General features: G+C 44.3%; 5 protein-coding genes, 1 long non-coding RNA gene and 1 pseudogene across 15 annotated transcripts in view; 3 read left to right on the top strand and 4 right to left on the bottom strand.

Annotated features, from left to right (window-relative positions):
• The first annotated feature begins 4,515 nt into the window (after window positions 1-4,515).
• Window positions 4,516-5,746, top strand: LOC130406162 (selenoprotein P-like). Its single transcript, XM_056611583.1, has 2 exons — window positions 4,516-5,057; window positions 5,385-5,746. The coding sequence occupies exons 1-2, from the start codon at window positions 4,670-4,672 to the stop codon at window positions 5,480-5,482; spliced, it is 486 nt and encodes a 161-aa protein (XP_056467558.1). The 5' UTR covers window positions 4,516-4,669; the 3' UTR covers window positions 5,483-5,746.
• Window positions 5,747-12,488: 6,742 nt separating this feature from the next.
• On the bottom strand, window positions 12,489-19,012 carry LOC130406729 (aerolysin-like protein). Its single transcript, XM_056612416.1, has 2 exons — window positions 18,530-19,012; window positions 12,489-13,627 (listed from the first exon to the last, which is right to left on the bottom strand). Exons 1-2 carry the CDS (start codon window positions 19,010-19,012, stop codon window positions 13,157-13,159), a joined length of 954 nt encoding a protein of 317 aa, XP_056468391.1. The 3' UTR covers window positions 12,489-13,156.
• Window positions 19,013-20,299: 1,287 nt separating this feature from the next.
• On the top strand, window positions 20,300-23,792 carry LOC130406117 (uncharacterized). Its single transcript, XR_008904418.1, has 3 exons — window positions 20,300-20,379; window positions 21,107-21,752; window positions 21,853-23,792. It is a non-coding gene; the product is annotated as an uncharacterized LOC130406117 (long non-coding RNA).
• On the bottom strand, window positions 23,792-23,914 carry LOC130406753 (5S ribosomal RNA; annotated as a pseudogene).
• A 12,356-nt stretch (window positions 23,915-36,270) lies between these two features.
• Window positions 36,271-89,519, bottom strand: LOC130405973 (coiled-coil domain-containing protein 106-like). Of its 9 annotated transcripts, none has more exons than XM_056611321.1 (12): window positions 87,196-87,920; window positions 85,887-86,167; window positions 85,658-85,724; window positions 53,704-53,796; window positions 53,265-53,414; window positions 52,837-52,979; window positions 52,277-52,413; window positions 52,097-52,190; window positions 51,645-51,974; window positions 51,287-51,473; window positions 51,047-51,174; window positions 49,655-49,988 (listed from the first exon to the last, which is right to left on the bottom strand). In XM_056611321.1, exons 1-12 carry the CDS (start codon window positions 87,500-87,502, stop codon window positions 49,659-49,661), a joined length of 2,247 nt encoding a protein of 748 aa, XP_056467296.1. In that variant the 5' UTR covers window positions 87,503-87,920; the 3' UTR covers window positions 49,655-49,658. The 9 variants fall into 9 exon arrangements, 6 of the variants coding, with proteins under 6 accessions (XP_056467298.1, XP_056467299.1, XP_056467302.1 ...); XM_056611322.1 differs by having other exon boundaries at window positions 85,658-85,721; window positions 87,196-87,918; XM_056611326.1 differs by lacking the exons at window positions 49,655-49,988; window positions 51,047-51,174; window positions 51,287-51,473 and having other exon boundaries at window positions 51,924-52,011; window positions 87,196-88,462.
• Window positions 89,520-104,186: 14,667 nt separating this feature from the next.
• On the bottom strand, window positions 104,187-114,237 carry pnkp (polynucleotide kinase 3'-phosphatase). Its single transcript, XM_056611328.1, has 17 exons — window positions 113,285-114,237; window positions 113,149-113,195; window positions 112,777-113,055; window positions 112,318-112,617; window positions 111,637-111,716; window positions 111,478-111,535; window positions 111,141-111,248; window positions 110,965-111,036; window positions 110,763-110,811; window positions 110,117-110,187; window positions 109,273-109,365; window positions 109,039-109,135; window positions 107,763-107,824; window positions 105,749-105,858; window positions 105,480-105,567; window positions 105,284-105,351; window positions 104,187-104,964 (listed from the first exon to the last, which is right to left on the bottom strand). Exons 1-17 carry the CDS (start codon window positions 113,463-113,465, stop codon window positions 104,844-104,846), a joined length of 1,884 nt encoding a protein of 627 aa, XP_056467303.1. The 5' UTR covers window positions 113,466-114,237; the 3' UTR covers window positions 104,187-104,843.
• LOC130405971 (TRPM8 channel-associated factor homolog) overlaps window positions 113,384-133,209 on the top strand; it is a 21,738-nt gene continuing 1,912 nt past the window's right edge. Inside the window, exons 1-13 of one of the 2 annotated variants that reach the window (XM_056611320.1) lie at window positions 113,384-113,986; window positions 114,190-114,350; window positions 114,640-115,472; window positions 115,720-115,936; window positions 119,537-119,834; window positions 120,163-120,464; window positions 120,981-121,155; window positions 121,272-121,363; window positions 128,133-128,343; window positions 129,636-129,872; window positions 129,952-130,175; window positions 132,872-132,985; window positions 133,120-133,209. The exon at window positions 133,120-133,209 is cut by the window's right edge and continues 1,912 nt beyond it. In XM_056611320.1, the coding sequence (XP_056467295.1) occupies window positions 114,835-115,472; window positions 115,720-115,936; window positions 119,537-119,834; window positions 120,163-120,464; window positions 120,981-121,155; window positions 121,272-121,363; window positions 128,133-128,343; window positions 129,636-129,872; window positions 129,952-130,175; window positions 132,872-132,985; window positions 133,120-133,209 (2,598 nt within the window). In that variant the 5' untranslated portion in view covers window positions 113,384-113,986; window positions 114,190-114,350; window positions 114,640-114,834. Of the gene's footprint in view, window positions 113,987-114,131; window positions 114,351-114,639; window positions 115,473-115,719; window positions 115,937-119,536; window positions 119,835-120,162; window positions 120,465-120,980; window positions 121,156-121,271; window positions 121,364-128,132; window positions 128,344-129,635; window positions 129,873-129,951; window positions 130,176-132,871; window positions 132,986-133,119 lie in introns of both variants that reach the window. The other variant, XM_056611319.1, reaches the window with a different exon arrangement.

Below are 133,209 nucleotides of genomic sequence, written 5' to 3'. Positions count from 1 at the left end.
CAAAAAGACACAAAACTACACACCTGGTTCTGGAGTACTGCACACACACACACACACACACACACACACACACACACACACACACACACACACACACACACACACACACACACACACACACACACACACACACACGTCTGATTAGGTGGGGATCTCTCTTTCTCTCTCTCTCTCTCTCTATCTCTAGCCCTCATGGAGAGAGTCGCTGGCCTTGTTCGCCCACAACGCTCGTCACAACTTGTTGCCGCGGCGATACAGTCGGTTGAAGAGCCGGGGGAGCCTGTTGGGGGCTTGGTCAGTAGCACAGTGAGAACCCTAACTCAATTCACCTGTTCTGACATATTCATGGTGTAGTCTGATGTATCACACTCATCTGGCCAATCATGTGTCCTCGCAGCCCCGCCCCCCCCGACTCAACTCCACGATTGGTCGACTCACCTGCAAGTCAAAGTCGCCACTCTACAGCGAATTCCCATGATGCAGCAGGGCCGCCTCTCGCTACACAGGAAGTACAAACACATCCGCAGGTGTGCAGTCATTTATGTGTTGTGTATTCAGTGTGTGTGGATGTGTGTAGGTGTTTATTAAATGTCTAGATGTGTGTAGGGGTGTGTGTATGTTTGTACTAAGTGTGTATGTGTGTGTTACACACACCGGCACTTAATGTACGCACATATTGTTTGTTGTAGGTCCGTGCAATTACAAATAGTACTAAGCATGGTCTAGTGTATTATCCTAGCTATCTTTAGTACTTAGCATGGTGTAGCAGTTTACCCTAGCTATCTTTAGTAGTAAGCATGCAACCCGGTATTACGCGATTTTGTGCTCATGTGCACGAACGTTAATCTATTGAATCATGTCCCAGAGCACGATTGTCCGACTTTTTCCGTGCTACACAGAGCGAAATGTAAACCAATGCATTTTGAGTGGGAGCGTCGAGCGACGAGAGAGAGTGTGCGCAGACAGTATAGTGCACCCTCTAGTTATTTATAGGTCAATATTTCAGATTTTTTAAGGAGACCTCCTCAAAAACTGAAACAAACGTGCTCCACAGAACGCTTTCTCAGACAATTAACTGCTCCACAAAACGAAACGATAGAGAGAGAAAGACAGAGAGGGAGAGAGAGGGAGAGAGAGGGAGAGAGAGCGAGAGAGAGCGAGAGAGAGAGAGAGAGAGAGAGAGAGAGAGAGAGAGAGAGAGAGAGAGAGAGAGAGAGAGAGAGAGAGAGAGAGAGAGAGAGAGAGAGAGAGAGAGAGAGAGAGAGGAGCGGGAGAGTCTATTAGGATGGTCTATTAGAATTTTATTCCACGAGTGCAGCAAGTGGCTACGGATAGACTTGACGTAAAGTTGTTTGTTTATTTATCTTGTTATATGATTTTTCACAATTGGTGTGGAGGAGGAAGAGTCATCCGAACGTTTAACAATTGTGATAATATATTTGTGTATAATGGTAGAATAACATACAACAAGCAATAAAACAAATGTCGCAAGGAGAAGTCCAATGCATTGGCTAAACTTTAAAGCCAGGAGTTTTTATTGCCATTGTAGGGCAGCATTGCCCCCCAATACTACTAAAGCACATGTAGTATAGCTCCTCAAGGTGTCAAAAAGAGGGGGGTCGTGGCCGTCTTGCTGAGATGGGTGGGGGATGGGGGCTGAATGGTTGTGAGAGTAGAATGAAGTAGCCTACATGTTGATCCCATTGGTAACTGCAGAGCAAGATCTGTTTATGTTGCTAAAAGACAAATGCTGCATACTTAGCTTTCAGCATTTTACAGTTCCGATTTTTTGCCGATGACCACAATTGTTAAACATTCGGGTGACTCTTTATTCTACACGGTTTACACAGAAAACGATTGACATAATCTGAAAATTCCCACCACAACTCCTTATACACAGTTAATCGAGGTTAGCCCACCTGGACAACTCACAAGATCATCTTTCACTTTCTCGAATGAAGTTAGGGCTTCTAGGACTTATAACTATGTTTCCTGACGCGTCCTACCCCACACCAATTGTGAACAATCATATATAACACGACAAATAAGGAAACCACTCTATCAAAAGTCTATCCGTGGAATAGCATTCTTCTTCAATGACACTTTCTTTGGGTTCTTTGGGTCAACAGCCTTTACAGCTTTTAGGAATGATGCAGTCGTCCTTATCAAAATGAGCACTGCAGACACGGTGATCCTTCTGCATCAGCATCTCGATTGGCGTCTCAATGTCCATGTTTAAAACAATAAGCCAGTGGTCTACCAGAGATCGTTAATTGTACCGCGATGGCAGTCTATGGAAAGTTTCTGGGGTGTAGCTTTTCAATTGTTTTCACACCATGCTTCAACTCGGTATCACGTGATTTCGTGCTCATGCTCACAAACGTTAATCTATTGAATCGTGTCCCAGAGCACGATTGTCCGACTTTTCCGTGCTTTTTGATTAAGTTTTGATCAAAAAACTTGGGTACATAAAGCACTTAAAATACGTGTATCATTAAAAAAATCTCTCCAAAATAGTGTTAAAGTCCGTGTTTTCTAACACCATTCGGCGATGACGTCACGTTGGGGAGACGTGGTGGAAGGTAGCCCCAGCCTAGTACTAGAACTATGGTGTCTAAGAGGTGGCAAGAACCACATATAACATGTATGATGGCCCACAGCAGTATAATTTCGAACCTGTCAGACGTGAGAGAGCGAATGAGGAATTGCCGAGAACTGATGGTGGTCAAAGCCAATTAAATGCATGGTCAGAGGAGAATGAGTGGAGAGTTGCTATCATTTAGCAACGCAGCAACGAGCGCTGGAGCTAGTCAATGAACAGCAGTGCATACAATAACGACACTTTTAGTAATTTTTACTGTCAGTGAATAGCACCGAGTGAATTCCACGTTTTCTTGATATCTAGTGACAGCGATTATGTCGTAAGTACCGGTAGGTAACTTAGCCTATCGGACACGCAATCAGTGCACTTGCAAACGAGTATAACCGATTGTGGTGTGACATTTTTTAACCATCAATCTACCGCAAATACGACCAGACAGATGTACATTGAACACAGTGTTGGGTGTTGATTTGAGTGTATTTAGTGTTGAGTGTTAGGTGTTGTGCTGCAGGTGGACGCGGTGCTGGTGAAGGACGTCAAAGATCTCCAAAGAGACCGATGGTAAGAACCAGTTTGACCAGTTAAAACTAGTTACACCAGTTCCGGTTAGAACCAGTTAGAACCAGCTAGAACTTGTTACACCAGATCCATTTAGAACCAGGAAGAACTAGTTACATCAGATCTAGTTAGAATTAGTGAGAACCAGTCAGATCCAGATATAATCAGTCATACCAGATCCAGTTAAATCAGAACCAGTTAGAACCAGTGCAACCAGTGGGACCAGTGCAACCAGTGAGACCTGTGAGAACAATGAGACCTGTCTGGGGCCACTGAGACCAGTGAGACCTGTCTGTGACCAGTGGGACCAGTGAGACCTGTCTGTGACCAGTGTGACCAGTGAGACCTGTCTGTGACCAGTGGGACCAGTGAACCCTGTCTGTGACCAGTGAGACCACTGAGACCAGTGAGACCTGTCTGTGACCAGTGAGACCACTGAGACCAGTGAGACCTGTCTGTGACCAGTGGGACCACTGAGACCAGTGAGACCTGTCTGTGACCAGTGAGACCTGTCTGTGACCAGTGGGACCACTGTGACCAGTGAGACCTGTCTGTGACCAGTGAGACCAGTGAGACCTTTCTGTGACCGCTGAGACCAGTGAGACCTGTCTGTGTCCAGGCTGCTGGAGCAGGAGCTGCAGGTGTTGCGGCTGGCCGTCCAATCAGAGCAGGGAATTCTGGAGGACAGGTGCTCGGAGATGGAGGTCACTATGGAAACGCTGAGGCAGCACAACGACCAGCTGCAGAGGATGCTCTCCCAGGTGAGCTGACCTCTGACCTGACCCTAGGTCAGAGGTGAGCTGACCTCTGACCTGGTGAACGCTGTCAACAACAAGACTAGCAACTAACACCTACTCCTCCCCCCTCTCCTCCTGTCTCCTATCTCCTCCCCTCTCCTCCTCCCCTCCTCTCCTCTCCTCCTCTCTCCCCCTCTCTCCTCCCATTTCCCTCGTCTTGTCTCCTTTCTCCTCTTCTCTCTTTTTTCATCACCTCTCTTCTGCTCTCCTCTCCTCTCCTCTCTCCTCTAATCTCTCCTCTCCTCTCCTCTCTTCTCCTATCCTCTCCTCTCTCCTCTAATCTCTCCTCTCCTCTCTTCTCCTATCCTCTCCTCTCTTATCTCCTCTCCGCTCTCCTCATCTCCTTTCCTCTCTTCTCTTCTCTTCTCCTCCACAGACTCTAAAGAATCCTTACCAGCCAGAAACAGCAGCCCAACACAGAGGAGAGGAGGAAGAGGAGGAGGAGGAGGTGGCAGTGGAGGTGGAAGAGGAAGAGGAGGAGGAGGAGGAGGAGGAGGAGGAGGAGGAGGAGGAGGAGGAAAGAGGAGAGGAGGAGGAGGTGGAGGAGGAGGAAAGAGAAGAGGAGGAGGAAGAGAAGGATGAAAGAGAAGAGGTGTTGAGAGGAGAGGAGGAAACAGAGAGGCAGGAGACTGACTTTCACTCTCCCAGCAGGCAATGGGGTGTGACATCACCGCCGGCCTCCTCCTCTGAGGAGGAGCCCAGAGGCCATCCAATGAGAATGCTGGACCTTGTGAAAGAGGAGGAGTTTGAGACGTACTCCCTCCTGAGTGGGCCAATCAGAGAGCTGTATGCTGAAACAGAGCATCAGGGGACATGTAGTCAAGAAGAGGAGGCGGAGCTTCTGCTGTCGGAGCTCGTTAATAGGACGAAGTCTGCCCTCTGTCAGAAAGAACAAACACCCATAGACAAACACCATCACGAACACACACACCCCGACACACACCATCACGAGCAAACACACTCCGACACACACCATTATGAACACACACACTCCGACACACACCTTTATGAACCCACACAACCCGACACACACCATTATGAACACACACACCGGTTCAGGGGAGGAGGGCTCCATAACGCGACCGCAGAGAACGTGCCAGGTGAGCTCATCAGGGTTTACACACACACACACACACACACATGTGCATACACACAGACGTGCATGCACACGTGCATGCACACACACACACACACACACACACACACACACACACACACACACACACACACGCACTCTTGCAAGCACACACACAGACAGACGGGCGGGCGGACGGACGGACGGACGGACGGACAGACGCACACACAGACACAGACAGACGCCCTGGGGAGTCTGTCCGGGCGACGCGCCTTTAGGGCAGAGAGGTGAACAGGGAAACAAACCTGATGACGATGATGTTGATGATGACTATGGTTTCCTGTCCCTCCAGGTGCAGTGATGAAGATGAGGCTGCTGGAGGCCGCTGAGAGGGTCCACCACTCTTTAGCATCCCTAGTAACCCTGGTTACACAAGCACCCCAAATCTAGCGTCTCACACACACACTAAGAATCCCATATAAACACACACATTCTGAGACACATACACACACTAAGACACAAACGCGCACGCACACACACGTAGACTGAGATACACACACTCTGAGACCTACACACACACAGAGACACACACCGACACACACGCACACACACTCTGAGACACACATCCTGAGACAAAACACAAACAATCTGAGACACACAAACACATAACCTGAGACGTTTACATGACACTCAAGAAAGTGATATCAAATAAAAAAGTACTGATAAGAAAAAGGCCTCTTTTACGGTCATTTACAAGGTGGTGAATGATACACCCCATAATAATATCATCTTTGATATCAGGGGGGTTTTGATTAATGTCATGTTATATATAATATATATTATTATTTTTTTTATTTATCTTTTTAATATTTTTAATTTATGATATATTATTATATTACATAATATAATGTGATACTATTATATATTATATCCCATAATATAATGTCATAGCATATTATATTATAATTCATTATATTATATTATATAATTAAGCAATAGATCACGCAAGGCTGTGGTATGTGCTCATTATACCACTGTTAAGGGGCGTTGTCCGGCCCCAACGCGCAGCGGAGGGCCGGCGACCCCCTAATGAGCACATGCCACTGACTGAAGTGATCTATTGCTTTTATACAACGGTTACTGTTATGGCGAAACGAAAGTCATAGACACACTACACATTACATTTACATTACGCTATATAAATTTCATTTATTATTATTATTATTATTATTACATTTAAAAAGAAACCAAGAAAGTCAAAGTAGCCGTTTTATTAAAGACTACCAAAAAGTAGTCCCTCCTGGCTGCCGCTATGCATCGACGGTCGCTATGCAACACACTTTAGCGTCCCTCCGAGAGAAGGCTCCGATAGAGCGGTTCGCCGGCAATTTATCCTATGGAGCAGTTCACTCGCCGATTTTAGGCTTCAGTGAAAATAGTAAAAAACTAGTAAAAATACGGTTGTATTCTTTGGCACTTTCCACTTCAAGGCGCGGAGTGATACTTTCACATTATGATTGGGCGTCATAGCAGTTATGTATACGCTCATTATACAACAGTTAGGAACCAATCAGATCGCTGGATTCAGGCCCCCCGTTGTATAATGTAGCAATATTATAATACATTATCTTATAATATGTTATACTATATATATAGTATAATATATTGTATTAGTATAATATAATACAATTATTATTTTATAACGTCTATTAGTTGCAGCAGGGACATACATTTTATCTATACAATATAAAGTAATATAATATATAATATATTAATATATAATATAAAGTAATATACTATAATATAATATAAAGTAAAATGATAATATAACATATAGGGCCCTATTTTAACGGTCTGAAACGCAAGTGGGAAGCGCAAAGCGCAAGTAGCTTTGTGGGCGGTTCTACGGCGCTATCGCTATTTTACAGGCGGATAAATGACGCTTGCGCCGCGGCGCAAGTGTCAAAAGGGTTGGTCTGAAGCAGCCTAATTACCCGTAGGTGTGGTTTGGGCGTAACGTGCAACAAACCAATGAGAGTGCCAGCTCCCATCCCCTTTAAGAGCCATGAGCGCATTTGAATCGGACGAGTTGATATTTTGACAGCGCGTCTGCAGTCTCCGAGAATTTCAAACTGCAAATGGCTTAGTTTATTGCCAAATAATATGGCCTAATTCACACATGGAATATACTGAGTCCTCAAATAAATTTCGGCAAAGAAAACGTATGATAGGCTATAACATATGATATGCGGTAACTGTGGTTCTATTTAATGATATACGCAATACATTATAAACATTGTTTCTTATCAGTATTGTATGATATCCTAATATGCATGTGTCCCCGCGGTAATAGACATTGCCATTGATTGTATTATGCGTTACGTGTTTAGTTTGCCCAAGTGAAGGAGTTCAAGTACCTCGGGGTCTTGTTCGCGAGTGAGGGAACTATGGAGCGTGAGATTGGCCGGAGAATCGGAGCAGCGGGGGCGGTATTGCGTTTGCTTTACCGCACCGTTGTTACGAAAAGAGAGCTGAGCCGCAAGGCAAAGCTCTCGATCTACCGGTCGATCTTCGTTCCTATCCTCACCTATGGTCATGAGGGTTGTGTGATGACCGAAAGGACGAGATCGCGGGTACAAGCGGCTGAGATGAGTTTTCTCAGAAGGGTGGCTGGCGTCTCCCTTAGGGATAGGGTGAGAAGCTCAGCCATCCGTGAGGAACTCGGATTAGAGCCGCTGCTCCTTTACTTAGAAAGGAGTCAGCTGAGGTGGTTCGGGCATCTGGTAAGGATAAGAAATACCATGCAAATTAAATTTAAATGAAGTGAAATTTCGAGGTTGGAAACTGGGCGCCTTACAGAGCACACACGCGCGCCCGCATTCATTCATTCTTTTTAACACTCACTCGCGGTAAAACAATGTTTTTCACGATCAAATAGGCCTACTCATCAATCCTAAAAGTTATGGGCATGTAGGCCTACACGATGTCTGTGTCAAGAAAATATGTGTTTGCTGTACGGTGTTTGCAGATGCATTGATTTAAAAGTACAACTTATTACCGCTGCATCAGCTGTTCTTTCCCAAATAATTTACCAAGAATGTGCGGCTGCTAGGTAGATGAGAGAAGCAAAGTGTATGCGCGAGGTGCACAAGCAATCCGTATGCATCGCATGCGCATGTATGCATGCGCCCTTAAAATAGCGTCTGAACAACGCGCCACTGACTTTAAACCAGGTATTTCCTGGTCAGTAGCGCAATGGTATTCAGAGACGGCAAAATACCGTTTGCGCCAGAACACGCCTCCTCCTTCCGCCGAACCGCCCCTTGCGGCGCATGATCAATCCCTAATTTACCGGCGAGTGGCGCTGGTGGGAAAAGAACGCTCTGCGCCAGTTGTAAACTAGCAACGACACATGCGCCAGTGACTAAGTCACTTGCGCCGGATGCAAGATAGGGCCCATAGTAATATATAATATAAAGTTATATATAATATATATTAATATTTAATCGAAAGTAATATAATATAAAGTAATATATAATATAAAGTAATATAATATATAGTAATTTATAAAATGAAGTCATATGCTATAATATAATATAAAGTAATATAATGTATAGTAATTTATAAAATAAAGTCATATGCTATAATATAATATAAAGTAATATAATAGTAATCTATAATATAAAGTAATATACGGTAATATATAGTAACATATAATATAAAGTAATATACTGTAATATAATATAAAGTAAAATAATATAACATATAGTAATATATAATAACCGTACGGAATTCTTGCCAAACCGTACGGATTCCGTGCGGTTTTGCACTTTTACCGCGCCATTCTAGGTCCGGATTGTGGCCTTCTTGGCTTTCCATAGGCTCTGGCCGGTGTGAAACCAACCGGTTCTTAACTGGGGTAAGGCTGGAACCAGTTTGGAACTGGCCCTAGCACCAGCCCGGAACTGGCTCTCGGTTCTTTTTGGTGTGAAAGCGGCACTTGATGCCCCTTTCACACCGCCGCAAAATCGGGGCCGGTTCCGGGCCAGTTCGGAGCTAGGGCCAGGGCTTTGGTTTCACACCGCCAAAGAACCGGCTCCGGCCCCTAAAAACCGGTTCAACTCTGGCCCCACTTTAGAGCTGGGCGAAAACTAGAACCGCTTTTACGCCGGGGGCAGGGGGCGGAGTTATCCGTACCTTCATAAACAGGAAGACCGGCATAAACAATGGACGTGAAACCGTGTATGGTTCTTTTTTGTTTTTTCTGATTTTGTTTTAAATCGGAATATTCAAAGAACGAACCATACACGGATTGAATCGAAGACGAAATTGTTGTTGTTGTGTTTGAAACTGGCGCGAGGGTTCTTCTGCGCGCCTAACCTGACGCTTGATCATTGTGTGGTGGTTCAACGCGTCAACGCGCCAACGCAGCTAGATGATTCCATGTCCATGCAAGTGAACGGAGCGTTCCCTCTTCGTCATAACTATCAAACCAAACATCCTTCACATTCACCGAGCGAACATTATGAAAGTAAAATGCACATTTCTCGCTAAAAATATTTCCATAAACGCATTTAATGGCGTAACTATGTTACTATTTCCACCCAGAATAAAGAAAGATGTCGGCCGTATGCTTCTGTCCAAGCTCACTAGCGGAGACGTTTGTAGTGACGTCATGACGTTGCTCACGCCGGCTCCATGGCTGGCTCTGGCCGGTGTGAAACCAACCGGTTCTTAACTGGGGTAAGGCTGGAACCAGTTTGGAACTGGCCCTAGCACCAGCCCGGAACTGGCTCTCGGTTCTTTTTGGTGTGAAAGCGGCATCACGGTTCCGTTCCGACATTGTTCGATATCCGTGTTTATGTTCCGCTCTCCTCCCGAAACGTCAGGATCCACCTGACATCTACAAAACGCCCCCTGCGTGACGTCAGGTCTAGCTGACATCAACGACACGATCCCTACTTGATGTCAGGTCTAGCTGACATCAACGACACGCCCCCTACATGACGTCAGGTCTAGGTGACATCAACGACACGCCCCCTACGTGATGTCAGGTCCTAGCTGGCATCAACGACACGCCCCCTACGAAGTAGAAAAGAGTGTTTGTCCAATCTGCTAAGTCACACACGGATCGGATCATGGAATTTAACTTGTAAATGTTTCTGCGGGATCTACCAGTTGGAAAGGATTTGTGTGTGTCGGGAACGGGAGGCTCGTCAAACGAGGCCCACCTGAGGCAGCAACAACTGCAACTGGCCAGCAGAGTGCGGGAGCAAGGAGACGCTGAGGAGCTGCTGCTCATCCCGGAAGAAATGACTCTTGCTGTTTGTCTCTTGTACACTGGAATATAAATAGTTGGACCTCTGCAAATTGCGAGCTCCGAAGTTTATTATTACAGTCGCAACCAGATATTATTTCCCTCAATGAGACAGTTGGAGTTCAAATAACAGAAGAAAATGAATTAGTTTCACAATAAAAAAGGAGATGCAGAACTTTTCCTGTCAACTTTTTGTCCTCTTGAGTCGCTTTGCATCATTAGAGTTAATAAAACAACATGAAACCTGTCAAAGTACGCAGGCTTGCAAGGTGCTCTAAACCTTTCCTTTCCCCTTCCTGAAATATTTTGAAGTAATGATGTCAAGATGGAATAATTGTTTACCTTTAATGTTTATAACTTATCCTCTTTTGTTACTAAAGCCTGGATGAAACGTTCTCTTTCTTAGTGCCAAATTGATTCGTTTTTGTTTTACAAGAGCCCTCTCTGCCCTCCTTCTCATTAATTTTTCTTTTTCTAGTTGCCTTATTAGGTCCTCCACAGTCACCCCATGAGTCCCTGTCAGTCTGGTCCCTGGAGCAGCTGGCCCTGGAAAAAGTTATTCCTTCACTGTTTACCCCTGAATTATGTAATCTCATTAGGAGTGTAGTCTATCCTTGAATTAGATGAAATGGGGAATATTGTTAGCTGCATGGATCATACCGAAGTTTAATTTGGCGCAATATGTGTGGTCCGTTGCACTTGGTTCTGGAGGCACCCTCACAGAAGGGGATTTCCTCCTCTTCATGGTTCATTGCTTACATTGGCGATGAATGAAAACTGTTGGGACTGCATCGGGCCTCAACTTCAACATCCCTTCTCGTGGCTCTGAATTGGTCATCTTCAAAGTGTACCTGTAGGTAGGCTTGTAAGATCAGTTTCCATTGCACTTCAAATATCATTGAAACGTCATAATTCTCTACACTTAGAATTATTATGCCCTTTGAAATGCTAGCAAGTGATGTGAACATTACTTACATTACATAGTTTTTTGACTGTTGCTGACCCCTGTCACTTGTAAGTTTTGACGGCTGACCATTGCCATCCATTTCTTCCTGCGCTCTTGGTCCTTGGGGAAGCCATACATGTGGTAACCCTTCTCGGACCGATTGGAGCATCCAAACGCTGCACAGCCAACCATGGTATGACCATTGATCTATAAAATGTTAGTTGTTGTAACCAATGAACCATGACACCATTGAAGATCACAGAGCGGGTAACAACTGTTCCTCAACCACTTATGCCCTGACTATTGAGAATAGGTTAGAGGTCAGAGTTCATGACCAAACGAGGATCCTCCCTCCCTCTAAACCAATTTTGAATTTGCTCAGGGCTATTATAAGTATTGTAATGGCGGAAAGTATAGAATACTATTTCATTCAATCAAGCGTAATGAGTTGTTATTCTTTAATATATTTGATACTTTGTGTGGCTTATATCTTAAAATGATCATTGTAGAACATCTCGAATACTTTGATTTCAAAACAGATGCAAGGTAAAAGTTAAGGTTAAGCCAGTATGCTAACACGAACGTGAAGCTCTCCTCAAAAACTTAAAAACGTATCGAAGTAATACTGATGGATAGCTTTCAGTTGTCCCCATACCAATCTAAATGTAAAACTGACATTTACAAATATGCAATAATGCAATAACAGTCAGACCAATACTTGTATGTGTTTTTTTCATTCATATTTACCATTCAATATTGAAATCTCTGCTGTCGTCCCATAGAATAACATTGACAGCGCGGCGTGTTTGGTCTTTGGATCTATTGAGGCTTACATGAACCCCGTGATAACCACGTGACCACCCTGTCGGCGAGATCATAGCGTGTCGCAACTCTCTCTCTCTATAACTCTGGGGTGAAAACAAAGCAACCTACAAGTGAAACACATTTGTGGGAACATCTACAACAGTGTTGGGAAGAGCTTCCCAAACAATATTTGATATCCATTGTAAGCAGTTTGTTCGGCTGTTATGTCTGCAAAAGTTGAACAAAAGGCTTCCAGGATTTGTCTTTTACTGTCTACAAATGTTTTGTTATTTGGATAACCGTTCTGCTGTTGGTGTGATAACACGTCGGACTCTCGTCTCTGGTATTTCTATTTTTAATGTAGGCCTATCTTTGTTAATACTGTTATGATTATATGACAATATTGAAGATATCACTTGACTTACAGGTTACACAAAACGTACCCCCAAGTGGACAAATATTAAAGTAGAACTTATTGCGAATATTCAATATTAAGATCTCCCCTTCCTCTTGAACACTTGCTGTGAACTCTTTCCGTGTATTGGGGACTGAGGTCACCCTAGGTTAGGGAACCAACATGTTTTGTCCTATGAAGGTGTGCCTTCGGCTGTATTGCTGTTTTTCTGTTGGCAATATACTGTATCTTTGGAACAATTGTGTAATGAATTATCTTTGGCACTATTTAGATTATTACCTGTCCCACATTTACTGAAGCGATTTAGCATAAACCTCAACTTTTAAAGCAATTAGCATCTTACTGGAAGTGTGCAGAAACGTATTATCTTTCCAGGCTGTTGGACTGGAAAACTAAATTATTAACAGCATATAGAATATTTGAACTGAAATTATCACTTACTAAACTGAAACGTTAAATAATGGGATCAGCTAGACAGACTCATTTTCATATTTTGTTGAACAAGCTCTAAGGATGAACACGGAAACACAAGCAGGTTTATGATTATGATTTATTTATCTGTGACAGTCACTCTACATTAGCAATCAAACCAATGTTATTCAATCAATATTAAAACTGTGCACAGTAAGATGTTGATGCATCTTATTCTCCATCGTTCACATAATCAGACTCAGTGACATTAACATTCACTGCAGTGTAAGCCACACCATTGTAGTTGCCAGTGGATTTGAAGCGCAGCTCGCTGCCATTCAGGCATCTGATCTTCACTGTGGCCGAGTAGGGGAGGTTGATGTCTGCTCGTCCCACTGACGCCTCAACTTTCACGGTCTTTCCTGCTGGGACCGTCACAGTGACCTCATCTGATTCGGTTGCGGTCTCAGAGGAGGTCGTTGAGGAGGTCTGCGCCGCTCCCACGGTCAAGCTAAGCCCACCAGACACCTCCGCCACTCCCGGGATCCCTGCTGTAACAGTCAGGCTGAAGGTGGACTCAATCTTAGTGGTGGTGCTCCAGGTGGTAGACTTGGTCACAGATCTGCTGTACATAAATGTATGCTCTTGATCCGCAGTACTGCCATTCTGATAAGACACAGTTTTTACGTATTCTTTTTTTACCTTCAAACACAAAAAAAATGCATATTTTTCAGGCAACACACAAAATAATACTTAATAACCAGTACATAAAATATCAACTCATTTATTTAGTCTAACATTTAGACTTTAACACTTTATTAATCCCCCAGGGGAGAAAATCAAAAGATTTAAAGAGCCCATGCCATTAAAATCACATTTTTCCTGTTGTTTGTTAAATAACATAGGTCTGAATAAGTTTGTGAGCTGTGGTAAGTTTGAAATCTATGCAGTTTGTCTGCTGAATGCAATAGGCAATGAAAGGAAAAAGGCAGAAGAAATGAGCCAATCTGGATAAGGTGACACTGTGACGTAGCGTTGTCAAACTATTATTCATGGCCCTGCCCACTTGGTTGGTTCGCAACCACCCACAATAATTCTGAAGGAGTCGTGATTGAGCTAGTGCTAAATGCTAATACGTGCATGGTAGTTGCTTAGTTCGTAGTAACAGGCTAGTTACAGAATTTTGAATGCAATGGCAGAACGACATCGAAGTACATGAACTGCGACATGTTGCCTGCCGCCGGTTGCCGCGAGGCACCACCGCCGCGAAGCACCACCGCCCGGCAGCGGGCAGCCGGGCGGTGGTGCCTTGCGCCGGCAGCAGGCAGCAGGCAACGCGCGGTTCTGTCTACTACAGATTGATGTGGAAGTGGAAGAACCAGAGACGTCGGAGAACCCGACGAAGTCCTTTGTGATTCATTATATCGTCTGGACGTGCACACAGCTTTTGGCCGTGATAATATGTATTATTTGATATAGATATCTATGTATTATATGATATTATTTAGATATAGAGCTCCAGGACTGTAACGCAAGTGTTGTACACTTCCTTGTTATTTGGATAACCGTTCTGCTGTTGGTGTGATGGCGCATAACATGTCGGACTCTCGTCTCTGGTATTTCTACAACGAGACTCGTAGTGGGGGTTATCTCAGCCATGGTTGAGAATGAATTGGGGGAAAGGAACATTGGCTTTGACTCCCTGAAGTAGGCATGAACCACAACATGGAGGAGAAAGGGATTGTTGACCGCGGTCGTCTCCCGCCGGAGCCTCGCTGCCGATGGACTACCGTTTCAGGAGGCGGTGATTAGCGCTGACCGCTGCCGAGGCGGCGGGAAGCAGGGCTCAAGCGGGATACATTCGCGGCCAACAATCCCCTTCTCCTCCATGTCGTGGTTCATGTACTTCAGGGAGTCAAAGCCAAAGTTCCTTTCCCCCAATTCATTCTCAACCATGGCTGAGATAACCCCCACTACGAGTCTCGTTGTAGAAATACCAGAGACGAGAGTCCGACGTGTTATCACACCAACAGCAGAACGGTTATCCAAATAACAAGGAAGTGTACAACACTTGCGTTACAGTCCTGGGGCTCTACATCTAAATAATATCATATAATACATAGATATCTATATCAAATAATACATATTATCACGGCCAAAACCTGTGTGCACCTCCAGACGATATAATGAATCGCAAAGGACTTCGTCCGGTTCTCCGACGTCTCTGGTTCTTCCACTTCCACATCAATCTGAAGAAGACGCGGTAGTTTGATCGTCTGGAGGCTCACAGAGCTTTTGGCCGTGATAATATATATTATGATATAGATATCTATGTATAAAATGGGTTTCTAAGAGCCATTGCGATACATCCACCGTAAACAGAGCGCATGCAGGGCCAGGTGATAATATACATAATATATTATATTATATTATATAGAGATATCTATGTATAATATGGGTTTCTACGAGCCATTGCGATACATCCACGCATGGTACTGTGGCTACAAGCTGCTCAGGGCCACACCCCCACCCCCCTCCTTGACCTGCCTTGACGCGCCCACCGTAACCAGAGCGCATTGTACTGTGGCTACAAGCTGCTCAGGGCCACACCCCCACCCCCCTCCTTGACCTGCCTTGACACGCCCACCGAAACAGCGCGTTTGGGGGAAGCTCAATGTGCGACTGGTTTGGAGTGGCTGTAACTCTGCACCACGGCTGAATTTCGGGGACGTCTTTGAATACTGTGTTTGTAGCCCACTAATACCTATATTAAAGCATCCATAAATAGCATGGCATGGGATCTTTAAGTGCTGACACTATTTTATTGACCTAATGAAATTAAACAAAATACATAACTGTCAACCACTCAAATTATAATGTTTATACTAGAGCTGTCAGTTAAAGGTTGCGTAGGTGATTCGCTTTTTTGGCCATTTTTGCAAAATTACTTGAAATCCTTATCATAACCCGCTTACAGCCACTGAGTTAGAAGTACTGACATGAAAATTAAACTTGTCAATCATCTGTGGAACGGGCAGGGCTCGAAAAACTCCAGCCAATCATTTCCATTGCCACCGAGTTTCATTGGACAGTAAGTACGTCAATCAAACGGTCGTACTGCACTCCCCCTCCCCCGCGCCCCGCGCGCGACCCCTTCGTGCAGTACTCGTGACCCAGAGCTCGTGACCCAGAGCAAGCTCCTGTTTGTTGTTATCCTGCGGTATCTACTGGAACTAGTTAATCCACATTTGGACCTAGCAGTCGAAGACAATTTCCATGGCAGACAAGACGCCACCATCCCCACCACCACCACCACCACCAGCAAAGAGAAGGAAAACTCTTTTTCAGAGAGTAATTGATAATAAAAACGCTGAAAGAGAAAAACTGAAATCAAGAATAATCCTAGGCGCTGCTTTTGAACGTTTGCGGCAACTGAAGGACGAGAAGGGTCTAAAAACCGATGCTTGTGTGGCGGTTGACCTAGTTTCAAAGTTTATACCGTTTATACTCGGTAATACCGGTGTTGAGACGAGTGTATTACTCGGTGTGAAAATGTCCACACCGCGGCAACCCTAGTGAAAACCAGGACTTCCAATACAATTATATGAAACAAACATACATTTTCTAAAAATAGTAATGATTTATGTGACCGTTTAATGTTTATAACATCTGGTGCAACCATAGCCGCGAGAACGTATTCTCAGCAGGGGGTGCTGGGAAAAAAAAACCCGGCCTGCACTAGACTCGCAACTCGTCACATTGATAAAAAAAGATATATAGCAGCGCAGCTCAATTACACCAGTGCATGCGCGCACAGTTGAAAATCGATCGTTGTGTTCACTTCCTTCACACCATGGTTCACATCCAGCTGCTCACAGAACAAGTTTAGCGCACCACCGCTCCCCTCACACTTTTTCATATAACCTTTTTTCAGCACTAGGACATATGAGCATTAAATAAATGCTGCGTCTCAACATGCCTTGGACAGCAGCGAGGATGACTCGCTTTGCCACGGGCCGAAACAGTTCGGAGCGACCACAGCCAGAGCGAACACAGCGGGGCAGAGGAGTGTCAGGAATAGTCTTTGGTGTACACATCAGTACGGCCTATTTGCACTACTGTTTAGTGGCAATGCAGTGTTTTATTCTATGCCTTTTTATTTTCGTATATTATTTCAATGAATACAATTTATTTATTCATGAAATCAAGATCTGGTCTTCAAATCTTTTTTCCAAATATAGGTCGTATTACAATGGGGTTTGTGTTTATATTCGGACCAATGCGGTACAGCGGACGCTCACATGACGTTAAGCATTTCCTGGTGCATAATGTGACGCTTCAGAACCTAAAATCCCGTTTCTCCCCATTGATACGACAACACATAACCGGCGTTTTCAGAAATCTCCACTTTGGCCGGAGTTTTTAGAAATGATCGTTTTCTGTGATAAGACAGGGCCTCGGACAGGGGGTGTTGCAGCACCCCCAAAACCCCTACTTCCCGCGGTACTGGGTGCAATTTACAGCTGAATGTAGTGCCATGTTGTTAAACGAAAACCTACGCTAGCCTGGCTCGCTCTCGCGCATCTCTGTTCGCGCTCGTGCATGATTGCGCGTCCAGGTACTTGGAATGGGTGGAGTCAGAGTCAGCGTTGAAGGAGAGGGGGTAGGACCATTTGAGTTGTGTATTTTCAAAATCTGCTGGCGTTTCGCAAATCGCGTACCCAACCTTTAAATGCGTTATTAACGGCGTTAACGCAAACCAATTTTAACGGCGTCATTTTTTTTATCGCGCGATTAACGCAAATCTTTTAGAAAAAGAAAAGAAAAAAAAAGCCAAATGTCATTTGAACATAGCCTGACTGCTATGTTCAAATGACATTTGTTCAAAGCAGTCTAAACGACTGCTTAGATTTTGATTGCACTATAGGCTCTTTTTTTGTATCTTCCTGTTTTGAGGAAGGATCAGTATATGCGAATGTTGTTATCAATAAAAAATCATTTGCACAAGGCAAGCCGATGCACTTCACCATGTTGATAAGAGAATTAAAACGAGAAGAATTAATGGGACACATAAATCAAGGGATATTTAGCATAGAAAACGAATTTGCGATCAATCGCGATTAATGTGAGTTAACTATGACATTAATGCGATTAATCACGATTAAATATTTTAATCGCTTGACAGCTCTAGTTTATACGGTGGACAACACTCATCAAGTTTTCCTTTATGGAACGTAAAAGTGGGCCAACAAGCACTTGATCAGAACAAATCTTTCTTCATTCTTCTTAAAAAAAGCACCTTGTGACAGCTGCTGATATAAAAAAGGGCTTTATAAAATACATTTGATTAATATATTAGAGTAATATATACTATGAAAGATAGGTATAAATCATGCTTTGTTTATGATGGGAAAGAGTAAAAATACTTGCCAATTTCGGTCCTGGACACAACCTAGGCCTACTACAAAAACAGGTGATGCATGAAAATTATTCCATTTCAATTGCTTTTCGGAGTTAATAAAGAAACACTTGTTAATTTAAATGTATTGGCCCACTTAGCCTGCCATATTCAGACTCAGGTCTTCCACACATAGCAGCACTCACCTCGGGTGTGTACATGGCCAGGCTGGGATAGGACATGTCGGTTAGCACAGACGACTGGATGGCATTGATGAAGACGAATCCCATATTGTCGATGTCATTGCCAGCGTTCCCCTGCAACCCCAGGCAGACTCCAGACCCCACATCCATTGAGTACTCGTTCTTCAGTCTCCAGTCACTCATGTACTCAAAGAATTCGCGTCCAGAACTCGTCCAGAACTTGATGCCACCCAGACGTGTTCCGGCACCGTTCCCCCACAGGGACAGCTTGGTGATGCGTTCGCCAGGTTCAAACGTAAACTCACTGAAACTGTCTGCATCTCCAAAGGTCTGCACACGCCCGTCGGTCAGTTCTGCCCGCACAGCTTTGATCTGCCAGCCGCCAACTGCCACTCCAATCTTCTTGAGGGTGGCACCATTGTTACGGCCAGTGAAACTAAATGAACTGCCTCCCCGTCCACCGACTCTGTGCAGTGTAGTCGCCATGATTAATAACCTGAAACAGAAATGAAACAGTTTATGTATAAAATAATACAAAAAACATACCTAGTATGAATATTACCGTATATGTATAAACATTACCAGGCCATTGAATAACGCACACACACACACACACACACACACACACACACACACACACACACACACACACACACACACACACACACACACACACACACACACACACACACACACACACACACACACACACACACACACACACACACACACACACGTGTGTGTAGACAAATAGACAAATGTTATAATTACAATATATGGAGAAATATAGGAAATACATGCTATAATATGTAGGCCACAGAATCCACTTGTGATTTTTCAGAAACTAGAGTTTGGTAGTGGCTGGTACATATTAAAAGCATCCTGGGGGCAACGGGTTAATATTAATTACATATCAATGATTATTTTGCTACAAAATTGTATTTCTCTAGAAGTGTTACACTGTTTATTAAAAAGGCATTATCGCTTTTAGAAATGGATTCGTCAATTTAAGTCAAATCGAAATCATGTTTTTTTAACGTATAGCCTTGATGCCCTGGCATGTGGCCTTGTTGAGGCCATCCAGTTTAATTTCTTGCTCTAAAAATAATTCCACGGTTCTGGACCTTGGTGACCTCAGAGCTGGTTACAACCGTCTATCATCTATTTATAATAATTAATTAATTAATTAATTAATTATTAATTAATAATTCATTATATTTATATAGCGCTTTTCAATGACCCAAAGACGCTTACAGAAGGGGGGGACCTAACTCACCACCACCAGTGTGTAGCACCCACTTGGGTGATGCACGGCAGCCAATGTGCGCCAGAACGCTCACCACACACCAGCTTGAGGTGGAGAGTGAGGGAATTGATGAGTCAGCCAATTGTACAGGAGGATTATTAGGGGGCCAGATTGAATGAGCCTGGTTGGGCCAGGACACCGGGGAAACCCCTACTCTTTGCGATAAGTGTCCTGGGATCTTTTATGACCACAGTGAGTCAGGACCTCGGTTTTACGTCTCCTCCGAAGGGCGGCACTGCACTGGGGCATCGGGATTGATGAGTGAAGGGGCCAGAGGGAAGAGTGCCACCTATTGGCCACCACCCGACACCACTTACAGCACCTGGTTTCCCCTCCAAGTCCCTATCTATCCCGTCAGCCGACCAATGGTTGAGCGATGCTGAGCAGAGCTGAGCAGCCTTCAGCCAATGGTTGAGCAATGCTGAGCAGAGCTGAGCGCCCAACAGACCAATCATTGAGCGTGGATTGGAATACTAATTTCTTCTGTTCACGATCAAGGCGACCATGCCACTAGTTCTGTGAAGCTGTCAACGGAGGATTGACTCAGGTAAATGTTATCCCCTCCATCGTTTGCTAGTTAATAATTAGACATTTTTTTATGGTTTGTATTAAGCTGTTTAGATTTTGTAGAAAGAGAAAAGATTTCGACCGTGTCATAACACGGTCGTTGTGTATAAAGGGAAGACGTAGTGGGTATGTTTTTAGCTGCTGGGTAGACTTTAGTCAACCTATCGCCGTTTTGTCGGTGAGCAACCATATTACCCGTGGGAAGTCTCGTTTTAATCGTGGCAATCTAAGCTTTCCAACGGTGTATGGCATTACTATATTCACCCAAGGGTCGTTGAAATAATAAGCTGATTAATGTGTGTTTTGTAAAGATAGCTAGGCGCGGCTAACGACACTGTTTACAATAGTAAGGGCTACGTCGCATACCTGCAAACTTGTTGCTTTTCGGCGACAATCAACGTTTTCTTGGTCAATTTGATGTGGATATGTGTTAATATGGGTAAATGTGACTGTTTAGACAACAGCTGATCTGAGAGTAATTGTAACATGAAGCAATTTGGCGACCGTGTTAATCTCTTGTTGCATGGGATGCGCTGCATACCTGGTAAACAGTAGCTAATTTCTAACAACATAGGTAACAATCTGGCGAGCGTGTTGTCCTAGCTAATACACCAACAGCACATTTCTGTATAATAAAGGGCTACATATTGTCAATCTAAATAATCTGCTTTTAGTTGTACTCATTTATTCATGTTTTACTGTACCAGATGGAACATGCCTACACATCAGTGCACCGTGTGCAACAAGACATTCAGTGAAAAGTCAGACCTGGCGAGGCATCTGAAGATCCATGCCATCGCCAGGGAGACCTTTCCCTGTGATGTCTGCGGGAAGAGCTTGGCCACTAAACCATCGCTTGTCAGCCATCAACAGCTACACCAGTACCCCAACATCATTTTGTACCGGCAAGGAGAGGCCAGGCTGCACTGGGCAGCAAGGTCTGTGGCAGAGGACCGCAGCAGCACTGTTGTTGACCCTAAATGGCTGGATCTCATGACAGCAGAGGCGGCTGCCAAGAGGTCGGGGGCTGAGCTGTGGAAAGGTCAGCTAGTCATCACGTTCGGGTAGTACGACGGTCAGACCTTCAGGTGGCTTGTGGAGAATGATGTCGGCTGGCTGGTGTGGCTGCTGTTCCAGTACTGCCAGCAGGGAGAGCAGAACGAGCTGCTGAAGTGGCAGAAGGAGCGACTTCTCCTTCTGCCACAAGGTGACTCCTCACCTGAAAGTGCTGTCGGACGCACCGTTCCCGGAGGCTCCTGCGCTGCCAACATCCCTCCCTCCGCCAGACCGGCCTCAGGTCCAGTACCGGCTCATCCATCACGAGGCTGGAAAGAGACGTGTTGAGAAGCGGAGGTAAGTTGTCATAAGCACTTTGTTTCACCTGTTGGCTGTGGAAAGCAAATAGCACACACCTCATATCAATACTGATCACATGTGTATTTTATGTTTCCAGATTATTTGTTGATGTGACTCCCGCGAACCGGCCCGTTCAGCCCACTGGGTTTGTCGTCCTCCACCCGGCCGAGGCCTGCTGTGCCCACCCCCATTCTGCCGAGGCCTCCTGCGCCCACCCACCTCCAGCCGAGGCCACCTGCTGCGTTGACCTACGGCCCACCCCCTGTGTCGGCAGCACCCATACTGCTGGTCCTCCCCGCACAGGCCCCCTCCGTCCTGTTTCGTGGGCCATCCTGCAGCCAGAGCTTTGTCCCTCCTGCACCAACAGTGAAGGCATTCATGCCTAACAAGTCCTCAAGGCCATGTGGGGCTTGCCACGTGCCAAACTGGTGGACAGCGGAAGAGGTACACCCCTTCCAAGGAGAAAGTGGCTGCATGGAAGCATGCAGAAAATGTTTTCCTACTGTCCATCCACTAGGAAGTCCACTACCCCTGGCTTCGACAATGTGGTGTATGACAACTTTAAGGGTGTCGTGGATGCAGAGTTGGAAAGGAGGACTGTGTGTGTGTGTGTGTGTGTGTGTGTGTGTGTGTGTGTGTGTGTGTGTGTGTGTGTGTGTGTGTGTGTGTGTGTGTGTGTGTGTGTGTGTGTGTGTGTGTGTGTGTGTGAATAACTTACCTCTGTGATGCCACTGTTCCTCTGCCATCTGTAAGAGAGAGAAAGAGGCTTGTTTGTGTGTGTTTGTCTCTGTCTTTGTGTGTGTTATTAAAGTGCTTCAGCAAGCACTCTCTATTTATTTATATCGTTAAAAAAAATGCACTTTGCAGTTTTACTTGAAGTTCTTTGTTAGTCTTTTATTTATTATTTATATTGCTGTTAAAATTAACTTTGTAGTATCCATTCTGGTCTATTTTCAATATCGAGGCCAATCTTTTTAACCTTAATCAGTTCCAATCTAACACAATCAGTTTACATACTCTTTAGTGGTTGTTCATGTTCAGATAATCTGTGTTTTTGTCATGATTGTTGTTTGTCTTTGTCAGCTTCATGTGTTTGTGATGTTTGTATGTATTTGTCTGCTTCAGTTTTAACAAAAGTTTGCTAAAGAAAACACAAAAAAACACAAAACGGAGGAACAGCTTGAGCCTTTATTTGTTGATTTGTCACCTGAGTCTTTGGATAATCATGTTCATTATTGCACTTTAGCCTGTACAAGCCAATTGTTGAGTTGTATCTTAAGTATAAGTGTGTGTTCTTCAATTGTTGAGATTTTTGGATTATTATTAATTTTATTTATATGTGCCTGTCCTTGTGATGTGTGTATGTCTGTCAGCTCCATGTTTAACTAAATGTTTGCAAATGGTAGTACATGTTTGTCTCTCATCTCATGCTCTTGTGTTCTCGCCTGTAGATCTGTACCTTGTCGTGGTGGGCGAGCTTTTAACTAAACAGATCTTGTTTACTTGTGTTTTATTCATTGCCTTTTCAATGAAACGCATTCTGGGTGAAAAATAAAAGTTGTAAAAGTATTTTGGAGTCTCTGTGTGCTTGGCTTTCGCGCGGGGTGGGTTAGTGGAAAGAAAAAACACACCAAAGAAATTAGTAGTCCTTGTGTCTTCCCTCCCGCAACCAGAGGTGTGAATACACCCCCACTGTGCTGGCTGCACTCCCTGTGTGGTCAAAACAATGAGTTCTTTGAATGGCTCTGTCATCCAGACAAAGTGAGTGCACTGAATACATTCTTATTCTTTTTCTTAATTCAGCCCAGAAATGTAACAATTAAACACTTATCCACTTGATTATATGAATCTCATCAGCTACATCAATTCAAGTATGAAAATTATAAACAAAACACTCAGCAGACTAGTGGTTTTTGATTATCTAGGCCTTGCACCTTACATTTCTGGTAATAAATCCTCCCACCAGTGACCAGCAGAAGGAGCCATCCATTTGGATCCTTGATCCTTTTTGAGCGATCCCTGGGTCGAGGGATAGGGACTTTGGGGGGTCATAAGCCATTCCCAGGCGGTCTCCCATCCAAGTACTAACCAGGCCCGACCCTGCTTAGCTTCCGAGATCAGACGAGATCGGGCGTATTCAGGGTGGTATGGCCTATAATTTATGAGTGAGATGCACTCTGAAAATCAATTTGGAGTTGAATACGCCTGCCTCTGTATCACTGCAAAAAAACGCAAGCAAAAATTACAGTAAATTAAATGCAGGATTTTACTGTTGTAGTGGGTTGAGGTAGAGTTCATTCTGAAATATTTTGTTTCAAACTGTTATGATTATTTTCATTACGTATTATTCTGCTGATTCTTTTCTCCATTAATTGATTGAATGTTTAGTTTGTGAGAAATGCCGTCATGATTACCCAGTGATCAAAACCCCATAGATCCCGGTTAGACCACCCTGAATCCTCCTTACCTGTCCTGGTGGCTCCGCTCTGGTCTTTCTTCCCTTTCCAGGAACTAATGGAATCGTCAGTATGGATCTGACCTCACTGTAGAGAGCCTCCTTGAGAGTCGTCTCTTATAGCCGACCCTAACCACGCCCCTCTGACCACACCACAGATGCCCTAACCCTAACCCTGACCCTACAGAGGGATGTCACCAGATATGCTTGTTGAGATAAGTTATGGCAAGATAGGGGAAGTTGTTTGCCAAGTTAACAGTTTGCTAACTATTTTGGCACCACAAAATGTGGAACAAGATACTTGTTAATGTCAGGACTGCAGAGTCGCCCACCAGCTTCCCAAAACACGACAAATGATTCAAGAGTCACTTGTTGTGGAGTTCACAGAGACACAGAATTCACCACAGCCTCTTCTCCTCCCGTACTCTGCTAAAACACATGTCTTACGCACTCAGGGCCGGCGATCGGCATAGGCGACCTATAGGCGATCGTCTGGGCGGCAAATGTGTTGGTGCCCTAAGGTGGCACCCTTAATTTTATTAATTTATCAAATTAGATGGAACAAGTGAAATAAAACACGCTTACTAAACATGTTCCCAAATGGAACGGACAAGGGAGGGAATGGGGGACTAGCTGCTAGTGCGAATTAAAACCCTCACTGTGGTGTGCAGGGCAAAGCGATATTGTGGCGAGCAGCACGAGAAGGACAAGACAGGAGCCCAGGTCAAGCGGTTATGCAACTCTCGCACCCTTTACACCGCACGGCTACGAGAATTGACCTTGGAGTGCGCCAGAGGTCGAACTTGCAATGGTCCTAACCCCCCCCCACAATATATATTCTTTCCTTAAACAGTAATACAATTTAGTTTGGCGTATGGTTCCCCTCCTTTCTGGTGCTCCCTGCTGTAGGATTTAAAGCATGACCGACAGTTGTCAGATACAGAATACCACCAACATGACAACAGGGAGCACTATACAATCCACCATGGGTACAGATATCAGATATCTGAACTACATGTCCGAGTTGTTTGAATGACAGAACCCCCACTAACTCAATGCTAAAGCGCTATCCGGAGCTAACAGAGCCTGTCCCCTCCTGTCCTATTTACTGTATTGATGGCTATGCCTTTTTTCTTTTTAAAGGCACCCAGTGCAACTTTATGTAAACATTCAATGAAAAATAAACATTCAATTTCTAGTCTTTTTTACACGTAGTAAGTTTCAATAACTCCATACCATTACATATCGACATTCAAGGAGCAAAGATGAGACATCGCTGTGCGGTGAGAACTGATAGAAAATCGTAAACAACAACAATCGCCGGCGGGGAGAAGCCATTTTTCCATTGACTGGAAGCCTGCTTTATTTATTGTAGGTTACAAAAAATAAAGAAAATGGCGGCATTGTTGTTATCGATTTTCTATCAGTTCTCACCACACAACGACGTCTCATCTTTGCTGCTTGAATGTCGGTATGTAATGGTATGGAGTTATTGAAACTTACTACGTGTAAAAAAGACTAGAAATTGAATGTTTATTTTTAAGCCTCGAAAGTTGCACTGGGTGCCTTTAATATGACCAAACACAATGGTCAGAGCGGACCAGTAACCTTTCTTAAACATGCAAACAAAATAATCTTTGAGTTTTTACATGTTCTAGAAATGTTCATTAATTGACCGTCCTAATGTTTATTTTCTTGTCTTCTACTACTTTATTACAGTATGGAAGGGGAGATTTGGATGTAGCCTACAGCAGGTGTGGAGACTGCGGGGAAACCGCACAGAGAGAACACTAAAGAGCCATCTCTCATTCATCGAGTGGACTCATTGGTCGGAGAATGACCATAAAGATGCTGCTCCCCTAGGCAGATTGCTGCATGACAATCGCCACTTATTCAAATTGTAGCCTACAGGTTGAAGCAGTCTGCATTCTGTTCACTTTGCCATAACACTATCATGTGTTTTATCAAAACACCATCAGTAACATTTAAATTTAGCTGATGTAGAAGGTGCTGGCGCCGTTGAATTAGAGGAGTCACTAAAGCTTTCCCAAGCTCTGCCAGGAAGAGCCTCCTCTTGAAACATTTCCCCTGATTCCAGGCTGGGTCAATCGCTGTCCACACCACATATGCATTACATGCAGGCACATCAAGGATGTTGTGGAACACTGCCACAGGCCAACGAGCTGTCATTCACTTGCAGGTGTATGTACCAGTAAGCTGCAATGAAAGAAACAATGACTCGATTTGAAACGATATTGAATCTGTCTTACACAAAATGTTTTACATGAATACAATATGCATGACAGATGAAAGTATACAATACCTTATCAAGGCAGTCAACGCCTCCTTTGTTTCTGTTGTAGTCCAGGGTGATCTGGGGTTTCCTGTGCTCTGCTTTGCAGACAGCGGCGTATTTATGTCAGGATGACATTCTTATTTTTTTTGGGCAAATATGACCCAAGACTGTGTGTCAGTGAAAGCAAATTTGAGTGCATTTCTCCCTCTGGTCAAAACCAGTGCAGGGGAAAGTTGAGGCTTGTTCTTCCTCACTGTGCCCACTATGGTGAGCTTTCTTTTTAGCAGCTCCTGACCAAGCCTATGTGATGTGAAAAAGTTATCGCATGTGATGTTATGCCCCTTGAGACCGGCTGTCATGTCCAACACAACACGTATGCCTTGTTTTTTTTCTGGCCTTCCAGTAACAGGTTTCACTGTGTAAACCTGCATATTCCAGGCATAGCTGCTCCTGGCATCACATGCTGCCCAGATCTTGATCCCAATCGTCTACAAGCTTCCATCGTCCGATAGCCCCCCCTAGCGATCGCCGATAGTCGATACTATCGGGGGGGGGCATCACTATAATAATTTTATAATATTAATTATTTATAATAATTTATCACTTGAACACACGATGGTCTTCCCCTTGGACCAGCGTGAGCCTCCGCTGATTTAAGTTTCGATGCGTCGGCGCCGCAATTTTCCGTCTCGTAAACGGTCGTTGCCATTTGAAACGCGTTGCCCAATCAGCGTTGAGCTTGACCCGACGTCACTGGCAGAGAGTAGTGACGCTTGCACAGAAGCATACGGCCGACATCTTTCTTTATTCTGGGTGGAAATAGTAACATAGTTACGCCATTAAATGCGTTTATGTAAACATTTTTTGAGAGAAATGTGCATTTTACTTTCATAATGTTCGCTCGGTGAATGTGAAGGATGTTTGGTTTGATAGTTATGACGAAGAGGGAACGCTCCGTTCACTTGCATGGACAGTCTCTGGTTGCTAAGCAACCTCAACGTCTTGGCGGACTATATCTCTGCTGATCAACACTACGAATGCTGGAAACACACCAGACACACCATGTGAAGTTATTTAACCCGATTATTGTTATTTATATCTGAGATTATTTAACATTCCACCCTGTGCTGTTTTTAACTGACTCCAAGTGACCTGCTGCAGGTCCTCTATGTCCGCCATGTTTTAATTCCGTTCACGAAGCATTCGGAATTCAAGATCGGACGCAATCGGACATGGTCGGAAATGGCATCGACCGTTTCAAATGGCAACGACCGTTTACGAGACGGAAAATTGCGTCGGCGCCAGCGGCGCTGTCATGATGACAAACGCTGATGACACACAGCTCGTAGCGGTGTTCGAAATAGTTCCCTATCACGGATATAGTGCACTATATAGGGTGCTCGCTATTTTGTTGTGTTGTTCGAATTCTCACTGGTTAATTTCATGCCCTATATGCACTTAAAATACCCAAAATGTGAGTGTACATATGATGTTCCCTACGTGTTACTCCCATATACCACAATGCAATGCAGTCGTGTTTTTCCGGAGGAGAAGAAGAATCTCAATAACCGCAAGCGGCGAAAACCATAGACATCCATAGACATAGGATGTCTATGGCGAAAACGACTACATTTAATGATTGAGTCTCCGGCTTTCGTTTAGAAATATCTACAATTTATTTGGGATTTAACAAGAAAATTAAACATTCAAAATTAATAAGAAAAATTTATAAGAAAAACCTTGTTCAAGGAAATGTAACATTCAACATCAATACAACCTCCAGCTTTCCTCTAGAGTGCCCGGTTTGTTTACACAATCTGGGCGCATCTGTCTGCGTCACACAAATACCCGGCGCATTTACTGACGCAAATGACGTTTAGAAATGTTCAGCGTAGTGTCCGAATTCTCGTTTGTTCGTTCCTATTTCATGAACACTATAGGGAATAGTGAGTGAGTGAATATGGAACGATTTCGAACACAGCTCATGTACCACAGCTGTGACCCGGAAATGGTGCAGCGGGGTGTGATGTCATTTCGCTGTGCGAGCAGACCTATGTCCATGGAGCAGACCGGTAGGTTTCGAGCCCCTCCCCTCTCCTCTCGCAGCAGTGAGTGAATACGGAAGGTTAGCGCTACATAGTATGTTTTCCACCGGTGCCAGTTAATTTCAATTACAATTTGCGGGGCTTTTTAAGTTGAAAAAATAGCTACCACAGCGCTTTTAAAAAGATAAGAAAAAAAATAAAATAATAATTATTAAAATATAATTATCGCCTTTTTATCGGCTACTTGAGACGATCGACGATGGAATCCATCTATCGTCGATAGTCGATAGAATCGACTATCGGCCCATCCCTAGATCCCATACTTGCCTGGTTTGCTTGGGATGTACTGTTTGAATGGACAGCGACCTCTGAAAGGGACCAGGCGCTCGTCCACTCACCTCAGGGCCTGGATTGTACATTAGTGGTAGGCGGTCCACCCACCAGTCCCAAACGTTCCTGATGGCAGCCAGTTTGTCGTCTCGCCAGCGGAAAGGTCGTGTAGCTCTGTCATCAAATCTGATAACTCTTGAGAGGATATGAAACTGCTGCATGGACATAGTTGACCGGAATAGAGGCCTCCCTGACTCCCTAACAAACCACCGCACGTTTCAACGTTTTGCATTTATAAAAGATGAGTTACTATCAGTATATTGGGCAATCGGCATGTATTTGCTGTTACTGTTATTTAGTCATTTAGCAGGAATGGTGATTCTCATGAATGAACAGGTATACACAGGGGTCCCTACCAGTAGATTGTGGACATTGGGGGTTCAATGGGTTTTCTGTCTCCCTGTCCGGGCCGGTCTTGTGAGCGCCTCACAGTATCATGCGTGGCTTTGTGACCTTGGTGAACCAGGTTGCCTTAGCAACCACGGACAGCGCCAGACTTCAGGCCCAGACGGTTGGCGCTAACCAGGCAGCCACCCGGTACCAGCCGGAGAACCTACAGCTGAAACAGGTCTGAAGCATCCCGGAGATAAGCCTTCAAAATAAACCCCAAATCATGGTATTACACAGAAGCCATTGCATTCCTGCCTCATTCAGAAGTATGGATTTCCTCTCGATTCGTTGTTGGGCCAAACCGAGCCAATCTTGTCAAAATCAGCCGGAGAATTCTGGGTATTTACTTACTTGCTACATTTGCATCTTTATTCTATCAGTCAACACTTTGACACCTCTCACACTCTCAAATACTGTATATACGTTAAATTAAAATCAGATGTGTTTTCAAATGTGATGTTTTCTCCCGAGTTGACCTTAGGGCCTGGGTTGAGTTGGAGGCTATGGGGAGGCAGGCTAAGGGCCTCACACAGGAGCACGACAGACTGCTTACGTAACACACCCAACTACAGGTAACACACACATCGACAACATCGTCCACAAATAAACCGCCACCCAAGGTGCCCTCGATCTCCACACGGGATGCCAAGCTCTAGTTGGCAGATTCAGCCATTCACATAAAACATTCAATAAGAGCTTTTCGACACAATTCATGAGAGACCTCACTGTCCTGAGAAATGGGAAACGAGGAACATCCAGGAAGAAATCGTTCAATTGCAAGTTCCTCGCATTATTTAGAAGTTTTTGAATTATGTAAAAAAACAACATAAAAATCAAGCCGATGTTTACACTTAAAGGTGTAATATGTAGAATGTAATGCCATCTAGTGTAACGGACTTGACAGAAATGTAAAAAGTATTTATAAGTATGAAAAGCGAGGGTCGCATTTCCCCAGATATGCTACCAATCTCCGGTGGAATCCATCATCACTTGCAACATTACATCCTGGTACGGCTTCCTCACAAATGCAAGCAAAAGCAGACTGAATAGATTAACTAAGCAAGCAAGCAAGCTAATAGGAATACACCAGAAAGCGCTGGAGGATCTGTATATCCAGGCAGTGGGAAGGGAAGGAAGACCAACTCCATCCTCTTAGATCCCTCCCACCCACTCCATCCTTGTTTTGATCTACTTCCTTCTGGCAGAAGATTCAGAATGCCTTTGGCCAGGAAAGCTATCTACAAAAAATCATTCATCCCCATAGCTATACACACACAGAACACTCATTCCTCAAAGAACTCACACAAATAAAACACACACACACACACACACACACACACACACACACACACACACACACACACACACACACACACACACACACACACACACACACACACACACACACACACACACACACACACACACACACACACACACCTCCAAGCCTTCAGTCAGAAGACAATTTTCTAGTATGGCAACATACTAGACAATAAAGCTTTTTGAATCTTTGAAACTTGAATCTTTAGCCGTTCACCTTCGCATACACACATAGCACCACACTACAAACAACCACACACCACAGTTTAATACACTCCATTTATTTACAACATGCTAGATAATTCACACATACATTTGTTTGTCAACTACCCTTCTTCCTGTCCGTCCGGCAAACTGGTCCATGGGGAACGTGTGCCGCATGGGAACCAGGCTTTATTTTCTGTTCCGGGACAGTTCATTTGGTTTGCTAATTGCGGGGGTGGTGAGGTTGCGTTTGTACTTCTGAGTGTCGTTATGATTGGTGTGATTTATTTATCAAAGACTGTGTTTTGTGTGTGTGTGTGTGTGTGTGTGTGTGTGTGTGTGTGTGTGTGTGTGTGTGTGTGTGTGTGTGTGTGTGTGTGTGTGTGTGTGTGTGTGTGGTGTTTGATTGATCATGTTGTATTGATGCGTCACCTATCCCAGTGGGCTCTCCCAATTGATTGGTAGGCCTATTTAATGGGGAGACATGGTGAGGGAAAAAGGTTGGGCGTTAGTTATGTAACAGCTTGCCGAGAGGCTGTATTCTTTTGTGTGACTTTTTGTACTTTTTGGCACAGTAAATAAACCGGCACCATTTTCGCAGCCTTCAACCCTCTGAGGGTTGAAGGAGTCAGTTGGTCCATTCCGCCTCCTGCTTTGAACCAACTGACTCCTTGGTTGCGTCCCGTCCCTCATGTGAGTTGGGGGTTCAATACCTCATTGTCACATATGTTTAAATAGAATAAATTATGTTTTCGTTATCCTATATAGAGCCCTGTATATCTAGGAGAGGGTCCTCTTCCAGCGAGCCCACCATGTTGCACTAACATGTTTCAACATGGCCTAGAACGAACATACGAATAGAGGACATCAATTTAATTAGCACTATCTTACGTATAAGATATGAACAGATTAAATAATTAAACCTAAATGAAAAATATTTTCTAAATAAAACGTAATAGAAAATGGTTGTCAATTGACCACCATTGGGTTAAGTTCCAAGCTTTTGGGGGTTGAGTTGTCTGTACATTATGTCCCAAGTGAAAGACTACAGGCCGGAATACATCCATCAATACCACACCAGTGAAAGACCAACTTCACACCAAACGGATATAGATCCATCATCCTATAAATAAACGTATATCACGACATCCCGAGGATTTGCCCTGGAAAGAGCAAACGACTATCTATGCAGCCTATTATCCACAACTTATTAGGCTCTGATTTTTGATTATCTTTTCCATAATTAAGACGGATTAATTGTTCTATAACCTCACAAAAGTCTACTTTGGTAAAAGTATAAGGACTTAATTATCATGCCAAAGAGTTTAAGATCAGTTTATATTTTTCTATGGGCAGTATTAAACATAAACATAAAACAACACTTACATCTAACCAACCATTATAACGTCCTGTTATATTATTATTAATCTCAATCCAAGGGAAAATTATGCTTTTATACAAATTCGTTAAAACAGAATGTGTGAACTGATGTAAAGGAGGCCTGTTTGATTAAACGTTTAAAGGCCAATCAAGGTGAGTAAGCTTCGCTTTAGTCATACAGTGTAGAGACATTGCCATCTAGTGGTTAAAACTGCAACCACAACCAGGACTGACATCTGGGGAGAAAGCGTGTTTATTCAATTTATATTTCTGAAATGAAAAGAGTTAAAGGGACACTGTGTAAAAAATACTCCCATCTAGTGGTAAAATTGTATAATGCATTCAAACTAATAGTGCTCGCTTGTTCAAAAACGACGGTGTGCAGTATGCGCGAAGAAGCTGTGTCATGACATCCAATACTACCTCATCGAGTCATTCAAGTGATGAGGTTCGTTATTTCAAACAAATTTCAAACTGCATTGAATCATTAGTGTAAAGCTAATCATGTATGAGTAATAACTCCTCGAGCAAGATAGTGAATTATTTCAGTCATCCTTCACGCTGGCTCAGAGTGAAAATGCGTTTGCATTTGGCTGGGCATGCTAATGCATGATACAATAATAATTCATTAACCCATCCGAGTCCCTTCAACTCGTCCTTTACCTCACCTTGCCATCTTCCACCACGCAGCCGATCTGGAGCAGCAGTGCGTAGGGCGTTCCAATTACGATCCGGGTGAAAATAAGTGTACCGAAAGAACACGCATGGTGCTCTCAAAATGGTCAAAAAGCTGAGGAAGAGTGCACCACGGTTGTGAGTATTAGATTTGGATCATCAAATCGAATTCTCGGTTCCCCCCCCCCCCCCCCCCATGAAGGTATGGATATCGGAACAAATTCTGCAAGTTAACCAGCTCCAGGTAAACTAGTGCCAGGTAAACTAGTGCCAGGTAAACTCGCACCAGTTAAACTAGCATCAGGTAAACCAGCGTCAGGTAAAAAAGAGTCAGGTAAACTAGCCTCAGGTAAACTAGCGCCAGGTAAACTAGCGCCAGCTAAAATAGCACCAGGTAAACTAGAGACAGGTGAACTAGGGTCAGGTAAACTAGCGCCAGATAAACTTAGTTATTAATCTTTCTTTTCTTTTCATCATATAAAAACATAACTTTATTGATTCGCATCAGAGCCACCATCTTGTCACAGAGGTCCCCCAGTCGGCCCTCAGGAAGGCCGCCGCGATGGCCGCCACCTCCGAGGGGTAGAGCGGGACCCCAGCAGCAGGGAAGTCCCCGGGAGCCAGGCCGGGGCCACCCCCAGCCGGCACACCTCCACCCGGCCCGCCTTCACCTCCAGGTGCACCGTCGCCATGGAAAGTTGGCGCCGTCGCGCATCGATTGCGGTCGATCATAACACTATATACATATATATATATATTATATACATATATTGTCTCCTAGTTGTGTGAATAATATAATCTATGATATATATTTGTCTATAAAGTGTCTCCTAGCCGTAGCAAGAACCCATCTTCCTCCGGACTCGGGCTCCGAGCCGAGGGCTCCAGCTGGCCCTCAGAGCCTGGGACTTCCTGTACATTCTCCTTTGACCTATAATAATAATAAATAAAATGTATATAGCGCTTAATATGGTACTCTAAGACGCTTTACATATTGCCCTATCAAAACTATGTAAGACAGACTAGGAATAAAAGAAAAACAGAGGTTAAACATGAAGAATAAGGTGGGAGTTAGGTGGGTAAGGCTAGTGTGAAAAGGTATGTTTTGAGGGCAGATTTGAAAGAAGAGTCTTGGAGAGACTTTGATGTGGGAGGGGAGTGAATTCCAAAGGGTTGGGGCAGCAACTGAGAAGGCCCGATCACCTAGACCTAGGACCTAGAGATCCCTCCCGTCCTCTTTAATTGAAAAAGTGTTAAGATAGCTTGCATTTGCATTGCAACTGTAGACACGAAGTCTACTTTGTTGTGTAGATTCCTTTAACTGTCTTGCAGCCATGTCCAGTTCACCCATAGTGTATTGCAATTTAATTTGGTCTCTTCTCTGGCTAATCCTAAACTCCCCATGAAGGTCACACCCCCTAACCTTTGTTTCCTTTGTATTAAACCCACGATTTGAAAGTTCCCGATAAGAATCATGTACACGTTGAATATATGCTTGGTAACTTTGCTGCCTGGATCTTCCAATGATCAAGCTCTGACATTAAATCAAATATTTAGCAGTCCGAAGCGTCCTAAAAATGTATTATTCTTCATCACATAGACAACAATATTAATAATAAAGAAAAGCGAATCAAAAGTTCGAAAGCGTCTTTAATCACCAAAACTTAAAGCAGTAATTTCAACGAATACAGGATAGAGGTGTCTATCAAAGCGTCCCGTTGCCCCATCTCAAAGCACTCCATGGCCCTTGTGCTTGAGCATGTGCACACGCAAATTACTTGGGTCGCTGTAGCTGGCGTTGCACTGCAGACACACGAAGAGTTTCTCCCTGGTGGGAGTCCTCATGTGGGTCTACAGGTTGAGGCTCTGTCCAAAGCTCTTCTTGCATTGATCCCACCTGTAGGGCTTCACGCTGGTGTGAGCCCTCATGTGGGTCTTCAGGTCGCAGCTCCGACTTAAGCACTTCACGCATTGGTCAGACTTTTAGGGCTTCTCCCACGATGAGTCATCATGTGGATCTTCAGCTTTGAGCTTTCACCGAAGCACTATGTGCATTGGTCACACCTGTAGGGCTTCTCAACGGTGCGAGTCCTCATGTGGCTCTTCAGGTGTGTGCTCAGACTGAAGTGCTTCACGCATTGGTCGCACCCGTACGGCTTCTCCCCGGTGTGAGTCCTCATGTGGCGCTTCAGGTTGGTGCTACGTCCGAAGCGCTTCATGCATTGCTCGCACCTGTACGGCTTCTCGTCGGTGTGGGTACGCATGTGGACGATCATTTGGGCATTGTTGGGAAAAACCCTGCCACAGAAGACACAGGGACGGCCCTTGCGGATGCCCCGAGGACCAGTCAGCTCCTCAAGGTGGACGAGCCGCTCGTTGCATTCCAGGCTCTTGGCCACGCTGTGGTCCGCACCCAGCGAGCTCAAGGCCTCCAGTTCTGACGCGGCGGAGAGGGTGTCATGGTCTTCCACCACCAGTAGGCCCTCCCCTTGTCCGTGGACGCTCAGATTCCGCAGCTCCCCGTCATGACTTGATATGTGGGAGTTGTCAGGGGCGTCCACACGCAGACTCTCCGAGGTGGTGCTGTCACGTTAAAATTGTACCGGGGGCGAAAATTGTACCGGCCTACTTCATCGTTTGTTTACATCCTGACAACCTGCCAAGCAACAGACGACGCGATGCAGAAAACATGTTTCCAAACAACGAAATAACATAATACAGATAGCGGATCGCTATCTGTATTATGATAGATAGCGATAACACTTGTTTTTACTTTATATTTGTATTGTATTTAATTGTTTAATCGAAACAATAAAAAAATTTGCCCGCGCAACGGGCGATCTCGTCAAATGACAAATGTTTTGCCCGCGAAACGGGCGATCGCGTCAAATGACGCGTCAAATGACGCGTCAAATGACGCGTCAAATGACGTAGGAAGGTTCTTGAACATTCGCGAACTGTCATGCTCGTTCATTGCACTCCTTCATTGAGCGTGACAAGACAAACAAGTTAAACAATTCAATACAATACAAATATAAAGTAAAAACAAGTGTTATCTAGCGATCCGTTATCTGTATTATGTTTCAAGAACCTTCCTACGTCATTTGACGCGTCATTTGACGCGATCGCCCGTTTCGCGGGCAAAACATTTGTCATTTGACGCGATCGCCCGTTTCGCGGGCAATTTTTTTTATTGTTTCGATTAAACAATTAAATACAATACAAATATAAAGTAAAAACAAGTGTTATCGCTATCTATCATAATACAGATAGCGATCCGCTATCTGTATTATGTTATTTCGTCGTTTGGAAACATGTTTTCTGCATCGCGTCGTCTGTTGTCGGGCAGGTTGTCAGGATGTAAACAAACGATGACGTAGGCCGGTACAATTTTCGCCCCCGGTACAATTTTAACGTGACAGGGCCGCGCTGCGTGCTATGGTCTCATAGGCATCGCAGTCTTCTGCAGAGGGAGAAAAAGAAGACAGAAAGTAATGTTTTTGATACCTTATTTGCACAAAAGGAGGCACTAGGGCTGTGCAATTAATCCAATTTTGATCGTGATTTCGATTTTAGGGTCAGACGATCTCCAAACTAATATAATCGAAATAAAACCTCGAGTATATTTATTTTATTCATTAAATGTTTTATAGAAACAGCTGTATACATATTTGTACATTATTTATGATTTGAACATTATCTATTTTAACATTTTGTGTAATTTCCTCACTTAGTTTTTTTTTGGAGAGAAATGCTTGAATTATCATGATTCCAATATCGACAAAAATAATCGTGATTATGATTTTCCATAATCTAGCAGCCCTAGGAGGCAGTGTGTATTTGTACACGTGAAAGAAACTCTTTAAATGTATGAGTATGTTACATTGACAGAGGGTTTACATGTGAGTAACACTTTATTTGAAGGTATCTATATAAAAGTGACATGTCACTATCATAACTATGACATGACCCTGTCATAAACATATCATACATGATGTATGACACATTTATAACTTCTGTCATTTCTCATTAAGTGTCATTTGGTTTTTATTACGACAAGTTGACATTGTTTTGGTTGTCTTGATTATGACATGTTGACATAAATCAAAGTGACAATAGCAGAAGTTGTCTTGGTCATGACAAGTTGACATTCTATTTGTTTGGGATGTCTTTATAATGACAACTTGACATTAACCAGGATGGCATTTCCAGAGGGGTGTCTTCACAAAAACAGACATAACTTCACATCTTATGAAATGTTGACATAATGATTAGTATAATTAGATGTGCAAGGTTACAGACCAATTCTAGTCAGATAGATGTGCGGCAGGATATTTCTGGTTGTCATGAAACCATTATGACAGTGTCATGAATATATTCTCAGACCTCAAGTAAAGTGGTACAATTTTGATTTGTCATTAAGCTATCATGAGACTGGCTGTCATGACACCATTATGACAGTAACAAATCAATTATTTGACCTCAAGTAAAGTGGTACCATTTTTATTCCTTAAGATCTCATGAAGGGTTACACACCAAATTAGTTTCCTAACAATGTTATGAACATAAACCTTTGACCCAAACTACAGGGGGCCAAAGGTCCAACAATGTCCAACCATTTTGGACATGTAAGGTGTCATTAAATGTCATTATATCGTCACAAGCTGTTCAAAACTTTGTCAAGACAATGGGCCTTAATATTTGTTACAGCTGAATGTTTTGTCATTGCAGTTGTAAAATCATGGCTAATCTCATCAAACACTCACACTCAGGGGTTGAACAATAAGTCAGCTTAATGCTTCAATAACAATAAAATAAAAAAAAGTGTTTTGAACAAAACACAAATAAATGCCAAACGACTAAACTAACTGAAACAACTTACATCCTTTTAAGTCAACTTGTAAACAATTGGGAGGAGCTCATTGGCCTTTTTTTTGGTAGAAATGGCAGCTTTCATGGCTGGGGTGATTGCTCCACGGCACCTCTCTGAGAAGGTGGCCAGTGTTTCCTTCTCGTCTACCCCCGCTTCGATCACTTTCGCGTAGTCCTCTGGGAACACTATAGCCAATTCGGCAATTGGCGCCGTCCTGGCTATTGTGTTCCGGTCCACATGCTCCATGTCGAATGCCCTCTTCATGGAGCCTACCTTTGCGTAGTGCTTGAGGACCTTCATATACCGGCCAATTACTCCCTCACTGGTAGTCACTGTGAAGAGAAAATAGCAAAAATCGAATTAGAGCTTTAATTGAATTCCTATATATCTGTGAGACAATCAATTAAAGGGACATGCCACCTTTTAGGGAAATTAGCTTGTATGTCATCTAACCTTAGGTTAGATAAGATGGTGCAAGCATCCTCTTCGTTGTGTAAGCAACAACCTCAAGTCTGCCACTGAAATTGTTAGCCTAACTTTGCATAATGACTGGAAGAGAAAGTTCCACTGTATTAGGCTAACGGTGGGGTATGTCAGATAGGGTTGTTGAATACACACAGAAGAAAAGGGTTTGTGACAACTTATTACTCAGGGGTCGATGGCAAACGGATCAATTTAATAAAACGTTTGAGTGTTAATATCAAGCAATGAAGATGTATTCGATATCTCATTTAAAGCCGGCCATAGGCTGTTTTGAAAATGTCAACCTCAAACTGTATAGGTAAATTGCATGCCATGCAAACCCAGAGCTCAAGATTTATGTGCGCACACTGTATAGTCCGTTCTCGGTTGCAACCTGACTGCTCACACTATAAGAGTGAAATAAACATGTTGGGCTCCCAGACCCGAAAGAGGAGAGATGCTCACCGAGGAAAAATGTACCACTCCATTGCTCAGAAACATAAAGAAGAACACTGGCTTGTATGGACGCACACATGGCAAAGAAGATGTGAACAATACGGTCTAACCATATTACATGGAGAACTGAAGCTAGAAAGCAAAGCTACATCTCAGATAGCTGATACTTATTATTTCCACCAAAATAATTGTCTGAATCCCTAATGCTGTATGTCTATTGCCTTACAACATCCTTGCTAGTAGGCATGGTTACTGTATAAAGTGCAATCATAAAACTAGAGTGCACAGTAAGGTGTAAAATGTCTTGAAGTTGTGGACGGATATGATTGGTCAGTTTTGGTATCGCGTAGACACAATGAGGGAAAACCTACTGATCTGAGGTGATTTGGCTTTTACTGTAGCTCTGCTTCAACTGTGCAATACAGGTTTGATATTCATCCGACCAGAGGACCGGTTGGGGTAAGTAAAGGGAAAATGTAAATGGAAAAAAGGACTTCAATTGGCTGTCGCGCTCGCGTTTGTGTTATATGCTTGTCTCCATCCGACCAGAGGACCGGTTGGGGTAAGTAAATGGAAAATGGAAATGGAAAAAGGACTTAAATTGGCTGTCGTGCTCGCGTTTGTGTTATATGCAAGAGTGCCACCATTATCCCTGTCCTTAAAGGGCCTCGTATACTTCTGAGGACACAGACACGGTCATACGGTCTCCGATAGCTCCATTTCAAAGCATACTTCTGCGGCATCCGTATGGACACAAATTCTGGCTGCAGCAAGGAAAGGCTGTACAGACCAAAATACCATAGGCAGGCTAGGGGAACTCATATTACTGTTAGAAAACCTCATAAAGTGAAATTTTGCACCTATGTACTTACTCCTTGAACGGCTGCAAGCCTCGGTTTCCTTGGATTTTTTGGCCTTCTTTTTTTTCTTCTTCGTCTTTTTCTTTTCCTCCCCTTCCTCTGAGCTGGATGGCCCATCCGAAGACGCAGATGGCTCGGGTGATGAAGAAGGGGACAAGATCAGCTGTCCAGTAGACTGGCTGGGACCTGTGAAAATGGGCATGTCAGTAGACAAAGGGACATAGAGACATTAGTAAACAAAACCCAAGAATTTAAAACTGTGTTTGGTAACAAATTTAGACAGAATGACATCTTTAATAGATTGATAATTTGTGAGATTGATGATAATGTCCCATGTGTGGACATATTGAATGTCTTGAACAAATCTATTCTGTTTCATATGTCTTCATACGTATTATGTTATGTCTCTAAAGGTTATCAAGAGAGTTGCTTGTCAGATAAAGAAAAGGGGGAAACAACAACAGATCCCCATGCATTGAGGAGGCACAACCAAGCACATCCTCTATGAGTAATTTTTTTTGTTTTTTTTAATGAATGAATACAAACTATACTATATACTCTATACTCCTTCTTTTTTCATTTCCATTAACATCTCACATTGCATGAATAACATTACAGATAATGGTATTGTATTGTACCTGGTTTCTCGCTGACTGCTGCCTCATCCTCAGCTCCTCTCAGTCTACTGAGTAGGAAGTCCCTTTTCAGCTCCTTGTTTGCTTCCTCATAGATTTTAAGACGTTCCTCCAAATGTTCTATTTTTTGCTTGGCCATTCTGTTCTCCTCTTTTAGTTTGGAAAGAACCACTGCTCCTGTTGGTGACCCTGCACAATTTGGGGGTAAACAAATGGACAACAACAACATGCTTAATAGAGTGGCACGTCTCTTTGGGGGTCATAAGTCATGCCTACATGGAATTGTTTGCCCATCTCAACCAAATAGTGGGGTGTTCAATTATGGACATTGTTCTCCAGTTGCCACAAGAAGACACTCAAATGGATTGAGATACAGGCAATTAGATTGACAAGATTTGCATTACTGCAGACAGAGACAAAGTCCAATAAGCTTGTCTAGCATGACATTGATTTTAGTGTATCCCAATATAACTTATGTAGTTACAACGTGTTAAAGTCAGAATGCAATGGCCTACTGGTTATTTCTTGTTGGTATGGTATGGTCTCCGTTTTTTAGAGGCGGGTAATATGTGATATTACCGTACAAGTGTGTGTCTGTATGTCGGAGGTGTGGGGGGGTATGTGTATTATTGTCTGTTGTGTTGTTTAATTATGTACAACATTGGATGTTTTACTGTGTGTGTTCTAGTAGTTTGGTTGGTTACCATATTCAAATAGCCACATCATAATATTTTGATGAGGCTAATATTTTGCATATAGTGCTCTGTTTACCTCATGAACTAGGCCTACTCCATCTATTGCAAATGTAGCCCATGTGTGAATTGACTCCCAATCCGTGCCGTTGTTAGCTTTCTTTACTTTGTAGGCTTAAGTAACAGAGCCTACTACTTTCCAACTGTACTAGTTCTACCTCATCAGCCAACCCTAATTTAAAACTTTTTTAACTATAGTTATACTGCTATACACTGTTCTTATGTCTCCTGCCATTCAGTAGCCGCATTTACATGGACACTTCTGATCTGAATAGATTTCTAATCCGAATAGATCTGTTCCTGTCATGTGATCCGAATGTACTATATACATGGCAGGGATTAAAATTAACGACGTCCCGTCGTCCCGGGGATGTAACTAATTGTCATCGGGAGGATCAATATTCTCTCTCGGGTCGACCTCGGGACGAAGGTCGACCCGAGTTTATCTTTAAAATAATTTGCATACTGCCGAATGTTTTTATTTTTTTACGAATGAAGACACCCGCATGCAAGAATGAGCTCATGTCTGAGTGAAGGCTACAAACGTGATTAACTATTTACAAGTGCAAAAACATATTCTTTATTTTGCTGACCACCACTAAAGCCTCGTAAGGACAGTTCCTCTGCGTCTCTCTCGTAGATCGCACAATCTTTCAACATCTTTGTTTAATGCGACTGCATCACCTTCTCTAACATAATCAGCAGCTCGCAGATTTCAATTTCTATCCAGTTAGAACTCCAGTTAGACGGCTCCCCCGGAACCGCGGAGCAGTCGCATTTACATCAGAATGAAACCAAATAAACTGCCAATGTGTGTAGGGTCTGGGAGGGTAAATTGGGGTGCTAGCTCAAGCAGGCAATTTAGCTCGGGCAGTGTAAATGCTCTGACCATGCTGCGAAAAAGGCGTGAGCAGCTCCTGCTGCGAGCGTGGTTTCTCCTGCATGAAACGGGTGAAGTCGGACTGGAGGTCTCGCCTATAGCCAATGACACTCTGAACAGCCTCATGCAAATCTCAATGCATGACCCTCCTCTTGACGAATACAACTCACTAAATGCAGTCACTGAATGGTAGTACTAGCAGAAGGTCACGTTCTGTGACTGAGGGACCTATTTTAACAGTCTGAAACGCAAGTAAGAAGCGCCAAGCGCAAGTAGCTTTGTGGGCGGTTCTATGGCGATGTCGCTTTTTTACCGGCGAAAAAATGACTCTTGCGCCCGGCGCAAATCTAAAAAGGGTTGGTCTGAAGTAGCCTAATTACCCGTAGGTGTGGTTTGGGCGTAATGTGCAATAAACCAATGAGAGTGCCAGCTCCCATCCCCTTTAAGAGCCATGAGCACATTTGAATCTGACAAGTTGATATTTTGTCTGCAGTCTCCGATGAGACAGATGCACATGAATTTCAAAAGGTTTTCTTCCACAACTTCAGAATTGCTGAGTCCTCAAATAAATTTCGGCAATCAAAACTTAACACACATATGATATGCGGTAACTGTGGTTCTATTTAATGATATACGCAATACATTATAAACATAGTTTCTTATCAGTATTGTATGCATTATCGTTATCGACTTGTGATCCTAATATGTGTCCCCCCGTTAATATACATTGCCATCGACTGTATTATGCATTACGTGTTTAACATGCGTGTGTTTAAACAGATGGAAGCACACACGCACGCCCGCATTCATCCATTCTTTTACACATACACACACAATGTTTTCTCACGATCAAATACTCATCAATCCTAAAAGTTATGGGCATGTACACGATGTCTGTGTCAATAAAATATGTGTTTGCTGTACGGTGTTTGCAGATGCATTGATTTAAAAGTACAACTTATTACCGCTGTATCAGCTGTTAATCCAGAAATAATTTACCAAGAATGTGTGGCTAGGTAGGTGAGAGAAGCAAAGTGAATGCGCAAGGTGCACAAGCAACATTATGCATGCGCCCTTAAAATAGCATCTGAATAACGCGCCACCGACTTCAAACCAGGTATTTCCTGGTTTGTAGCGCAAGTGGTTTCTGAAACTGCAAGATAGCACCAGGGAACGTTTGCGCCAGAACACGCCTCCTCCTTTTGCCAAACCGCCGCTTGGGGAGCAAGATCATTCCCTAATTTACCGACGCGTGGCGCAGGAGGGAAAAAGAACGCTCTGTGCCAGTTGCAAACTAGCAACGACTCATGCGCCAGTGATTAAGTCAATTGCGCCGGATGCAAGATAGGGCCCTGAGGGTGTTGGTTGTCATCTTGAAGCTAAACAAATCTTGTCTGGAAATAACTATATTATTTTATCAACATAATGTATTGTGTTTTTATTATTTTATCAGTAAGTAACAACTCAAAATGAAAAAAAGATTCTTGGGAAAACTCAGGATGATTTGGGCAGGTCAGTTCAACATTTTAGGATGAGTCTGCAAAAATATATTGCCAGAGGAGATAACTGTACGAAAAGCAATTCTGTTGGCAATAAGGGTTGCCATGGTTCTGTACAAGTTGGGCAGCAGCGCCAAATATAGACCGATCGCGAATCAGTTGGGGTGCATAAAAGCACCGTTAAAAAGTTTGTTTATATGTTCTGCAAAGATATGGCGCAAGGACCTATAAAAGACCTCATAAGGGTACCAACGGAGGAGGAGGTCCGCTCGCATCCAGATTCAAGGCCAGCTACCACTTGCCGAATGTGACGGGCATCATTGATGGCACACACATCCCTATGTTGCCCCTTTCAGATGGGTACAAAAACTTTGTCAATCGCAAAGGCTGGCCGTCCTATGTGCTCCAGGCAGCTGTCGACCACCAATTTTGGAAAGCATTCTTTTGCGCTTTTCTCACTATATTTTCTGTCTATAATATAAAGGCTGATTCAAAGTGCTATGCAAGTTATTTAACGGCTGTGATTATCTTGGGCACTCGAACTACGGCCTCATAACCATGACCGAATCACAACCGCGCTGATATTCAGTACATATAACAGCACTCCCTCTCGCGTTTGATATTGCTTTCATTAAAACAGCTCTACAACAGTAATAAGCAACAACTGATTCTGATTTGTTTGTTTATTTAATGATTTATTTGGCTCTTCCAAATAGAAGTTTGTTGCAATCTAAGCTAAATAAAGACTGTAAATAACAACAGTTATTAGGACATCTGTAAAGCGGAGTGATACATGTATAGTTAAAAGTCCAAGTACTGTTATACTCTATATCAGCACTCATGGAATGCCTCTTGTCAAATCAAATTACTTGGTCGGGAACTAATTGTTTTGTATAATTAAAAATATAAAAAAGAACCACAAGCGGTGTTTAACGGGGTCCGAGCAAAATGAAAAGTCAAGAACACACTAATGGAAGATATATAAATGACATATAATTATGAAGGAAAGATGTTGATGTCCCCCTTAATGCCATACTGTACCTCTGCTTTCAGGTGACTGGGCTGCAGAGCAATGGCCAAATACCATGTTCAGCTTGTTCATAATTGTCTAATCGGGATTCAAACTCTCAAACTAAGGATCACAGCACAAGGCATTTCCCCATTGAGCCACTGACAAACCTGAAATGTAGCCTTATTCACATGGTGAAAATGTCTATTGATAAGCACACAACATCCAGAAAACTCCAAGCAAACATTTCTCAAATGAATTAAGCGCTATCTTAAAAGCAAATACCTGAAAAATCTTTGAAATTCTGGGGAAATTAAACATTTGTTGTCAAGAATACTAACGGAAGAAATATTAATATGACATTCATTATGAACATGAGTTCATTATGAAGGAAAAATGGTTAACAAAGAAGTTCCCCTTAATGTCATACTGTGTCTTGGCACTCAGATTCTTGGAAACGAATGAGCCGGAATGTTGATTGCCTGATGAATTTCAGGTGCTGTTCAATGTTGTGTTTCTTAAATGAGTTGCAATGACAGAATGTCATGTTCAGCTTGTTCATAATGCTCTAAACGGGCTCTAAATGCTCTAAAACACTCAACCTAAGGATCACCAGTGAGCCACTGACATTCCTGAAATGCATGAAGCCTCATTCCCATTGTGAAAATGTCTATTGATAAGCACACAAGATCAAGGCAACTCCAAGCACACATTTCACAAGAGGGCTTTCTTAAAAGAGTACAGATCTGAAAATTTGCACTGTTAATGGTATCCACCTAATGATAGCCATATGGTAGTACAATAACAAAATGGTCACATAGGCAAAAATGGTTTGAGACTGTGGATGTTTGGCTTTCTATAAAATTGTGGATAAAGTAAAAGTTTTTAGAGCAGAAGACCAGGGTGAAAAAGATGCATCTGATTTCAGAGGTTAATATGACGAAATAATTTTGAGTCCAGGTCAATCTGGTAAGGAGAAATAAGGCTAGTTCATATTATTATTTTGAAATAGCGCCACCTTTGGGTGCAGTACCACAATTTGGGTTTATGGGTAGTGGGGACTTAGCCTGGTCCTACCAGACCATCGTTCTTCATTTAATTTGTACAGAAGGTCTGGAACTGCCCAATTGACAAACATTCACTCACTTGGAGGCGGGTGTCTGTTGAAGTTTTAAAATGATTGGATCTGCCCAGTGCCACTCTGGAACCGCCATAACCAATCGCATAGCGTTTGGTCGTGACGTATGTCATGCGACGGGACTGGCTCCTTCACCACTAACGGAGCCAGCTGGAAAATCAAACTTTTCCCAAACCCGGTGGGGAGAAGCGCCACAACATCAGGGCCACCAACAAAACTCAGCAAAGCTTGTTCTTGCTCCGGCTTTAATTGATCGATATTCGGCAGCGATCCCACAACAGACCGAAGAGCTTCTCTCGTATCCTTCTCCATTGTCTTCCTGGTCTTCCTCTGACTACAACTGAAACTGGCGCGCAACCTCGACATCATCGTTCTCAGCCACTCCCTCTATTCGCTGATTGGACCGCCAAAAATCTGGCTTCCAAGGAACCCATGTATATGAAGCAGACCCAGACCTAGTACTGAAGTGAAATGAAAATTGAGCGGAAGTAGGTAGGTGGGCGGTGCCAGGCTAGTGGGGACTATTGGTATCCACCTAATAATTGTTTGGTCAGTATATTTTTTTATACAATAACAAAATGGGCACATAAGAAAAATAGGCTAACTGCTCCAACTTTATTCCTCAAATGGAAATAAATTAAACAAATTCTGTTTGATGATTTTTGTGAGGGTTGGTCTAAAGATTTTATGTGGTGATTTTGGTGAATTTTGATTATTTTTATCATGTTTGGCTTTAATATGACCCGGGGTTATGCATCTGATTCTAGAGATTAATATTATGAACGAATTTTGGGTCCAGGTCAATCTGGTGAGGAGAAATAAGCCTAATTCATGATTTTTTACAATAGCGCCACCTTTGGGTGCAGTACCACAAATTTGGGTTTATGGTTACGGGGGGGGGGGGGGGGGGGGGGGGCACGACGGCATTTCACGATACAGAAACAATAGGGGACCAAGCAGCTTTGCTGCTCAGAACCCTAATAAAAAAAATCTTGTTTCCAGCTTCTGGAATATCAGCTGCAAGATGCCCGGTAGCGCACACGATGCCAGTGTTCTCTGTAACTCGGATATCTTCCATAAAGCACATCTACTGCCTAAGGTGAGACCACTAGCAGGGCTGTAGTCAAAAGGTGAATTAAGCTCTTAATGTGATCTTCTCTGTTCTTATGTAACATCCCCCACATTGTCTGGGTTTACTTTGGCATGTTAACAATCGTCTTCCCTTGACATAAACACAAAGGCCTAGTAGGCTATGTAGTCCATGAGCCACAGACCCCAAAAGGGGTGTGTGTGTGTGTGTGTGTGGTGAGGTGGGAATAGGCTCGTAGCCTAGCTCACACCACCGTTAACTTTATCTAAACCCCTCACAGTAAATTCAATAGTTAAATTTATTCCTATAGAGTTGATTTTAACACTGTTTGGGATAACATATGGTCCCATTCCCGATAGTGTCAAGTTTACTCTAACACCAGTGTTAATTCTCCAGTGTATATTTAACAACAATAGGTGTAAAAGAATAACACTTATTGAGACACACTTTTCACTGACAAGTGTAATTACAACTTAACACTAATCATGTTTATACTTTAAGTTAAAGGAAAATTGTTCCACCATTGTTATTTTTACTCTTTTTAAGCGTCAAATTATAATAAAACACATTTTCAATATTTCAGCTTCAGTTCCGATTTTATTGGAGAGGTTAACATGACTTCTAAATGAAGACACAATTCGGCACAATATATTTGAATTCATCCTGTGTGCCATATTTCATCAGCAAGTCAAACGGTTTACGGTACACAAGTTAATTTACACTGACAATCTTCCATTCCTCAACCTCTTTGAAACTGACTTTAAATGAATGAAAATGTTCATCAAAACAACATGTATGTAGAACTACACAGATCAAAAGTACTACTTCATCTTGTAAAATAATGTCTCTGATTTGACAAAACTTAGGAAGATCAATGTCAACACAACTGCAAATAATCAACTTGGGGCGATATTCAGTGCCATGGACTTTTGCCCATTTAACATTCAAAACAGAAATTTCCACAGAAACATTCAAATACAATGCAATATTGTCACCCTCATTCACATCACACAGAGCAACCATTTTCCCAGGACCCTTTTTAATAGTGGTAGACGCCAAGCCAAACTTGTAGGCCGAGTCACTTTGATGTTTGATTGCTTGAGTCTTAGTTACATTTTTAAAACTTTTCAGTTGTCTTTTGAAGTAATAATTCTTAGACTCATAACGCATTGACCACATGTGAAGAACAGGCCCCAGAAGTCTTAAACAAAGTGGATAATGAATTAGAAAAGGATGTTTGGGCAAAAGCCTTTTAGAGGGAAATAAATGTTTGAATAGCCTGTGATGTTCAGCTATGAAATGTTTTAAACAAATGGTCAAACCTTCTGCTAAAATAGGTGAAAACGCAATGTTGACTATTTGCACAAGTAGTAAAAGAAGCTGCCAGCACTTGTCAACTCTCTGCAAAACATCCCCAAATATAAGGGGCATATTTCTGACAAAACACCATGTCTGGATAGCATTAAGCCCTAAATCATTTCCTTCTTCTAGTCTGACTCCAGGTGGCTTGTTCCTACTCTCTGTGTAGCCATAATTGAATGAGACTATCCAAGCTTGTAGTTCTCTGTGTGAAATGAAGTCAGACTTCAAATATTCAAATATTAGTTTCATCTCGTATTGGGCAACTCCTTCCAATATATCGTGCATTATGTCAACAGAAAAATTCTCTGATACACTGAAGAACTTAAGCTCATCAAGTAAACAATAACGCTTAACACCATACACATGAGTTAGTGTTGGGTTTGCCTGTATAGCTTCACAATGTTGCAGGTGCATATCTTTTGATCGTAAAGTCACACTGGGGTCATCCTCGAAAAAGACAGTATGAAAATTTTCCTTCTCAGTCAGGCAAAATCGACAGCAGTAACGGGCTGAAAATGATTCAACATATCCAAACAAGCAATGCAATCCAAGATTATCCCCCATTACTTGGAATATACTACCCCGTAAACGGCCATTAAAGCATTGAACTTCAATTCCCTCAGTCTCGAGTACTTTAAGCTCTGACACAAGTGGCTCTAATATTGCATTGAACCCATATGTTTTAATATCTTGGGTGTGGAAGAGAATGCTTAGATATATGTTGTCCAAACATTAATTACATTTAGACTGGAAATTTCTCAATGTAAAGTATATGCCTCCTATTTTATGAGAACCTCTCTTGGATCCCAAGGGATTACATGGTTGAAAGTCATCATAGAACTGTATTTTTAATGCATGACTCACTTGAAAAAAGTGGATGTGCCTTTATGTATAACCCATCCTCCAAATCGACATAGAAGCCACCTGGGGAACGCCTGCCAGATTAGAGCATACTGCTCGTCTTTGGATTTTTGAAAATGGACAGTAATGTTTGCAGAATAGGAGAATTTGTCTGTGACGAGCACTTGGTCGTAAGTACCAGTTTTTTTCTTCCTCCTATTATCAAACCTGACTCCAAGTACTTTCTCTAGAGGAGTAACAATTTCACATGTCTCTTTGAAATAGGACTTCTGTTTAGAGACTGTATAAAGGGAGGTAAATGGATTTTCAATTTCACTAAATGCTTTTGTAATTCCAGTATGCATTTCATTTTCTGGGGATAAGCATTTAACACTGTTTCTTTCACCATCTTTGAATCTGTTCTACAAGTTCTTCCAATGACGACACTACCACATCAACTGTATTTTGGCCTACTCCTGCTGACAGCAGTTGAGCTACAATAGCTCCACAAGCATCCTTGGTGTTTTTATTGGTCACTGAAAGATCAGCAGTTTTGACTGAGGTGGTAGCCACATCGCTAAAACACTAATCACTATCATCATCACAAGACATTGACACATTTCTGGCCTCAGAGGTCTGTCCCTCAGTGATACTTTGAACTGAACTTTGTCCACTGTGAACGCGATTTAAATGTTTTCTAAACCCTGAAAACGACCCAAACTCAAGAGAACAACCAGTCTGGCCACATTTAAGGGAGAGAATTTTCCCAGGCAATAAACCCAAATGAACACGCTTCAAGTGTCTAACAAGAAGATTCACCCCACCAAAACATTCACTACATAGAATACACAACATATCGTCAGAGACCACCTGGCTCATAGATTAGCAGAGCTCAACAGCTAATTAAGTGGAGCAATCTTGCTCTGATTTCAGCAACCCGAGGACTCTCTCTAACCTTCCCTATGTCTATTTCAAAAATTGTGGTCTGAATGAAAGTGTACATTTTGTACAGCGCATTGTTATAGGATGTGCCAAATACAAAGTGAGCTTTGAAAAGTTCATCAAATGCTCCAACAGCACCCACAGCCTGACACGCTATGGCTTGCTTGTCCAGTATGATGTAGTAGCCATGGATGCGACTTTTCTTGGTACCGGTGGCAAGAAGATAGGGCTGTCTTCTCTCTTCGATGGAATCAAGGTGCTGTTGTATGCTGGTTCCTGTCTGTCGATGACACACAAACAGAACAAAAAACATTTGTTCAATTTCGAGTCAATCTGGTTATTTTAATTGATTGATGAGCAAGCTAGCCTGAAAAGCATAGCATTGCTCATCATTGAGCCTCACAATCTGTGAAATAAATATAATAATATAAAAATCCAATATAACACTATTTTACATGTTTCAGTATATCTAATTAATTTAGTAAAGTCTTACAGTCTGTAATATGCAATGCATTTACATAACTCTCATCCTACATAATCTGTACAATGTACACTACTGTTCAAAAGTTTGGGGTCCCCTGCTTATTTCAGCATTGAACTCCATTATAACCAGCTTTATGAAATAATCAACTGGAATGCTCTGGAAGATTATTATGAGTGAATGAAATCAGCTGAATCCTTATGGGATGGCTTTGAGAGTTGTTGGCTTTGAATGTCTAATTTAAGGTGACTTTAGAAATTGAATACCAAGTGTGCAATTTGGGTCATCATTACAGAAGTTGGCTGCTTCAAATGAAAAAAAAATTAAACATTTCTAACACAAAGCTTAGGATTCATACTTCATACACCATAATTCATAGTTAGTCGAGAGTGCTTAACAGTAAAAGGGTAAACAAAGCATTATGGTTTATTTTAGGCTATTTAAAACAGCCAACTTTTGTTGTGTTCACACAGCATTTTGCACACATTTTGGAAATAGTTTTCATTAAACACTAAAAATTTTCCCATACTTGTTGAGCTCATCTTGACGGATTTCCGTGCGCTCATAATGATCTTACAGCATTCAAGATCATTATTTCATGACAATGGCTATAATAGAGTTTAATGCTGAAATGAGCAGGTGACCCCAAACTTTTGAACGGTAGTGTAAATACATGATGTTGCATATAAAATATCCTAAATACCCTGCATCTGGGACCAGACCATGTAAAATAGTATATCAAGCTTCCAATTCCACCGATATTGAAGGCCTTACTGCATAACAAAATTGCATTGGATAAAATGTCTAATGCAATAGTTTTACAGCGGGATGTAACATTTATTCACTGTTGGGCTAACCTTCTGAAACACCACTAGAAGCTTCTCCGCTTGAGCAGCCGCCATCTTGCCAGGTCGCTTGCGACCCTGTGCTGAAGGTGGAAATAGATACAGGAGGAGGAGGATTCCAGACATGTCACTGTCCCATCCTAAAACACACACAGACACACACAAAATAATATGACCAATAGGCAGACTGGTCAAACCAAAGAATTAACTGTTACAGTTTAAAGATTGAACAATAAATGTATAAATCCTTACCCATATCTTCACGATCACTATTGACATGGTCAGATGATTCAGCAACATCAATGAGTTCTTGGAGCTCAGCTGTGCGGTGTAGTCCCTTACTTTGGGCGATGATTTTGTCTTTGAAGGCGGTGGGCCATCTCTCCTTAAATGTGTTGCTTGTGGCCTCTCCAAACAGCTCCACAAAGTCCTGTTCAATCTTGGATGGAAAAAGAGAGTTGTTTTTGAGACCATAAATCTATCAATGCTAACTCGATTCTCAAAATATGTGGGCAAACCTTAATTTAAAGTTTGGCCACTGTGAAATGTCTCTTGACATTAACCAACTCAACCCATAGATGCAGGCATCCACCTGAAAATCATTACTTACTAGGCCTTTCACATCTTTAAAACGTGGGTATTCTGCCAGGACATCGCCACATCTTTCAGGATCTTCAACCATATTCCTTCGATACCGAAAGGTACTCCTCATTTTCTGCTTGACTGTTTCTTCATCAACACTATGCTTCATCAGGGAGATTGCATTGACGCAGTCTTCATCAGAGTGTTGAGAGGTGCCTGCAACTTGTCTTTGTGCTGTTGGACCTCCATCAAACGTCTTGATAGAGATTGGTGATTTCCTGTGCGAGTTGTTTCTCTGGACTGTCTTTATTCGCCAACTGAGGTAACCCTGACCGCTCTGGGAATCATAGTAATGTTCCTATCGGTGAAACAAAAGTTTAAAAGGCTGTTCATAGCTGCAAAAAGGTGAAGGGTCAACAAGTGAGTATCATGTATTGACGAGTTTGTGTGTTGGGGGTGCACAAATGTCTAACAACTTACGTAGCCATGTTTGGTTTGAGGATCCCTCAGGTATGGAAAGAGCTCGATAATTCCCTGTGCATACATTTCTCTTATATGGCGTGGTGGCATTTTTCTGAGGAAACAAACATTCTGTCTTATTAATCACATACTTAGCATAGCCTAAAAAGAGATTCTGTGTTCAATACTCATGACACTCACCCATGCTTCTCCATCATTTCAGCTACTAGAATGTTCACCATTTTCCGCCGTGTGCTGTCTGACAACATTTTTGTTCTGTCATACTCCCTAATGACATTATCACCACCAGGTTTCTTGCAAAGTATTTCGTCAACCAACTAGGAATACAATAATAAGATGGAGAGCTCTTATTTTAGCCTGCAGCAGTCATTGCACATTACTACCACATACACATGAATTTGTTTAGCTTCAACGTCTTTTCAGCAAAACTCAAGACAGCAGGATGGAGGACTTGCTGATTAATGCTTACTTGTGAGCACATGACAGTAAACTTGAACTGAATGGATCCAGGAGGCTTTTGCGAATTAATTAAGAGTGTCTGCCGGTTGCCATCAGATTACTGTGTTGGGCAAATAAAACTTTGCAGGGAGCAAGTTGTGGATTTCCATGGCAACAGGCCATGAATTATCTTTCATTTGGGAACTTTCTCTAGTTATATTGGTGTTCTGAGACAAATGGCTCAATGGGCCAGGACACGGTTGAATAATTTGGAGCCAATGTGCCACAAAAAAGATACTTACAGCATGGGCATCGGACCTATTTGGTCTGGACCGTTTCCCCTGGGGACTTTCATCGCTTAGAATGACAGTAGAGTCAGTTTTAGAGTCCTCTTGACTTAGAGCTGGTGTCGAATGGCCAACAGCTGGTGCCTCAGAAACAAAACCTGCACAGCAATATTTTACGTAAAGTTTGAGAACCATTTTCATCCAAACAGGTAGAAGAGCACCTCCAAGGTCTCCTAAAAACAACCCAAAGAGAAAGAGAACCCTAGGACATACAGGTTGCGTCATCTGTTCTACCCATGTCCTATTTAGATGATTAACATTATTAATGCAGAGTATAATCCTGTGTCCCCACTGCCAATTCTCAACATGGAAAAATAATTCAATAGCATCTCTATCAGCCTGAAAAAAACACAACAACATGACAGTGATTAGACAATACACACCTTCAGAGACACCATCAATGGATAGCTCATAAACACCAGTATTTGCACCAATCACTTCTTCAAACACCTCATGGTCAACCTCAGTTTTGGAGTCATCAAAGAGCTTCGCATTAGGCAATTGGCTGAGGGAGATGCCAAACTTCTGGAATGCTATGGGGAACACAAACATAATGAGCACATTTTCTCCAAAGCATGAACCATTTAGGTCATTGACTTAAGGCAACAGCATTAGTTATGAGTTAGTTTGTTTCTATGCCTTTTGAAAAGATGTTAAAAGCTGTATATATTTGAATAGTAATGTTAATAAACAGACAAACTTCAAATATGATTTTTGGGCAAAATAAACTGCAACACATAATGCATTAAGGAATACTGAATATCAGTTCATTAAGTTGATTTACAGACCAGACAAAATCATTTCAATTAAAGTTAGACTTACCACACTCAAGCAGTTCAATGAGCTTGGCTTCAGAAATGCTGATGAATTTCTGGATGCCTCTGAACTTGACTTTGACCAACATGATCCGTTTGCCTGGGAGGAGGGATTACAGACAAAACAAACGTAAGAAATACTACCAAACTTGAGTTCCAGTAAAGCACTAGATAAACATAATTCCATGCATAACCTTCTCTAGAGTGCAGAGATTGCAGAGGGCTATAACAAGGGTAGAAGAGTGGTCATATAAATGGGGTTTCAAATTTTCTGTGGAAAAGACAAAGATAATGCTTTTTACTAGGAAGAAAATTGGGAGTGAGGTTAAGTTAAAAATATACAACCAGGGGTTGGAGAGAGTAAAACAATATACATTTTTAGGTTTGATGAGAGGAATACATGGGCTGTACATATTAAGAAGGTTGTGGACAGGTGCAAAAAAATAATTAATGTAATGAGGTGTTTACTACAGCACTACAGGTAGAAATGGGGGAGATGCCTCTAGAGTCGAGAAGAGTACAGTTGTCCTTGAACTACTGGCTTAACCTACGGGGCCATAGTCAGGATCATCCAGCACAAAGCACTTTAAAACCGTGTTGGGAAAAGGAGAGAAGGGAAACAAAAAGGTTTGGATAGACAGCAAACCAGAGAGCAGTACAATTTAGAATAGATCAATTATACGTAGTTCCTACAGTACCGATGCCTATAATTCCACCTTGGATTTTGCCAGATGCTACAGTTGATGTATCATTATTGGAAAAAAAATAAATAAATAAACAAGTAATACAGGAGTACATAGACAAATTCTATAGCTATGTTCAAATTTATACAGATGCGTCGAAGGACTCGGGTAATAAAGTAGGGGTAGCTTTTACTGTACCGGAATTTCGAGTGAAAATAGGGAAGAGGGTTAATAATGAGGTATCAGTTTATACAGGTGAACTGCTGGCAATACTGTTGGCAGTGCAGTGGGTGGAGGACATCAGGCCATTAAGGTCAGTTATTTGCTCAGATTTCAGTTCAGCATTAAAGAGCCTACAGTACAACCGTTCCGAAAGCAGACCAGATATTTTGATTGAGGTTCAACAAACATTATACCGTATTCAAATGATGGGGCTTATAGTTGTTTTTTTATGGGTTCCAGCACACATTGGGATAAGAGGAAATGAAATGGCAGATAAGCTTGCAAAAGATGTTACAAAAAAAAGCATACATATAGGTAAAACTGAAATTTATAGGGATTATTGAGCAAATGCTGAATAGGAGATGGCAAAAGCAGTGGGAAGAAGAGCGGAAAGGAAGATGGTTCTACAGGGTGCAAAGGAAAGTGGGAGAAATTAGATGTGGAGGTAAGAGCAGAAGAGAGGAGTCGGTTCTATCAAGACTGAGATTTGGGCACACAAGTCTGAACAGTACAGGAAAACATGAAACAGGCAGATGTGAATGTGGGCAAGAAGAGACCGTAGAACATGTTATAATGCAGTGTGAGAGATAGGAAGACAGAAGGCAGATGAGGGGAAAATTCAGAAAAGAAAAAGTAAGTTTTGATATGAGACATTTTACAAAAGAATTCCAATAAGTGTCAAATTCTATTTCATTTTCTTAGGGTAACTAATTTGTTTTTGAAAATATAGGTTCTAAAGTATTTTAATTATTATTATCTACTGGTATCACACTCCAGTAGATGGCGGTAATGCATCTTTAACTTGTTTGCCAACCGCCAAAAAACAAGACACAAGACAAGACGATAGTTCCGTATTGTAACTCTAGATTCTATGAGTATAGGAACAGCCTTTTAAGGCTGTGCCTATACTATCGCTATTGGGTTATCCCTAGGCGTGAGCCGTAGCACTGAAAAATGTGTAATCCCCGCCCACCAACAGCCTGGTCCTCAATCACGTCCGCGGGCCTCAATCACGTCCGCAGATATAGGCGGGCGCCGGTGGACGTTCTGCCCCCAATAAACAGCTTTTCTTCAGTTATTTAAAGGACAATGAGGCCGACACTTAAAAGGCTGCGCCTATACTCATAGAATCTAGAGTTACAATACGTAACTATCATTCTGTCATATAGCCTTCGCCTTTTAAGGCTAACGCTATTGGGTTAAAGGGCGAAGCACGATATAGTATATGCCTCATTGGTCCCGATCAGTACCAGAAACACAGCTACATACGAGCTAGTATCATGCGTCAGACGTAGCATAACATACGTCATGCGTCTAACGGCACGTCATAAACGAGCAGCTCTAATGTGTCTGATAAGACAGAAGAGCTCACAGCACGAATATTTGACTCCACCTCACATTGTTTAATACGCGAGGGGAATAGTCACACAATCACACTCACTCTGACAAAGCATGAGTGTGTCATAGAGAGGCGCGACACGTCTCTTAGGTAAAACCTAATAAAAGAGCATGGGGAAGCCCAGGAGGCTGCTGTGCAGATATTCTCCATAGGCATCCCTCTTTGCAGAGCGACAGAGGACGATATTCCTCTGGTCGAGTGAGCTCTGATAGTCTCAGGCGGCTCTGCCCCCGCTGACACATAAGCCTGTGTGATAGCATCACACAGCCAATGCGACAGCCGTTGTTTCGTCAGGGGGAGGCCCTGGGAATGTTCTCTGTAATGCACAAATAACTATTGAGATTTGCTCAGAGCCTCCGTGCGCTTCACATAACAGGCAAGCACGCGTACGGGGCACAAGAGATGGGCTGTTGCCTCCACCTCAAATTGATGAGGAGGGAGAGAAACCATTGAGTGTTATTACTCTCGATCTGAACGAGCTAGTAATACTCTTAGGTGTAAAAGCCGGGTTCGGGGCGTAATATGGTGGAACTGCCGTCCCATTGTATTCTAAGACAAGAAGGGGCTACAGAGAGTGCAGGTCGCTCACTCTCTTATGGCGCATTTCCACTGCAGGGTGCGGAACGGATCGGATCGCAAAGGTGCGGGTCGGGTCGCGTTTCCACCGCCAAAAGTGGGCGTGACCCGGACTTTGCCGTACCCGTTCCTGCCCCATTCTCGGGACTCCTCCGTTGCGGTACCCAAAACGAGACCAGACGCCTGAAAGGGTCCCGTGAAATTCTAGCTACACCCCCCCTCCGTTGATTGGTCGACAGAATCGTCACTTCCGGGTGACGCGGGGATAAAAACAAACAAACAGTAGCCTCGAGGTATTATTCTTTACAATTAACATGTCGCGTAAAAAGCTTGCTTGGGCGAACAAGGAGGTGGAGATGTTCGTCTGCATTCTTGGGGAGGAAGACGTTGTTTACGATGTTTACGTAGCTGCCGCGGCGATCGACATCCGGCCTACCACCAAGGGTACTGTCGGCAGTGGAAACGCGACCTCGGAACTGAGCTGGGCTATACTGCCCCCTCCCTACCGCACCTTTGCGATCCGATCCGTTCCGCACCCTGCAGTGGAAACGCGGCATACGCTGACGTCAGGGCCAGCAGCAAAGCTGTCTTGGCTGACACAAACTTGAGGGGCACCCGGTCAGGAGGGTCAAATCCCATTGTGGAATGAGAGAGCGCGTCTTGGGTCTCTCTCTCCTCACACCTTTTAGGAAGCGCTTCATTAAAAGGTGACTAAAAACAGTTTTATCCCCGAAGCCTTCGTGGCATGATGAAACAGCAGCCGCGTACGTCTTAACCGTGCTAAAGGCCAGCCCTCTTTCCATCAGTGTCTGAAAGAGAGCACACGCAGCAAAGGGCAGGAGATGGGATCACAACCCCTCTCCGTGCACCATTTCTGGAAAGCCTCCCATTTAACCGAGTAACACGCTTTGGTGGAGTCAGCTCTGGCACCCTGGATGGTCCGTACGACCTCCTGGGGGAGGCCGAGACCCTCTAGGCACTCGCGTTCAGCGGCCAGGCCCACAAGCGCTGGCCGATCTCTGGTTAATCTATGATTGCTCCCCCTGCCTGTGAGAGAGCGTCCCGCCGCCAAGGGAGTTCCTTCGGCGGCCCCGAGAGCAGACGCTGGAGGCAGGGAACCCACGGTGCATTGCGGTGCTATGAGAATCATATACAACCGCTCCTCTTGGACTCGGTCCAAGACTTGGGGAATCAGGGGGACGGGAGGGAAAGCGTACAGGAGTGTGTTCGGCCACGGTCTGTGAGTGAACGCTCCACCCCGAGTGGGGGATTGTCCTTCGCACTGAGAGAACCACAGCTCGCACTGTGTTCTCCCGCGTGGCGAATAGGTCGACCTCCGCCTTCCCAAACTTGCTCCATATCTGATTGATCAGATCGTGGTGCAGAGTCCAGTCTCCTGGTTGGGGACACCCCCTCGACATTATGTCGGCCCCTCTGTTCAGGACACCGGGGATGTACGCTGCTCTGATGGAGAGCAAGTGCGTGTGCGCCCAGCATAACAGCTGTCTCGCTATGCTCAGCAGCTGTGCCGAGCGCACGCCCCCTTGGCGATTTATGTATGCTGCTGTCGCCTTGTTGTCCGTGCGAATCATTACGTGTTGATTCGTCAACATTGGGGCAAAGTGTTGGACCACTTTCAACACAGTGAGGAGCTCCAATGCGTTTATATGCATGGTCACGGGGGGCGGCCAAACACCGCCCACTACGTGAAACTCGCATGTTCCTCCCCAGCCTGACAGAGAAGCTTCCGTGAACACTGAGATGTGTGACGATGCTCTGCCCAACGGCACTCCTCTCGCGAGAGTTCGGGGCCCACTGATAGGGGCATGGTCACTTTGCGCTGCCGTTGGCGCACCGGGTCGATGCGCAGGCGAGAAAACCATCTCTGCAGCCGCCTCATGTGAAGCAGCCCCAGCTGCACCACCGTGTGAGCGGCTGACATTGTGCCCAGCAGCCTCATGACGGAGAGGGCTGTCACGACGCTGCCCGGGGAACAGCGGCGGAGGAGAGACCACAGCGTCTCCATCCTCTGCTGTCACACTCTGTGAGGGGAGGGGGGAGCTTTTCTTCCAATTTATGGCAAAGCCTAAATTCGACAGGTGAATAACCAGCTTTTTTGTTTGAAAAGCTGCTTCCTCCTTGGAGCGAGCCATCAAAAGCAGATAGTCCAAGTATAACAGTACTCTCATTCCTGTTACGTGAAGCGGCCGGAGAGCCGTCTCCACGCACTTGGATAACGTTTGTGGGGCTAGAGAATAGCCGAACGGGAGACGGTTGTACTGGTAGTGTGACCCTTGGAATGAGAAACGCAGGAATTTCCTGTGTTTGGGGATCCCTGTGAAGTGGAAGTAGGCGTCCTTCAAATCTATTAAGGTGAACCAGTCGCCCGGTTTTACACACTGTAACACTCGTCTGATTGTTAACATGTGAAACGGCTTCTCCGCGATGCATTTGTTGAATAGGGCTAGATCGAGAATCTGTCTCAACCCTCCTGTTTTCTTGGGTACCAGGAAATAACGGGAATAGAATCCCTGCATTTCCTCTCCCTTCGGGATCGTGGAAATCACTTTTTTCGCTAGAAGCTGCTGGAGCTCCGCCAAAAGTGACGGCTGTTGATCCTTGGATGACAGAGTTGTTTCCACAATCCTGTTGAATCGTGGCGGAACGGAGGTGAACTGCAGGGTGTGACCCTTGCTGATCAGCCTGTCCATCCATTTGGCCAGGGTGCATGTGTTCAGCCATTCTTAGTAATGCTCTGAAAGCGGCTGTGCAGCCTCTTGTTTTGATGTGGCTGTCATGGAACCGAGCCACACTTGAGCCCCTGCCGCCGCTGCGAGGGGAGGAGTCCTCCTCGCAGCCCATGGGGAGCTCTGCCCGAAAGGGCTGGGTGTGTGTGTCATTAGCAGAGGCATGCCCTGCCTGCTCAGCTTGTGACAAGAGTGTAGCTTCCTCTCTCCTGAGCGTTGGGACGCGAGGAGGAATAACACTGTGACTGGGCAGCAGACTGCGGACACTGTGAACGAGCTGCGTGTCATTCGTAGACAGAGAGCTCGTTTCATCGGCCGTCACGCCACATGTCATGCCAGGCATGATGTGGTGAGGGGAAAGTAATGTAGGGCTGGCTCGATCAATAATACAAGGTTTATTGACGGCCTGCCTATATGTGGTGGGAGATGCGTGTGAAACAGTTATGGCCGGGCCGGTAGGCTCCGGGAAAACAACCGTCTTTAGTAAAGAGGTGTTTCTCGCTGTCACACGCTTCTCCCTCGACCCGTAATTGCCTTCACCGGCGCTTATGGGGCGGGACATAGCCCAATGAGCCCGCTGCCCAGGGCCTTCGCTGGCCGCTCGCCGCAGCCTGCGATGGAGGCAGGTGGGGCTGCTAAGCCTGGGGGCCAGGAGGAGGAGCTGCCTGCGGTGCCGCGACAGTGGCTGTCGGGGGCCCATGGCGGCGACGGGGGCTTTGAGCGGAGCGCTGCTGCCCGGGTGGAGGCGGAGGGCGGGAGATGTTTCTCCGGAATTTCCTGCCTCCTCGGAAGCGGCCTGCATGTCATCCACCATAGATGACAGACGGGGCCCGAACAGCACGTCCGGGCTGATGGGGCACTCGAGTAATTGTCGCCTCATCGGCTCAGGGATGCCCGGAGTCTGCTGCAGCCACAGGTTCCTCTGTATGAGGTGCTGCCATGCCGCCGGCCGGGCTGCTGCCACCGCGCCGGTGGAGCAGAGGCAGAGGATGACACCGCCGGTTTTCGCCACGTCGACTGCCTGTTCGGCCAGACGATGAGGGTCAGCCGCCATGGCGGAGATGTTATGTGCCAGCAGGGCAATGTTATTCATAACAGCCTCTTGCTGCATCATACACTGATGCGCTCTGTCTGTAAGCTTGACCGTCAACTGGTCTTTGGGAGTGGGGCAGCGGTCGCTGAGCCATGGCTTCACTCCAAAGACAGCACACAGAGCGGGATCCAGTGGCGGTACCGCCCTGTAACCCTGGTCTGTCAGATCCTCCGTCTTTGTGACCTGGTTAAATGTTTTCACCGGGGCCCCGAGCCTCCCGGGCTCCGCCGCAGCCCCACTGAAGTACGGGCTGATGGCGGGAAACATCGGCCGGATTGGGTCGAGACGGGCGGGGTGTGTCGCGGCCCCGAGCCCCCAGATGCCACGGAGCTGGTCCGGGCATTGGGGGGCATGAGGCATGGGCACCGCAAGGCCAAGGTTTGCGGCTGCCCTGGCGATAATGCCCGGTAGCTCTGCCACCAAAGCTCCAACCACTGGAAGTGAGGTGGCGGCAGAGACGGGCAATGCTGCTGCCCCGGGCCTCTCCATTCGGAGAGGGGGAGCCAGGGGAGTCGCCCCCTCTTCGTCGCGGTCGGAGTCGTCCGACTCCGAGCTCACAAGGAGAGAGAGGGCATTGTCGAGCGGGACAGTAAAGTTGTCGGCCCATTCAGCAATGACGGCGGCAGTGACGGCGCTGTCTGTCGTCCACCGGCAGCGCAGCACAATGCCGACACAGGCAGAGCGGCGAGAGCGCCAAGACGGCATGTTCATGCCCAAGGCAGCCCTCGCACACCCCATGGCCGTCATACGGCAAGATGTAACCCGTGTTACATGTCTTGCAGATGCCGTTCGTCGTTGAGTCCATAATATCTATTTATTTACTTCAGTATGCTACAGGATCGTCCTGAAGAAAATGGGAGCAGACCGTCCGCCGGCGCCCCCCTATATCTGTGAACTGCGGACGTGATTGAGGCTCGCGGACGTGATTGAAGCCCACGAAATTGGTGGGCGGGGATTACACATTTTTCAGTGCTACGGCTCACGCCTTGGGATAACCCAATAGCGATAGCCTTAAAAGGCGAAGCCTATATGAAATAGAACAACCTTCTCCAGGCTTTGAAATGCATTTGCGCTGAGCAGACAGAATCTAGCCTCGGAGCACATGGCGGCTAGTTACCTCCATTTTGAACAACCTCATCAGCAATACAGTCAACCATCTTTCATACTGCAGAATTACACAAAGTGTCCATTGTCGCCAAAATAACTAAGCAAAGGGAATTTAATTTCAAATTTCCACAATGGGAAGCATAAAACTAGCAAATAGGGATAGCAGTGCTCAAGAAAACGTAGGCTTAGTGGCGACGGTTAGCTGTGATGACTGCTAACTAACCTAGCGTTGATAGCTAATCAACTTCACACGGTCACTAAGAGAGATCATGGGACAGCACAACTAGAACTCTTAACGACAACGGAGCCACAATGCAATGGTTCGCTGATGTTGCCCCCTTGACCTAGGGGTAGCCAAGAGGGTATATTGGCACAAATCCTGTGGTCTATTGTTTAACAAACAAGAGACACGAAACAAAGCTTCCATTAGTCTTGCTCGCAGGATTTATTCTGCACCAGGACATTTATTCAAATCCTGACTTTGACTTTATGCTTATAACTTATAACATTGAAATGACACATGAAATAAACTTTTGACTTCAGAGATATGTAACTCCACGGTATGACAACATGAAATCAAACAATCAGTATAAACATATGAAAAAATCAGTATAAACATATGAAAACATATATATCATCATCATCATCCTTTTATTATTAGACTCAAGGTCCATTTAAAAACATACAATACAAGAAATAGACAACACACACATAAATAGGAATAAAAACATAACGACCCATTATAAAAGGCACTTATACCAATGCCTCCAAAGGTATGACTGGTAGCGTACTGCGCTATAACTTGGGTTCGACAGCAGCATTATGACTTAATTCTTTGAGTTATTCAGGCGACAGATAAATCTGTACATAAGCTTCCTCAATAAAGCTTGTAAGGTGTTAACTCCTGCATTCACAAATAGCTCACTTGCACTACTCCACCTAGGTCTTTTAAGTAAGATCCTAAAACAATCGTTGTAAGCAACCTGTAGTCTGTGCATAATCGATTTTTTTAACTTACCCCATAAGGGGGCAGCATACAGGGAGTGCAATATGCTCTAAAGAGACATATTTTAACATGATCAGAACACATATGAAATCTTCTTGCCAACATATTGGCTTGGGCATATAATGTACGACACTGTCTTAAAATGTCGTCATCCGGTCATCGTCAGACATTTGATCTGTTATAAAGTGCCCGCGGTACTTAACTTTATAACAAACACAAAGCTCTTCCCCAGAAAGATAGAATTGTGGAAAGTGGAGGTCCTTATCTCCCTTCGCCCTACATATTATCACACTGCTCTTATTTGTATTGTATTGCACATCATGTTTGACACCATATTCTGTACACACATTTAACAACTGCTGAAATCCAGCACTATTTGGAGAGAGAATGGCCAAATCATCTGCATACATTAAATGGTTAATCACTGTGTTACCAATCATACAGCCCGTTCTACAATCGTTCAATTGGTCTGATAAATCGTTCATGTACAGCTTGAAGAGGGCCCCCCTTGACGAACTCCATTAGCAACACTGAAAGGACCAGAGACACTGCTACCCCATCTGACTTGCATACTCTGGCTAGCATACCAGTATGCAAGTATTCTTATAATGCTAGCAGGTACACCCCTTTGATTTAATTTTGTGAACAGCTTCTGGTGATTGACTCTATCAAAGGCCTAAGAGGCATCAATAACACCAATTAAAACAGAGGAATGTTGCCCTCTATACATTTCGACTATTTCTTTCAAACTATAAATACACAACTCAGTGCCATGCTTCGGTTGGAAACCAAACTGTCTCTGGTATTAATATAATTACCCAATCGATCTAAAATAATACTCTACAGAACTTTGGAAATCACACTTGCCAGTGCAAATTGGCCTATAATTGTCCATGCTCCCAATCTTGCCTGCTTTGTTCTTAATGACAGGCACAAGAGTTACGGCCAACATAGAGTCGGGCAACAGCCCATGCGTCATAAAGCCAGTGAAACATATGGCCAGTAGAGCGGCCACTTTCGGGCTAGCAAACCCAAGGTGCTCTGCAGTGATCTGATCTGAGCCACTTGCTTTATTCACAGATAATTTTGTGATAGCTTCAAAAACCTAATGTGTTGTGATTCCTACTGCATCCCTATTGTAAATATTGCCAACTGTATAAGGGTCACTTTTTACACAATTAAATAAAGCAGAGTAATTCTGCTTCCACAAATCAGCGATTTTATCAGCTCCAGAGACTCCCTCTACTGTGCTAGGCAACAATGTATTGCTCCTGTTAAGAGTTAGGGTTAGGGTTATCCTCATTTGTGAGCTTGGCCCAATCCAGTTTGGCCTTACAGGCCTGTTTACCCTCCTGAGACATCTCAGGGAGACTCTCACAATCTAGTGACATAACAAAAGGAATATGATCAGACATGGACGCCTCATACACAATCTTAATAGATCTTATAATTTTATGGGCATCAGCAGTGCTAATGCAATGGTCAAGCCATGATGTTGTGTGCCAAGCCTCGCTTATATAAGAATAGCTATCAGCAGGTAAAAACATTTGGCTGGATACAATTAAATTGTTATCGTCACAGAACTGTAGCATATGCTTAGCAAACAAGGAACGTTTGTCTGTAAGGTCAGCATTCATATCACCCACTACAAGGACGCTTGTGGAATGATTATCAGAAATAAAATAATTTATAAAAGCAAGCCTATTCAGATATTCATCTTCATTTTGTTGCGACTCATATGGTGTGTATACATTTAGAATACTGAACTCCTTGTTATTTATTTGTATGCGCACTGCAATACACCAGTCAACTTCAAGCCTGATGACATTAATGACAGAGTCCAGCTTTTTGTGCCAGAGGATAGCCACGCCCCCTGCTATCCTCCCTCTCACTATTCCCAAGGATAGCTCCGTTGTGGACTCGCCAGCCCCGTGGAAATTGTCATTGTGTTGTGAAAACAGTTCAACTTTCCCAAATCCTGCTTTGGTAGAAAAGTTTCTTGCAAACATAAAATGTCACAATGTTGCAGCAAATTGTCCACTACTATACGTCGGCTCCTATCACCTTCGCTGTTACCCAGGCGCAGCCCGCGACAGTTATATGATCCAACTTGCATAAAGTTTGCTTACAGTTTAGCTGAGCATTGCATCCGTAGACCCATTCTGTACAATTGCACCAGAAACCGACCTAGCTGCGCCAGCACCTATCACTCCCACTTTATGAGGTTCATAATATCACCTCATAAGCGAGCCTTCAGGCCAAAGTTCTGGGTTGTACATCTCCGCAACTTCATCGCACTCAGCACACACTTTAAACAAGCTATATCTATTGCCTGAAGTGACAATACGCTGACAATTAACGTTGCGGCCAAATTGTTCAGTAAGATATATACTCAGTGTCTCAGCATCTAGGTCTGGGGAGAATTTGGTGGCGAAAACACTTTCGTACGCACCACTTTTATATCCTTTTGCGCAGCAGTGCCAACAATAGGCTTGGGCATCCTCCGTTCAGTTTTTCCAGCACGCTGTTTTAATAAGACAGACTGGCCCTCGGGATTATTCCTCCAACCTCGGCCCTGTTTCACGACTTGACTCCATCTTGGCGAGTTTGGTGCTGTTTTTCCAGGACTCACACAGGTAGTCACGATTATTGCTGCAGCAACAGGTTCAACACAGGTGGGTTCACCTGCAACGGAGGTGCCGGGTGCGCTCGCAACATGCGCTGCGCCATTCACCGGGCCATCGTGCGGAGAACTTCCACCGCCGATTGCAGGGCCATCCGATACAATCAGTCCTTCGCTACCACCCGGCTTCAATCGGCCCTCCACGGCAGCAACTCTGTTGTCCATTGTTACAGCCATAGTACGCAGTTCCTCGCTGATTTCTGCCTGAACTTCCACTGTGTGCCTTAGTGCGCAAACCTCGCTGTGCAGACGCTCCATTCTGCTCAGCAGGTTAGACACATCCAGGTTGCTAAACGTCACAGGTGGCAGCTCGTCCAGGTAGTGAGAGACAAAACGGGGGATGTCTTCTCCGCACTCATTCAGCACTTTTAAGCAACTTTTAATATTGTTTGCATCCTTCTGGTTGCCTTTGAATGCCACACACCTTTGCTTCGTCTCCGGACAGAGTTCAAACAACGCCTTTTTGGAAGTCTCGATCCATTCTGAGTGAAATGTGTTTGAGGCAACAAGAACTAGTTCATCCTGGGTCATCTTTTTAATTTGAAACGCTAGGAAGTTTAAGAATTCATCCTCCACAATTACTTGGCCATCATCAGTTTTGTAAATTGTAGGCTTTAATCGAGGCCGGTGATTGAAACCAGGAGCTACTGCGCCACGAGACACACCATCCGCCATCTTAGATCTTCCTATTCAAAAATATTTAAAAGGTAGGAACTCCATTTAATACAATACAAAAACCCTTGATATAATATATTAAACTCTTTCATTTTACGGAACGTTTAGCACATACCACAAACCCACGTTTTGGATAAACTAACCAGCGGCTAAACCGTGCCGAGGTGAAACGAGAGTTACGTATGTAACTACGGTTCTATGAATTCTGGATGACCGCCAGAGGCAGTGCTTAACACTGGATGTTAAGCACTGCCTCTGGCGGTCAGTAAGAATGAAATAGAACTCGCGTTCACTTCATGAACCCAATGTCAGCGCAACGCCCGCAAGAACCCACTAGCACCGCTAGCCCAACAACATTAGCATGTAACTTCATGGTCACGATCACGATCACGATCACACAACATTCACAAAACCCATTTCTCTTCTTCTGACCATATTACACTCATGAGCCTACTCTACAAAGTATAATGTGTTTTATTTAAGGGGTTTTAACCCACCTATTGTTTAACAAACAAGAGACATGAAACAAAGCTTCCATTAGTCTTGCTCGCAGAATTTATTCTGCGGTAACGTGTCCCTGTGGTGTTAATGATCCCCTGGGCGCCATGCGCCATCTAGTGGCTCGATGAGTCATTCTAGCGAAAACCGCCATTATGAAATTTTATTAGATTATTATAGTCAAAAACAAAAGAAAATAATGGGTTGTCTACTTTTATCTTTTTACTAATGCCCCAAATATATTTATATTTTTAACCCTTTACACACCATAAGGAAATTAGTAGGTTTTCTAACCCATTACACTGACAATCAATTGTCTGACATAACGTGATTAAAATATCAAGAAGTCAATAATTATTTTCACATTTTGTGGCATGTTTTAATCAATAAATGATCATACTGTAGTTGCTATTGGAACTTTCCTTACCTTGCTAGCGTTAGCGATTAGCTTACATAGCTAGCTAGCGTTGTCACTACAAATGTGATGTATTATGCAGTTTAGACCTCACACGCTAAATCACAGAGCCCCACTGTATTTCCATGAGGCTAAATAAACAACAGATGGAAAACAATGACATTATTTTAAATTATTACGGACACTGACCTTTCTTTTGGAGATTCTTGAGGTCTGGCTGCGTTGTTACAAAAAATGGGGTGGAGCATTCTTTACACTAGCACTAGTTTTTAGCTCTGGATTTTAACGTAGGCTTCAGTGCAAATTTAACTTTATCTGTAGAGGAATCTACTGTACTTGTAGAGGAATCTACACTATAAGTGCAAGTTGAAGTTAACAATGTGATTTCAACACAAATTGTACGGGCTCATTATTTTCTATCGAAGCAGTGGCTTTCTCTTTATTGACGCAGGAAGAGCCACTTTGGAGGTCTCCTCTGCTTTTGACTCCTGAGCGTTGCCAACAGTGTCATTGCCGTCCCTGTCATCATCTACCACAGAATAAATACGTGTTAAGACCTAACATGGGTTACATGTTATACTTGAATAGCATTAAGTACTCTCATGTATTACCATCAGCCAACCTCAAACCATCGCTAGAGAGCAAGCAATAAGTCATGTGTACCCATGAATTGATCCTAAACCTTATAACAATGGTGACATCTTACCAGAGGATGTTACATTCACATCCTCGTCTGTTCTAAAACCAACATAAAGTCCATTTTGCTCAACATTGAATATTGGCCGAATGGCCGTCCTCCGATGAAACGGTTGATCGTTTCAAAGAATGGAAAATTGGTTGGAGCCGCACCTCTCCTGTCAACTGCTTGTTGGGCCTTGTTTTAAAATGCCTTCAATACCTTTCAACGGTTGTTAATCTGCTAAATTGAGCGACTATAGACCGCATCTGTAAACTAAGAAAGATGTGAATCAGACAAAAAATCCACTTTCCTTGACAGCGGTCAAGTTCGGTGTGCAGAAAAATACATACGGAGTGGACCAATTGTGAACTACTGCAGCTGCTCAAAGTTAAACCCCAAACTAATCGGAATAAGTGTATACGTACATGCGTACTTAGTATACTAATGATATATCATTATTGCTACTTAAGATATACTAAAATACATCTTAGTGTACTTGACTGTACTATTTTGAGACACCATTAAGATTAACTTAAATATACTTAAGTACACTTTTCTCTACTAATACTGTACTTATTTATAATGTTCTTTAGTTCGATTTAAAGTATATTTAAATCCACTTTTAAGATTACTATTAATACATTTAGAATATACTGGAAATGTATTTCTAATTTAATCATAATGTATTGCCATGGCATTTTAAATATATTTACAAAAAACAAATAAAAATTAAAAAGTTGTACTAAAGCATACTATAGTTCATCTTAATGTTGACTCAAAATAGTACAGATAAGTACACTAAGTTGTACTTTAGTATGTCTAAAGTAGCACTCATGATATATCATTAGTATACTAAGTATATTGTTAGCACATTGAAAATAATATACTGTGAGTACACTAATTATGTGTGCAGAAAGTATACTAGATGCATTTCATTAAAGTACACTTCAACAGTACACAGAAAGTATATTTTTTCTATAATTAATTTGAAATGTAAATTACTTTTAAGTAAACATAAAAAATATTTAGAACATACTTGAGGTAGAAAAAAGGTATATTTTTAACATGCACGGCATGACAGGGAAAATGTGCATAATAAAGTACATTTTAATACATCTTTAACAACATCTTAAACAACATTTTAAAACAGTATATCTTCATCGTAACATTTTTATTCAAATTTGGATCATCTAACCCCAGAGAATTCTTTTTAGTCACACTCTTTAACAAGTTAACTAAGTAACAATAATAAAAGGAAAAAATAAAGAAACACTAGCTGTGCTAGCACTACCCTGCTAGCTATGCACCGCAGAGAAGCTAGTAATGACAGGGATGAACATTAAACTGACTTTTGAAACTTTTACATGTGAAACATTCACAGTTTGTTTAAACTCAAAATGTATGTCCACCAAAGAACAAACAAACAAAAACGATTACAAACAGTTACTGATGTTACTGCTTACTGTTTCTTTTTGCTCACAAAATTCTCATTGTTACATTTTCTCAGAATCACTGCCCTCACATCAGACACATTTGTTCCTGGAAATTCAGCAATAACTGTATCTGTAAAATAGAAAAGGACAAATAAAATGGGGTTACAAATCATGCTTTTCCAGTTATCACATTAGCAAGAAGGGGGCATACATACATGAGGGCAATCTGAAACATGTTGCTTCTGGCTATGGCCAAGGCAAGGGTAGAGGCATAAAAACAAAATGATAATAAGGAAAAATAGACAACAAATACTTACCAACAAGGGCACTCAGCTTTACCGGATTTAGCTGCTCTTTCGCTGTTCCAGTAAGCCCTGGTTTTCCTGTGAGAGTCGAGGATGCCAAAACATCCCGCCCAAAGATGAGCACAGCTAAGTCCTGTGTGAACAGGGACATTCTTGTTTGGTTTAGTCTTCTGAAACAGGTTTTGCTGACCTGCACCCCCGTGTTGCCAAGGGAAATCTGTGCCCAGGAAATAGAGTTAGTCAATTATTAGAAATGGTATTAGGAATACGTTGCTGGAATGCATTTCTTAAAAGACAAAGCCGAACTACTGAATGCCAAATATTAGTTAAGTTGTAATTTCTGCAAGTGGTCTTCAATTAATTAAAGGATAATTTCTGAACAACTGCATGCTGAAATGGAAAAAAACAGTTTCTATCAAATACAGTACTTGCAAAATGTGGGTCGAGTCTACAGAGACAAAACTGCTAACAGTCAAGTAGTTTACAACAATTTTGGATGAAATGTTTCCTGTAATAAAAAGGCAGTATTTACAAAACGTGTATAAATGCAAAACATACCATTTCTGGAGCTGGACTGGAAGAACCAGAACATGTACTGTCAGTGTCCATGACAGGTGGCATTCTCTTCATGGTTGTAATAAGATTTTTGACACACTTGATTAAGGCTGGTATTTCTGTATTAAGGAAAAAAAAAAACACAAGTCACAGATATATGAGAGATAAGTCAAAGTCAAAGTCAAAGTCAGCTTTATTGTCAACACTTCACATGTACAAGACATGTGAGGGAATCGAGAAAACGTTTCCCCCTATCCCGCGGTGAACAAGGCTCCTATCGATACAATTACTGACATAAAAAACAAAAAAAGCAATTCTTCTTTGTATGAATACCTTTCAGAGCATCCATCACTTCCTGTTGCATGTCAACACTGGATCTGGGCTGATCCATCAGGACACTCTCCTCTTCACTTTCCCCTTGGCAGAGGTCCTGCATAAATGAAAATGTCAACAATGCTATGTTAGTATGACTCACCTGGAGTGTAGTGTCGTGTTTCTTACATTTTCTTACAAGCGAAGGCGGATTATTGTGAAAATTCCCCCTGGGTTAACATTCCTCTTCCTCATGATAACAGCATTTCAGTCCAATTATGTCATTTTTCCGTGATATTCCGTGTTAAAAAGTAGATTGCGTTTTTATTGCTCAATTCCGCGATTCCGTCCACGATTCTGTGATCGCGGAAACAATAGGGCCCTAATTCTACTTTTATTTCTTGCGTTTTGTAAATACTTACAGTTCATCCCGAAGCCTGAGGTGGGTCAAATAAGTCCACATTGGTGTCTATGTCTGTATCGTCTTCATTTGTCAAGGGGCTGGAGGTTGTTGGATTTCTTCTCAGCAGTGAGGATTTCAGTTGGGAAAGGGCTCTGTCTCTTGCAGCCTTTGTCATCTTCGGCTTCTTAAACAAAGGGCAGAAAAAATTAAATGTTAAACTGCAAAGGCAAGAGAGGGGTAAATATCCATCTTTGTAGATGTTTGTAGAATCTATCACCTACTGTACAGCTTATTAAGGTATTGACAGACCATATTTCACCAGAGGAACAGTACTCACTACTCACAATTTTATCTTTTCATATCATACAATTTTTCACGTGTTGCAGTAGTTTTTGTACTTACTAAACAGTCAGTATTTGAAAAACTAAAACAGCTGGAGTGCCACCATACACTTCTGCAACTGCACTGCTGTCAAACCTACAGCCACTTATAATGAAAAATATGTCTTATCATCCCACAATATTCCCTTATTCCCGTAAATACTTACATTTGTTTGAAGAACTTGTGATGGGTCAATCGGTGTTTCATCTTCATCTGAAGTGAGACTGGAAGTTGCAGTAATTCTTTTTTTCTGTACCGAAAAGAAAGAATGTATTACATGACAAAAAAATATGAACCAACCATAGATGCTTTCTGGTGAAGAGATTTTTTTAGAAATACATTTCAACTAAAAAACATCATAGTATTACAGTGTCATAAATTCATTAACGATTTTATGTGTTACAATTAAAAATTATTCAGTGGGTGACATTCACTTCATATCATTTTTCATAAACAAGATGAGACAAGATATTAAAAGCATAACCAACCTACAAATAGGGAATCAAGACTTTGGTAAGTATGACACGAAATGGAGCAGCATTTTGAACCTACATGTGTTCTAATTTGATGTGAAATGCAAAGAGAGGAGGGAGGGCAAAAGGAAAAAACAATCGCTGCGGTAAGTGCTAGTGCAGCAACAGGTCATTAATAAACATGTAGTGACAAGTGATGAAGCTGCAAACTGTCTTGTCACTGCAACCACTGCTGTGTACATTTAAACACAGCAGTTAGCTTCATTACTGCTCAGTATATCAAAATCTATGTGCTTTAGCAACATATTGTGACTTTTACTAAATAATTGATATATTATATTTTCATGTTATCAGGATGATGAGGATGTTTTTGCAGTAGTATCGACCAGTGTTGCCAACTTGGTGACTTTGTCGCTAGATTTAGCTACTTTTCAGAACCCTTCAGCGATTTTTTTTTTTAAAGCGACTCGCGTCATATCTAGCGACTTTTTGGACAGAACTTAACTACTTTTCTTGAAGGGAGTCGCCAGTATTTCTCAGTGAATGAGTGTTAATGTAGCTCTCTGGGTGGACTGTTCAGTGGGTGGGACAGAGCAGCAGCAACACGTTCAGTGGACCAATCAGCAGCCACACAGACGTGGATGAACTGTGAATGTGCATGCCTAAAGACAAATCCCTGATCCCCATCGTTTTTATTCTAAATGATTTAACTTTACTATTTGAGTTTGATTTTGTTTTGTCAAAATAGACAGAGTTAACAATAGTGAATATATTCCAGTGCATGATCATCTCTCTGTTCATGATACTTCAGTTACAGTCGATGCAACAGCCTGTATAAACAGTTTTTTAATATTAGAGGCAGAATTGGATGCACATTGAGGGGCCTCTTGAAATAAACACTGGTCAGTCAGTTTAGTTTAACTTAATTTAAAATATGTTTTTTATTTTGTATATATGTAATAAAGTCATGCCATCATATACATGCAAATTAGCACGTGACGTTATCTATTGAGATCCAGGACTTTTCCTGTAGGCTTTAGCTACTTCCCACTGAAAATAGTTGGCAACACTGTTATCGGCTTTGTTATAGACAAATTTGAATGCCGTCAGAACTATATATAAAATTAGTGGTATTGCAGCATCCCTGGTTGCAACACAATAGCCTATAACTATTAATTAAAGTGTGTTTTCTAAAGAAACTACCAACACAAGCAACAAAAATAACCTTTGGTTTGCTTCCATCCTGTGTTGTGGTACAAGGTGTGGTCCTTCTCCTTGCAACTGCCATGTGCCAGATGTCCTCATCCTTGAGGAAGGCTTCATTTTCCCCCATCAACTCCTTGTAGTTGTCTGTAACCACAACCATACATCAGACAAACTGTCAAAACCATGTTTTTACCCTCTTTTGCTCAATATTTTAGATATTTTGTACGTCTCGTGAAATGCACCACAGTCAATCTAATATTGTACACAACAAGTCACTCTAAGTCTTTTTATAAACATAGTTACACAAAAATTAAATCACACAAGGTCAACATTAACAATCATTAGCATGAGCCACTGGCAAATTCTTTATCAAATCATCAGGTGGCTGGGGGAGCGTGTCTATGTTCCCCGGGTGCTATGTTCCCCGGGTCCTATGTTCCCCTTTGTATGAGACTGGGGAACATAGGACCCTTTTTTAAAAAAGGGTCCTATGTTCCCCGCTTTTCCCAAAAAGGGTCCTATGCTCCCCGGCATGTATGGCTACAGGGGAACATAGGACCCTTTTTGGGAAAAACGGGGAACATAGGACTTGTTTTTTTTTTTTAAAAAGGGTTCTATGTTCCCCGAGTGGGGAACATAGAACCCGGGGAACTTAGGACCCGGGGAACATAGGGATAACATAAGAAATTTGTAAAAAAAAATTCTTGTTATTTTCTTTACAGTGGGCAATTTGTGCTAAACATTCACAGCACGCTCACAAATGTTCACACAAAATCTCATCTGAAGTTGCACTAAATTAGCACCATTTACACTAGCATTAGCTGCCGCCTGCCGCTAACAGCTAGCTAGCTAGTTAGCTAATGCAGCTTGTGAATGATAAGTTTGCCTATTATCTTAGTCATTAGTAGAAATGGAATATCTATTCAAAAGATATTTCACACCATGCACGAGCAATACAAACCTCAGAGTAAGAGCAGTTTTGCGGCCACATTGTTTGTAGGTGCTTTCCTGGTGCCCCAGCACACTGGTATCCATCCGTCTTCACTGTAGAGGTCCGGCCGTTTTAATACCTGAACGAGCTTCTGTCTGTACTGAGGTTCCACAATGTCAGTACTTTCGACGTGAATTGTGTTGTCCTTAAAATAAAACATCCCGAACTTGAACTGCGCCATTGTAACTCAACTGCGACAACGGTTCCCTGTCAGCATCTACATTCAAGCAGGTTGCATTTGGGGGTAACCAATCAGCGGCAGCACAGCGCCACGAATACGTGCGCACGCATGCGCACGTATCAATAATAAGGTAAAGTGCGGCAAAGTGCAGAGGGCGCGCGCAGTGTCCTGGATAAAACGTCATCGCCATGGATGTATTTTACCGGGCTTAGAGAAAAACTAAAACCGCCCGCAGACATGGCACATGTCTGCGGGCGGACATGTGCCGGACATGTGCCAAAAGACATTACAAAGAATATCTGCTGAATGAGTCGAGCCAACCTTCAAAGGCAACCAAACACAGACGGCTAGCAAACGAGAAAGAAGTATTTGACCTTTCACATTTATTTTATTATCAACAACAGCAGTGATTATAGAATAAGTCTTCATTTTAAACGCAAGGACCTTCGTGTTCATTGCAGAATACTTTAAACAGCAGAGGGAATTAGAAGAAATACCTCAGGGCATCCTGTACAACTAACAATAGAGAGGTCGTGAAAGAGGTAGACCATTTCTTTCGTTCGCAATAATATGAATTGCAGATAGTGTTACATGCAAGTTGACATTGCAACTGCACTCCCCAGATTCCACTTTCAAATAACTGTGAACGAACATATTCTCTTGAGGAATATCCAGGAGACAATCCCACAACTTACAAACAGGTAAAATTACTATGTATGATCATTACTATGTTTTATGCTTCCATTCTGAAATAAAATTAAGGGGTTCACAAAATACATATTACTTTCCTCTAAAGCATTTATTCATCCATAATTGTATTTGTAATGTTTATCATACCCTAAATGTTTACAGTATGATAGTTAAAGGTTGAGGTTGTTGGCAGAGAGCCTCCACTCTTCCTCTAATAAGCTAAAAGTAATTTATTATGCTGTTAATGAAGGTAAAAATGAAATATCCTGCAGTTCTCCTCCTCTGCTGTCCTCTGATCAGAACGGAGTGCCTAGAAACGACCCGTTTTGCCTAGCAAAGGTCTGGCATTCTGTGGTTGTTCTGGTAATCCTACATTGTCAACCTTTAAATAAATCTATGTGCTTTCTCATGATCAGAATGTTCCCGATGAGGGCCTTGTTGCAGAAGGACCAAGGGGTCAGTCATCTTTAGAATGTTTGAGAGGAAAGCATCTTGTCAGTCCAATAAGAGAGCACCTGCTTCAGGACAGACCCAACAGAGATTCATCAGAGGTATTAAAATACCAGCAATTGAAATTGTTGATATTAATTGCTATGTTATACTATATAGTTTCTGTATAATTGTCATTTAAATTAAATTAAACGTGATGAAAATAATGATTGTAGTAGACCCTACAGTGTATTTCCTTAAAATGAGACACAAACATGTATTATTGTCATTAATACTTCACTTGAGAAATTCCATGTATTATATCTTCATTATATGCAGCCTGCCGGAGGGAGTCTCCAGAAAGACCCACCCAGTGCTAGAATTGCCACCCTCCACCTACTCACACTGCACTTTTCACCTCAAGCTGGTGTGTGGTGAGCGTTCTGGCGCAGATTGGCTGCCGTGCATCACCCAAGTGGGTGCTACACACTGGTGGTGGTGAGTTAGGTCCCCCCCTTCTGTAAGCGTCTTTGGGTCATTGAAAAGCGCTATATAAATATAATGAATTATTATTATTATTATTAATTTTGTGGGGATCAACAAGATATGCAAATCGGACCAGAAGCACAGGTACTATAGATACAAGTTACTAGTTTCATTTTTATGCTAAAAACAACCCCTTTAATCAATACAGAAAATGTGAATAGAGTAGTTTTTATTTTTTAAACCGACGTCTTAAAGGTGTACAGAAAAGAAAATTGAATTTGACCCCACTCTGGGTCATGAAATTATATGAATAACTCATCTTTCAGACGATGTAGGCCAAACTTTGTGCAAAATTATATTTTTGAGTAAATCCGGGATGAAAGTGTGGTATTTTATTTCTCATTGGATAATGCAGGCGCACGGATAATACGTCAGCCTGTACACGATTCAAAAGCCACTGATATTGGATCCGTCATCCATAATTCAAACGTCTGAGACACGCACACACGATAACGACCAATCAAATTCGTATTCCTTACTCGGGTAAACTCGTGTTGCAGCTCGTGACAACTCGGCGTGACAAACAGGACTAACGGCCATTTCTCTACACCTTTAAAATAATAGTATTATAGGCTACCGATAATAAACATGTATTGAAAGTGAACACCAGCAAGGTCTCATTTGGTCACAGAATTATAACTACAAATAACTATTTCAATGTATGATTGCATTATTCATTCATGTTAATGTTAATTTACATTGTAATTCAAGCAAATTAGTAGTTCCACATGAGGCTAACAAAGTTTCTAACAGGTGACTGACTTATAGCCTACATTGGCACTTGATGGCTGTGACATATACCTTCCCTTAATTAATACAGTTCTTCAGTATGTGAAGCTGTAGTCACCATTTTCCTGGATATTATCCATCTGTTCGATCTTCACTGCACATATAATGCAAATGTGGCTTAACTTGCTTAATGTGACTTAAATCTGATGTTTTATTCCGCCAATACAACAATTTTGTTTTTTATTAAGCATTATTATGCAGTTTTGGCTTAATGTTTGAACTCATTGTCTTGATAGAAACAGATGCCCTGTCTTACATCCACCCAAGGATTAGAGCTTTTCAGTATTCTTGTTTCTGATTTGTTAATAGAGTTCATTTGTTTTCTAGGTTTGGGCAAGGAGCTACACATTTTGTATATTTACTGAATATAGGCACTACATTCATCCTTTCCCCTGAAATCACATCAGTTTTATATGAAGCTAGTGTGTATTCCATTTGCATAACTCTCTGCTAACAACCCCAGAAGGCAACTTGATAAATTCTCTGAATGTAAAAACTACCAGATGACTTGTAGTAGTTACCACTTATCTTTTGGAGCACTAGTATTGTTTTATATGTCAAAACTATAAAATAAATTAAAATGAAAGTATTTATGCTTCCATTTATATTATGCCAGGACATGTTAGAGAGGCAACCAGGATGCAATGTGCCTGCTACTCCACCTGATCAGCAAGAGACACCAAACCAACAGGTTATTAACATGTATTATACAGTATGTTTTCTCTGTAAATCTGTAAGCAATCTCTTTTAATGCAGATGAGTGTAACAGTTTTCTATCTTTTCTTTTTTTATGTTCACAGGCAGAGACATTTCTGTTGGATGGAGATGATCCAGCGTATCCTGGAGCTCCACTGACAAAGGGACAAAGTTTAATCTTACTGATGTCTTATGTACTAAGGTAAGGCACAATGTGACAGGTGTGGCACTTGAACATCTACTGAAGATTGTCAATGAACATTTCCCTGGAATGGTACCAGTAACCACATACCTTTTTCACAAAGCTTATGGACAATATGGAAATTATGTCCCCCATTTTTACTGTCCAGCATGTGAAAACTACTTAGGGGTAAATAATACCAGTGAACTAATGTGTGGTGCTTGTAATGCAGTAACTGATTCAGAGAGCTGTCTCAAAAGTGGGTGTTTCTTTCTAGTTCTTAGTTTGGCTTCACAAATCAAAACATCGCTTGAACAAAACCAAGGTTTAAAAAAAGACTGGCAATGTGCAGATGTCATTTCAGATATACAGTGTGGAGAAGAGTACCAGAAACTCAAAGAATCAGGTGAATTAGGTGAGGATGACATAACTTTAATTTGGAACTGTGATGGAATTCCAGTTTTCAGGAGTTCAAAGTATCAAATCTGGCCCATTCAGTGCCAGGTTATAGAACTCGAACCTAAAGAATGCAAGGCAAATATCTGTCTTCCTTGTCTCCGGTTTGGCGAGAAGAAGCCAAACTTCTTAACATTTTTGAAGCCATTTGTTAATGAACTGCAAATTTTAGAACAAAATGGCATTAAAGGGAAGGACTCAGCAAATGTAAAACATGTCTCCAAAGTGTATGCTCTGATATGCAGTTCAGATTCAGTTGCTCGCCCACTTCTAAGAAACACCAAATAGTTTAATGGCTTTTATGGATGTGATTTTTGTTACCATGTTGGTGGTGGTCCTTACACAAACAAAGGCCCAAAACCACATCTTAGAACTGAAGCTAAGCATTTTGATAACGCAATGGCTGCAACACCAGACAGTCCTGTAATGGGAGTAAAAGGACCTTCACCATTAATGAAACTCTCAGTTTCAAATGATAAATGGATTTGTTCCAGAGTATCAGCATTGTGTCTGCCTTGGTGTGACAAGACAATAAGCAAAACTGTGGTTTGACTCAAGAAATCATAAAAAAAGAGTGGTACTAAAAAGAGTGGTAGCAAAATCAGACCGCATTGACAAAGAGCTCATTGCAATTCAACCCCCTGTTGAGATAACAAGAGTACCACGATCTGTGGCAGACAGAAAATATTGGAAAGCGTCAGAGTGGAGGTCATTCCTGTTATTCTATGCCCTGCCTTTACTGAATGGGGTCTTACTAAAGAAGTTCTGGAACCACCTTTTTCTGTTTGTGTTCGCAATGCACATTCTTTTGGGAGAAAAGGTGAAACGCTGTGATATTGAAGTAGCTGAAAGAGCTCTCAAGAAGTTCTCACTGCAGTTTGAGAAGTTATATGGTGCCTCAAATATGACATTTAATGTCCATCTTCTGACACACCTTGCGGCAAGTGTTAGGAACTGGGGCCCTTTGTGGGCCACATCAACCTTTTCCTTCGAATCATTTAATGGCACTTTGTTACAGTACTTCAATGGGACAACACATGTTCCAGAGCAAATAGTTAAAAGATTTCTTTGCTGGAGGAGTCTAACACAAAAAGCCGAAAAGTACATGGTAGATGCTAATGAAGGGGTGAAATGCATTTTTTCACATCTCCTAAACAGCAATGTATCAAGTTCTAATTCATCTAGCCTGGATGAAAATGTCAAGAGTTTTTGGTAATCCCTGTCATCAAAAACTGTCAGCATTAGAAAAACTTGCTATCAAAGACTTGCTAAGTGTTGCAGTCGAACACTGTGTTTGTTATCACCGTTTCATTATAAAAGGCATACTGTATCATTCCAGCAGTAACAGAAGTCTAAAAAAAAGGATAAACTCAACAGTGGAGTTACAGGATCGAAGATTATGTAGAATTCTTTGCATGTCAGTATTCAGAGCAGGCGATTTGTCATTGCACTGTATATTGGTAAAGGAGCTTGTGAAGATTGATGGACAGCTCTGCAAGGATAGTCAACTGAACATTGCTTCCAGTTTTATGTCTGAGGTGTCAGAATCTAGGAATGTTTATGCGGTGCCCACTGACCTGTTCCACAGGAAATGTGTTTTGATCCAATCAAGAGACAAACAATATGTTATTCCTCTACCAAATAATGTAGAGAGAGATTAAATAGTTACTGGGGAAGTTTGAGAAAAAATGCTGAAACCACTGCCAAATTGTAAGAAACAGGGATTACATATCAGTGTATATTCTTGGTGTGCCTTAAAACTAGTGGACAATGTCCAAAAATGGCAACTTCAGAGTATTACATCTGTAAAAATTATAAGGCACATGGGCAAGCAAACACAAAGACTGTGCTGTTAAACAGTTATACTATAACAGTTGTGGTATAACAAAATACAAACAAAATTGTGGCCTCAAAATGTTGAACTTTAACAGACTGTTTTCATGCAAAATCAAAGACTTTCAAAAGATTAATTTTTCTGTCAAGCAGCAAAGCAAATTTCCTGTTATCTGCACATCTTAATATGTTCATAAGTCTAATATGTTTTCTGATTGCTGTCAAATGTAAGTGAAACAATCCAAGCTTTGGAATAAGTACTTTCCATGTGATGATAAGAAATACACAAGGTTGTACTGTTTTTTTGTTAGAAATACTGGTGAGTCTTGACTACTGCATTAAATAAAAGCACATGGTCAATTGAAAGGTGCTCTGTTGTTGATGTTCATGTTTATTCAAAATTCACCATTAAATTTGGAGAATGGATGAATTTTTAAATATTGCATAAAAACAACGGTGGTGTTGAAATAATCCAAATACTTTATAACACTAATTGCTAACAATTTAAAATTGAAATAGGTATAGAAAATGAAGGATATTTTTTCAATTAGAAAAGGTATTGTTACATAACAGCATTGTTGCATTTTGCTGGTAAAATACATTATTTTAAAAGGTTGAAGAGAAAAGATCAGTGAAAGAAATTAAATGTTATTGTACATTCTTTTAAACTGATCTTAGCACACTAAAATAAATGGCTACATACTTTGTTCTGGTTTATAGTGTACTTATGAAGAATACACTAATTTACCACTGAAGTAGTATTCAATTATTAATATACTTATTTTAAGTGCACTTTAACACTGCTGTGCTAACAATGATATGAAAAAAGTGTTATAAAAGTAAACTTATTGATAGTGTGCTAAAAGTGCACTTGATAAAAGCAGATGCAAATACACTGACATTAAACTTATATTTAACACATTCGAAGTACATTATAAATACATATACAAATCAAACACTTATATATATTTCAGTGTTAGTATATTTTATATGAATATACTTAATATGAATTAATAAATAGTGTACTTTATCTAAGTAAACTGAAGTACTACTGAGGAAATAATATATTTGTAATTAATACATTTATAATATATTTTTGGTTTACTTTATTTTAACACATAAAGTGAAAATGTGCTAGAAATGTACTTTCAAAAAATTAAGTACATTTTTAGTACATTAAAGTATATTACTTTTTTACCTGGGCATGCCTGCATCAACCGAAAAGGGTTCCCCCTGAAGTATAGTGAAAACCTGCTTACATGACAACTCGCCACTCGGGTGTGGTCAATTAAGTCATTATGACCCTTGTAGTGGCAACTATGAGCCAAAAGGGGGTGCAGGAGGTTGTCTGGTGTCTGACGAATTACGAGTGCTTAAAAACTGTCGCAACCAAAGGGTTGCAATTCTGTCCATAATATTCCGGAGGTGCACACAGCTTTTGGCCGTGATATTATATATTATAATGTTCTCAAATACGAGGCGGAGGCAGTGTCTAGTCCACGGTTTATTCAACCATCAAACTGTATTCAATTCTGAACGGTAGGAATAGTAATTGTAAATCGAAACGGTAGGTAGGTATAGTAATAACGGTAACTCCACAGTAACTTCAAGGTTTCTCACTCCGCGTGACCCAAACATAAAACATTAAAGGTCCCATGACATGAAAATCTCACTTTATGAGGTTTCTAACATAAATATGAGTTCCCCTAGCCTGCCTATGGTCCCCCAGTGGCTAAAACTTGCGTGGCTCAGGCGCGCTGATTTGGAATGTCTTTAGGTCTGTCACAAAGCATCTAAGCTCCTCCCCTTACTCTGCCTGGCCCGCCCAGAGACGTTGGCCCGCCAATGAGACACGACCGTGCGAGCGCCACATGTGTGTGTGAATACACAGACTGTAACGCAAGTGTTCCTTGTCGGTTCTTTGAAGTCTCTTGTATTTCCACAACGAGACTGCAGTGGGGGTTATCTGACCCATGGTTGAGAAGGAATTGGGGGAAAGGAACTTTGGCTTTGACTCCCTGAAGTACATGAACTGCGACATGGAGGAGAAAGACTCCCCAGTGTAGTATATTCTATATTCTAGTGTTCTAGAATATTTACAGAACACGGCTAAAGGCTGTGTGCGCCTCGCCATTGCGATACATCCACTGTAAACAGAGCGCATGGTACCGTGGCTGCAAGCTGCTCAGGGCCACACCCCCACCCTCCTCCTTGACCCGCCTCGCTCCTCCTCATTTGCATTATAGCTACAGACACCGAAACAGCGCATTTGGGGGAAGCTCAATGTGCGACTGGCTCAGAGTGGCTGGAACTCTGCACCACGGCTGAATTTCGGGAACGTCTTTGAATACTGTGTTAGTTGCCTAGTCCACGGTTTATTCAACCATCAAACTGTATTCAATTCCGAACGGTAGAAATAGTAATATCAAATCTGCACGCGGAGCGCGCCCCCCCCCCCCCCCCCCCCCCCCCCCCCCTCGACAAATATCGATATTTATCTTATATCGATAATCTGCTTGAAGATATTGAGACATGACTTTTGGTCCATATCGCCCAGCCCTAACCCAAAGGTGGCGTCATTGTAAAAAATCATGAATTAGGCTTATTTCTCCTCCCCAGATTGACATGTGCCCAGATCCCAAAAGCTAAGTGGTTCGTGAAGTTCGTCATATGAGCTTCCCGAAAGCATCCTTGCGTAACAAACGTTGTGAAAACACAACGAGGGCTCATAGGGTACTCATAGAGCACTAATGGCGCGTTTCCACTGCAGGGTGCGGAACGGATCGGATCGCAAAGGTGCGGATCGGGTCGCGTTTCCACCGCCAAAAGTGGGCGTGACCTGGACTTAGCCGTACCCGTTTTGGCCTCGTTTTCAGGACTCCTCCGTTAGGGTACTGAAAACAAGACGAGACGCCTGAAAGGGTCCCGGGAAATTCTAGCTACACACCCCCTCCGTTGATTGGTCGACAGAATCATCACTTCCGGGTGACGCGGGGATAAAAACAAACAAACAGTAGCCTCAAGGTATTAGAGGAGACGTTCGTCTGCATTCTTGGGGAGGAAGACGTTGTTTACGATGTTTACGTAGCTGCTGCGGCGATCGACATCCGGCCTACCACAAAGGGTACCGTCGGCAGTGGAAACGCGACCTCGGAACTGAGCTGGGCTATACCGCACCCTTCCTACCGCACCTTTGCGATCCGATCCGTTCCGCACCCTGCAGTGGAAACGCGGCATAAGAGCATCGTAACGTTAGCCTAAGTACTGTAGAGCCACCAGCTGGTGACTCCACTACGCAATACCCCAAAAACAATGGTTACCGCCGTTATATTACTCGTAGACTACTGTTAGATTTAAACAGCAAAGACATAGACATGTTAGAAGTCAAGTACAACATTAATTGCAGCAATTTGAAATTCCAAAAATACATGCGCAGCCGAAATGGACCGATCCAATCCGAAGATGCTCCCCTTGGCCAGTCCGACTCTTAAAGCCCTGTCTGCCCTGGACCCTCTTCTGAGAGGCCACTCACAGGCAACCATCCAGTTGAAGAGGTAAAAATATGTTTTATTTGCCATATTACCAGGTACTTGGGGATTCTTGTTACCTCATGTCCTTAAACTGATTTCAAATTCTCATCCATTTCTTGACCAGTCCCTCCAGGATTTCACGGGCCTTTTTGAAGTTGATGCGGCCTAAAATGCCTGATGTTGAGTGAGCTTTTCCAAAAAGTTGCGATGAAAGTTGTGGTGTTTTTAATGTTTTTGTTGCGATTACAGTGCGAGAGGAAGTGAAAGTTGCGATAAAAGTTGCGATTTCCTGATGTTAAATATTAAGTTATTACTGCAATTTTCCCCTAGTAATTTGTTAAATATTAAGCTATTACTGAAAAAAACCTTAATTAAAAGAACAAAAACACTGAGAAATGGTCCTATAAATAATTGATTCTTTCTGCGCTGGCAATTGACTTGGATGCAGCAGCCTGTATCATAGTGATCTGCCTCGTCGTCTGACGTCCTGCCTGCAGTTCTGTAGTTATGTTTCGTGGTGGCAAAATGCTTATTAATGGAAGATTTCCCCTTATGTTCCACCACAATATTGCATGCAGTGCAAAATAATTTCCCCCCGCTTTCAGGTAGAATACAGGATACTGCTTTTATCCAAAGCGACTTACATCGTTTAATACACACATTGACACACCGGCGGCAGTCAACCATGCAAGGCAACAGCCAGCTCGTCAGGAGCAGTTAGGGTTAAGTGTCTTGCTCAGGGACACATCAACACTCAGCTAGGAGGAGCTGGGGATTGAACTAGCAACCTTTCGGTTACAAGACAACTGCTATACCTCCCGAGCTAAGCCAACCCCTTTTCGCGATCTTTCGCAGTTATTTTGGTCGGCAAGTGTGAAACGTTGGACACGCACATGCTGCATGAATGCTTGAATCGCTTGAAGTAGTAAATACGGAAGTAAGGCGGAAGGTAGTTTGTCGATGTCCGTTCAAGACGATGCCACTGATACTCAAATACTCAGATAGTAAAATTTGCAGGACAGTTGCGGTGGTCGGTTCAAATTGCGACACCGCCCTCAATTCGCAGTGATTGGTTGACTTTGGGTTGAAGTTGCAAATCGCAAAATCCTGGAGGGTTTGCTTGCGGCACCTCTTGCCAGCAGGCCAGGACATCCAGAGATAACTTGTGCGGTTCAATGTTGACCTGACCATCTCCAGTTTCAAGGAGGGAGAGAGCATCGTTGTTTGGCGGGGTCATGTCTTTGATAAGCCAGATAAGTACCCCTTCCTGAGTGCGATGGTTAAATGTTTCCTCTCCATCTTTCACGGACCAAGGGTTGAGTCTACTTTTAGTTTGATGAATGATGTAATTGACCAAAGGAGTGGCAACATGAATGTACAAACATTTAATGCAATCCAGACGGTCAAGTACACCCTGCAGTCCAAGGGGAAGACAGCCTTGCAGCTCTTCAGAAGGGAGGATGTGAAGTTCGGGGAGGTGGACAGAACACTCTGCAAGAACATCAACTCTGCAGCAGCCACATACAAATGCCAGCAGAAGAAGAATCAGAAAGAAAAGCAGCAGCAACAGAGTAAGTATGGCTCCCAAGTATCTGGTAGTGCTCAGCAGGCCAAGAAATAGACTGCTGAAGAAGAGAAAAGGGCAAGGCTGAGACATGTGGCAAAACAGCGAAAGTGGGCCATGGAGACACTGGTGGTCCAGGCAAAGAAGAAAAAATGAGATCTGGTTCTGAGAGTATTACGAACTGTTCCTCAAGTCTCAGGAGGGAGTCTTTGAGATGCAACTACAGTATCACAAGGACATCCCTTTCCTCTCCCTTTCATTCAGTATTTTGTACAAAACAAGGATTGATTGTTTTCCTTTCTTTGTTGACCATAACAGATTAAAAATAATCTATAACTATCCCTTGAAAAGTGTTTAATGTTTTGATAATGCTGGATGTATTGTGTTTTAGGTTATCTTTGCCAATAAAATGTATTAAAATCTGATTACATAACATTGTATTGGCTGTCAGTCATGATGGACAAGTTAAGTTACAGCATGTCCACCATCTGCATTTGCATTAAGCCCTGGCCACATTGTGCCTCATATACTGTAAATGTTAGACCCAGTGACAGGCTGGAATGAAATGTCTTGCATAATACTTAGTAATAATAATAACAATAATAATTGATCCGTTTTTTATAGCGCTTTTCTAAGTACTCAAAGACGCTTTACAAATAAGAAAGGAATACATACAGACAGTACAGACAATCAAACAAAAGGAAATAAATAAACACCACCACAACAATAGGCAACACATTAAGAGAGCGGGAGAGAATGGAAGATGGCGGAGGAAGATTTGTCAAATGTTGTAGGTGGTCCTGAAGAGATAGGTTTTAAGTTGACTTAAAAGGAGTTGACCTAGTAAGGAGGCCATAATATTTTTGACTCATGGCTGAAGTTACGTTTCTCCAGCTCTCCCCAGGTTGGCAAAAAATGCAGCCCAAAGTGCATCAGATCGATGCTTTAAAAGATGGAATGTTCAATTTTTCTTCCGGGGGAGCATACCCCCGGACCCCCCTAGAAGGATAATATCCTTCTCACCTTTTTCACCCCTGACCCGTTTTCATGCCTGATTAAGGTTTGAGGTTTGATTAAACCAGTCTGACTCGTGTTTTAACTGGTCATGATGTAGGTCATGATGCTTTTCAAAAGAGGACCAGTCTTTTTAGCGCAGGTACAATCTAGTACATTCTGAGTTGATCCAGGTCGTTTACTTGCATAGATGCAATGTGTGTTACTAACCTACAGCGGGCATGCCTCCACCAATATCCTCTTCAACCTTGATTGAAATGGTGTCTAGGGTCTGCTGCTTTCCACATGAAGAAGGAAACACACACAAGACATATTCTATTATTTGCACAGAATAGTTATCAATCCCCACTAACGACACATTGAATCATATGGGTGTGGGCTGGAGGTGTAACAGAGGAAGCATCTCTTTTGGATGGTGAATGAGGAAATTATTTCAAACCTGCACACTCAGTTCCTCGTGGCGGACCAACCGCTCGGCGCACAGGCTTGTGGCCACGCTGTGGTCAACAGACAACGAGTTCAGGGCCTCCACTTCTGACGCGGTGAAGAGGGTGTCATGGCTGTCGAGCGCCAGTGGGCCCTCCCCTTGTCCGTGGACACTCAGGATCCTCAGCTCCTCCATGTGACTGGACATTTGGGAGGAGCCAGGGGCGTCCACATGCAGACTCTCTGAGGTGGCGCCGGGCTGCATGCTGCGATCTCCAAAGGCATCGCAGTCTTCTGCAGAGGGAGAAAAAAAAGACAGAAAGTCATTGTTTTGATAAACTAATTGCACAAAAGGAGGAAGTTTGAATTTGTGCATGTGAAAGAAACTATTTTAAGTATGTATGCAAGATTGACACGGAGGGTTTACAATGTGTACACACAGAGTCACAGTATTAGAGAGGGATGTCTCCTCCAGCCCCCTCCTCCCTAGACTCAAAGCTCAAGGGGGTGACCGACCAGGTTGAGGACACTCAACGAACACCAGGAAAAATTATCTGAGCACAACATGGCATGAGAGTCAAGCGCAATTATTATATTCTGACAATAACAAGTGACAAGTGTCTTTCCCTTTAAGCTGATCAGCTAACATTTATATGTTTTGAATTTATGATGTTTAAAAGGATCCCCATTAGCTGTCACCAAAGTGGGATGAGCTAGTCTTCCTGGGGTCCACACATAAAGACACAAAACATAACAATACACATACACAAGATACAAATCATAATTCAGGTAAGAATTATAATCTAAAAAGGAGTAAATCATTATAAACATCATCAACAATCAATTATTCAGATAAAGATATTATATTCATGGGTATTACAATCATTATACACACATATTCTTTCATACAGTAGGCAAATCCATTCCCTACTAGATGTTTGGGAATGATAATTCAGCTCATGTGGCATCTGTCTTGAAACCCTTCTGGACTCTTCACTGATTCCATCTTTGAAATGCAACTCCCAAGTTTGACTCGTGTTTTAGCAGGGCTCTGGTCATGATGCTTTTCAAAAGAGGACTTTAAGCGCAGGTATAATCTAACATCCAAGACCATTCAAAGTGCAGGAAATGGGCACATTGTCGAACTATTAGGCTTGTTGTCAGGTGAGGTAGCCTGCTTCTGTTATAAATCAGTATTAATTGTTTGAATCATGATGATTATTGTTACTACTCCCTATAACTACAAATATAACAATTAATAGTCCCCCCTGAACACTCGGACCGTCCTGTTTTCCACCTATTACAGCCGGGATTCCACTCACCATTTCCCAGTTGTTTAGTCCGTGGTTGGCAGATGTGGGCTCGAGCCAGGCCAAAACGACTTGCTGCACGCGATGCATTTGATCTTGTTTGAAGCCGCAAAAAGAGCAGCTCACTCCTCATCCCCTTCATCCTCGTCCTCAGCGTCTCGTTTTCTTTCAGGCTCCGAGTTACTTGTAAACGAAGGGAAGCAGAGCCTTCCGAGAACAGTTGGCTTATTTCAGATACGGCCGCTTTCGCAAGTACCTCCATTATGGACGAAAGCTGTTCTTCCAAAGTTGAGCCGCTCGGCGACATGTTTATTAACATATTTTACTCGACCACTGGCGAGAGTTAACAGAAACTGAGATGAAACGGACCCTATGACGTCGATGTATCCCAGAGCGGATAGCTCCCAATGGCCTCTTCCGGTATATTACCGTAACTACTGAAAAAAAACACGGCAGCCAGTCTCAATTCAGGGGACGCATCCTCGAAGGACGCGGTCTATGAAGATGGGGCCGGTGTGAGTATAACTATTAAAGGTTGGGTACGCGATTTGCGAAACGCCAGCAGATTTTGAAAATACACAACTCAAATGGTCCTACCCCCTCTCCTTCAACGCTGACTCTGACTCCACCCATTCCAAGTACCTGGACGCGCAATCATGCACGAGCGCGAACAGAGATGCGCGAGAGCGAGCCAGGCTAGCGTAGGTTTTCGTTTAACAACATGGCACTACATTCAGCTGTAAATTGCACCCAGTACCGCGGGAAGTAGGGGTTTTGGGGGTGCTGCAACACCCCCTGTCCGAGGCCCTGTCTTATCACAGAAAACGATCATTTCTAAAAACTCCGGCCAAAGTGGAGATTTCTGAAAACGCCGGTTATGTGTTGTCGTATCAATGGGGAGAAACGGGATTTTAGGTTCTGAAGCGTCACATTATGCACCAGGAAATGCTTAACGTCATGTGAGCGTCCGCTGTACCGTATTGGTCCGAATATAAACACAAACCCCATTGTAATACGACCTATATTTGGAAAAAAGATTTGAAGACCAGATCTTGATTTCATGAATAAATAAATTGTATTCATTGAAATAATATACGAAAATAAAAAGGCATAGAATAAAACACTGCATTGCCACTAAACAGTAGTGCAAATAGGCCGTACTGATGTGTACACCAAAGACTATTCCTGACACTCCTCTGCCCCGCTGTGTTCGCTCTGGCTGTGGTCGCTCCGAACTGTTTCGGCCCGTGGCAAAGCGAGTCATCCTCGCTGCTGTCCAAGGCATGTTGAGACGCAGCATTTATTTAATGCTCATATGTCCTAGTGCTGAAAAAAGGTTATATGAAAAAGTGTGAGGGGAGCGGTGGTGCGCTAAACTTGTTCTGTGAGCAGCTGGATGTGAACCATGGTGTGAAGGAAGTGAACACAACGATCGATTTTCAACTGTGCGCGCATGCACTGGTGTAATTGAGCTGCGCTGCTATATATCTTTTTTTATCAATGTGACGAGTTGCGAGTCTAGTGCAGGCCGGGTTTTTTTTCCCAGCACCCCCTGCTGAGAATACGTTCTCGCGGCTATGGTTGCACCAGATGTTATAAACATTAAACGGTCACATAAATCATTACTATTTTTAGAAAATGTATGTTTGTTTCATATAATTGTATTGGAAGTCCTGGTTTTCACTAGGGTTGCCGCGGTGTGGACATTTTCACACCGAGTAATACACTCGTCTCAACACCGGTATTACCGAGTATAAACGGTATAAACTTTGAAACTAGGTCAACCGCCACACAAGCATCGGTTTTTAGACCCTTCTCGTCCTTCAGTTGCCGCAAACGTTCAAAAGCAGCGCCTAGGATTATTCTTGATTTCAGTTTTTCTCTTTCAGCGTTTTTATTATCAATTACTCTCTGAAAAAGAGTTTTCCTTCTCTTTGCTGGTGGTGGTGGTGGTGGTGGGGATGGTGGCGTCTTGTCTGCCATGGAAATTGTCTTCGACTGCTAGGTCCAAATGTGGATTAACTAGTTCCAGTAGATACCGCAGGATAACAACAAACAGGAGCTTGCTCTGGGTCACGAGCTCTGGGTCACGAGTACTGCACGAAGGGGTCGCGCGCGGGGCGCGGGGGAGGGGGAGTGCAGTACGACCGTTTGATTGACGTACTTACTGTCCAATGAAACTCGGTGGCAATGGAAATGATTGGCTGGAGTTTTTCGAGCCCTGCCCGTTCCACAGATGATTGACAAGTTTAATTTTCATGTCAGTACTTCTAACTCAGTGGCTGTAAGCGGGTTATGATAAGGATTTCAAGTAATTTTGCAAAAATGGCCAAAAAAGCGAATCACCTACGCAACCTTTAACTACTATATTAACCACACGGCAAAGGAGCTGCCGTCAATTGTGTTGTTTTTGTCGTAAACTAGGGTCCGATGGTTAAAAAATAGACAGATATTCCGAGGTATCCTTAAAAGGCAGCTTGGATGTTTTTATTTTCTGCAGTTTAGACTTCTTTTATAACCTATTTTTTAAAGCAAAACACCAAGCTAATTGATTTAACGAGGCAGGGTTATTTGAAATATGTATAATATATCTATGGTCAGTGGCGGACTCAGACTGTTTGAAGGGCAGGGGCGAAAAAAAGGGCACATTCTGGACAACATGGACACCTGTCACGTTAAAATTGTACCGGCGGGGCGAAAATTGTACCGGCCTACGTCATCGTTTGTTTACATCCTGACAACCTGCCCGGCAACAGACACGCGATGCAGAAAACATGTTTCCAAACGACGAAATAACATAATACAGATAGCGGATTGCTATTTGTATTATGATAGATAGCGATAACACTTGTTTTTACTTTATATTTGAATTGTATTTAATTGTTTAATCGAAACAATAAAAAAATTTGCCCGCAAAACGGGCGATCGCGTCAAATGACAAATGTTTTGCCCGCGAAGCGGGCGATCGCGTAAAATGACGCGTCAAATGACGTAGGAAGGTTCTTGAAACATAATACTATGGCAAGCCGAATTGTCATTTATTAACTCAGTTTGACTATCCGGAATTTACATTGCAGATATCTGCAATTCAGTTTCGCCTAGTCAAAACTAACATTTCGGATATCCGCAACTATATTCCTCCTATCCGCAATTGTAATTTCAGATATCCACAAAGACATTCCTCCTAGGCGAAATGACGTCATTTTCGCCATTCATGTCTATGGGGTTTCTCATTGCGGATATCTACAATTCAGTTGCGGATATCCACTTTGTGAATTACGGATATCTGCAACTGAATTGTAGATATCTGTAATTCCAGTTTGAGATATCTACAATTTGATTCTGACTAGTCATAATTCCAGTTCAAGATATCTTTAATTCACCTCAATTCAAGATATCTACATGTCTATGGCAAGCCAAATTGACATTTATTAACTAAGTTTGACTATCCGGAATTTACATTGTAGATATCAACAACTTCATTCAAGATATCTGTTACGTAGTTGTGACTAGTCGAAACGACAGTTAGAGATATCTGTGACGTAGTTTTGACTAGTCGAAACTGAATTACAGATATCTGCAATGACTTCACGGAAAACGACATTCAACTCGCTCATCGCAGCGGAAACAGCGCCGATCATCTCCGGACCTACGTCTGTCGTCGGGTGGTGGACGCTGTGGTGGACGCTGCCGGGGACGCTGGGGCGAGGTCCAGGCCTGGAAACACTCTTCCTCGTCGTCCTCGTCCCGCTCGTAGTCCGCCTACCGGACGTGAGGTTGGGGGGCACCGGACGGCTGTAGGTTGGACAGCTCCCCTTCCGCCCGTTCCGCCAGCTCAAGAGCCATATCGAGATTCGGGGGCCCGGCGAGGCGGACGTGCAGTCCCAGCCGCGGCGGGGCAAGTCCTCGGAGGAACGATTGAAGGGCTAGTTCCTCCCTAGCCGCAGCAGGGAAGTCGGGGTAGCCCCGCTGGGCGTAGAGCAGTACGTCCGCTGCGTAGGCCCCCAAACGTTCCCCCTCCCGGCGGCAGCGGGGCTACCCCGACTTCCCTGCTGCGGCTAGGGAGGAACTAGCCCTTCAATCGTTCCTCCGAGGACTTGCCCCGCCGCGGCTGGGACTGCACGTCCGCCTCGCCGGGCCCCCGGCAGCGTCCACCACAGCGTCCACCACCCGACGACAGACGTAGGTCCGGAGATGATCGGCGCTGTTTCCGCTGCGATGAGCCAGGCCATCTGGCCCGTGACTGCCCTGCACCGGCACCACAGGTTAGACCATCTCGTGCGGCGGAAAACGGCAGCGGAGCGGCCCAGTGAGGGGACCGCCGCTCCGTATTCCTGCTCCTCTCCACGGTCGGTGCGCTCTGGTTGGCGGCCCGGGCCGCGCCAGGGGCCTTTACCTCCGCTGCGGAATCGACGGCCGACCCTGCACGGCCCTGGTGGACACTGGGTCGACCATCTCCCTGGTGCGTCCGGGCGTTTTTCCGGGCACCACCGGCGCACTCTCGGGGGGGTGGACGGCGACCAGCGTCCGCCTGACGACCGTTACGGGACAGGAGACCGGAATGAGGGGAAGGAAGCGGCTGGCCGTCCGGGTGGGTGACCAGGAGGTGATGCATGAGTTTTGGCTCGCCGACATCCGGGACTCGTGCATCATCGGCCTGGACCTGCTGAACCGTTGGGGTGCCAGGATGGACATGGCTGGAGCAACCATCACCGTCGGCACGGAGATGTCCAGTCCGGACGGGGGGAGCATGGGGGCTCTGGCGGCCAGCGGAGTAGTCGCCGGGTTGTGCCCCAGGAGCCTCTGCCTCTGCCCGGCCCCTGCATTCCCCGCGGCCCTGTATCTGCCGCCTTTCCTTCCCCTGAGGCCGTCGAGGCCGTCAATGCGCTTTGGCTGCGCAGTGGAGCAGGCCTCGACGTACAGCAGAGTCTGCAGCTGAGGCTGTTACTCGAGGAGTACGGGGACATTTTCGCGGCACGGGATGAGGACTGCAGGCGGACAGGGCTGGTGCAGCATGACATCGACACCGGCTCTGCTCGGCCCATCCGCCTGCGGCCCCACCGATTAGCACTAGCCAAGCGCCAGGCGGCGGAGGACAAGGTCCGCGAGATGGCTGCCGGGGGAGTGATCGAGCCCTCGTCCAGTCCATGGGCGGCCCCGGCCGTCCTGGTGAAGAAGAAGGACGGTAGCTGGAGGTTCTGCGTGGACTACCGGCGCCTCAACGAGGTCACCCGGAAGGACTCGTATCCGCTTCCACGGATCGACGACGCCCTGGACTACATCGGGGGGTCTAGCTGGTTCAGCTCCCTGGACCTCCGTAGCGGCTACTGGCAGGTGGAGTTTGCACCCAAGGCCAGACCCAAGACTGCGTTCACCATTGGACAGGGACTGTGGCAGTTCCGTGTCATGCCGTTCGGACTATGCAACGCGCCGGCGACGTTCGAGCGGATGATGGAGAGGGTGCTGGCGAGCATCCCCCGGAGTCGTTGTGTCGTGTACCTGGACGATTTGTTGGTGCACGCCCGCGACTTTGGGGGAGCGCTGGCGAACCTGCGGGAGGTTATTGGGGCCATCCGCCGGGCCGGGTTGCGGCTGAACCCTGCCAAGTGTTCCCTGCTGGCCAGGGAAACGCTGTTCTTGGGGCACGTGGTGAACGAGCATGGCGTAGCCAATAACCCGGCCAAGGCAGCTGCAGTCCGGGACTGGCCGACCCCCACCAACGCCGGTGAACTGCAGAGTTTTCTGGGCCTGGCGGGGTACTACCGCCGGTTCGTCCAGGACTTTGCCACGGTCGCTAGCCCCCTCCACCGCTTAACCGAGGCAGGCCGGCCGTACGTCTGGCACGACGCCTGCGCCACGGCCTTCGCCCGACTCCAAGCGGTGCTCACCGAGGCCCCGGTCCTGGCGTACCCCGACGCTGGTCGCCCTTTCGTCCTCGACACCGATGCCAGTAACGTGGGGGTCGGTGCGGTCCTCTCCCAGGGGGTGGGGGAGGGGGAACGTCCCATCGCCTACTTCAGCCGCACTCTCAGTCGGGCGGAGCGCAATTACTGCGTGACCCGACGGGAGCTGTTGGCTGCACGTCCACTGCTGCGACACCTGTACGGCGCAGAAAGGGCCTGCCCAGCGTTCCCACGCCCCGCTCCAGCAGTACCTGGTGGGAGCACCGATGGAACGGGTGGGGGTCGACGTCCTGGGGCCGTTTCCAGTCACCGACTCCGGCAACCGCTACGTCCTCGTGGCCATGGACTACTTCACCAAATGGCCCGAGGCGTATGCGGTGCCGGATCAGAGCGCAGCCACCACCGCGGAGAGGTTGGTGGAGGAGATGTTTGCCCATTTCGGGGTCCCTGCTGAGCTCCACAGCGACCAGGGGCGTAACTTTGAGGTCCAGGTCTTCGGGGAGGTCTGCCGGCGGCTGGGGGTGCGCAAGACCAGGACGACGCCGCTCCATCCCCAGAGTGACGGGTTGGTGGAGCGGTTTAACCGCACCCTGGCCACCCAGCTCGCCATCCTCACCAGCCAGCACCAGCGGGACTGGGACCGCCACCTGCCCTTGGTCCTGTGGTCCTATCGGACGGCAGTGCAGGAGTCCAGCCACTGCACGCCGGCTGCCCTCATGTTCGGGCGGGAGCTCCGGACACCGGTGGACTTGGTGTTCGGGTCTCCGCCCGAGCCTGAGATCGCTGGGGGTGCGGCTATGGACTACTTCCGCAGGCTGAGGGATCGCCTGCTGGTGGTCCACGACTACACCCGCCAGGCTCAGGCTGCCTCAGGGGTGAGGCAGAAGAGGGGCTATGACACTCGCTGCCGGGGACGAGCGTTCACACCCGGGGACAGGGTGTGGGTGTACTGTCCCGTCAGAAAGAGGGGGGTCTGCCCTAAGCTGCGGAGCCACTGGCAGGGACCGGGGGAAATCCTCGACAGGGTGTCCGAGGTGGTGTACCGGCTGCGGATGCCGGGCGCCCGGGGGCGTGTGGTAGTGTTGCACCAGGACAGACTCTCGCCGTACCGCCCCCTCGCCCCGGTTGTTGCTTATGAGGGAGGCGGAACTCCTCGTGGTTCCCCTGGCGGCTTCCCTGTCCCTGCCGGCTCCCCAGATGGGGCCGTTGGCCCTGCGGCTGTCGCCCCTAGGGGGGCTCAGCGGCCGAACCGGCGGCGCCGGGCCCCTGAACACTTTAAGGACTATGTGTCGGGTGATGGGGGCGTCGGGGACGACTGACCCCTCAGATGGGAGCTGTGTAGCGACCAGTGTTCGCAACGGGTTCATTCACTTCCGGGTTCGTGCCGGGGATTCTGGGGGATTCCCGGCGCGCATGTTGTTGTGTTATTGTTGCTGTTATTGTTGTTGTTCTGGGTCCGTTACTAGTTGTTGGGGTTATTAATGATCAGTGGGGTTAATGGGTTGGGATTGTTAATGGGTTGGGATTGTTCATTGTTGTGTGTTGTTCTGTTGTTGTTGCCACCGCCACCGAGAATGACTTGTGTGTTAGTTAGGTGTGCTGTTCTATGTACGTGTGAAGGAGTCAATAAAAGAGGGTGTTCTGTAGCCGAGCGGTGTATGAGGCACAGACCCCTAGTTGACAAAAGCCTGTCTCCCTGTTCTTCCTGGTCGGCGCTACAATATATATATCTATTATCTAAATTGAATTGCGGTAATTGAATTAACACCAGCTAGCTAGACTATGAAACCTGCTTAAAACACTCAGTTTACTAGCTAAATTCGATTAAACAATTCAATACAATACAAATATAAAGTAAAAACAAGTGTTATCTAGCGGTCCTTTATCTGTATTATGTTTCAAGAACCTTCCTACGTCATTTGACGCGATCGCCCGTTTCGCGGGCAAAACATTTGTCATTTGACGCGATCGCCCGTTTCGCGGGCAATTTTTTTTATTGTTTCGATTAAACAATTAAATACAATACAAATATAAAGTAAAAACAAGTGTTATCGCTATCTATCATAATACAGATAGCGATCCATGATCCATGGAAACATGTTTTCTGCATCGCGTCGTCTGTTGCCGGGCAGGTTGTCAGGATGTAAACAAACGATGATGTAGGCCGGTACAATTTTCGCCCCCGGTACAATTTTAACGTGACAGCCCCACCAGCAGACAGAGCTGGCCGCGCTCTCGCGGTCGGCGCCGTGGCCGGTACCATTCAGGCCGGATGCGCTTTCACAGGCCCACGGGACGGTGCACCACCCGCCCGATGTCTCGGGAAGGCTGTTGATTTGGCTCCTGAGTGGTTGATCCTGCAGGGCAAAGGTTTGCCTGAGACGGTTATCAACACTATTCAGAGTGCTCGTGCGCCTTCTACATCTCCATGTAGCACTTAAAAGAATAGTTGTGCTCATTATTTAAACGGGGGGTCTGGGGTCCTCCCCGAGAATTCTTTTTCCTTCAAAGACACTGTTTCCCCTTATTCTAGCGACTTTATAAACACCAAAATGAATTGTTCACATCATTGTGCACTTTCACATTTTAGCAAAAGAAAGGAGGATGCCTTACTGCTTTCATCTTTACTAACATTTAGGTAAAAATTAGACTGGAGAAAATTCAATGTGCCGCTACCATACAGTCTTTGACCGCTGACAGCCAGCTACGGAAACATTTAAGGAAGTTTTCCTTCACTTGAATGATCTTGAACGCTCAAAAAAAGTATATACATTGTCAACGGATTATGCAAACTGAAAATAATATATATTTTTTTATTTTTCTAACTTGGCATCTAATTACGCTTTTCCACTATGGGTACTGACATACTCTTAATCCGCTTTTTGCTTCGTTATCCAGTGGAGATTTAAGTACCACTCGATGTAGCTGTTTGTCATGGCGACGCCACATGAAAGCAACGCCTCGCATTCCCCGTTCGTCAGCTACCAAAGAGAGGAACGTCTGCACCTCAATAGCTACCACAACATGTATTTTTCGGTTTGCCATGTTCTTGCTCCAGAGGGCACATCATCATCATCAGGGGCAACCTAGGGCACTCATTAATTTTTGTTCACGTGTGAAGGGCAGCCAATAAGGCACTTTCTCTCATTTTCATCACCATAGAGGGCACTTTAGCACACTTTTTCAGCCATGGGGGCACCAGACGGGCAGAAGGGCACTAGAAGGGCACCAGACGGGCGGAAGAGCACTAGAAGGGCACTAGAAGGACCAGACGAGCAGAGGGCACTATCAGGGCACTAGAAGGGCACTGGAAGGGCACTGGAAGGGCACTAGAAGGACCAGACGGGCAGAAGGGCACTAGAAGGGCACTAGAAGGGCACTAGAAGGACCAGACGGGCAGAGGGGGACTATCAGGGTACTGGAAGGGGAATAGAAGGGCACTGGAAGGGCACTAGAAGGACCAGACGGGCAGAAGGGCACTATCAGGGTACTAGAAGGGCACCAGATGGGCAGAAGGGCACTTGAAGGACCAGACGGGCAGAAGGGGACTATCAGGGCACTAGAAGGAGCAGACGGGCAGAAGGGGACTATCAGGGCACTAGAAGGGCACCAGACGGGCAGAAGGGCACTATCAGGGTACTAAAGGGGGCACTAAAAGCGCACCAGACGGGCAGAAGGGGACTATAAGGGCACTCATTAAGGCACGTCATTGAATTTTCTTGTTCTAGAGGGCACATCATCATAATTTATTGTATGAAGGAGCACCCTAGAGGGCACCTAATCATGTTTTGCACGTGAAAAGGGCACTCTTGAAGGGCACTTTAGCGCGCTTTTTCAACCATTGAGCCACGAGGGGGGGCGGTCGCCCCCCCCCCTGAGTCCGCCACTGTCTATGGTCGATACGTCAAGTGTCGATACGTCAACTGTAGGCGCAGGACCCCGAGCCGATCTGGCAGCCGAACACATCTGGGGGGTATACCAGACCACGTCTCATATTAGACATTCTCTGGGTATACCACGAACCTCACTGAGCATACCCAGGCTTTCTTGGGAAAACCTGGCTCGACAGAGCCGCAACTCGCAATCGGAGTTAAATGGTACCACGACGCTCACTTTAGATTTAATTAGTTGAACCAGGTTCTATTTCATGTAGGCTACGCCGTCTAAGCTTCGCCTTATGGGCTTGTCCCGTGCGTGCGCGGGACTGAACATTTCAAACTATGCACCAATCAGCGTGGGCACCACCCACATTTCCCACGGTATCGTGTCTATATAACGCGGTGTATACCGTCGCTCATCCTCCCTTTTCTTTCAGCACTTGTGCTTATCAGCGGAAAATCGATAATACATTAAGATGACTTCGACAAAACGGATCTCCCAAGCCGGTGGCAGCGGCTCGGGCGAGGGCCATTTGGACAAACGGCCCTCTTCAGGGCCACCTGAGAGTGCTCCTGGAGCTAGGTCCTTTTCAGGACCTCTATGCGCCTCCTGTCCCGCCTCCCTGGCACCGGGTGACGGGTACTTGGCGTGCTTTCGGTGCCTCGGCACCGAAAACGCCGTGGCTGCTATGGCGGCCCCCGTCTCCTGTGTCGCCTGCCGGGAGCTGCCTGAAGAGGGGATCCTCTCCATACATCTCTTCCTTTCTCCTGCGGTGGACCTCGCTGACGCCATTGACCTGTTCACGGCCGGCCCTGATCTGTACGACGACGACGGCATCATCAACGCCAACAACGCCTCCATGGACGACGTCTTTGGCGACTCGGCGTCCGGTTTTTCCCGCTCCCGGGTTACAACCGCCACCGTCGTCCAACGTGGGAAACCGCGCCGGATGGCCGATCTCTTCTGGAGATCATGGGTGAGGCGGCAAATCAAGGGGATTCCCATGCCAGCCCCGCCTCTCGTCCCCGTATCTGATGATATGCAGGGCGAGTGCTTTCGCACCCCATCTTCTTCCCGGCGGGCTACCCAGTGCCCCCTGTTCCCGCCTGTGCAGCACCTGTTCACTGCTGCCGGTGGGGACCCTTCGACCCTGAAGGCCCCGGTGAAAATCCTTCACGGATTTCACCAACGTGGAGGGGTGGGCCGATACTCAGGCGAGGGGGATCCCTCGCCTGGAGCCTCCCCTGGCAGCGCTTCTCAGTCCGGGCGCCGGATGGCACCCTAATGAAAAGCCGCTGCCCCCCGACCGCCTCAAGAGACAGATTGTCGGCGATGTGTTCTACCATCGTGGTTGGACAACACGTTGAGATGGGGCCGCCATCCCATACAGTTCAAGCGTCGTCCCCCACCCTTTATTGGGTTGGTGGAGACCACGCTACCGGACCCGGCTGCGAACACGGCTCTGGCAGCAGAGGTGGCCCGTCTCTTGGTGAAGGGGGCCATCACTGTCGTTCCCCCCCACGAGTCTCACCTAGGGTTTTATTCCCGCTACTTCCTGATTTCCAAGAAGTCAGGGGAAAAGAGACCTATTCTGGATCTTCGCGTGTTCAACAGATTCGTTGCCGCGAGGAAATTCAGAATGCTCACTGTCACAGCGTTGCTCCGGTGTGTTAGAGAGGGCAATTGTTTCACATCCCTGGATCTCAAGGATGCTTAATTCCACGTCCCTGTTCGGCGTTCTGATCATGGAGGCGGCCCCCCGGAATGCTGGGACCGGCCTGGACCCCGCTTCCTCCCGGCCTGCTGGTGGGAGGAGCCCGTGAGAATCGCCCCGAACCGGGGACGATTCACACGGACAGACTGTTGTTCCTTAGGCCACCTGCGTCCTATGCTTGTGGTGCGTTCCTCCATGTTGCCTCTTTCCCCCCCTCAGCCCGGTGGCTGTAGGGTGGCAGTCTCACCTAGGGTTTTATTCCCGCTACTTCCTGGTTTCCATGAAGTCAGGGGAAAAGAGACCTATTCTGGATCTTCGCGTGTTCAACAGATTCGTTGCCACGAGAAAGTTCAGAATGCTCACTGTCGGAGCGTTGTTCCGGTGTGTGAGAGAAGGCGATTGGTTCACATCCCTGGATCTCAAGGATGCTTACTTCCACGTCCCTGTTCGGCAGGCGCACAGGAAGTTTCTCCGCTCTGCCTTTATGGGGATGGCATACGAGTACCAGTGTCTGCAGTTTGGCTACTCCCTGGCTCCGCGCACCTTCTCAAGTGTGTGGAGATGGCGTTGGAACCGCTCAGGCGTCAGGGAAAGAGGATTCTCTTCTACCTAGACGACCTGCTTATTCTGAGCAACTCAGAGGAGACCGCGAGAAGGGACACCATGTTGGTAATAAACCATCTCTCCTTCCTGGGTTTTGCCATCAACTGGGAGAAGAGCTCCCCAGCCGGCAGACAGTCTACTCGGGGCTTTGCCTAGGCTCAGCCACCATGACTGCGATGCTTTCGCCTCCTCGGCGAGACGCCATCCTGTCGGCGCTCTCCCGTTTTCGCGTTCGCAGAAACGTGACCGCACTGTCCACCATGCGCCTGTTAGGGCTGAGGGCAGCTGCCCACCCCGTGGTCCCCCTGGGTCTGCTTTTTATGCGCAGCGGTGGTTGGCGAGCAAAGCGGTTGGACCCCAGGCGACACAAGCTCAGGGTGCTCCTCGTTCCCCGTTCGATGTCGCCAGACCTGGAATATTGGAAAAGACCCTCCGCCCTTCTCAGGGGTGTTCCCCTGGGCAGGGTGGCGTCCTACGTTGTGGTCTTCACGGATGCCTCGTTGATGGGTTGGGGAGGAACGTGCCTCTCACTCGGTCGGAGACGAGTGGCGCACGCCCCCTGCAGCACACATAAATGTGTTGGAGCTCGACGCTGTGAGGAAAGTGCTGTTGCATTTCTTTCACCTGGTGCGCGGCCGCCACGTTCTGATCAGGACAGACAGCGTGTCGGCGGCGGCGTACATCAACAGACAGGGGGGATTCCGCTCCCCTGCTCTCCACCGAAAGGCGGTCGAGCTCTGGCTTTGGGCTCATCAGTATCTCCTCAGTCTGAGAGCCCTGCATATCGAGTGGCGGTTAAATCCGGACATTGTCAAACTGATCTGGCAGAGGTTCGGGACGGCGCAGGTGGACCTCTTCGCGTCCAGGGAGAACACGCACTGCAGGTGGTGGTTCTCCCTCAGCCCTCAGGATCTCCCCCCGTTCGGGGTAGATGCGGTGGCACACACACCTTGGCCGCGGGCTCTCTTGTATGCGTTTCCCCCGCTCCAGCTGATCCTTCCTCTTCTGGAACGGGTCAGACAGGAGAGACTGTCCCTGATATTAGTGGCCCCGGAGAACCGATCAGCTCTGTGGTTTCCAGAGCTGGCCGCGCTCTCGCGGTCGGCGCCGTGGCCGGTACCATTCAGGCCGGATGCGCTTTCACAGGCCCACGGGACGGTGCACCACCCGCCCGATGTCTCGGGAAGGCTGTTGATTTGGCTCCTGAGTGGTTGATCCTGCAGGGCAAAGGTTTGCCTGAGACGGTTATCAACACTATTCAGAGTGCTCGTGCGCCTTCTACTTCTTCCCTCTATGCGGCGAAGTGGTGCGCCTTCTCTAATTGATGTGAGAGGAACCACGCTGTCCCATCTCAATGCGAAGTGGGAAGCGTGCTTTCGTTTCTGCAAAACTTATTGGAGAAAGGTTTGGCCTTCTCCACTATCAAGGTCTATGCGGCAGCCTTTTCGGCTGGCCATGCAGGCTGTGATGGTGGACCGATCTTCAGCCATCCACTGGTCAAGAGATTCTTGTGTGGGGCTAGACGGGTTAGGCCTGTTTTTACCACGCTGGGATCTCCCCACCGTGTTGCGCGGATTGTCCAGGGATCCTTTCGAGCCTCTTTCTCAGGCCCCTTTGGATGCCCTGTCCTTTAAGAAGGCACTCTTGTTGGCCTTAGATTTCTGCCAAGCGGGCCGGTGAGCTGTCAGCCCGAGTTGCTTGTTGCTAAACGAGGACAGCTCCTTCGCGTTGCTCAGACCTAATCCTGCGTTCCTCCCGAAGAACATTAATAGTTATTTTCGGTCGAGGGATATTGTGCTTAAGGCTTTTCACCCCCCGCCTCATTCTAGTGAGGCGGAGGCGAAGTTGCATCTCCTGTGCCCGGTTCGGGCATTGGCTATGTACGTGAATCGCTCAGCCGCGTTCCGCTCCACACAACAGTTGTTTGTGTGTTATAGCGTCTCTAAGCAACGGTTTTCTCGCTGGATATGTGAGGGTGTTTGCTTAGCCTACTCTCGGCAGGGCTTGGCGCTACCGTTGGGCGTTAAAGCTCACTCCACACGGAGCGTGGCCGCTTCAACGGCTCTACTCAAGGGCGTTTCGGTGGAAGACATCTGCGCGGCTGCGTCTTGGTCTTCCCCCGGCCCCTTTGTCCGTTTTTACATGTTAGACATGTCCAGGGGCTCACTCGGCAACTCTGTGCTGGAGTCCGGGACCCCTTTTACGGCTTAAGAATATAGACATGTTCTTTAAAGCGGCGTGGTTGGATTTCCTCTCGCCGGGTGGCGAGTTGGACTTGACTACCAGTCTTACTCTCCCACCGTTTTTCAAATGAAAAACAGGCTAGGGTTTTTTTCTATTGGCCCGCCAATTGTCAGGTGGTTTTGTTTGCCAGTATGGCACTCCCGCCGTTTCTTTCAAATAAGAAACGGCCGAGAGAGATCCCTTATTGGAGAGCCGGATTCCGTAGCTCCGCCCCCGGTGGTAGCGGACCTAATGGAAACCGTGTTGCTCTGGTTTTTCTTTTCCTTTTCATGGGTTCCATGAAGCACTGATTAGGGTTATGGTTAGGGTTAAAGTGAGTCTTTACAGACTCACTTTTTTCTCTCTTGATCATTGCCTTGCTTGATCTCGGAGGAATTATTAAGCTGTTGTGTTTGACACTTCCTTGGCTTTTTGAGTCTTAATGTGCTCTGGTGATTTAGGTCGTTTTGACTGGGGTCCAGCAGGAGTACATTGATCGGGCTCCACTCGCAGCTTCACCTTAGCCCATAAGGCGAAGCCTAGACGGCGTAGCCTACATGAAATAGAACGATAGTTATGTTATTATAACTCTAGTTCTATGATTGTAGGCGTAGCCGTCTAGTTTCCCACCTGCTGTACCCTCTACATGCTGAAAGAAAAGCGTGGCGGATGAGCGACGGTATACACCGCTTTATATAGACACGATACCGTGGGAAATGTGGGCGGTGCCCACACTGATTGGTGCATAGTTTGAAATTTTCAGCGCGCGCACGGGATAAGCCCATAAGGCGAAGCCGGCTACGCCTACAATCATAGAACTAGAGTTATAATAACATAACTATCGTTTTCCGATTTAGGTTCAATGCGCGTTCACATAAAAGGGGCGTTTATCGCGTCATTTGACTCACCCTTATGCAAAATAAATCGAGCGAGAGCGGTGTATTTCATCCAAGGCGAGCAGTGTATTATTATGAACTCCTACGAGGAATTCAAAGTTCAAATCACAGCCAAGGGGAATACGGTTGCCCATAATATGGCTAGGGTGGCGTGCTGGCAAAAAATAGCCGACCGTGTTAATTCGTAAGTGAAAAGATTCTGCATATTGTCTAAAAAATATTATGTATCATCATGCCTTTTACCCCCATAGCTGTGGTGCCAGCACGCTCCTACGAACATGGGGCTAAGTCAAAAATAAATATAAAAATATTATTCAATGTGGTAAGTTGTAAGCATCCATTTGAATAATTTCAGGTGAATCTAGCATATGATTTGGTTTTCCGACTATGGAGGGGATTTTTCTTAACAATTCTCACATCTATAATATGAATTTGTAGAATAAAAATACCTAGGTCTAATTGTGTCACTGACCTAGCGGTTATATAAAGGATAATGGACAACACGGCACTTGACTATAGGTTAATGTACGTTGAACGTGCAGGGCCACCTTCGAACTTGAAACACAGACACACTGCGCAACAGTAAGTGCACGGCTTCTTTGTGTAGCATTGCCTACATACGGTCCAACAAGGACGATCAAATAACGAATACCCTCTGATGAGAATCTGTATCTCTCATAAAGAATATCGTCAGACAATGCCAAGGGATCGGTTCTGTCCCGAAAAACCCTCTGTCTCCGGACAGACGCCTGTACGATAAGTGCGCCGAGGTCCACGGGAACGCCCACAAATGGTGACGCCATTGTCGGAGGAGGGGCTAGGAAGCTGCGCACGCCGATTTAAGTAGCCGATCAAGTCACCATGGTGATACAGCGACGCTAAAAGAGATCGACTTTCGTGGTCGAGCTAACCCAGGCTTTGCGCTCAACATACCTCGATAACCCTCTAATCGAGCTTCGTAGTACAGGCCCCTGGTACTCTCACCCATAGTGGTGGGTACAAAATGAATCTTGACAAAATCTGGTGGGGACGCGTCCCCAGCGTAATCGACGCCTATCGTGAGAGGTAATGCTGCTGTGGAAGCTCTTCATGCTGTACCAGGGTGTGCACTTTGGAGTCACATGTGTATATTAATGAATACTATTATGGAATTGAATTTCATATCTAATACATACTTATTGCATTTAATGCACTATATTGACTTAAAAAACAATTATATATACAGTATCTATATATTTTTCAAAAATTCTACAATATATTTCAAACTCAATATACTCAATATATGCTCAACTATATTTCAACAGGAACAAGATAATCAACCCAGTCTGATATAGATTTGATTTATAAATGCATGTTATTCTCCTGTCTCTTTGATGACACACAATCTGTCTTGGTAGGAACTGTGATTATTTTAGTGCCAGGCCACGACCATTTTGATGCCTAACTCAAAATATGCTGATGTCATCTTGTTCACAATACAATCTTAAACAACTTTTGTATTGGACTCCTATATACGGAGTCCTATATACGGAAGAGGATTAGGGCCACACGTAAGAAAAAAAATAGTTCTGACTTTAAGGTCAGAATTCTGACTTTAAAGTCAGAACTACAGGTACCTGTAAGGACCAACCTCTGTGGGAGAGACACTTTGGTTTATGCAGTAGGAGGAAGAAGAAGAAGCCATTTCGTTAATGGAAGACCTAAAGGTGAGTGAAACTTGCACCAAAACAACACATGTTCCAGTTTCACTCACCTTTTGGTATTTGGTCTCTCTATGCAAATATGGGCAAAGTCTCATGACTGTTACTCAAAGGGGTAAGGAGATATGCCTGTTCAAAATTAGCATTTTTGAACTATGGTTAAACGCCATCTTTGGCCCGATCAGTGTAGTTTTTCTTCTTTCTTAATATTTAGCCAGCATCTAGAGCTGTGGAAACTTTCATAAAATGCGACACAGCAGTTTTTGCTGTTTGGGTCATTCTGGTGGAGTAAAAAAGACAGACAAATACAACGGGTTGCCTCGCACTTTGTGCTTGGTCCCCTAATCTTAATTAAATCCTTGAGCTTGAAAAATTGTCCAAAATGAGGTCTTTATTTTCATAAAATAATACAAATGCTTTTTCCCAGGACAGACAGTTCTGGTCCACATCAACACACTGAAGTCCTGGTTAACAAAAGGTTCTGGTAGATCATTTTCTTGTTAACTTTTCTTGTTAAGAAGGCATGTAAATGAATGAACAACAAAAAACGTTTTTTTGTTCAACCAACTCACATTTGGTTGAAAAAGACGGAAAAACGGTTGTTAACATACCGGTGCTTGTATTAAGCATTGGCTTTTAGTGAACAGCAACATCATTACATCTTGTTGATACCATGTGTAGCACTCTCATGGTTGAAGAACAGTTGTAGAGATCCAGGGCTCATGTAGGGCCAACCTTTCAATTAGCCTTCAGAAAACAGTCTGAACAGGCTTTCTGATTTGCTGTCTTTGAAGTCGGGGACAAAGTGGATCTGAAGGATCTCGGAGAAGCCCTCGGAGAGATCTGGAGCCACGTGGTGTTTCCTGTCGACCAGTCGAGTAGAGTTAGAGGGGAGGGTAAAAATCATTACATGTAGGCCCCACATAAAATAATCCTATTGCCCAAAATATGAACCCTAACAAACTAAAACCAAACTACTTCCAGGTCATACAACCAGGAGGTTCTTTGAAATGGACACACTGATCTTTATCCACATACAGAATACACAAGCATGAATTCAATCAGAAGTACGGTGGTGCAGATGGTGGATCTTTCTCAACTTCCCATGCGAGCAGCCATAGACCATGCAGCTCTGCACAGCAAGGCCAGGTGGCACAACTTCTCAGCCAGCAAAATACTCACTTGTAGCTATGGAAGATCATGTCGTTGACCTTGACGTGTTTGACATCTGATGGGGCCATCTCACGAAACTGCAAACCAACAGGAAGAGCACACAAGGTCAGTTCTTCTGCAAGGAACGTTTAACCAGACAAAAGGTATCAAGAAGGGGAACTCATTTAGGGAGGCCCTATAAAGAGCAATAGGGATATGTATATACTCTGTTATTGTGCTTGGCCTGCTCCAGTGATGCCGAGAAGTGAAAACAGCGGCATGGGACACCCGATGCTTTGGCCACATCTATGTATCTGGAAATAAAAGAAAAACATGAAGAATCACACACACACACACACACACACACACACACACACACACACACACACACACACACACACACACACACACACACACACACACACACACACACACACACACACACACACACACACACACACACACACACACACACACACACACCTCGTAAATTACCTTTTGCGCGACTCTGGGTCCGGGTTGGTGTTGTCAACGGCAGCACTTCGGCCCTCTCTCAGAGCCCGCTCACATGCAGTCACACAGCTCTGCCACGAACCCAGTGTGTCCTGACACAAGCACGCACACATAAAGCCAAACTCAGAATAAACTTTCTTAATATTATCATCTTGCTTAATATGACTGATCTCGAACGTATAGCAGGATATTAGGAATGACCTAATCATCATCCGGATCCAGCAGTCCTATCTTTAAGCAGAACCTCACACAACCTCCAATCGTCAATTCAACAACCCATGACCCACAACATCTATGTGGATGTTGATGGAAACTGTGCACTCATGTTGGCCACCGCTAACTAGGGGTGCAACGGTACACGTATTTGTACCGACCCGTCGCGGTACAGGCACTTCGGTGCCGTTAGAGGTGTACCGCGGTACGTAAATGCGGCGTACATAGCGTTAATATGGTGAATGTAAAGGCTTGTTTTGCGATGCAGAATTTAAAGCTTGAAGTCGGAGTTCCACCCGGACCGTTTAGCCAAAGTATAGTACTCCGACTCTGTAATCCGACTCCATAGCTACGGAGACCCCTCAGCAGCTCTCCGTTGGGATGTCGGATACGGAATGCAATTCGCCGCCCGATCTATCTTATATGTTGACTACAAACCATGTAAGCAGTGTTGTAAATAAACTTCCAAAGCTTTTCAAATCTTATTTGGTGTTTTATTGGTCCTTAAGGACGGTGCAAGGTAACAATGTACAAAGTAATTAAGGTGCAAAGTCAAACCGGAGAAGTGATTCAGGAAATGATTTTGTTAGAGGACCAATGATCACAGCCCTTGCCTTGGATGCGCACGTAAGCTATGGAGAGGGTCTCCAACAGGCTCTCCGGCTATGGAGAGGGCTCTCCGTGTCTATGTACAGCACTTTAACATGCACACTCTAGGGATAGGCAACAATCGTTGAACAGTCGAATAGTCTGAGTCACGTAGAATATCGAATAATGAATGTGACTATCGTTATTTATTACACGGCTCTTCTCAATGCTGTTGAACGCTCTGTTGACTTGCATGGGCCTTCACAACTTCCGGTGTTGAATAGCGTCCTCGAATGCTGGTAACAAATAAATTGTAAAAAGAAGTTTGACGTGTCTAGTTCACCGTCATGCAGGCTGTGTTCAGTTAAATAAATAAATAAATAGCGATCCATTTTCGGCGCATGTAGGTCTATCTGCCTAAGCCCACGTTGAAATAATTTTGATGTTGATTGTTGATGGCGCAGTTGTATGATTGATTTCATACAAATCATAAAAGCCTGTGTCATTGTGTGTGCGTGTATCCGAGGTGCGTGCGTGCGTGTGTGGGTGGGGGGTTCTTGATTGACAGATTTTCTAATTTTATTTGAATACTTCTCACCGAATAGTATTTTTGCCAGAAATGCTCATCCCTAGCACACGCATTTGAAAAGGCACCATCCAGGTGTTACTATCACTGTTGCTGTGGAAAAAAAAACAAGCTGTGCAAACCCAGCTCACGACACTATTTCAACAACCCCTGTCTGGGAATTCACAAAAGCAAATGCTATAACCAAGTTTATTGGTGTTTTCATTGCTGCTGATCTACGGCCATTCTCTGTTGTTGATAAACAAGTTTTTTCCGAGGTACGCACCGAACCGGTATCCTAGCTTAGCGGTAACCTACCGTTAACCTAGTTTAGCGTTGATTCTAATAAACATTGAGATTGTGTAATTGCTCTAAATTTTTAAAGTTTCTTACACTTCATTAGTGTAACATTTTTATTATTGTTTGAAAAAATTGGGTAACCTTCATTCTGAAATTTTCCACAGACCTTGTGCATTGGTTGTGTAGTTGGTTGAAAAATACCCCCCTCTAGTGTTAATTGGTTGTAATAATATTGTTTCATGAGGTGACTGACAAACCATGCCGAATGTGGAGGCCTTTAATCCAACATGCTGAATTGTAAATACTTCTACCAGTAGACGGAGCACTCACCCTGTTAATGTAAACATAGCCCTTTGGAACAACATGGGTGTGAAAGAAGGTGGATTTCCCAGCTGCAATAAAAACAGAAAAAAGCAAACAGGTGAGGAAAAATTGTCCAGAGAAAATAACGAGAAGACAAGTTAGGAATTCAAACCAAAAGAAGATTGACCTGAGACGTCTCACATTTACAAATGCTTCCCAATAGAGTCGAATAGATATTTAGAAATGTATCCAACTGTTTGGAAATATTAAAAAGCAGGTAATAAACTGCGTGGCCAGTGGAGCTCTGAGGTGGGAATAACGCACATACTCTGTATATAATATAGGTTACCCTGACTTTCAATACGTACAAAATGTGGTGGAAACTATTGCTGACTTTTTCCTATTCAGCCCCTGTGTCCTTCACAGGCCTGTAATAAGCCTGTCCAATTATTTAATTTGGCTTGAATTTAATTATTGGACGTAACTGGCTGTCTACCTGCAGGCCTACCTGTTTGCACTATTTCCATTCCCTCATTGAGCAGAACCTTCCCAATCTATTCTCCAATCCAGCCTATGGCTAAAGCCTGCGAGCTAGTCCCGGGTTTTGGGGGAGTGGCTTCGGAGGGATCCTTTTGGTGGAATTCTATCAACAAACCAGATTACCCTAGCAGATTTCCCCATGGTTGCCTAGCCTAGCTTTATGGTGTGTTCCAGAATCCTCAGACGCCAGCCTTCCAAATTGCACGTTTGACGTCACTTCCGGGCTCGGAGCATTCATAGCGTTCCTGTTCGTCTTTGTGATTGTGGCATGAAATCTGCTAGTCGTTGTTTATTGTTAGCTACATTAGCCGCTTTAGCAAACCAACCCGAAAACAAACACATCTTTACATTGTATTGCACGCACAGCAAGACCATGCAATGTATAAATTGGTGACTGTAATAAAGTAGCAATGTAATCAAGTGTGTAAGAGCATTTAAATTGACATTAAAATGACCTACGTGGTACAAATACAAAAAACATAAAATCTCTTCACGGGCGCAGCCATTTTGTTGAAAGCGTCATCACTGCTCTCGGTCTACTCTCAGATTTTCGAAAGACAAAGACAAAAAGGGGGTGTGCCTTCAAGAAATGCCGCAAGAAAGCTGGGAGATCTTCGACTTTCGACTCGGAAGTCTGGCGTTTGAGGATTCAGGAACACACCATTAGCTTTAAGCTTTAAATTAGGCAGTTTAGGAAATGTCATAAAAAGTGTGATTAACACATTGAACACTGAGCCAATCGTTTCAGTATTCTGTCACTCACACGCAGGGAAGCCTACAGCCACAATGACCTCCGTCTGGTCGGTGGTGAGGGAGGCGCTAGGGGGGTCGTACAGCCGCCCCCTGGAGTCCAACTTCCTCTGGGGGTTTGAGATGAGACACCCACACATGGTTTAGCACAGGTAATGCAGAAATGTATCGGTATGCCTCCAAATACAGGGATTCTGATTGGTCGATCAAATACTGCCATTCACTGTACACTGCAGAGATCACTCACAGGGTCCAGTTCAGGCAGGCTGTAGGGGGCGCTCTTCCATCGTAGGAAGTACTCTTCTGGTGTGTGGAACTGGAGCCCAAGGTTTAGAGCAAACTAGAGCGACAATAGGAACAGCAGGAATAGGTGGAGGTGGTAGGAAAAGTTAGCCTGGATACCAGCCTGAACTCCGCCCACAAAATATTTGGTCTGGGAGATTCAGTCTGGAATTGAGCTCGTTAGGAGGTATTAGGTCAGATCAAAAAGTGATCTGACCAATCAAATTGTAAGGGCGGGCTTTATACGTTGATGGACAGATGATACACATTAACGTAATCAACCACGTCACCAAAGAGCGCTCAGCGCTTTTACTTTTTTTCCCAAAAATGCTGACCGTGTTGCCAATTCTTTTTACAAAACAGGCATAAATCATTTATGTCCATCTTCTTTTTCTACTTCTTCGAACGTGCGCTCAGTTGAGTTAGTTTGAGAATAGCTGTGCTTCGCACAACATACGTCACATACTACGTTGCTCTGATTGGTTTTAGGTCTATCCAATTGAGCAAAGAGGCATTTTCCTTCCTGGTTCCGCCCTATAATCACAGCCCAATGGTTCGGTCTCAGACTCATATTCTGACTAGAATTATGAGTATGACATCGCCAGGCTAAGGAAAAGTGGTAAGTCATAGTTTAATTGAATCCTTGAGGCTTGGTGTTAAAATACCAGGTTGGGCACATGCTTTATGATGACTCATTCCACCCTATTCAAGAACATTATTCACCTGGGTCAATTAGATCACCTCATGGTGTCAAGGATTTATTCAAGTGGGTGAGAGGGCAGGAGGTTGGAAACAGATGCAGGTCTCACCAATCGATCGCTGCAGGAGAAGTCCTTCTTCTTTTTGCCTGGAGCCCAGTTCACCGGGCGACCCGCTGCATCTGGAATCAGAGACAACAGAGCAGAGCATCACGCGCCCGTTTTCGTGTGTGCGAGCAGTAGGGCTTTGACTTTTGCCCAAAAAACATATTCGAAGTTTGTTGGTTTATTAATATTAATATTAGAATATCTTTGAATATTGATTAATAATGTTTTGACCATTGAATGCCTTCAGTAAGACCTGGATTGGGCTTTGCGAGGTTTGTTTACCGCGCTGCTATGGTTACCGGTCTTGCGTGTTCCAACGGTTTATTAGGTTTTTAATAGTCTCGCAAAACCAGACCAAACTACAGCAAGTAGAATGGTTTTGGTAGGTTTTTAATAAATCGCTGTCTAATCAATTCTTCATTCACTGCCTCTACCGTGGTCATTACAATATTATGAATAGACTGCGTCGGGTTGAACAACGTCTTTCCCTCTTTGCCTGCCCATAACAGGTTTGAATATTAAGGGCTGCCTAATATTCGTTTGAATTTTGATTTATTTTTTGATATTCTAATTATATTTGAATAACAAAGTTCGGAGTCAAAGCCCTAGCGTGCAGCGATGGATACAGTGAGACATCGTGTAAACTCACCTCCGACATAAAAACTTTGACATCGATCGACAGTCACGCCACTGTTGGCCTAAAGGGAGAAAAAAATTCCCATGATTGAAAAGATGCAAGCAAGATAATATTGCAGAAGACAGACAAAACGTGGTTTGATTCTTGACTCGAATATCTTCATGACCGTTACTTTTCTTTTAGGTGCTTTCGGTCATATTTTACTAAAGTTTACCTTTTCACACAGGTGTGTCCACATCCCAGTTACTGGCTTACGGAAGATTCCTGGACCAGTCGCAACAAACACCTAGACACACAGCACACGTCAGTCATAATACAGACGTCACTTTGGCTGCTGTGCACAGTAGTCTGTCAGTATGCTTGACAGCCATGTAGAACAACGTGAACCACCTGAACAGGCAACTGAAGGCTACTGAGGATGTCCTCCACTTTGGATTTAAAGACGTTAGGGTTCAGTTTGCCTCTGGCGATCCCCATCTGGTTTGTGAAGAAAACCACCTGCAAACAAAGTGGAGGTGGAGGATTGTATTTGTAGGAATCTGCTTAAAGTGTTTCACCGTTTTAACAGTTCTTTGATGTGAGGCCCACAGCAGTTTGGTAACTAGGGTGACCACTTGGTTGTCACAGGGCTAAACAAAAAGGGAACCTTGGCCTTTACATTCATGTATTGTAATAACAAAGGAGGAGAGTGGGCAACGAGTTCTACTGCAATGTCACTCATCCTTACCTTGTGTCCTTTTTGCAGCAAGCTAGCCAGCCTGGGCTGAATCTCAGAGAAAAGAATCCTATCAATGAAACACACAAGAAAAAGACAAAACAGTGAAGTGAACCACATAGACGAGAGAACAAGACTAACCCAACACTTGGAAAGAATTGCATTTCTTACCTCCAGTCATCTGGTGCCGTAGGAAATACTTTGCCAGACTTGGTAGTGATGATACAGCCATCTATATCAAACCCAGCAATCTGGAAGAGGATAGGATATAAACAAATCGTTGAACAAGATTCAGGAGATAGAAAGACAACCCCATTGTTTTGGAATTTCGATGTAGATCATTCCTGTCATACTCTAAATATACTAAATATATACGAAACTAGTGCAGTGGGTCACATGGCACCCGTCCATCATAAAGGACAAAACCATTGTGGGTGATCAACCAACGCAGCCGCAACTCTGGGCTGCACCAAAACATCCATTTCCAATATAATTTTTCAAAATGGCATCCTTGTTTTACTACTTCCTAGAGCCCACCAAGAATATAAACAATGGCAATACATAATTTTGTCTTTGGAGTCAATGTACGTCACTACTCAGAGTTTATGGATAACAAAACAGTAAATCGGCGTACAAATACTCTCACGTCTCATCAAAAAGACCAAAGTGCTATATTAGCATTTTTTACATTCATGGCAGTCAGCATGCGTAATGCTCCTATGCAAAATCTGTACAAGGAATTCATCTTCTTTTTCATCAACTACACCGGTAATGGATGTTTGAGTGAAGCAAGGAGAGTGGTTTGATCATCTAGTGATCAGTATGCTGCTTTAAGACAAGGTTTCTCCTCACCTTCTCTCTGCCCCTGACCCCGGCAGCAGTGTAGAGCAGCAGGTTCCCAATCTGCTGCCAGTGGCTCTTTGGACAAACCGAGGAAGACAATGAAGGCGTTGATGCAGATGCCGCCAGGGGGCCATTGGGGCTGCTCCCCACCGTGGCTTTCTCTGCCATCTTCTGCAGCTTCCTCAATTTCTCCTCTGCCACACTCTCCTCCTCATTCTGTCTCTCAGTTGTTCCCCAGGTGTCGGAATCTGCCTCATCTCTCCTCTGGCGCTTCGTGTCATTGTATCCCCCGTCCGGGCTCAGCGACCTCTTAAGTGTGCAGAACATATGGAACCATACAAACATTATACTATGTAGGACACTGTAAACAAATAATTTGTTTTATTGCATGTGGTCCAATTGCATTTTTGAATTGTATGTGTGTATGTTGAATTTGGATATTGGACCAAACATGACCCAATATTGTACCTTCACAGGAGAGGAGCCAAAGAAATCTTTGATACTACGTTTGGGTCCGAAGCTTGTTGGCGTCTCTTTCCCTTTTCCGTTCCTTGCTCCTTTGGTCTTATCGCTTGCTTTCAGACTTCCCAGTGCACCGCTAGAGATGCTTCCATTGGAGCTTAAATTGTAATGGAGTTTAAATGGATGACTCTGGTTAACCAAGAAGAGGGTGCCTCCCTGGGAGAGCTTTCCTGATTGTCCTCTGACCAGCTTCTCGCTGTCCAGGAAACAGGGGTTAGGGCCCAGCTGCAAAATAAAAAGGTTTTATAGTATTTAGACATATGCATGGAAAACAATCACACATATTTGGACGTTGATTTAGAGGCGTGTATCTCAAACCTGGGTGATGAGTACATCTTTTCTCTCGTAACATGCCACCAATTTAACTAAAAAATAAAAGGTAAAAATATCAACATCCTACAAACACGTCTACTTACAAGCATGTATTTCCAACACACAAGAGACTCACTCTTACCCTGGTGCCTGGAACACTTTCTGTCAGTGACACCGCTCTCTGGACCTCGACCCAGGATCACAGCTCGTCCGTCCGCCAGAGGGACAGAAGCCCCCGAATCGCTTACAAATGTGCAGGACATCGGGGGAAAGGAGAGAACAGGATAAATGCATGCAGTACCACCGTTGTATGCAAGGAACATAGGATATTTTAATGGCACATTAGCTTCATGTTGTTAGAAACACGGACAACTAATAATCGCTCGGCCGATAGAGCTTCTTGTGTTCAGCGGGTGTGTCCGGAAAATAGATCCGTGTAGAAACGAAGGATATGTGGTCCACGGTTTTAGGTTCCGCTATTGGGTTGTCAATACCATTACCAATCCGCTTTGTATCATAATTTGGTCTAAGTTCTTGCAAAGAAAAGCTTTCCAAATATATCTATGTTAAACTGGTTTGTTTGGGTTATTTATTTCGTTTTAGGGTTTAACGTTAGACAAACAGCAAGCTCAGTGCGTTTACCATTTTCGAAATTTACATGAATCTACCTCACTTATGTTATGCTAGTTATGGACTCGTTGGGCTGACGTTAATATATAATAATAATGACAATAATATTAATCGATAAGGGTTTTGTGGATTCAAGGCAGGACGGGCTGGTTTTTCAGCTGACGCATGAGTATTGTTGTCGGAAGCTTTGGAAACACCCCGTTTACTTTGAAAGGTGAGAAGTTAGTGGCCGAAACTCGACAAAGTAAAATTGACAATTTAATAAATATTAAACGGTTGTTGAATGCGGTCTTTCTCAAAACACCCTTTGGGTAAACATGAACTAACAATTTCCGTGGTACAATTCGTCTGTGAAAAAGGTTTTTTCCGCAACCCCTGTTGTCCGGGGAAGATTATCATCCACCACATATTCCACAGGGAGTGGTTGCACGAGTACCATGATTGACATCACGGAAGCGTCAACGTCACCTGTCTTTACCTGTTCTGTCTCGTGGTGTGGATCAAGCACTTGCGTTCACTTAGTTGTTCCCGTACCGGCACTGATCTGGAGCAAAGGGAGGCAGGACCCCATCCTGGAGGTAAACACATTTGTCTTGGTTGGTTATTATTAAGATGTGCTATGGTAATGTGTTGTAAATGCATTATGCCTCTACTATGTCTGTGCCTTCCATACGCATGCAAAACCACATTTTACAAAGTTGACATAATGAATTGTGACAGTACGTTAATGGAGGCCAATGTCAACATCTATAGTAATAGTTATGGTTGAGTTTTATGTTCTTAAAGCACATATTTATGTTTTTATAGAAACATAAAAGACAAACTGAGTTACATTTTATGAGTTTTATTATGTGCTCTCCATTCCAGGAACTACGACTACCTTATGCTTCACCAAATAAAAACAAGGATACTACATCTGCTTCACCAAGCTTTCAGCTTTGATTCAACAACCAGGGTCAGAGCCCTTTAAATTGGGAGAAACCTTTGCTCCAGTTGTCCCGCCTACACACTTCACACTCCCATAACCCTCAGAGTATTGCTCCACCCCACCCCAGCCTAATTATGGGCACCCTGTCTCACCATGAGAAGGCCTACATCTCCTTAACCTCAGGCCTGAAAGAGCTAGACCTTCGAGGGCCGGCCATCCCAAGCGACCTGGTTCTGATAGGAGACCACGCCTTCCCTCTGGCCATGAACGCCCAAGGCCAGGTGCTGATGGCTGCCTCCCTCTTTGGGCGTGGACGCATGGTAGTCCTGGGTCACGAGAGCTACCTGACTGCCTTCCCCGCCCTGGTGGAGAACGCCCTCACCTGGCTCAGGGGCGATGGATCTGAAAACCCCCTGGTTGGTATTCACCAGAGCTGTAAGCCAGTGGCGGATAACCTCAGCCGGTCCGTGTTCCAGGCCCAGATGGTGGGGGGCTTCCTCCAAGACCTGGGGTTGGGGGTGTATGTGGTGGATGCCTACAGCATGGCTCCTGATGTGAAGTCCCTGGTGGAGTTTCTGAAAGCTGGAGGGGGGCTGTTGATCGCAGGGCAGGCCTGGTCCTGGGCTGGACAACACCCCAAGCAAGATGTTCTGAAGGCCTTCCCAGGGAACCAGGTGCCCAGCGTGGCGGGGATCTACTTCTCTGAGCACTGTGGAGAGGTTGATCTTCTGCCCGTTTATCCTCAGATTCCAACCTCCTGGCTGGCTGTGGTGTAGGTTATTTGTTTGTTTTTGAGCATCAGCATTATTAGACTTGCTTTGCTTTTATCTTTACTTTATTTGACTTGGCTATAAGTGTGATACAAGACCACTCAGCATATGTGATGATACAGACTAGGGACAACGTCAAGCCAACTAATCCAGTAAAACAACTCAACAAAATATGATTTTAATTTTGTCTGTTTAGGTTAAACCCATTGTGATGTTCCTTGTTCTCTTTCATATATTTCCATAATCCAGAATTGGCAAGGACTTTAAGGATGATTTGGAGTACCTTCTGCAGGGCGTGTCCGAGTTGGACATCAGCGGTGGCGCGATAGCCTCCGAGGTCCTCGTCCACGGCCCTCTGGCCTTCCCCATCGGCACCACCCCGGACGGAAGGGCTTTCCTGGCTGGAGCCTACTATGGCCGGGGCCGGGTCATCGTGACCACACACGAGGGCTTCATGGGCCGGCAGGTGGGGTGAACAACATCTCCGCTACGGTTTGGCACTTGTGCACAACTGTTTGGATAAGGGGAATAGATAATCTGACCCAACGTAAGGCAACACAATAGGCCAGTTCAGTATCTGACAAAGGGAAGGTTGAAAAGCATGCAAGCATACAAGCTAAATTTGAGTAACTACACCGTTTTAAAAAGAAAATTACTTTTCTAATTCCCAGAAACACGATTAGTAGACTTTTTTAAATCAAAAGTACGTTGTTGCTTTGAGACGGTGCATGGTATACTGCAAGGGCGTAACCATGGTTTAGACATTGGGGGGGTCCAATTTTTTATTATTATTTGTTAAGTGCATTGCCTACAATTCTATATTTATATATGAAAATGTGGACATTTAGAACATAGTTTCGAGGACTACATTGACCATTTGAATTCACAACTAAAGGAATAGTGTAATAATGTAATGTCTGCCCCGCCCCCCCCCACACACACACACACACATACATACACACAGGCCCGTCGCTATGGGCGGGCCGTAGGGGGCCGGGCCCGCCCCCCACAATGCTTGTGCCCCCCCACTTGAGGCACAGATCTCAAAAAAAGAAAAAAATATGTATATATTATCTAATTATTTATATTATTAACGCTCCGTTCACTTGCATGGGCCCTTCACAACTTCCGGCGGTGAATTATATTTGATAATTCACCGTTGCGTGTTTTGTCTGTCAAAAAGGCTTGCTAGTCTTAATCAGAAAATCCACGATTACCAGCTGTGTTATAACATGACCAGCTAATAATAATAATAATCATTTTAAAATCTTGACATAATCTGTCAGATGACTATTAGATAACAGTTGACCACAAGGCGATTCTAACTATGCCGCCTCTTGAATTTCTTCATTTTTTAGTCGGCAGGGGCTTGTAATTCTGCGTAACATGATAAGCATGATAAGGTGCAAGGAGCAGAAAAAGTTTACATGGGTGCCAATTTTCAGTTGAAAAAAGACCCTGGCATTATTTTATCAGCTGAGGGCGTATTCATTGCCATAACAACTGAGCTAATCAACAAGTACCACATGTTCTAATACTATGAGGCTCATGAAAACACCCTTTATTTATTTTAATAAGTCACTTATTTTAATTCAAATAAACATAATACCAAGGGTCATAAGTTTTACAAGAATTTTGATCGTACAAAGTCATGACAGAGGGACTTGGTGTCTTTATTCATGCTTGAAAGATGAACATATATATTTTTTTTGTTTTAAGTTGTTGCAGAGGTTATCTCAGCTAATTTTATTAATCTAAATAAATAAATATTAGCAGGTTCTCAATAGTAGGCTATTTCAATTCAGGGAAGGCGCAAAAAATTATCAGTCTCCTAGGGTGGGAATGACAGAAAATAATTGAGAGCCACTGGTCTAGAACATGTTGTACTTGTTGATTAGCTCACGTTGTTATGGCAATGAAAACCCCCACAGCTGATAAAATAATGCCAGCGGTTTTGTTTCAGCGGTTTTGCCTGCCTGTCTCTCTCCCTGTCTCTCTGTGATGCCTGCATTGTGACCACACGTCATTTTATCAGAAAAAACAGCAACTCATATTTTAATTAGGCTACTCGTTTTATTTGCTCACACATTTAGCTCGGTATCAAGCTACTAATTGTCTGGAGAAAAACGTGTACGCTAAAACAAAAATTAGCACCCTTTTTTTTTTGCATCAGAACAAGATTTTTTTGCATCAGAAGTTTTATAAAAATGTATGGGTCCCTGAAAGTGAGACAACGTAGTTTATTGCTCCCGAAATAGTGGTATGTTTCTCATATTATTAATCTTGTACATGTTGTACCAATTTGTTTCAGTAAATGTGTAAATAAAACAGGACTTTATATGCTTCATATACACCTGTGGCTTCCTGGGGTTGAGCCCCCCAAAAAGTCAGAACCTAGAATCGCCCCTGCTTACTTTAATTTCTAGTTCATCATCATGGATATTCATAAGTGGTTGAAAAGCCCACCAACAGTCTAATAATCAGTCAAATAATTTCCTGGACCCATCAAAGGTAATCCCTCTCCTGCTATTAGCTGGAACTGAAAATTAATGACCCCCGGATTCCCCCCGAAGACGGAAAATGGACAATAGCAAACATCCTTAGCACATTCAACTGTGCACTCCAGGCTATGCCGACTGTTCTCACAGCCTACACCCTTGCCCTAACTTTAGGAGCTTCCACAGCAATGTGTGAAAACTAATTTTCCACGTTGAAAAACGTCTCCTCAGAGCATCGGCGCGGTATGCTGCACAGACGCAAGGCCCAGCTGATTCAGCTTGCTTTTGAAAAGGACCTAACTCACAAGTTTACGTCTGAGTGGAAGGATATATACGTACTGTAGGCTAATAATAATTGTGCCCCCCTATGCATTTGATATGCCCCCCTTAAGACTCAGGTCTGGCGACGGGTCTGCATACACACACACTTTGTTTTGGTTAGTTGCTTACTGACCTTAAACACACCTACCAATTACAATTATGCTCTTCCAGTAGTACTGTAGCAAAAAGGATAGCTTCCAATGGAAAAATACCACATACCCAAATTTTTTTTTTTTAATGTTATTTTAATTAGGACAACTACTGATGTACTTTTGTGATGTACAGACTTTAACAAAAAAAGCAGCCTGCCTCTCTGCCTCCCTGTCTGTCTGTGCTGCCTGCATTGTGACCACATGTCATTATGTTATCAGAAGAACAGTGGCTGACCTTCGTGATCATTTTGGTCTATATATTCTGCTTGTATTAGAAGTAGGCTACTTTTATGTATTGCTGACATGTAGGCCCAGGTTATAAACAATGTTGTAAGGCTGTCTAGTCTCGTATTCAAAATTCTCACCTTATCACCTGCATGTCCAGAGCATGTCCCTGTCTGGCCACTGCTTTCAGCCTGCCTGTCTCTCTCCCTGTCTCTCTGTGATGCCTGCATTGTGACCACACGTCATTTTATCAGAAAAAACAGCAACTCATATTTTAATTAGGCTACTCGTTTTATTTGCTCACACATTTAGCTCGGTATCAAGCTACTAATTGTCTGGAGAAAAACGTGTACGCTCGGCTGCTGAACCAGTTTTATCCGCTTTTTAAGTAACCTTAAATTGTCCGTTACCTCCTCTCCAACACGTTAAATAACGTTACAGGCACTGCTTTCAGCATGCCTGTCTCTCTCCTTCTCTCTCTGTGTTACTTACTGTCTTAAAAAACCATGACAACGCAGAAAGTCGCGAGGTGGTTTCAAACTAAATCGCACAAGTGTACAATTAGGAGGGGGGATTCACACACTTAAATAAATTGAAAATAAATAAGACATAACAAGAGACCGATCCATTGACAGGGTTCATAAAAAGAGAACATATATTTTACATTTTATCCTTCTGTATATTGGGGGGGACAGGTTAGTATTTTCTCAACATTGGGGGGGACACGACCCCCCCCAAAGAATGCGTGGTTACGCCCTTGGTATACTGGCAAGGAGGAAAGCATTGTATCATGGCATCAGTCTTGTTAGGAGAACAGCCCGTTTACTATCAGCCTAATAAAAGCGTCCATGTCTGACTCTTTTTTTGCAGAACCTCGCTCCATTTTGGAAGAACGCTCTCCGTTGGTTGGATGAGGGCCGTAACGGGGTCTTTGGAATCCTGCCAAAACTTGACCACGCCATGACCCTGTTCAGCCAGATGGGGGTGACCTGTCAGAAGTCAGGCTTCAGCAAGGACCTGAGTGTGTATGTGTGCACGACTTACAGCAACAAGCAGGCAGAGGAGATTCAGCAGTTTGTGGCTGAAGGAGGAGGCCTTCTGATTGGTGGCCATGCCTGGTACTGGGCCCAGAAACACCCGGGGCAAAGCCCAATGAAAGATTATGAAGGTAGCCAATGATGGAGTCTGCTCCCATTTTGGTCTGATGTATACCTATATAGTTTGTACTGCCATCGCAGACAAGGTCGTCCAAGGCAGTTCCAAAATGAGTTTCTTCAAGAGCAGTGTACTTTGTCAAATTTGAATAATTTCCCCAAAATATAAATTACATTCTCACAAATCAACCGATTGACATATCTTCCTGAAACCTTCTAATATATGTGTTTCACCTAAATCTGTTGATATAATAGTATTTTAACAAACCGATATGGCAATACACTCAGATCTTTCAGTTAATTCTGATATGCAGTGCTTCTGTATTTTGTACTGTTCACCAGGGAACCACATCCTGAACAAGATGGGCTTGAGTGTGCTGGAATCCACAGTCAAATCTGGATGCTACAAGGCTCCCGATCCCGCCAAGGCCTGCAAGGACAACTACCACTTCCGCCGCATGCTGCGGCGCTTTGCCAGTCACGTGACCCAGGGGGAGGAGCTTACAGCCCAAGAGCTGGTCGGTCTGAAAAAGCTAGGAGGTGACTGTGCCAGCTACCTGAACATGAAGGCCCACCACTGCCCCTCCTACACCCAGGTGCTGTCCACCCTCACTGAGATTGTGATGAGGTCCGGCATGCCAAAGGTGAGCATCCCAGGATGGATTTTGCACTTCCACAAAAAACCTTCCTTGTCCTATCTTGTGTGTCTGCTACCCTGTACGCCTGATGTAAAACGTGTGTCTCTTCTACTGCTTATGCTCTAACAGCTTTTGTGGGATTCCTATTTTTTTTCCCCCAAATCTGACGGGTTCTATTGTATGTTGTAAAACCAAACTGACCTATTTACCATATTATAAAGGCATTGCTCATACATTTACTTAGTTTTAATATTTAAATATCTGTCTGATTCTCAATTCTCAAGTGAATTTCTAAAAAATTAAGCTAAATGCAGTCTTAAAGTCATTGTCTAGGAGGTTGACTTGGCAGTATAGATCAACATGAATATGTTTTAGTTGTTCTCTTTCTCCTTGCAGATGTTGAGTGTAGTTTTGACTTTTTTTAGGCTAGACGTAGGAATCTAAATGTGAACATAAAGGTTATTCAGGTAAGAACATCGGTCATGTTCTCCCTGTTGGCGCTGCCCTCTGCTCTGTCCTCAGGTGTGTGGTAGCTGCCCAGTGAGCAGCCCCAAGGACCACCTCCTCCTCAGTATAGGGGCAGAGGTCTACAAGGTGTGCCCAGATCCAGACGCTCTCCTGCCCTACCTCATCAAGGACAATCCAGCCATGTGTGTGTTCTATAACTACAGGATCCCCATCAATGTCGACACCGCAGGTCAGTGGGCACTGGATACTACACATGAAGTTGATCATATACGTGTGTTTACCAGGCACTCATTCCCTGTATACTTTGCAACTGTGTGTGTGTGTTTGTGTTTTTGTGCGTGTTAGGTTCAGAGTGGATCAGTACTGGACTCTACCTCTCTCCTGGTATGAAGACATACATGGCTTTCCCTGCACAGATTGTCAACAAAGGATGGCATGTATGTACAGCATGTGTGGCTAATCTAGCTCCACTCAAAACTAGAGATGGGAATTGATAAGAATTTCCGATTCCGTTTCTGCTTATCGTTCCGATTCCTTATCGATTCTCTTATCGATTCTCATTGGGTGAGAAAATAAGTACAAATGTGTTAGTTTGTATTAAATCTCTTTAATATCTGATCTCAGAAGTGCGTCTAGTATTAGGAAATTGTACATTTTCCAATCAATTGGTCTAGACAAAAAAAGATATGCTTGGCTTTTTAAGCCCAAATGCCATCATTATGTGCCATACAACTAAAAACACAGACTGAAAACAGTCAAGTAAGAGCTTGTGCCTTTTGGAATGCTAACAGTGCTCATTTGCATTCAACTTGTAACAAAATTCAACTGACATAAACAAAATGAAGTATTGATTAGACAGAGATTTATTAGATGGGCCTACTAGGACTGTAACGATACACAAACTCACGATTCGGTTTGTATCACGATTTTTGACCCACGGTTCGATACGTCCCACGATTTTTTTAAATTAAAAAATCATTTTATTTAAACAACACTTATATACCAATTAACTTAATGTAACATTTAATCACAAATAATTTGGAACACTGAACAGATTTCAACAGAAAGAATACTATTAAAGTATGGCTAAATTAATAAAGAAATAACCTGCAATAAAAGATTGCAGTTGGAGGATGACTTTTGCTGGTAGGCAAAAACCCTGAACTGTTTGGTTGGTTTAGTCAAATATCCTTATTGGCGCTTCTTATTAGGCTATGTAGCTTAAATAATGACATAATCAGGCCGTATAGAATGCAACATGTTTAATAGCCTAACTTTCAATAGATGGGGGAAAAACATGAACGTCTAACATGAACGTCGCAATAACGAGGCATAGTGTTACGAGTAGCATATGTGTGTGCGCGAGAATGGCAGTGTGCGTATGCGTGTGTGAGTGACGTCAGCGAGTGAGTGGACAAGCGAGGAGAGCGAGCGTTAGCGCGTGTGTCTAGTGAAGAAGTGAACGAGTCCAGTAGAATAAAGTACCCATCCTGTCAATAATCGGTGGCCGCTTCATTCCGACCTACAGTATAAGCAGACAAACTGCCAGTCAAATCACACAAAACAATAGAGACAGGATCAAAAAGGCAATTTTTTTCGCTCTTGGCCCACTCTGAATAAATGTCGTTCATATCGCATATGAGGACTTCGGCGGCTGTGGAGAAATGCAATCCTCCGTAGCCACGGAGAGCTGTCATCACAGATAGGGCATCTCGTCGCATACTTACGGCTTCGATAGGAGGGGGCGCTGTCAGCAGACTATTATTTAGACAAATTATTAGCAAATTTAAGTCGGACAATTTGACCGGAGAGTTAGAAAGGGCATATCGCGCTTCTGCCTTCTCACACCGCGAGACATAGGGACGTGGCTTTGAGTGTCGTGATTTCGGTTTCGATGCGCGTATCGTTACAGCCCTAGGGCCTACCTAAAAAAACGTTGGAACACACAAGACCGGAAACCATAGCAACGCCGGTAAACAAACCCAGAGAAGCCCAATCCCTATGAGAGCTCCCCATGCTACGGCCATCAGGAGGCGCACAGAGCTGTTGGCCGTGATATTATATATACAATTATATACTATTATATATAGAACTCCGGGAGTCGCAAATTGCAACAATCACTTTCTCCTCCATGCTGCAGTTCACCCCGGACTGCACTCCACTGAGTTTGACGGTTGAACGCTGATTGGCTGTTACGTTACACATGTCACTCAATTGTCATGCTGTTGAACGCTGATTAGCTGTTATCACACGAAATTTGTGTCAAAGTTGAAATATTTCAACTCGAGCGAATTTGTCGCGGCGCAAATCCTCGTGAACACTCCGCCTGTGCACGGCGAAAGTGTGGCCCGACAAATCAATACTTGTCGCCGGTTTTCTCTCACGAAAAATTTGCCCGATACGCGTCTGTACGTTCACTTTGTATGAGATCTTGTCGCCCCGTCGCGTTTGGTGTGAACGCACAATGAGCTTCGTCACACTAAATTTGTACCGGTGTTCTACCAATTTCTGCTCCCTTGTCAGATTTTGCTACCGTAGTGCGACTCGATAGCGAAGTCTATCAAATCATGCTTCCCATCAGAAAATGCCTCTATCAAATAATGCTCCCACAGCAGAATCATGTTATTTACACCACTACTCACCCTATGTTAACTGTAAGAATATGGGGAGCATATTTTGATGCTTGTTTATAACGTCTTTATTTAAGATAGCAGGGGTAAAGTATGTGGATAGACCAATCGCCTCTATCAAATAATGCTCCCACTGCATAATCACATTATTTTACACCACAACTCACCCTATGTACACTGTAAGAATATGGGGAGCATAATACGGCGAAAATTGTACCGGGTACGTAATCAGATTACATAACGTGCGTTCACACCAAACGCGACGGGGCGACAAGATCCCATACAAAGTGAACGTAGAGACACGTATCGGGCGAATTTTTTACGAGAGAAAACCGGCGACAAGTTTTGATTTGTTGCGCCACACTTTTGCCGTGGACAGGCGAGCGCGTTCACGATAATTTGTTGCGCGAAAAATTCGCTAGAGTTCAATTATTTGAACTTTGACGCGAATTTCGCGTGATGACACGTGATGACAGCCAATCAGCGTTCAACAGCGTGGCCACTGAGTCACATGTGTAACGTAACGGCCAATCAGCGTTCAACCGTCAAACGCAGTGCAGTGCAGTCCGGGGTGAACTGCAGAATGGAGAAGAAGGTGAATGTTGCCGTTTCCGACTCCCGGAGCTCTATATATAATATAATAGTATATAATATAATATATGTATATATAATATCACGGCCAAAAGCTCTGTGCGCCTCCGGATGGCCGTAGCGCGGGGAGCTCTCGTAGGGATTGGGCTTCTCGGGGTTTGTTTACGGCGTTGCTATGTTTCCGGTCTTGTGTGTTCCAACGGTTTATTAGGTATGCGTATCTAATAAATCTCTGTCTATTCAATACTTCATTCACTGCCTCTTCCGTGATCATTACAATATTATGAATATACTGCGTTGGGTACTCCGACGTCTCTCCCTCTTCCACAAAAGGTAAAGACATGCAATGGTGGTTATCTTGTTGTGGCGCGACCAATTCGACAAAACTTGCAGAGCGACAGATTATGATGTGTGGCCCGACAAAACTTCGGCGACAACGCGAACGGGCGAAAAATTTCACGTTTGGTGTGAACGCACATTAACTGTGTGTTACTGTGAACGCACAGTAACTGTGTGTTCACACCAAACGCGAAATTTTTCGCCCGTTCGCAGTTTCGGCGGTGTTCGGAAGCGTTCGGAGGCGTTCTACGCATAGCTGTAGACCATACTACACTGTCAAGTGTAGTACGGTCAAGTAGTAGACACTGAACAGAAATAGTATGTACTAAGTATACGGATTCAGCCCTAGTGTGACAGCGCCATGTTTGCTGCGTTCTGAACCAAAGCAAAGCAGCGTGTGTGTGACGTCATGACGCATTTGCCGCGACCGGAACCGATAAGCGGAATCAAGCAGGCTTGCTAATGATTCCAAGGAATCGGTTGACTCGGCACCGGTTCCGAACAAGAACCGGTTCTCGATTCCCATCCCTACTCAAAACAAAGGACACTATTGTGTTTCACTCCATAGACGACCTGTGGGGTATTCCACGAACAGAGGTTTAACAAACACTGAGTTAAGCTGAACTCTAGGTTGATTGAACTTGTGCCGACTAACCCAGAGTTTTTCGGTTCCACAGCAGCGGTTATGCATTAGTTCAATGAACTCGGGGTTGGTTAACGCAGGGTTGTGCGCGTCCACGCCAAACCTAAGAAGACATGATGTATGGATCATGGAAACCCTGATTGAAATGGCGAAACGAGCCGCTTATTTCAATGAAATGGAACTCCAGGTTCTCCTGGACAGCTATAACGAGGAGAAGGACATTATCACAAGAAAAGGGAACGCTAAAGCCTCTGCAACCCGGAGAACCAAAGCCTGGCAGCGGATTGCCCAATTATAATCAGAATCGTGAACGGGCCTCTTCTTGCCAGGCACCCGGCCTGGTTTTGGGGGGGCTCAGAAAAATCATCCCAGCTCAGACTGAAACTGAACGTTAGCTTCCACACATGTTGTGTTTAAAAAATAACAAACTTCTCTTTGTTTACTTATTTATCGAGCGGTCACATCGTGCCATGAAGTGATTTCAGTCCACCGTTGCAACCTAACCTAAAGCTATCGCTAAGTTATATGTAGACCTGCATGATTTTATGCAAATGTACATAACTAAATGTCAGAGGTAGTAGCAAAGATATGTTTTTAACTTTCAAGTTTCTTGTAGCTCTAACTGAATAATCACAATCGCGTTTCTAGTAGTGTTGTCCGTCACGATACTGGATTTTCTAACTTCGACAATATACCTGGAAAAATATCGATATTACCATTTTCGATATCAGGGGCAAAGTTTTTTTCAGGAAAGAACATACCCAAAGTAAATAGAGTATATCTCCACAACTGCAAGGGCGATAATGTCATCTTTGTGCCGAAAGAAAGATTGTTGTGTAAGTGAAATATTCAATGGGGATAATACTTGGTTAAAGTGAATAAAGCCATGGAACACCGCATAAGTGAAAGATAACATTTCCACCTGAAATAATTATCAGTTGGAGCGCTGTCTTACTATGAGACACAAAAAAAGGTAGATATCTTACAATTTTGACACTTGACTTCTCTATTTAAAGTTCAGGGCAAATATAATCGAATGCACAAAGCCAAACACTCGCAAATAAATATATGGCCACTAGATTGCGCTGAAGAATATGTTTTCTGATTGAAAACATATTGCAATTTACCTATTTCCTGTGCATGTGCACAGTTATGAAACCCGAAACCGTGTTCTTGCATATGACTTTCCTTGATAATTTGCCTCAATCCAAAGTACTTCATCACTACTCCATTTTCCTTCTACCTAAACCGTTCGCGGAGGCGCTGCACTTGAGATGCTAGCTGTGTTGGCTAACCTTTAGCTAACACCTTCGAATCACAGACCGCACTGCGAGTGAGTGACAGAAGGCGGGGCTATTTTCGCACTGAAGCGATGCGTGTCTGTTAAATCGCTTTCTGAGAGAAGAGAAGGCGCTGATCAATTGCAAATACTTCTATTTTGTGTGATTTTGCGGAACAAAGGGTTGTTCTGCAGTTTCTAAAAACATTTGAATAAATAGCCTTTATATTAACATCCACCCAAAATCCACTTGCCCGTTCGGGCAACCAGAAAAAATCTCAACTTGCCCAAATTGTCTTTTTTACTTGCCCTGGGCAAGCGGGCAACCGTTAGTGTCATTGGCTGAACATAAATTCAGGGCGCCCTGGCATGGAGGGGGTACCTGGAGGTACCTCCTCAGAGAGTCAGGTGCAATGAGGGTACCCCACTGGTTGAATGTAGGTTTTTGTGTTTTCTTGTATTTTAGATTTTGTTTGCCTTCGAAGTAACACATGCAAACCGTGTGCGTGCCACAGTACATACATGCGCTGTGGCACGTACAAATAAAAATGGTGCGAATGTCACGAATGGCACGCACAAATAAACATTTGGAACATATATGTTCCAAATGTTTATTTTTTTGGTAACTGGGTAGAAAACCTAAAAGTGACAATTCATAAACTTCACAGATCAAGATGGATTAGTGCTTGTAATGAAGCCGCCGGATACGATCGAACATTCTCCAGTGGATGTAAGTCCGTTAGGACTATTTTATACTTATATGTTGTAAGTGCCTCTCGGCATAGTACTCAGACAATATTGCTCTTTGTATGATAGGAGGCCGATAAAAATCTTGGATGGGTCATCTGAAAGGACTGAGATGTGCTCAGCATCTCCAACATTATAGATAAAACTACCATTTGCAAAAAACGGAGGTCTACGTGAAAAAGTTTGGAGTGAACTGAGGCCAGACCTCGATTGGTCGTTTTGGCTATGTAAGGCTGGAGAAGGCTATTTAAATATGTTAAAGTTATGCGCGAGAATCTATATCTCCAGCAAAAAGTCATCTGATATGCCAAGATGTCGAGCCATGGTTTTATTAATCGCTCCCGGTGGATTGCACGTATAATTTGCGCTCCGATCAGCAGTTCCCTCATCAAAAGGGCATGCCATTGTGAACACATGAAATCTGTGGTGAACGCGGGTTTAAATACCCAAAACCGGGTTATGTTTCAAACTTAACCTGCCCAAAACCTGCTCCGACCAGGTTCGATTCAGAGCATATGTTTCTATAGTAACTAACATACCGTGTTCATTTTGGAACGGATAAACTAGGGTTACCGCAAACCCTGGGTTAACTTACCCGGTTATGTGATAAAACCGGCTTTGTGTAAAGTACTCCAGTGGGGTATTCCACATAGTGGCAACATGGCTGCAGTGTACAGAAAGGTTTCAGCATATGAGTGTGGATTCATTTGGTGTCTATTTGACCAAACAGTAATAGTAAAGACTTTTAATGTGCTCCTAAAAACTGTAGGGCAATGCTGCTTATTGTATGGTCTTAACAAGTCCTTACAGATATGCAAACATAATTCTTCAAAATGTGCATTTATTTGAATATAATTTTTGTTACCTATCAATTGACATCAATATTATTCCAACGGGTTGTTTAGCAGCTCCCAGAGCTGTTTTATGCAACCCAGGCAATGGCATACGAATTGCCCTGACTCGCTCCCTGTTTGCAGGTCCAGATAGGATGTCAGACCGATCACCTCCGCCATGAGACCCTCAAGCGGGCCCCACGCGTCCACGAGCGCTTCCCCGTCACCTCGGAGATGATGCAGGTGTGGAACCTGTGGGGGGGGCTCCTGTACATGGTGACCCCGCCCAAGACGCAGGTGGGAGGTGCAGAGGTCATGGTGCAGGTGGCTGTTCCTTCCCCCTATTACAAATCTGGTGAGTACGTTTTTATCAAATGTGTCTCATGCAAGCGTTTGTTTTTGTGAAACACTGTGAGTACAAACGCATTATTGCTCTGGAACTTGATGACATTTTGAAAAGACGATGTTTACTATTGGGCTGACTATTCCACATTAAAAGTCTTTACCATTACTGTTTGGTCAAATTGACACCAAATTAATCCAAACTCATATGCTGAAACCTTTCTGCAGCCATGTTGCCACTATGTGTAACGTACTCCAGGCAGGAGAGCAGAACTGCAGTCCATTTATGTAAAGAAGGCACTCTATCCAGACACAGAGGAATGTATGCTTGAGCATAATCTCAGTAAAGAACAGGTTGTAATTAAAAGCAGATGTAATCGTTTTAGTACCTCCATGACATTCATATATCCAAAGTACTACTGTGTGTAATTGAGCTCAGCAATCACTGCTCGCAATTGAAAAGGTTTCCCAACGACTGAGTGCACAACCTTTGCTGCATATAGATTTGATTATTCTTATGCAGATTCAACCAATATTTTGGGCTGTGCTAGTTTATTATTCAGTGTGTTACACACAGTTACGGCAGGGTAGCGTGTGCTTAGGGTTAGGGTCAGTACTGACGTCACACAGAGGGGGCGATGTTGAGGGCTCATTAAGCCATAAGAAGGAACAGATGGCCCTGCGGGAGTTCAGCAGGTGACATTCGGAGTCTGAACTTTAGTCCGATGGACACACGCTGCTTGGCGACACTTTTATGAGAGAACCCTTCTGAGACATATATATATACACGGTGATTAAACGATGGGACTTAAGGCGTGGGCTGGCCAGCGGGACTGAGGGTAGAGCCCACCGGGACATGGAGCCGGTGCGGATTGTTCGCGTGCTTTGGCTGTGGACCTTGGGTGAGTACCTCGCACCTAACCCCAGTGATAGGTAAGATTGCACTCACCCAGGGGAGGCTTAGGAACATACTACAAGTTCATCGCACCACGCAGGGACAGACGTTAGGTTACTGGCTGACTACCCAGAGGGATAACAAGCGCACTCTCGTAAACCAAGTAAAGGGCTGGGAGTGATACTTCCTCATGCTTTTACTGCAGAGTGGGAACATCAGCACTCCCAGGCTTCTGCTCAGGGAGATGACTCTCAGGTGTGGAGGGGGGAGGATGGGGGCTGATCTGTGATCTGCTGTCCGTTAGCGTGGGGTCGCTTAATGTCTGTGGGCCTGTGGTGAACGTAGATTCCATCGTGTTACTATGGAAACCCATGCATCTAGAAGGTCTCTAAGCCGACCTTCTGCACCAGGTGTGACGACACCGGCCGACTGGGCCCTGATGCGCCAGTCCCCCGCACCCTGGGCAGAGCTGGAGTTTGAGAACATCATCTTCACCGTGCCGTCCGATGCCATCCGACACCTGGAGCGCCCTGATGAAGTGGCGGCTCTCTGGAATAGGATCATGAGGGGGATCGCAGACCTGGCAGCTGTTTCCCACAAATACCCGCGCAAGGAACGTTTTGTCGCCGATGTGCAGATTTCCCACGGTGAGTCGCCATTCTTTTCTTTTCTCTATCTTCCTCTGCCTTAGTGATGGATGAGTAATAGGTTCCTCTCTTCACCCAGGTTGGATGCATGCAGGCTATCCCATCATGATGTGCTCCTCTGTGGCCCCAGAACTGGTTAACCCAGAGGCCTCTGGACGCAAAAACCTCTGGGGCTTCATCCACGAGCTGGGGCACAACCAGCAGAGGGGCTGCTGGGAGTTCAAGCCGAACACCACAGAGTGCACGTGCAACCTGTGGTCGGTGTACGTGAATGAAGAGGTGCTGGGGATTAAAAGGGCAGAGGTAAAAAACTGACCTGGTTTTGTGTTAAATTCGGAGACAGGCAGTTTAAAGTATTTTGCTGTATTCAACTAACAATTATTTTTAAGTATGGAGAAATTCTACTCAAATGATTTGGCTTAACGGTGCAGTGTGAAGGATTTAGATTAATCTAGCAGGGCGGTTGCAGATTGCAACCAGAGCCGGCGCTGGCCGTTTCGGCGCCCTAGGCGACTCGAAATCAACTTGCGCCCTGGACAGGTCTTCCGAGCGGGGTGGGTGGGGGGGGGGGGGATTGCAACCAACTGTACACCCCCAATTTTGGTCGAATTAATTAACTAAACTTAAAGGTTGGGTATGGGATTTGCGAAAGGCCAGCAGATTTTGAAAATACACAACTCAAATGGTCCTACCCCCTCTCCTTCAACGCTGACTCTGACTCCACCCATTCCAAGTACCTGGACGCGCAATCATGCACGAGCGCGAACACAGATGCGCGAGAGTGAGCCAGGCTAGCGTAGGTTTTCGCTAAACAACATGGCAACATTAAAAAAAACAACATGGGGATGGTGGCGTCTTGTCTGCCATGGAAATTGTCTTCTACTGCTAGGTCCAAATGTGGATTAACTAGTTCCAGTAGCTACCGCAGGATAACAACAAACAGGAGCTTGCTCTGGGTCACGAGTACTGCACGAAGGGGTCGCGCGCGGGGGAGGGGGAGTGCAGTACGACCGTTTGATTGACGTACTTACTGTCCAATGCAACTCGGTGGCTCTGGAAATCATTGGCTGGAGTTTTTCGAGCCCTGCCCGTTCCACAGATGATTGACTTGTTTAATTTTCATGCCAGTACTTCTAACTCAGTGGCTGTAAGTGGGTTATGATAAGGATTTCAAGTAATTCTGCAAAAATTGCCAAAAAAGCGAATTCCATACCCAACCTTTAATTAGGTTTATTTGATAAAAATAAATAACCCTTCCAAGCCAGGGCTCTCTAAGGTGGTATCTATTTCTTTTTTTTGAGTTACATCGATCCGTCCGTCCGTTTAAACACTCAGCCCAAATTGGTATATTTCCCATGCTTTGCATCTTATTCAGACCCATGGTGCTCTGGTAGCACTTATGTTTTCATCCAAGCACATCAGGCATTTCAGATTCAGATTCAGCTTTATTGGCCAGGTTTGCGAACAAACGAGGAATTTGACTTCGGTCCCTTAGCTCTCTATGTACAACACTCAACATTTAACCTATTGTTAAAATATAAAAAAAGAAAAAAACACAAAACAGAAAACAGTACAAAAAAATAAATAATAATAAATATAAATAAACGGTTAAGTATACAGAATAACAATACAATAAATAATAATAATTATAATAATATAATAAAATAGAGGGTGGGGGCTAATTCTGAGCGTTCAACAGAGAGACTGCTTGGGGAAAGAAGCTGACTTTGTATCGGCTGGTTTTGGCAAACAGTGCCCTGTATCGCCTGCCCGAGGGAAGGAGGTGGAACATATTCTGACCAGGATGTGAGGGATCTAGGGCGATTCTTGTTGCCCTTTTCCTAACCCTGGACTGGTACAGGTCCTCAATGGTGGGAAGGTCAGCTGCAATGATCTTCTCCGCAGCCCGTATTGTCCGTTGCAGTCTGGCCCTGTCCCGTTTGGTGGCTGACCCAAACCAGACAGTGATCGAGGTGCAGATGACAGACTGGATGATGGCTGAGTAGAAGGTGGTCAGCAGCTCTAGGCAGATTAAACTTCCTTAGTTGTCGCAGGAAGTATAACCTCTGCTGGGCCTTTTTCTGGACAGAGTAAATGTGGGGACACCATTTTAGGTCCTGTGAAATGGTTGAACCTAGGACTTCTCCGAAAGTCCACTGTCATCTCCACAGTCTTGTTGTGGTTTAACACCAGGTGGTGCTGACTGCACCATTGGACCAGCTGTTCCACCTCCTGTCTGTAAGCAGACTCATCACCATCCTGGATCAAACCAATGACGGTGGTGTCATCTGCAAACTGCAGGAGTTTTACGGACGGGTTCTTTGAGGTGCAGTCATTGGTGTAGATGGAGAAGAGCAGCGGGGAGAGGACACACCCCTGTGAGGCGCCAGTGCTGATGGACCGGGTTTTGGAAGAGATGCTCCCCAGTCTGAGATGCTGCTGCCTGTCAATCAGGAGGCTGATGATCCACTGACAGGTGGTGACAGGCACTTCGAACTGGGTGAGCTTCTGATGAAGGATTTCAGGGACGATGGTGTTGAACGCCGAGCTGAAGTCCACAAACAGGATCCTGGCATACGTCCCTGGGTAGTCGAGGTGGTGCAGTATGTATTGCAGTCCCATGTTGACAGCATCATCCGCCGACCTGTTTGCCCTGTAGGCAAACTGCAGGGGACCTATAATGTCCTTCAGGTGGCTCAACACCAGTCTCTCAAAGGATTTCATGACCACAGACGTCAGGGCGACAGGCCTGTAGTCATTTAGTCCTGTGATGGAGGTTTTTTTGGGGACTGGGATGATGGTGGAGCATTTAACAGGTTAACATTTACACAGGTGTCCGAGATTGTTAACCCTCTCGGACTCGGACAGCAACTTAACCGGTTTGTGGGTTAGAAAGGGAAGACCCGAAGCCCTTTATATCCCCTATGAGGATATAAAGGGCTTATTCTATGGTACCGAAAACACAACCATTCAGATTTGCTCTGTTGCATACCTTGCAGGCACATCCGGCTTTGAAGCCTGAATCTCGGTTGTCTCGCCAAGAGGAGTACGTCAAGAGTGGCAGAAATCTTGCGAGCTGGACTATGTGGGTGGCCTTGGAAACGTACCTACAGGTGAGAGATTTAAAAATAGTTAATTATTATTTTACACAAAACTCAAGCTTTTGATTAGTTACCAAATTAGGACTCACTCACCCCTACATACGGTCTTCCCTCCCTCTATATTTCCCTTGCTCTCTCTACCTCAGCTCCAGGAGGCGTTCAGCTGGGCAGCCTTTAAGAAAGTGTTCGCCGCCTACCACGACATGAGCGACGTGCCTGGGGACAACAAGGGCAAA

Source organism: Gadus chalcogrammus, chromosome 16, assembly GCF_026213295.1.
Source record: "Gadus chalcogrammus isolate NIFS_2021 chromosome 16, NIFS_Gcha_1.0, whole genome shotgun sequence".
In the NCBI taxonomy this organism is placed as follows: domain Eukaryota; kingdom Metazoa; phylum Chordata; class Actinopteri; order Gadiformes; family Gadidae; genus Gadus; species Gadus chalcogrammus.
The sequence above is the reverse complement of the archived record's forward strand: the minus strand, read 5'-3'. Positions and strand labels throughout refer to the sequence as shown.

Coding starts and splice junctions, on each gene's coding strand:
- pnkp (XM_056611328.1), bottom strand. CDS start 113,465: ATGTTCCTTGCATACAACGGTGGTACTGCATGCATTTATCCTGTTCTC. Junction 113,056..113,148: donor AAGATGTACTCATCACCCAG/GTTTGAGATACA, acceptor TTTATTTTGCAG/CTGGGCCCTAACCCCTGTTT. Junction 105,568..105,748: donor GACCCAGAGTCGCGCAAAAG/GTAATTTACGAG, acceptor TTTTATTTCCAG/ATACATAGATGTGGCCAAAG.
- LOC130406729 (XM_056612416.1), bottom strand. CDS start 19,012: ATGGCGACTACACTGCACAGAGTCGGTGGACGGGGAGGCAGTTCATTT. Junction 13,628..18,529: donor TGGCCATGTACACACCCGAG/GTGAGTGCTGCT, acceptor TTGTGTTTGAAG/GTAAAAAAAGAATACGTAAA.
- LOC130406162 (XM_056611583.1), top strand. CDS start 4,670: ATGAGAATGCTGGACCTTGTGAAAGAGGAGGAGTTTGAGACGTACTCC. Junction 5,058..5,384: donor GACCGCAGAGAACGTGCCAG/GTGAGCTCATCA, acceptor CTGTCCCTCCAG/GTGCAGTGATGAAGATGAGG.
- LOC130405973 (XM_056611321.1), bottom strand. CDS start 87,502: ATGTTAATAAACATGTCGCCGAGCGGCTCAACTTTGGAAGAACAGCTT. Junction 86,168..87,195: donor GACTAAACAACTGGGAAATG/GTGAGTGGAATC, acceptor CTCCCTCTGCAG/AAGACTGCGATGCCTTTGGA. Junction 52,191..52,276: donor GAAATGATGGAGAAGCATGG/GTGAGTGTCATG, acceptor TTGTTTCCTCAG/AAAAATGCCACCACGCCATA.